This window comes from Lepus europaeus, chromosome 20 (assembly GCF_033115175.1).
Source record: "Lepus europaeus isolate LE1 chromosome 20, mLepTim1.pri, whole genome shotgun sequence".
NCBI lineage: Eukaryota > Metazoa > Chordata > Mammalia > Lagomorpha > Leporidae > Lepus > Lepus europaeus.
In genome coordinates, this window is record NC_084846.1 from 9,489,737 (window position 1) to 9,610,975 (window position 121,239).

General features: G+C 65.2%; 10 protein-coding genes across 18 annotated transcripts; 7 read left to right on the top strand and 3 right to left on the bottom strand.

Annotated features, from left to right (window-relative positions):
• Positions 1-7,892: 7,892 nt before the first annotated feature.
• On the top strand, positions 7,893-15,376 carry YJU2B (YJU2 splicing factor homolog B). 2 transcript variants are annotated; one of them, XM_062179090.1, is made up of 10 exons: positions 7,893-7,952; positions 8,613-8,791; positions 10,314-10,367; positions 11,871-11,953; positions 12,323-12,378; positions 13,229-13,289; positions 13,704-13,846; positions 13,940-14,112; positions 14,592-14,730; positions 14,826-15,376. In XM_062179090.1, exons 2-10 carry the CDS (start codon positions 8,789-8,791, stop codon positions 15,281-15,283), a joined length of 1,170 nt encoding a protein of 389 aa, XP_062035074.1. In that variant the 5' UTR covers positions 7,893-7,952; positions 8,613-8,788; the 3' UTR covers positions 15,284-15,376. The 2 variants fall into 2 exon arrangements, with proteins under 2 accessions (XP_062035074.1, XP_062035075.1); XM_062179091.1 differs by lacking the exon at positions 7,893-7,952 and adding an exon at positions 7,998-8,314.
• Positions 15,377-16,152: 776 nt separating this feature from the next.
• On the top strand, positions 16,153-19,512 carry MRI1 (methylthioribose-1-phosphate isomerase 1). Its single transcript, XM_062178859.1, has 6 exons — positions 16,153-16,307; positions 16,384-16,622; positions 18,285-18,460; positions 18,643-18,819; positions 19,025-19,249; positions 19,355-19,512. The coding sequence occupies exons 1-6, from the start codon at positions 16,176-16,178 to the stop codon at positions 19,501-19,503; spliced, it is 1,098 nt and encodes a 365-aa protein (XP_062034843.1). The 5' UTR covers positions 16,153-16,175; the 3' UTR covers positions 19,504-19,512.
• Positions 19,513-19,755: 243 nt separating this feature from the next.
• C20H19orf53 (chromosome 20 C19orf53 homolog) lies at positions 19,756-20,710 on the top strand. Its single transcript, XM_062178860.1, has 3 exons — positions 19,756-19,938; positions 20,031-20,086; positions 20,536-20,710. Exons 1-3 carry the CDS (start codon positions 19,842-19,844, stop codon positions 20,656-20,658), a joined length of 276 nt encoding a protein of 91 aa, XP_062034844.1. The 5' UTR covers positions 19,756-19,841; the 3' UTR covers positions 20,659-20,710.
• A 3,394-nt stretch (positions 20,711-24,104) lies between these two features.
• On the top strand, positions 24,105-35,487 carry ZSWIM4 (zinc finger SWIM-type containing 4). Its single transcript, XM_062178259.1, is given in 15 exon segments — positions 24,105-24,257; positions 26,113-26,314; positions 27,379-27,735; positions 27,909-28,057; positions 28,153-28,303; positions 28,711-28,878; positions 29,382-29,744; positions 29,940-30,077; positions 30,234-30,488; positions 30,987-31,122; positions 31,808-31,962; positions 32,771-32,934; positions 34,190-34,271; positions 34,572-35,012; positions 35,015-35,487. Coding segments are annotated over 15 exon segments (3,330 nt in total). The 3' UTR covers positions 35,431-35,487.
• A 23,172-nt stretch (positions 35,488-58,659) lies between these two features.
• On the top strand, positions 58,660-60,946 carry NANOS3 (nanos C2HC-type zinc finger 3). Its single transcript, XM_062179244.1, has 2 exons — positions 58,660-59,107; positions 60,872-60,946. Exons 1-2 carry the CDS (start codon positions 58,660-58,662, stop codon positions 60,925-60,927), a joined length of 504 nt encoding a protein of 167 aa, XP_062035228.1. The 3' UTR covers positions 60,928-60,946.
• A 1,031-nt stretch (positions 60,947-61,977) lies between these two features.
• BRME1 (break repair meiotic recombinase recruitment factor 1) lies at positions 61,978-72,637 on the bottom strand. Its single transcript, XM_062178597.1, has 9 exons — positions 72,601-72,637; positions 71,911-71,962; positions 69,874-70,048; positions 68,830-68,911; positions 68,548-68,658; positions 66,345-67,391; positions 63,366-63,448; positions 62,388-62,462; positions 61,978-62,291 (listed from the first exon to the last, which is right to left on the bottom strand). Exons 2-9 carry the CDS (start codon positions 71,939-71,941, stop codon positions 62,168-62,170), a joined length of 1,728 nt encoding a protein of 575 aa, XP_062034581.1. The 5' UTR covers positions 71,942-71,962; positions 72,601-72,637; the 3' UTR covers positions 61,978-62,167.
• A 147-nt stretch (positions 72,638-72,784) lies between these two features.
• On the top strand, positions 72,785-86,174 carry CC2D1A (coiled-coil and C2 domain containing 1A). 4 transcript variants are annotated; one of them, XM_062178378.1, is made up of 29 exons: positions 72,785-73,082; positions 75,431-75,566; positions 76,760-76,875; positions 76,976-77,041; positions 77,229-77,363; positions 77,465-77,675; positions 78,910-79,040; positions 79,272-79,344; positions 79,488-79,559; positions 79,665-79,795; positions 79,901-79,973; positions 80,087-80,244; positions 80,354-80,453; positions 80,542-80,714; positions 81,792-81,914; positions 82,004-82,062; positions 82,152-82,268; positions 82,854-82,927; positions 83,003-83,061; positions 83,162-83,213; positions 83,305-83,404; positions 83,602-83,692; positions 83,915-84,040; positions 84,144-84,208; positions 84,519-84,585; positions 84,671-84,797; positions 85,029-85,105; positions 85,611-85,658; positions 85,771-86,174. In XM_062178378.1, the coding sequence occupies exons 1-29, from the start codon at positions 73,023-73,025 to the stop codon at positions 85,789-85,791; spliced, it is 2,841 nt and encodes a 946-aa protein (XP_062034362.1). In that variant the 5' UTR covers positions 72,785-73,022; the 3' UTR covers positions 85,792-86,174. The 4 variants fall into 4 exon arrangements, with proteins under 4 accessions (XP_062034362.1, XP_062034363.1, XP_062034364.1 ...); XM_062178379.1 differs by having other exon boundaries at positions 84,522-84,585; XM_062178380.1 differs by having other exon boundaries at positions 84,147-84,208.
• Positions 86,175-86,288: 114 nt separating this feature from the next.
• PODNL1 (podocan like 1) lies at positions 86,289-90,572 on the bottom strand. Its single transcript, XM_062178391.1, has 10 exons — positions 90,416-90,572; positions 90,038-90,256; positions 89,504-89,597; positions 89,168-89,232; positions 88,949-89,058; positions 88,494-88,650; positions 88,228-88,343; positions 87,149-87,806; positions 86,771-86,919; positions 86,289-86,653 (listed from the first exon to the last, which is right to left on the bottom strand). Exons 1-10 carry the CDS (start codon positions 90,416-90,418, stop codon positions 86,503-86,505), a joined length of 1,722 nt encoding a protein of 573 aa, XP_062034375.1. The 5' UTR covers positions 90,419-90,572; the 3' UTR covers positions 86,289-86,502.
• A 2,803-nt stretch (positions 90,573-93,375) lies between these two features.
• On the top strand, positions 93,376-98,568 carry DCAF15 (DDB1 and CUL4 associated factor 15). Of its 2 annotated transcripts, XM_062179525.1 has the most exons (13): positions 93,376-93,532; positions 94,672-94,769; positions 94,857-94,992; positions 95,078-95,184; positions 95,486-95,625; positions 95,714-95,884; positions 96,599-97,039; positions 97,278-97,369; positions 97,455-97,583; positions 97,654-97,739; positions 97,820-97,924; positions 98,025-98,140; positions 98,236-98,568. In XM_062179525.1, exons 1-13 carry the CDS (start codon positions 93,401-93,403, stop codon positions 98,289-98,291), a joined length of 1,809 nt encoding a protein of 602 aa, XP_062035509.1. In that variant the 5' UTR covers positions 93,376-93,400; the 3' UTR covers positions 98,292-98,568. The 2 variants fall into 2 exon arrangements, with proteins under 2 accessions (XP_062035509.1, XP_062035508.1); XM_062179524.1 differs by having other exon boundaries at positions 98,025-98,568.
• On the bottom strand, positions 98,568-120,630 carry RFX1 (regulatory factor X1). Of its 4 annotated transcripts, XM_062179519.1 has the most exons (21): positions 120,363-120,630; positions 115,411-115,797; positions 110,996-111,105; positions 110,728-110,799; positions 110,144-110,251; positions 109,324-109,440; positions 108,395-108,481; positions 107,193-107,287; positions 103,821-104,223; positions 103,286-103,467; positions 102,760-102,879; positions 102,550-102,665; positions 101,973-102,091; positions 101,783-101,892; positions 101,530-101,681; positions 101,172-101,269; positions 100,495-100,644; positions 100,188-100,396; positions 99,907-100,060; positions 99,773-99,818; positions 98,568-99,673 (listed from the first exon to the last, which is right to left on the bottom strand). In XM_062179519.1, exons 2-21 carry the CDS (start codon positions 115,736-115,738, stop codon positions 99,504-99,506), a joined length of 2,946 nt encoding a protein of 981 aa, XP_062035503.1. In that variant the 5' UTR covers positions 115,739-115,797; positions 120,363-120,630; the 3' UTR covers positions 98,568-99,503. The 4 variants fall into 4 exon arrangements, with proteins under 4 accessions (XP_062035503.1, XP_062035504.1, XP_062035506.1 ...); XM_062179520.1 differs by lacking the exon at positions 109,324-109,440; XM_062179522.1 differs by lacking the exon at positions 115,411-115,797 and having other exon boundaries at positions 120,363-120,628.
• Between the last annotated feature and the right edge of the window lie 609 nt (positions 120,631-121,239).

The window sequence follows — 121,239 nt, forward strand, 5'->3', positions numbered from 1 at the left end:
AAATGAAAATATTACTGCTGGGATAAAAGTGATTACAAAGAAGATTAAACACAGCCCAAGAGAAAATGACTGACCTGGAAGACACAGCGAAAGAGATCAACTTGAACTGCAAGGCTCAGCTAAAGAAATCAGTTCAATGGAACAAGGAGACAGGTTATGCAATAGCTAGGATGCGGCCAGCGCTGTGGCACCATGGGTTAAAGTCCTGAACTGCAGTGCCAGCATCTCATATGGGTGCCGGTTCGAGTCCCAGCTGCTCCACTTCCAATCCAGCTCCCGGTTAATGGGAAAGCAATGCAAGTTGGCCCAAGTACTTGGGTCCCTGCCACCTAGGTGAGACTCGGATGGAGCTCCTGGCTCCTGCCTTTGACCTGGGCCAGACCTGGCTGTTGTGCCCATTTGGGGAACGAAGCAGGGGATGGAAGCTCTCTCTCTGTTCTCCGTCTCTCCCTCTCTTCTCCACCTTTCAAATAAATAAGCAGATCATAAATAAATCACTCTCCAGGTTCCTTGGCCAAGGCAAGTGCTCAGAGAACATAGCCCATGCGCCCTGAGGATGAAGTCAGAGGCATTCCCACGTTGGGGTTTAATCTTTTCTCCCAAACGTGGCTGCAATGCTAACCTCCCCAGCGAGAAATGTTCAAAGTCCAGAGAATGTCCCTTCCTGGTCCCTGAGCAAACATTTCTTCCCTGGGAATCTTGGCAGGAGACAAACTCAAGGAATTTTTTCTTTACATCAAGCTACATCGGAAATCAAGATTCTTAACGACTAATAGCAGCTGTCAGGTACTTGGCGAAATGTCACTACTCCGCCTCCCTGCATAGGGAGAAAGAGGCAAACACGGTCAGGTGCTTAGCCCAGTCCTGCCGGCCCTGCAGGTGCGCCCACTTGCTGAGAGACAGCACAGTGAAAACAACGCCAGATAGAAGCTGAAACTCACGGAGCCAGTGCCGCACCTGCCCCAGGGGAGAGAGGCAGCCCAGGGCAGCCCAGAAGGAGCCCACGTGTTTCAGCCTCGCTGGGGCTGGGCGTGGCCAGGGGCTGGGCGTGGCCAGATAAGCAAGGTCTGGCCAATGAAAGTGGCCAAGTGACCTGCGCAAGTGCAGTGTTTGCAAACCCATCTGCAATCTTTGGGATGCACGCGGTGCTCCCCGGGGGAATGACCGGACCACGAGAGGAGCTGTTGGAACGGCTGTGGGTGGAGCAGGTGGCAGCCTGGGGTGCTCCAAGGCAGATCCATGTGAGACAGGACCCACTGCCCGGTCCCCCACAAGCCACTGTATTGGGGGGTTCTCTTTGTTGCGGCAGCTTTTAGAAATCTCGTTATTTTCATTGTACTTCAAAAGCCTATAGAAGGCCGGCGCCTTGGCTCAACAGGCTAATCCTCCGCCTTGCGGCGCCGGCACACCGGGTTCTAGTCCCGGTCGGGGCACCGATCCTGTCCCAGTTGCCCCTCTTCCAGGCCAGCTCTCTGCTGTGGCCAGGGAGTGCAGTGGAGGATGGCCCAAGTGTTTGGGCTCTGCACCCCATGGGAGACCAGGAGAAGCACCTGGCTCCTGCCATCGGAACAGCGCGGTGCGCCGGCCGCAGCGCGCTACCGCGGCGGCCATTAGAGGGTGAACCAATGGCAAAGGAAGACCTTTCTCTCTGTCTCTCTCTCTCTCTCACTGTCCACTCTGCCTGTCAAAAATAAAAAAAATAAATAAATAAATAAATTTTTAAAAAGCCTATAGAAAACAGATCTCTGGCTCACTCATCAGGCACCTGCAGCAGCTGGGGCCTGGGACCTGGGACTCGGTCTGGGTCACCCATGGGGATGGCAGCAACTGCCGGAGCCCTCACGGCTGCTGGCCCCGGCGCACGCACTAGCAGGAAGCTGGAGCACAGGGGCACAGCTGGGGCTTGAACCCAGAGACACTGTGACGTAGGACGCAGGTGTCCCGAGCGGTGCCTGTTAGAGCCTCGTAACGTGCTCCCTGATAACACCATGAAAATGCATTTCATCTTTGCAACCCACAGAGGGTCACTATGAGTATACTCAGACAAGGTTAAATGTGGCCCAGGGCCACAACCCACCCACCCTGGAAACGGCCAGCCTCATCAGATCTCCAGGTCTGGTCCCTACCTGGACAAGAGACCACCTGGGAATGTCACTGTTGCTGTAGGCTTTTAAAAGTAACTATATTAGGGGGTCGGTACTGTGGCGTAGCGGGTAAAGCCATCACCTGCAGTGCCAGCATCCCATATGGCCATTGGTTCAAGTCCCAGCTGCTCCACTTCCCATCCAGCTCTCTGCTATGACCTGGGAAAGCAGTAGGAGATGGCCTAAGTCCTTGGGCCCCTGCACCCGCGTGGGAGACCTGGAAGAAGCTCCTGGCTCCTGACTTCGGATTGGTGCAGTTCCGGCCGTTGCGGCCATCTGGGGAGTGAACCAGAGGATGGAAGACCTCTGTGTGTGTGTGTGTGTCTCCTCTCTCTGTGTAACTCTTTCAAGTAAATAAATAAATCTTTAAAAATAAATAATAAATAAACAAATGATAAGGAATAATTTTCCAAAACTTTCCCCCCATTCTGCACTCCCCATCCCCCAGAAACAAGCCAAATTTCTATATTCAAGGTTTTTTTTTTTTTTTTAAGAGGCAAATGCTCTTTTGAACCCTGGATTTCTTCCAGGAAAACGCAATGCTTCCAGCGAGCATCACCATGGAACTGTGATGTGTGGTGCCACTCCCGGAGAGCAGGTGACAGCTGTCTGGCCCTCTGTCGTTCCTTGTTCTGGTTCCCTAACCCAAAATAACACTGACTCAGGCTGCTGGGGGCAGCGACGGGACTCATTCTGTCTCATAAAGTCTAAATGCCCTCAGCCTGGAGGGAGATCTTAATCAACCGTGGGGACAAGAACATTCGGCACCCAAAACACTGGGGATTCTATCTTTGTAGCAAACTCAATCCTGGCCTGAAAAAGCATCACATTCTAAAGACGCGAGCACGGGGCCGGTGGGGAAGCACAGCGGGGGAAGCCACAGCCTGGAATCCAGCATCCTGTGTCAGAGCGCTGGCCCCAGTCCCCGCTTCCTGCCGATGCCCGCGGGAGGTAGCAGGTGAGAGTCCACGTCCTTGGGCCCCTGCACCCTCGGGGGAGACCCGGATGGAGCTCCTGGCTCCTGGCTTCGGATCGGCTCAGCTCCAGCCGTGTGGCCATCTGGGGAGTGAACCAGTGGATGGAAGACCTCTCTCTCTCTCTCTCTCTCTCTCTCTCTCTCTCTCTCTCTGCCTATCTGTCTATATGCCTTTCAAATAAATAAATAATTTTTTTTAAAAAATGGCCCTAAGTTCACGTTGCAAAATTACTTGGGTACTAGCTATTGTTGCTAGCATCATCCGATGGCTTTAAGGTTTTGGGAAGCACAGCCAATTTTTTTAAATTAATTTACTTGAAGGGAAGAGTTGGGGGAGGGGAGACAGAGAGAGAGTCATCTTCCATCTGATTCATTTCCGGAACGCAGAAGCCAGGAGCTCCATCCAGGTCTCCCACGTGGGTGCAGGGACTCAAGGACTTGGACCATTTTCTTTTTTTCTTTCTTTTGACAGGCAGAGTTAGAGAGAGAGACAGAGATACAGAAAGAAAGGTCTTCCTTCCGTTGGTTCACCCCCAAATGGCCGCTATGGCCAGCGCGCTGCGCTGATCTGAAGCCAGGAGCCAGGTGCTTCCTCCTGGTCTCCCATGCGGGTGCAGGGCCCAAGCACTTGGGCCATCCTCCACTGCCCTCCCGGGCCACAGCAGAGAGCTGGACCGTAAGTGGGGCCGCCGGGTCTCCAACCGGCACCCATATGGGATGCCAGAGCTGCAGGCAGTGGCTTACCCGGATGCGTCACTCAGCTACCACTCCCTTTATTAAACTTTGCTAGCATGATTGCCACTAAAAAAAAATACTTTTCCCCCCCTACAAAATCCATAATATGGCTGCTGCTGGGCACTGATGCTCGCCCCGCGCCCACTCAGGCAATCGGCTGCTCCAAACCCCGCGCCCAGGGAGAAGCCAGCACACAACCCGCCTTCTGCTTCTACTTCTCGATGCACCGACCCCTGGAGCATCCAGGCGACCCGAGACCCCAGCTCCGAGGAGACGCACGAGGCTGGGCTCACGGGGGCGGAGTCACAGCTCCATCAGTCATTGGTTAAGGGCTATCGGGGGGCGGAGTCACAGACCCGTCAGTCACCGGTTAAGGGTTACTCGGGGGCGGGGTCACCCAGTCGCCAAGCCTCAGAGCTGCCCGGAGTTCGGTGGCCTCTGTGAGTGGCCCTCGCAGGGCTGGACGTCTCCTTGGACCGCCACAGAGGGGACACTGCGCCCATCAATCAGAATCCGGCAGCATGGCGCGGCAGGTGCGTGCCCGTGGGCTCCTGGGCGTCTTTCCCAGCAGTGGACGTCTCTGGGGCCCCGGGGTGGACGGCTCCTCCTTGGAGGCCACTCCTGGTCACGTTCTCCTGCTGCCCTAGAGACAGCTGGGCTGCGGGAGCTCACTCTGGCCCGAAGACTCTGAGTGGGGGCCAGGCTGGGTCGGGCCCCTGGGGCCAGAGCTCTGACCTCTGACAGCGCAGAGGGGCCGTGGCAGGGAGAGGACCCGGCCCTCCATCCATGCATTGGTGCCTGGCGCCGCGAACGCAGCAGGAACGAGCCCAGGGTCTGTGCTGGTCCCTGATTCCTGGCAGAGACGGGGGCTGGGGGGGTGGAGGTCTCCCCTCTGCTCTCGGGTCCCCGGCTTGAAAGGTCGTCCCGGGATGGAGGGCGCGCAGGGCTCGCTGGCCGGGAGCTCGGATGCCTCCATGCCCGGAGCCAGGAGCAGGACAGGGGGGAGAAAACCAATTATCAGAGCAGCGGGGACCCTGTCCTAAGGCTTCCAAGTACTGAGATGACCAGCGATGGCCGGGCTTTGTCTGCAGCCCCTGAGGTCAGCTGCCCCCACCCCGCCCCGACAAACCCATGCTGCACATATACAAGACCTAAATATGCATCCCATAGGGGCGCCAGTTCGAGTCCCGGCTGCTCCACTTCCGATCCAGCTCTCTGCTATGGCCTGGGAAAGCAGTGGACGATGGCTCAAGTGCTTGGGCACCCGCCACCCATGTGGGAGACCCGGATGGAGCTCCTGGCTCCTGGCTTACGATCTGCCCAGCTCCGGCCTTTGTGGCCAATTGAGGGGTGAACCAGCGGATGGAAGACCTCTCTCTCTCTCTCTCTCTCTCTCTCTCTCTCCCCCTTCCTCTCGAGATTCATCCACCCGGTAGCAGGGATCAGTGCCCGGCTCTTTTTCATGACTGCCTAATAGTCCATCGTGGCACAGTTTTGTGGATCTATTCCTCTGCTGACGAACACGCGGGTGGCGCCCCCTTCGGGCTGCTGTGACTAACGTTACCCCGAACCGATTTAAGCGTTGTTTTCAATTCTGTAGAGTAAAAAAAAAAAATAATTTTTTTTGCAATCTTTTGCAATGTCTGAAATGATTTCCAAATAACATCCTTTTTTTCATTTTTCAACCGAAATAAACAATCAAAAGCCAGGTCGAATTTGTAGATTAAATCACACCCGCGGAGCACGTTAGAAGCTGGGCCAAATTTACAAAATAAATAAATAAAACAAATTTTCTAGGCAGACACAGGGAGCCTCGACGCGGAGACGGAGCTCTTACGCCCCCGCGCGGCCAGCCCGCGCCACGACACCGGAGGTACCTGCTGCTGCAGCTCCACGGCCAGGTGTGCAAAGTCCCCTCCCCACCCTGCACCCCTGCACCCCCTCGCCCTCTTCCCCATCCTTAAAGGGCCGGGCAGTAGATATTCCCAGCTTTGCAGCCCGGGTGGTCTCGGCTCCCCAGTGACTCAGCTCCTAGACCATCAAGAGGCAAACGGACGTGTGCCAATAAAACTTTATTAACAAACACACAAGCAGGGCGCCAGAGCTCGCTGGCCTCGCTCTGATCCAAAACCAGAGACACAAAAGCCAAGCTTTAACACCTCGGTCAGCACGACCCCCTGGAATGAACGCAGTCAGCTCTAGACAAGCCGGCACAAACGAGCTGTCGGCCTTAAAACGTTAACGCGGCAGCAGCCCAGCGCGAGAAAGGTAGCGGCGCCGCACGAAAAAGGTCGCGGGGCTGCACGAAAAAGGTCGCAGGGCGGTACGAAAAAGGTCACGGCGCCGCACGAAAAAGGTCGCAGGGAGGCACAAAAAAATGTCACGGCGCAGTACGAAAAAGATCGCAGGGAGGCACAAAAAATGTCACGGCGCAGCACGAAAAAGGTCACAGGGCTTCCTCCATTCTCTCGCATCTGAGCCTTATCACGGACGCGGGTTCGAGTCCCGGCTGTTCTACTTCCCTGCTAATGCGCAGTGGAAGATGGCCCAGGTGCTTGGGCCCCTGCACCTGCGTGGGAGACCCGGATGGAGCTCCTGGCTCCTGGTTTTGGATCAGCTCGGCTCCGGCATTGCAGCCATCCGGGGAGTGAACCAGTGATGGAAGACCTCTCTCTCTCCCTTTCCCTGTAAACACATCGGTCTTTTCCGAAGGCAGAGACGGGGCAGCTGGTACGCAGAACTTGCTGGAAGAAAATCCGACGCCGGTCCTACAGCTTAGCGACTGGACTCAGGCCCATCCAGGACCTTGACCTTGTGCGGAGTGAGGGGAGGGGGAGAAGCTCCAGCACCCGAGTTCGATTCCCGAGACCCTGCCGTGGACGTGGAGAGCGAGGGCTGAGAGCGTGGGCCGAGTCCCCTGCGTGGCTGAGTACCCCCTGCGTCCCCCTGCGTGGGCCAAGTCCCCTGCTTGGGCTGAGTCCCCTGCGTGGCCGAGTCCCCTGCGTGGGCCGAGTCCCCCCTGCGTCCCCCTGCGTGAACCAAGTCCCCTGCGTGGCCGAGTCCCCTGCGTGGGCCGAGTCCTCCCTGACTCACTCTGAGACACTAAGCACAGACGCCGTCCTGAGCAACCCGGAGCGCCCAGGTCACAGAGGAAACGGGGAGGGGAAGCGCCCTTCCTGCGGGGCCGCCGTGACCGCGCGCGTTCTAGCGAGCGCTGTGCGCCAGACTCTGGCCGGCCTCCGCCTGCGGTGATGGACGGAAACTTGGCTTCGGGCCAGCCAATCAGAGAACGCGTTTGAGAAGCTCAACCCATCGTGGGCGTTCTGGCCCCCCGTCCCGGTTGCCTTGTCAACCGGGCCAGGCGTCAGTGCGGGGCCGCTCGCGTGTTTGCGCATGCGTTTTGCGGTGCGCTTCGTGCCCTACCGTTGGCATTCAGGCCCCGCCCTGTTGCCTTGACAACCGCGCCAGGCGTCAGGGCGGGCCGCGCGTGCTTGCGCGTACTTTTGCGTGCACCGCCTGCACCCACAGTCGGCATCCTGGCCCCGCCCAAGTTGCCTTGACAACCTGCCCAGGCGTCAGGGCGGGGCCTCGCGCGTGTTTGCGCATGCGCTTTGCAGTGTGCCGCCTGCGTCCAAGGCTGGACCCGGTTCCCTGTTCGTAGAAGTGGAAGATGCACAGCTGCCCCGCAGAGGACCCGGCCAGCCGGGGCCCCGGAGCGCCCCGTCTTTCCTGCTGGCGCAGACACCTGCCGCCCAGCTCACTGCGGCGAGGGCCGACCGGGCGCCGGCCACCGCCCCGCCGGCACCACCCACACGTCTCCGACGCCGACAGTGGGCTCAGAAAGCGGGCCTCCGATTGGGTCTCGCGCGAAGTGGGCGGGGAAATGGGTGTGGCTCCGTGGGGGCGGGGAATACCCGCTCTGCTCCATTCCGGTGCTTGTGAGTGCGCGGGCTGTGGACTCTCAGCCAATCAGCGTGGCTCTGCTGCTTCGCCCCGCCCCGCCCCGCCCCGCGCCGGCGCCTGCGCATGCGGGTCAGGTCGCCGCAATCCAGGGCGCGCTTCCGGGACCGTCGCGGCGTGACGTCAGAAGAGGGCAGGTAAGTGCGGGCTCCCGGGGATCAGGGGCCGCCTGGCTCCTGGGCGGACACGGAGTGGCGGGGTGCGGGGCTCGGCGGGCGACCCAGGTCCCCGGGCCCCCGCCGCGACCCCCGACTTAACCCTGGGCCCCTATGATGCGGGCCCTTGTCTTCCTCCCTTGGAAGGGAGCCCTTGCCTTTAAGCGCAATGACGCTGTAAAATGATGCTCGGAAAACCAAATTAAGATTGATTTGTTTATTTAAAAGACAGAGTTGCAGAGAGAGGTAGAGGCAGAGAGAGAGAGGTCTTCCATCCTCTGGTTCACTCCCCAGATGGCCGCAACGGCTGATCAGGAGCCAGGAGCTCCATCCGGGTCTCCCACGTAGGTGCAGGGACCTAAGCACTTGCGCCATTTTCCACTGCTTTCTCAGGCCATAGCAGACAGCTGGATGGGAAGTGGAGCAGCCGGGACTCGAACCGGCGCCCACATGGGATGCCAGCGCAGCAGGCATTGGCTCAACGTGCCGCGATGCTGGCCCCTGGATTCCAAGTGTTTTTGCACCAAAATAAACATAACCTTTAATCCCGTGCTCCATGAAGCTCCCTCGTGTAGCCCGCTGTGGAGTTGACCCCTCCTTCTCTCCCTCTCTCCCTCCCTCCCTCTCTCCCTCTCTCTCTAGGAGACACACGCGGCTCCTCGGATGCCTCCCCCATCAGGCCCGAGACTCCTCTGAACTGGCTCCACCGCACAGCCCGCGAGATCCTCCCCGGGAAGCCGTGGCCCCTGTGCCAGGCTCGAGAAAGCCCGTTGCGGGTCAGACACCTTGAAGGCCAAGGCCAGTAGGCAGCTCCCAAGATGGTGAGTGGAGGGAAGGCCGGGCGCTCCCTGGGTTCCCGGCTCCATCTCTGTCGGGCCTGCCGGGAGCCCCGCTCCTCCGGCCTCACCCCCCACCCCCCCAAGTCGGCCTCTGCCAATGTCACAGCCACTCTGGCCAACTCTCAGCCTGGACGTCTTGCTGCAGAGATTCCGAAGCTTTGTGGCGCGCCCAGATCTCCCGGGAAGGGATGGGAGGCAGCAGTGTATGTATTTGAGAGGTCTTCCATCCACTGGTTCCCTCCCCAAATGGCCGCAACGGCCAGAGCTGGGCCAGACCGAAGCCAGGAGCCAGGAGCTTCTTCCAGGTCTCCCACGCAGGTGCAGGGGCCCAAGCACTTGGACCATCCTCTACTGCTTTCCCAGGTGCATTAGCAGGGAGCTGGATCAGAAGTGGAGTAGCCGGTAATCCTCCGCCTGTGGCGCCAGCACACCAGGTTCTAGTCCCAGTCGGGGTGCCGGATTCTATCCCAGTTGCCCCTCTTCCAGTCCAGCTCTCTGCTGTGGCCCGGGAAGGCAGTGGAGGATGGCCCAAGTTCTTGGGCCCTGCACCCCATGGGAGACCAGGAGAAGCACCTGGCTCCTGGCTTCGGATCAGTGCGGTGCGCTGGCTGCAGCAGCCATTGGAGGGTGAACCAATGGCAAAAAGGAAGACCTTTCTCTCTGTCTCTCTCTCTCTCACTGTCCACTCTGCCTGTCAAAAAAAAAAAAAAAAAAGAAGTGGAGCAGCTGGGACTCGAACCGGGCACACAGATAGGCAGGGGGTACAGCATCCCCAAGCACTGCCCCAGACACCCACCTTCCCCTAGAATGGGTCTGAACACCTGTGACCCCACCCCCACCCAGCATCACGGGGTGGGGCGGTCCTTGGCCTGGCTGGGGTGCAGCGCCGCTGAGCGGTGACGGGCGTTAAACCCATTTTGACGGAAAATAATTTCCATCTATGCAAGCGTTAGGGCCACGTGTCTCTGTCCTAGGCCAAGGAGCCCCTGTATACCGTGGAGCCAGGCACTTTGGCGCCTGGCGGGCGGTGGGGGGGGGCTGGCCGGAGAGGGTGGGCGGGACCCCACGGGGAGCCCAGGGAGGGCTCCCCACTGGCGATTCCAAGTTGGCTGCTACCAGGTGCCCTCGGCTCTGTAAGCGGTGTCTGAACTTCCCCCTGGACGTGTCCAAAGCGGTGACACTGACCTTGGGTTTTTTCCCACCCCTGGCCCTGGCCCCCAGCCAGATCAGACCCTCTGGACCGGACAGAGGCAGCGCCCCCCGCCCCGTGACCACAGGTTCCACGGCTGCGGATTCAGCCAAGCACAACGCAGGGATATTTTGGGGGCGGGGATGTGGGATGGGTCAGCAGCACTGAGGGCGTAGGAGATGACTCTGGCGGGAAGACGGACGCCCCCACCCCCCACCCCCCATCCCCCTTACCTCGCCATCCCCGGAGGCCTCGCGCACCTGCCAGTCTCCCGGAGGCGGGCTCTGAGTCACTTCTCTCTCCTCTGTCCTCCAGGGGGAACGGAAAGGCGTGAACAAGTACTACCCGCCTGATTTCAACCCCAAGAAGGTAAGGGGCGGCTTCCTGCCTTCCCGGGAGTCCGGGGTGGGGCGGGGTGGGGGCTGCAGTGGCCATCCTGGAGGCATCCGCTGCGTGCCCAGAGCCGGGCTCAGCATGTACATAGCAGAGCTTAGGATGCGGGGGGTGCAGGGGTGGGGCTCCCGTGGCGGCCTTGTCGCCCCCTCTGCCTCCCTCTAGGTCGTTCCACACAGAGGTCCTGCCCCCCCACCCCCACCCCATCACCTTCTGGTTCTCTGTTGCCTCTCTGCACGCCTTAAACCCTGCCCACCGCGGACAGGAGTGGCCGGGTCTTCCACGTAGAGGAGGGGTTAGGGCAGGCCGCAGTTCCTCCCCCACCCCCGCCCCATGTCAGGAGGGCAAATAAAATGACCCCAGGATGGGGATCTGGCTCCAAAACTTGGAGGTCCAAAGGCCTGTTAGCCCCAGCTAAACGGGGAAACTGAGGCGCGGAGGCCGAGGTCACACAGCTTCTTCCAGCTGCCAGTTGGGGAGGCGAGAAAGGTTGGCCCTCACCCGTGGGGTCCCCACCGTCGGTGAGAAGCGACAGGGTGGGGGAGGGGGGGAGACCCTGGCCCCTGCAGACGGGGCTCCCTGTCGCTCTGCCCTGGGTCGTAGACGGGGCTGAGCGATGAAGATTTGAGTATCCCAGGGAGACCATGGAACCCATCCCCCGTGGGTACCCAGAGACACCTGCTTTCCTGTTATTCTTAAAAAAAACTGAGCTAGACTGGCACCATGGCTCAACAGGCTAATCCTCCGCCTAGCGGCGCCAGCACACCGGGTTCTAGTCCCGGTTGGGGCACCGATCCTGTCCCGGTTGCCTCTCTTCCAGGCCAGCTCTCTGCTGTGGCCCGGGAGTGCAGTGGAGGATGGCCCAAGTGCTTGGGCCCTGCACCCCATGGGAGACCAGGAGAAGCACCTGGCTCCTGCCATCAGATCAGCGCGGTGCGCCGGCCACAGCGCACCAGCCACGGTGGCCATTGGAGGGTGAACCAACAGCTAAAGGAAGACCTTTCTCTCTGTCTCTCTCTCACTGTCCACTCTGCCTGTCAAAAATTAAAAATTAAAAAAAAAAACAAAACCCTGAGCTAGGCAGAGACGGGGTTGGGTGGCAAGGGGTGGGGGGAGGGGGAGGTCCTCCACTTCCCAGCTGTCTACAACAGCCAGGGCTGGGCCAGGCAGAAGTCAGGAGCCGGGAGCTCCATCCGGGTCTCCCACATGGGCACAGGGGCCCAAGCACTTGGGCCATCTTTCGCTGCTTTCCCAGGCCATAGCAGGGAGCTGGATCCAAGGTGGAGCCGCCGGGACTTGAACCGGCGCACATGTGGGGTGTCTGTACAGCCGTGCTGGCCCCCGTTCTGATCCCGAGCCCCCCGCTTCACCAGGATCTCCTTGCCCCCTGCAGGGTTGGGGGCCGGGGTTCTCCCGGCTCACCCTGTGCAGCGCTCAGCTGGGCTAACCTGTCTCCCCGCCCCCGTCCTCTCCACACAGCATGGCTCGCTCAACCGTTACCACAACAGCCACCCGCTTCGGGAGCGGGCGCGGAAGCTGTCACAGGGCATCCTCATCATTCGGTAAGGTGTTGGCTTCCCCTGGGGACCCCCTCCCCCAGCCCCTCCCCACCACCACCCTGGGTGCAGTGTCGCAGGGCTACAATTCCCTGATGCATCGGTCAGCTACTGCCGTGTAACAAGCCGGACTAGGCTGAGCTGGGCTGCCCGGCTGGGGGGATCAGCTGGCCTTGACCTTGTGCGACCTGGTTCTGCTGCGCGTGGTGTCCTGTCTCCAGCAGGGCCACCCGGGGCCTGCTCACCCGTCCCCTATGGTCCCCATGTTACGAGCTAGGTCTCCGCTGTCCACGGAGACCCAGGTGCACCTGTTGTAGTGAGAAGCCCCCAGCCCCGCACAGGGGGCCGGCTGACGAGTGTCGCCTGTGTCTGCAGGTTCGAGATGCCTTACAACATCTGGTGTGACGGCTGCAAGAACCACATTGGCATGGGTGAGTCCCCGCGCCCTGCCCCGCCCTGCCCTGCCAGCTTGTTCTTTGGATGGATGGGTGGGTGGGTGGGTGGGTGCGTGGATTCCAAAGGCAGAATGACAGAGAGACAGGGAACTAGACTGTGCTAGTTCACTCCCCAGGTGGCTGCAGTGGCCAAGGCTGGGCCAGGCCCAAATAGCCGGGAGCTTGGAGCACCATCCGGGTCTCCCACATGGGTGCAGGGACCCGGGCACTCGGGCCCTCTTCCACTGCTTGCCCAGGCGCATCAGCAGGGAGGCGAATGGGAAGTGGAGCAGCCGGGGCTCGAACCAGCTGCCCCACAAGGGCTTGGATGAGCAGGAAGTTGGGGCTGGAGTGGGACTTGAACCCAAGTACCCTGATGCGGACGCAGGCATTGTAAGCGGCAAACTCAGCCCCCACCGCCGAAGTCCTTGCATTGAAACCCTGTCTCTGCCTGTCTCCCTGGGGCCTTGGGGACGTAGGGAGCAGGGGCTGGGCCCTCGCTGCTGGGGGATAGGTAAGGAGTGAGCCCCCAGCACTTCCCTGTGTTCACAGCCCCTGGGCACCTGCCCCTTAAGGCACTGGGCCGCAAACAAAAGCAGCGCGTTCTCTGCGGTCGTCCCATGGTTTAAACGGGGAAACTGAGGCCCCTGTGGGTGCTGGAGCTGGGATTCGAACCCAGGCCTCCTCCCCTCCATGCGGCTGGAACAGGAAGTGCCCCTTTTCCCGCCTGGAATTCCTGTGCCAGCGGAATTCGGGCCCTGGGCTGGCCACCCCTCCCTCCCCCTCTGGGAAAAGTGGTGGGGGCAGGGGTGGCCTGGCCTGACCCTCGACCCCCTCCCCCAACCAGGTGTACGTTACAACGCGGAGAAGAAGAAAGTGGGCAACTACTACACGACCCCCATCTACAGGTGGGTCTTCCCTGGGGGCGGTGGTGGTGGGGAGCGCTCCCGGCCTCCTGGGTCTGCCACACCTCAACAGGCTTCTAGAGGCGTCCCAGTCTGTCCCCCCAGGGCACGCCCCTCTGCCCAGAGCCATCCACAGCTCCCACCTTCCTCCCAGGGGCCCCCCTGCCTCCACCCCCCCGTGAGAGCTCAGCTCGCCCCAGCACCCGGCCTAATGAATGAATGCATGAATGAACAAGGGGATGAATGGGTGAACGAATGGATCCATGGATGCACCCATTAGCCAGCTTGGGTTCACTGGGGGGAGGTGAGCCCTGGGCAGCCTGTGTCGCCCGCCCCAGCTCCATCCCAGGTATAGATACCCGCACCCCGCCCCCAGTCTCTGCCCCCTGGCCCAGCCCCGCCTCCCGCCCCGCCCAGGTTCCGGATGAAATGCCACCTGTGCGTCAACTACATCGAGATGCAGACGGACCCCGCCAACTGCGACTACGTGATCGTGAGTGGCGCCCAGCGCAAGGAGGAGCGCTGGGACATGGTGGACAACGAGCAGGTGCTGCCCACAGGTGAGCGCGGCCCCCGCCCCGGGGTGCAGGCCAGCCCGGCCCCCCCCCCCCCCGCCAGGCCCCGCTGAGAGCCCCTCGCTCCCTCGCGCGCAGAGCACGAGACGAAGCAGAAGCTGGAGACGGACGCCATGTTCCGGCTGGAGCACGGTGAAGCCGACCGCGGCGCGCTCAGGAAGGCCCTGCCGACCCTCAGCCACATCCAGGAGGCCCAGAGCGCCTGGAAGGACGACTTCGCGCTCAACAGCACGCTCCGCAGGAAGTTCCGGGTGCGCACCCTGCGGGCTCCCCGGCACCCAGAGTCCCATCCGGGTCCCCCACGCACACGCAGGGGCCCAAGCACTTGGGCCATCTTCCAGTGCTTTCCCAGGCCATAGCAGGGAGCTGGGTGGGAAGTGGAGCCGCCGGGACTCGAACTGGCGGCCAAAGGCGATACCGGTGTTTGCGGGCAGTTGCATAATCCGCTATGCCCCAACACCATGGTCCCTTCCCCCACGGGTTTGGAAGAGCCTCCCAGGGAAAGCAAGCCGTGGGGGTGGTGGGTGGGAGGGGATGGACGAGGCCCAGGCGGCTGACGTGTCTGGGACAGGCACCTGCCCCAAAGCAGAAGGCGCAGGTGCAGGCGCGGCTGCTGCGCTGGCGGGGACCGTGCCCCAGGGGGCGCTGTTGTCACTGCCGAAGCTGAGCCCGGAGGACTCCAGGCGAGGCCTGACCCCGTGCCCCCCAAACCCGACCACCCCCGGCGCAGGAGAAGAAGAAAGCCCTTCAGGAGGAGGAGCAGCGGGACCAGGCGCTGCAGGCCAAGGCCAGCCTGGCCATCCCGCTGGTGCCCGAGACGGAGGCCGACCGCAGGCTGGCCGCCCTGCTCCGCTTCCACACCCCGGACTGTGAGTGCGGCTAGGGGGCCGCGGGGGGCGGGGGCAGCCCGGGCCTGCTGCCAGCCACGCCCCCTCCTCCTCCTCCTCCTCCTCCTCCTGCGCAGCCTACGAGGACCGGCAGAAGCTCAAGCGGTCCGAGATCATCAGCCGCTCCTGGTTCGCCTCGCCGTCCGGCTCCGGCTCCAGCTCCAGCTCCAGCCCCGGTTCCAGCCCCGGCCCTGGCGCCGGCGGCGGCAGCAGCAAGGCCAGCAGTGTTCTCAGGAAGCTGGCCCAGAGCCGCAGGCCCACGCCCGCCGCCATCACCGTGGAGGACCTGGGCATCGTGCGGCGGAGGTCGCGGGACGTGCCCGGGAGCCACCAGCCCGCGGCCGAGACCCCCAAGCCTGGGGAACCGCGGGGGGCGGCTCAGGACAGGCCCGCGGGCGCCCGAGACTGTCCTCAGGAGACTGCTGACAACCCCAAGACCGCGGGCGCTGAGGGCCAGGCCCGGGAGGCGGCCCCCAGCCCCAGCAGCCTCAGCTCCTCCCTCGTGGCCGACTACTCGGGCTCCGAGAGTGAGTGAGTGGGCGGGTGGGTAGGTGCACTGTCGGCCTCGCGGGCTGCACTGGGGGTGCCTGGGGGACCCTCGCCTCCTCGCATTAAAGCCCTGTGTCTTTGCCCACTGCCTTGGGTTACTCGATGGGCCTGGGACTCCGGGCGGGCGTCCTGGAGGCGGCGGCAACGGGGAGGGGACACCCAGGATACACACACGCTGGTGTGGCATGGCCGTTCATCCCCAGCCCAGGGGCCGGAGGGACACGTGGCCCAGCCTTGGCAGGGGAGCTTTCGCCAGGCACGGGCTGGGGGACACCGTGGCCGATGGAGCCCCGTCCTCACGGGCCCAGACCCGGAATCCGGCCTGACCACACACACACCCACCTCTGGCAGGTGGGAGCCCCGTGGCCACACACACACACACCCGCCTCTGGCAGGTGGGAGCCCCGTGGCCACACACACACACACACACACACCCGCCTCTGGTGGGGGGGTCCCGGTTCGGTCCACAGCGCACGCCCCGCTTGGCAAGCCTGGCGCCTACTGGTTGCCTCGTAGGATTTGGGGGCAACGCCGCGCCCCTACATGTGTCCACCCTCCACCCACTCTCTAAAACATGAAAAATAAAAGCGGCCCGGGTCGTGGTTCTGAGTCAGACCAGGGTCCTGGGAGGTGGAGTGGGGTAGGGGACCTGCTGTGCGCATGCGCTTTCTCTCAGGCGCCCCACCCGCCTAGCCTCTCTGGTGGAGGCCTCGCCTCTCGCGCACGCGCCCTGACGCGCAGGGGGGTGCTCGGTAGCATCCTAGCCCCGCGCTGCGCATGCGCCTTTCTCCGCACGGTGGCAGTGCCCCGCCTGCCGGCCTAAAGCCCCTCGCCCCGCGCATGCGCCGTGGCGCGCAGGTGAGTGCGGCGGCCGAGCCATGGCGTTGGAGGCGATCCGCTACTCCAGGGGCTCCCTGCAGATCCTCGACCAGCTGCTGCTGCCCGAGCAGAGCCGCTACGAGGCGGTGGAGTCGGTGCGCCAGGCCTGGGAGGCCATCCGCGCCATGAAGGTGGGGCGCGGGGCCGCGGCGTGCGCGGCGGGGGCCCCGGAGCCGCCGGCCCTGACGCAGCGGGCCGTCCCTGCAGGTGCGCGGCGCCCCGGCCATCGCCCTCGTGGGCTGCCTCAGCCTGGCCGTGGAGCTGCAGGCCGGCGCGGGCGGCCCGGGGCTCGCCGCGCTCGTGGACTTCGTGCGCGAACGGCTCCGCTTCCTCGTCTCCGCCCGGCCCACCGCCGTCAACATGGCCCGCGCCGCGCACGACCTGGCGGACGCCGCGGCCCGCGAGGCCGGGCAGGAGGGCGCCACGGAGGAGGCGGTCCGGGACAGGTACGGTGGCCTGGCGCGCCGCGGCGGCTGTGGACGTCGTGCGTGCGCAGGGGGGTAGTTTTCTGGTTTTCCTTTTTTTATTGTTGTTATAAACACTTTTATTTAGTAAGTATAAATTTCCAAAGTACAGTTTATGGATTACAATGGCTTCCCCCCTCCCATAACTTGCCTCCCACCCGCAACCCTCCCCTTTCCCGCTCCCTCTCCCTTTCCATTCACACCAAGATTCATTTTCCATTCTCTTTATAAACAGAAGATCGATTCAGTATATATTAAGATTGCATCAGTTTGCACCCACACAGAAACACAAGGTGTAAAATACTGTTTCAGTACTAGCTACAGCATTACTTCACATTGGACAACACATTAAGGACAGATCCCACATGAGGAGTAAGTAAGTACACAGTGACTCCTGTTGTTGACTTAACAAATTAACACTCTTGTTTATGGCATCAGTAATAGTCATGAGTTGCCAAGGCTATGGAAGCCTTTTGAGTTCACCGACTCTGATCTGATTTAGACAAGGTCATAGTCAAAGTGGAAGTTCTCTCCTCCCTTCAGAGAAAGGTACCTCCTTCTTTGATGGCCTGTTCTTTCCACTGGGATCTCACTTGCAGAGATCTTTTATTTAGGTCTTCTTTCTTTTTTGCCAGAGTGTCTTGGCTTTCCATGCCTGAAATACTCTCATGGGCTCCTCAGCCAGTTCTGAATGCCTTAAGGGCTGATTCTGAGGCCAGAGTGCTATTTAGGACATCTGCCATTCTATGAGTCTGCTGTGTATCTCGCTTCTCATGTTGGATCGTTCTCTCCCTTTTTGATTCTATCAGTAAGTATTAGCAGACACTAGTCTTGTTTGTGTGATCCCTTTGACTCTTAGACCTATCAGAGCCATCAATTGTGAACTGAAATTGATCACTTGGACTAGTGAGATGACATTGGTACATGCCACCTTGATGGGATTGTATTGGAATCCCCTGGCACATTTCTAACTCCACCATTTGGGGCAAGTCCGATTGAGCATGTCCCAAATTGTACATCTCCTCCCTCTCTTATTCCCACTCTTATATTTAACATGGATCACTTTTCAGTTAAATTTCAACACCTAAGAATAAATGTGGGTTAATTACAGAGTTTTCTTTTTAATGCACGGCGACCCGTTGTACAGATGGGGAAATTGAGGCCCGGTGCAATTACAAACCCTTGGCCAAAGTCCCAACGGCCAGGCTGGGAGGCAAACCCAGGATCCTTGCAGTCAATGCCTTAAGTTGCCTCCCATGAGCTCTAGCTGGCCTTCTCCTGTCCCTGGGTTCTCTGGGCCTTGCTTTTGGGGACTTTGGTCACCTTTCCACTGCCCCTCTGTCTGCCTCCTCCCTCACACTGCAGGCCGCACCATTCCCCCACCGCGTTCCTTGGCTCCTGCCCCAGGGCCTTTGCACACGCCTCGGCTGCAGGTCGCTGTCCCATTCTGGGATGGATTCCACCTCCCTTCCATCTCATGCTATGGTCTGCTCATCACTGGCCAGCCCCCTAGGAGGCAGAAGACCCTGTGCTTGCTGCACTGGGCACACACACCAGGAGGCTCCCCCACCCCGGGAAGAGCAGCCGTGGTCAGAGAGGAGGGGGCCGGCCACCTGGCGGGCTCACGCCCCTTGTCGGCCCCAGAGTGATCCGCTACGCTGAGGACATGCTGGACAGAGACCTCCGAGACAACCGGCGCATCGGTGACCTGGGGGCCCGCCACCTGCTGGAGCGGGCGGCCCCCGGGGGCGGCAAGGTGACCGTGTTGACCCACTGCAACACCGGGGCGCTGGCCACGGCCGGCTACGGCACGGCCCTGGGTGAGTGGGGGCGCGGGGAGTGCGGGCAGGGATCGGAGGGGTGTAGGTTCCAGGGTGAGGTGGAGGAACCACTGAAGACTTCCTGGGGGAGGTGGCCATGCAGGCGTGAGGGGACCCGGGGTGGGTGGGGGAGAAGCCCCAGCCCGGGCGCACAGCCCTGAACCCGGCCCCCGCCCCTGCAGGCGTGATCCGCTCGCTGCACAGCCTGGGCCGCCTGGAGCGCGCCTTCTGCACGGAGACGCGGCCCTACAACCAGGGGGCGCGGCTGACGGCCTTCGAGCTGGTCCACGAGCGCATCCCCGCCACGCTCATCACTGACAGCGCGGCGGCGGCCGCCATGGCCCGCGGGGGCGTGTCTGGTGGGCGGGGTTCCGCGGGGCGTGTCAGGGTGGGGCTCCATCCCGCAAAGGCCTGTCCTGTGTGCAGGCTGTGGGGTTCTATTCCTGCAGGGCGTTGCGGTGGGCGTGGCTCCATCCCCGCGGGGGCGTGTCCGGTGGGCGGGGCCCGGGCGGCCAGGGCTGCTCTCCGCTGGCCCCCTGCGACCCTGTCCCTGCGCCCCCGCAGCCGTCGTCGTGGGAGCTGACCGCGTGGTGGCCAACGGCGACACGGCCAACAAGGTGGGCACCTACCAGCTGGCCATCGCCGCCAAGCACCACGGGATCCCCTTCTACGTGGCCGCCCCCAGCTGCTCCTGTGACCTGGGGCTGGAGTCCGGCGGGGACATCGAAATCGAGGAGCGCCCGGGCCAGGAGCTGACCGACTGGTGCGGCGTCCGAGTCGCGGCGCCCGGTAAGCAGGGCGCGGAGCTCCCCGCGGGTGGCAGCGCCCTGGGTCTCCCCGCGGGTCGCAGGGCCGGGTCTGGCGGCTTCTCCGGACGTCTCCCCCTCCCCGCAGGGGTCGCCGTCTGGAACCCCGCCTTCGACGTCACCCCACACGAGCTCATCACGGGCGGCATCGTCACGGAGCTGGGCGTCTTCACGCCCGAGCAGTTGCGCACCGCCCTGAGCTCCACCCCCACCCTAGCCGAGCCCCCGCCGCAGTAAATAAATGAAAAAATCGATTTTATTAAAAACGCTCTCTCGGGTTCGATCGGCTATGCCTGCCTCCCTCCGACTCTAGGTTCGATTGGTGCTGCCTCTCCCCTTCCCCCACTTCTCCCAGGAGTGGACAGCAGTGTTTGATAAATCACAGAAATGCACCAGCAGGGGATAGCTTATAACAACAGCTTGGCTATGAGCCGGTGCGGTGCTGGCCCTTTAAGGCTCTTGCCCCGCTGTATCCCGTGAGCACTTGCGCTCTTCCGCCCCCCCCCCATATCCCGGAGTGCCCTGCGCCTTCCGGGGTTGCAGTGCCCCGCCCCTTCCGGCTGCCTTCCGCCATCATGGCGCAGGGGCAGCGCAAGTTCCAGGCGCAGAAACCGGCAAAGAGCAAGGCGGCGGCGAAGGCCGCGGAGCGCGCGCGGGGCCCGCGGAAAGGCGGTGAGGAGCGGGCCGCGGGCGGAGGGGCGGGCGGGGTGTTGGGCCCACCCACGGGCCCCCGGCTTCATGCGCCCGCGTCTCCTCCCCCCCAGGCCGGGTTATCGCCCCCAAGAAAGCGCGCATCGTGCAGCAGCAGAAAGTCAAGAAGGTGAGCGGGCAGCGGAGGGGGATACCGGGGAGCCGGGGGCGGAGCGTGGGGCTCCGGGCAGTGGGTACAGGAACCGCGCCGTCTGTCCCCGGCCCCAGCGGGGCTCTGAGCCCACGGAGGAGCCGGGAGAGAGCCGCCCTGGGCTCGGTGGGATCGGAGCCGGGCCTGCCTTCGCGGCCGCCAGAGGGCGCCTGTGAGCGCCCGAGGGGTCATCCACGCGCGGGTCCGTCCCCAAATGCCTACATTGGCCAGAGCCGGCCAGGAGCCCCATCCGGGCCTCCCCCGTGGGCGGCAGGGGCCCCAGCACACGCGGGCCGTCACCTGCTGCCTCCCAGGCGCATGCGCAGGGCGGGAAACGGAGCAGGCGGGACTCGAACCAGGGCTGCTGTGGGGATGCCGGCGGGGCGGGGTGGGGTCCCGGGCCCATGGCTCTGTGCTCGCATCCGCAGGAGCTGGAAGTGGGGATCCGGAAGAAGATCGAGCACGACGTGGTGCTGAAAGCCAGCAGCAGTCTTCCTAAGAGGCTGGCGCTGCTGACGGCGCCGGCCAAGAAGAAGGGGGCACCGTCTTGAGGGCCCCCGCGACCCCCCCACCCCCAGCCCCCAACAATAAAGCAAATGCCATGCACTCCCGTCCCTGGCTTGTCTGGGCGCCGATCCAGTGCTTTCCGCGCACCGCCCCCGCTGCCAGGCCACGCCCCCTCCTGTGCATGCATGCTGCCCAGGGAGCCCCCCACCCAGCTCTGAGTGAGGGGATGGGATCGCTGCACCCGGAGACACTGAGCTAGCTGAGACCCGGGCTGGCATCTGTTAGGACGCTCCCCCCTGGGAGGCAGCAGGTGGGGGCTCAAAGTCCTTGCGCCCTTGCCTCCCCACAACACCTCCTCCAGGAAGCCTGCCCCACCTGGCCTGTGTGCTCAGTTCTCACAGCCCTGCTGGCTTCGTCTGCGCACAGTAGGCGCCCAGTGTGTCCCTTGGCGTGAGCCAGGGTCTCCAGGGCCTTCGCGCCACACCCCCTTACCTGGCCCCAAGCCTGCACGAGGCACGAGCAGCTGGGCGTCCGGAAAGAGCGATTCGGGGCGCAGGGGGGCCTGCCCGGCCTGGGGCCCGAGGACCCCACACTCACACTTCCAGCCTTCCCGGGTCACAGAGCCCCTGCTGCTGCCCGGTGCGCGCGATGAAGGCGCTGACCCCCGTGTGGCCGCAGTCGAGCGAAAGACTTACCTGTCTTCCTCTCTTGGGGCGGGGTGTGGGCCGCAGGCTAGCCTGCAGCCCCCTGGACGACCACCCCAGAGGCAAGGAAAGGCTTTGTTTGGGGAGCTGGGGGGGGTTTCCCTATGCCGGCCCGCACTTCCTGGGTTAGGCCCCGCCCCCTGCTCATTCCTCCAACCCCCACCTACCTAAGACCTGGAGCCAAGAGCCCCCCCAGACTGTGCCACCTCCTCTGACCCTTAGTAACCTCAGGGCACCTCGGAGCCTCACTCTTCCCATCTGTGAGATGGGAACACAGACCCTCAGCGTGGTAAAGGAAGGCACCCGGGCACCCGACGGACTGTGAGCTGGCCCTATGTCCTGGTGACAGAACAGCCCCCCCCCCCCAGCTCAGCTACCAGTCAGGACCCCAGGTTCCCAGGGAACCCTAGACAGTGGCTCCTCCCACCCCGGGGGACCCCTGCCCCCAGCCTCTCCCTCCTGAAAACCGTGCACTCCGGAAGGGAGAAACCTTAGGAAGCCAATTGCCCCGACTGCGCGGGGCAGGGAGTGGCAGAGGGAGGGCGATCTCGCCGGCGCGCGCACGCAGGCTGGCCAGTAAGAGCCGGGGGTCTGCCTCCCGGCTCTCCGCTGCGTTTCCCTCGTGGGTTTGGGGTCAGAAGCTTTGAATACCGAGACCGTGAGCTCACCAGGGCTGCAGCGAGGGAGGAAGCAGGCGGCCCCGCCCCGCCCACGCCCCTTTCCAGAACGTTCTGGGAATAGGACAGGCCCCCCCAGCCCAGCCCCCCATGTTTCTCTGCTACCCGCATTGCTCTTCCTCCTCTCGGGGGACACCCAGGGGCGCAGCCTGCGCCTACAGCCTCACATAGGAGCGGTAGGGCGGGGCCCGCAGCTTGGCCTCCCCGGGCCTCTTCCCAGGGTACCCCAGTCTCTGCGGCCCCTCAAGCCCAGCTCGGTTTTGGCAAGGAAGAGCGGCGGCGGCGGTAAGCCGGGGGCTCCCGGGCAGCCCGGCTCTTCCTGCTGGGCAGCCCGGGGGCAGTGGCCAGCCCGACCAGGCGCAGGTCCGGGAGCTGTGGAGGCGGCGCTCACCACGCGCCCTTGGTGCACAGCGCCGCCCGGAGGCGGAACCTCGGCCGCGCACCTGGACCGCCCCAGCGCTGGGTGCCGCGCCCCTGTCACAGTCCACAGCAGGCAGGGCTCCCCGAGAGACCAGCACTGCCCAGGAGGGTTACAACACAAGCCCCCTAGAGTTGTTTACTTGAAAGGCAGAGTTAACAGAGAGAGGTCTTCCACATGCTGCTTCACTCCCCAAATGGCTGCAAACAGCCAGAGCTGAGCCAGGCCGAAGCCAGGAGCCAGGAGCTCCATCCGGGTCTCCCACGCAGGTGCAGGGCCCAGGCACTCGGGCCATCTTCCACTGCTGTCCCAGGCGCCTTAGCCGGGGGGAGGGGGGGCTGGATGGGGAGTGGAGCAGCCGGGACTCGAACCCGGAGCTCCGCTATGAGGGTGCTGGTGTCGCAGGCTGCCCCTGACTTACATGTCCCCTGCCGGGTCTTGGAAACCCGCCCTGGCCCCACTTCCAGGGCTGGGCTGGGGGTGGGGGTACCCCCGTGCGCGGCGCAGGCTGGGAGTGGGGGTTCTGGGAGAGGCAGATCGGGGGTCCCGGCCAGAAAATGATCACTGGGCACCGGGCGGAAGGCAGCCGCTGGGGTTTCTCTGGCTCCGTCAATCATCTCCAGCTGGGTGGGGGCGGCGTGGGTCCATCCCACGGCTAACCGATGGAGCGCCTGCTGTATACCGGCTGCTGCTGGCATCCGTGAGCCGGACGTCGTCCGGGGGAGAGGAGGCAGAGACTAAACAGCCGCCAAAGCTGGCCAGCGGACAGGAAGTCGCAGGGTTCTCTGAGGACACGGGGTGGCTGGGGAGGGCCGTGGCCAGGCCGAGCTGAGTCAGAGCGGCCCAGGGGCAGGGGGGCTCCGGGTTCGAGAATCAGCGATGTCAGGTGCTGTCAAGGGGACTGTAGGAGTCCTGCGGGGAGGCGCAAGCCCTGGGGCTCCGAACCCCCCAACTGAGCTCCAGTTCTGCAGCCCCCACCGGGAAGCCTGCCACTCCGCCGCCCGCGTCCCCCAGAGAGGCTGGGCGAGTTTCCTCGGGTCGCACAGCGCCGAAGGGAGGTGGGGCCCAGCGCTGTCCCGGGTCCCCGCCGGCCCGGCCCCCGGAAGCGACCCTCGGTCAACAAAGCCGAGTGTGGGCGCAGCCCCAGCCGCCCCGGGGCGCGCAGTGCAGTCGGAGCGGGGCGGGGGAGGAATGTTGTGAATGAACCCAGGGCCCGCCCCGAAACTCCGCAGAGGGCCTGCGCCACGGGGATTCTCCCGCCCTGATTGGCCGGCGGCTCTCGGTGACGGACAGCGCCGCTCGCTCCGCCCTCTGATTGGCTGGGCGCGAGGAGACTGGCGTTGCAGTCACCCAATGAGCAAAGGCAAGCTCGGAGACGGGGCCGGCGGCGCAGCCAATAGTCGGAGAGGGTCGCTGAGGCCGAGGGGGGGTCCAATGGGAACGGGCGACGAGGGCGGGCCGACGGCGCAGGATAAAGCGGCGGCCGAGCAGCTTCATTGTTGTGAACAAGTCTTAAAGGGGCCGCATCACCCGGCCGGCCCTGCGCGGGGCGCGGGGTGGGTGCGGCGGGGGTTCCGGGGCGACCGATCGCCGAGCGAGGGCCGGAAGGCGGGCAGGGGTCGCGGGAGCCGGCGGGAGCAGAGCGGGCATCTACTCGACCCCCCTACGCACCCCGCCCCGGCCCCGGCCGGATGGACCCCCCCGCGGCCAAGCGCAGCCGGGGCTGCCCCGCGGGACCGGAGGAGCGCGAGGCCGGGGCCGGAGCTGCGCGAGGCCGCGGCAGGCCCGAGGCGCTGCTGGACCTCAGCGCCAAAAGAGTGGCCGAGAGCTGGGCCTTCGAGCAGGTGACCGGGGGGGGGGGGGGGCGTGGGAGGAGGAGAGGGGAGGGTGGCACTCTCAGCCCCCATCGGAGACACCCCTGAGACCTTTAACCCGCCCTCATCTCTTTGCTGTCCCTCAAGCCCCATGACCCCCTCCCCAGGCCCCCCTCCCACAAGCTGGGCCCCCCATTGGGGTACACCCCATGGCCCCCACTCCTCTGCCCTCTAGACCCCTGCCCTACACCCCAGGAGAAGACGCCTCCGCTATCTGTCTGGATCCCAGGCTCAGGACACCCCCTTTCTGCCCCCCATCTCCATCCTGCCACCTGCAAAATCACCCTGCCATCCTCCCCCCCCCCCCGCTAGTTCCCCCTCCTCCTTCACCCACCCCACTCTTTGCCCAAAGTCAGGGGCAAGCGGGGGCGGGGCCTGGGCGGGTGCACCTGAGCTCCGCCTCTGGAGCGTCTTGGGGGCACTGCCGGAACACCCCAGGGCTGAGGCCCTTGGAGCCCCTCTCCACAGCCCCCTGTGTGGACCGTCCAGAAGCCTGGAGCCCACGGAGCTGTCCACAGCCCCCCCACAAGCCCTGGGCATCCCCTGACTGACTTCCGGGGCTGATGGGGTGGGGGGAGGCTTCTCTGCCCACTGTGGAGTTAGGATGAAGGGGCTGGGGCGGGTTGTGGATGGGACTGGCTCTGATTCACGGACCGGAAAATCCCTCCTTAGTCATCGGCCGGCCGGCCCTGAGGCCTGGGCCAGGCAGCTAGGCAGATGGGGGCCAAAGTGAGCCCTGCCCGTCCGTGGGGTGGGATAAGCGTGGGGTGGGAGACGCGTAGGATAATCCTACAACCACCTCGGAGGCGCTCAGGCACCTGTCGCGGCCAGGTGGCACCCGGGCAGCCTCCATGACGCTCTGGGAGACAGTGAGGGAACTTGGGCACAGAGAGGCTGAGGAACCTGCCCAAGGTCGCCCAGCCCAGGGAAGAACAAGCCCGGATTGGAATGCCGGCTCCACCTGCTCCCCTCATTGCTGGGAGCCCGTGGTGGGAGTGGGAGGGTGGAGGGGGAGTGGGTGCTGTAAGCCACTGCCTGCATCCCGTATGGTGGGCGCCCAAGTCCCGGCTGCTCCATTTCTGATCCAGCTCCCTGCTGATGCGCCTGGGAAAGCGGTGGATGATGGCCCCAGTATTCGGACCCCTGCCATCCACTCCAGAGACCCGGATGGAGCGCCAGGTTCCTGGCTATTCTGGGAAATGAAGCCTTGGGTGGAAGTCCTCTCTCTCCCTCTCTCTCTCTCTCTGTCCCTCTCTCTCACTCGGCCTTGCAAATAAATCTTTAGAAATAGGGAAGGTATTTAGCATCAACTCACTGGATAAACTGGTGTTCAACATTTCCAGAAAGATCTAGAATGCTGATAACGGGTCAAGTATCACCATTGCCCTTTCCACACATGAATGCATATTCTTTTTTAAAAAATACATTTATTTGGAAGAGTTACAGAGAGAGAGAGATCTTCCATCTGCTGGTTCACTCCCCCCACCACACACATGGCTGCATCCGGGTCTCCCACGTGGGGGGCAGGGGCCCAAGCCCTTGGGCCAGCACCTGCTGCTCTCCCAGGCGCATGAGCAGGAGGCTGGAGCTGAAGTGGAGCAGCGGGGATTCGAACCGGCGCTCGTATCGGCCGGATGCCTGTGGCCTCGCAGGCGACACCTTAACCCGCTGTGCCCCTGCCCCTGCGGATTTAACCTTGGTAGCCCCCAGGAGGCGGCGTTGCTGTTACGGTCCCCCTTGGACCCCAGGGCTCAGCGGGGCCCCGAGACGCCCCCGGGCCGGCATCCAAGGCCGCTCATCCCTAAGCCCGCGGCTCTCCCCGCAGGTGGAGGAGCGGTTCTCCCGGGTGCCCGAGCCCGTGCAGAAGCGCATTGTGTTCTGGTCATTTCCGCGCAGCGAGCGGGAGATATGCATGTACTCGTCGCTCGGCTGCCAGCCCCCGGAGGGCGAGCCGGACGCCCGCGTGCCCTTCACCCGCGGGCTGCACCTGCTCCAGAGCGGGGCGGTGGACCGCGTGCTGCAAGTGGGTGAGTGCGGGGGCGGGGCCTGGCTCTGCTCAGACATGGAGGGGCGGGGGCGGGGCGGGGCCAGGCTAAGGCTCGGATGGATGGGGCTTTGGGGGCGGGGCCTGGCTACCTCTCAGGCTGGGTGGAGGCGGGGCTTTGGAGGGCGGAGCCTACCTACTTCTCAGGCGTGGGGGGCGGGGCCTGGCTACCTCTCCTGCTTGGTGGAGGTCGGGCTGGAGGAGGAGCTTGAGTGGAGGTGGGGGCTTGTGGAGGGGTGGGGCCTATCTACATCTCAGGCTTGGTTGGAGGCGGGGCTGGGGAGGAGGGGCGGGGCCTATCTGCATCTGGGGCTTGGATGGAGGTGGGGCTGCGGAGGAGGGGCGGGACCTGGCTACCTCTAAGGCATGGATGGGCGGGGCCTATCTATACGTCTCAGGCTCGGGTGTGGGCGGGGCTGGGTGAGGAGTGGGCGGGGCCAGAAAGGGGCCCCGGCATGTAGGCAGCAGAGCCCAAGTGAGCGGTGAGCGCTAAGCCTGCAGCCCAGGTGGAAGCCGGAGACCGCTGCCGGCCTCAGCCCCGCCCAGGGGTCACCATCAGGAGCGGCGAGGTGAAGGGTACATCCGACATCCTGGACCTCAAGACAGCTGAGCTGGGGCGGGAAAGAGACAGCGGGCAGGTTCCACGTGGAGGCCGGAGGTTTAGAGCAGGGAGCTGGAGTCCAGAGCCAGAGCTGGGACTTGAACTCAGGGCGCTCCAGTGTGGGATGTGGGCTTCGTAACCGATTGGCCAGACGCCCAGTCATGTTTAAAAAGACCTGGAAGAGAGGAGCTTCAGGCCTCCCAACACAACGGAAGGAGACGCGGCGGGGCTCTGGCCAGGGGACTCAGACCCCCCCACCCCGGGGCGCAGGCCACGCCTCCCAGCTGGGCCCTGGCAGCCTTGGAGCCCCTTAGTGGCTGAGACTTCACAGCGCGCCCCCTCCCGCACTCAAGAGGAAGCATCTCTGCGTGGCACGGGCTGTGCCCGAGCTGCCCAGCCAGTCGGCTGGGGCCCTGGGGTGACAGCGCGCCCCGCTGCTCCCGCAGGCTTCCACCTGAGCGGCAACGTGCGGGAGCCGGGGGGCCCCGGGGAGCCCGAGCGCCTCTACCACGTGTCCATCAGCTTCGACCGCTGCAAGATCACGGCGGTGAGCTGCGGCTGCGACAGGCGCGACCTCTTCTACTGCGCCCACGTGGTGGCGCTGTCGCTGCACCGCATCCGCCACGCGCGGCAGGTGGAGCTGCGGCTGCCCATCTCCGAGACGCTGTCGCAGATGAACCGGGACCAGCTGCAGAAGTTCGTGCAGTACCTCATCAGCGCCCACCACACCGAGGTGCTGCCCACCGCCCAGCGCCTGGCCGACGAGATCCTGCTGCTGGGCTCTGAGATCAACCTGGTGCACGGTAAGGGGGTCCCCGGGCACACCCCCAGCGCTCAGCCACGGGTGCCACACAATCCAGATGGCTGTGTAGACACTGAGGGTGGGGCTGCTTCCCGGGGTCCCCCTCTCCACTCTCTTAGTGCCATGACCGTAGGCCTGGACCCCCGCGGGCCTCAGCTCTCCCAATCCCGCCAGGCGCCCCCGACCCCACGGCGGGCGCGGGCATCGAAGACGCCAACTGCTGGCACCTGGACGAGGAACAGATCCAGGAGCAGGTGAAGCAGCTGTTGGCCAACGGCGGCTACTACGGGGCCAGCCAGCAGCTGCGCTCCATGTTCGGCAAGGTGCTGGGCGTGGTGGGAGCGTGGCGGGGCGGGGCCGAGAGGCCGCCGGCGCCCGCCCCTCGCTCACCCGCCCCGCCCCCTCCGCCTGGCGGCAGGTGCGCGAGATGCTGCGGATGCGAGACTCCAACGGGGCCCGGATGCTGATCCTCATGACCGAGCAGTTTCTGCAGGACCCGCGCCTGGCCCTGTGGCGGCAGCAGGGCGCCGGCATGACGGACAAGTGCCGGCAGCTGTGGGACGAGCTGGGTAAGCCCGCCCTCAGAGGCGGAAGGGGGGTGGGGGTGTCGCTCGCAGCTCGTGCATTTATTAGGCACCTGCTGTATGCCGGGCCCCTCGGCGTGGAAGCGAGAACGGGAGACCTAAACCTCGGAGGCTGGAGCTGCATCCCGGGGCTCCCCCGCCCCCAGACCTTGACAAAGCCTGCACCTGCTGCCCCCCAGGGTGCGCATGCGCAGGAAGCCGGCTGGGAAGCGGAGGCAGGCGCTCCATCCCAGGCAGCCCGCTAGGGGGCGCAGGCGTCCCACGTGGTACTACATCATCTGGAGCGTCTAGTGCCCGAGACAGCGCGGATGCTCTGTAGCCATTGAGGTTGTGCGCTCAGAAGGGCACAGCGGGGCCGGCAGCCATGCTGTGCCTCCCTGCTGCCTCCCCAGGGGCCCTGTGGGTCTGCGTGGTCCTGAGCCCCCACTGCAAGCCCGAGGAACGGGTGGGCTGGCTGCAGCTACTCAGCACGTGGGACAAGCTGGACTTGTGCCCCCTGGAAGAAGGCAACTACTCCTTCGACGGCCCCAGCCTGCAGCCCACCGCAGCCCCTGGCCCAGGTAGCAGAGGGGTCCTTGCCTTCACCACCCCCTCCCAGCCCCAGCCCCGCACGCACTGACTTAGGAGCCTGCCCTTCATGGCACTCAGCCATTCAGAGACTAAAGGAGGGAGTGCATGGCGAGGGCAGGGGCAGTGGCAGCCCTCTGGGACGGTGAGGCGAAATGCCTAAGATACCTGGTCAGCTTTGTCTTCAGGCTCTGACTAGCTGTGGAGGTGGGGAGGGGATGAGAGAAAGGGAAAGGGACAGGGGCACCAAACAGGAAAGGGAGAGGTCGAGAAGACCGAGAGACAGGCAGAGGGAAGGGCAGGGGGAGAGAGGCCGACGGAAGAGCCTCAGTTTTCCATCCATATAATGGGTTGTTACACATGCCCTGGAAGGCCTGCACGAGGTGGAGGTGGAGGTGACTTAACACCAAGCACTCTGCCCAGGGTGGGGGGGAGCTGGCCCCAGCTCCAGGGCTAGGGCCCCCTCACTGGGCCACGTTGGACGCCTCCCCCGCAGGCTCCAAGGAGGAGGAGGAAGAGGAGGAGGAGGCGGCATCCACAACTCCCCGCCACACAGTGTTTCGCCGCGCCCTGCAGGCTGGGCAGCTACACTGGGGTGACGGCCACTTGCAGAGGATCCTGGCCAGCGACTCGTACGGCCCCAGCCTCACAGGCAGCGTGGGGGCCGAGAGGCTGGCCTTCGACCCCCAGGGCCGCCCCCTCTGGCTGAGCGAACCTTTCCCCACGGCCTGCGCCCGGGTGGACACTCTGCGAGCCCACGGCTACCCCCGGCAGGCCCTTCGACTAGCAGGGGCCATTGTCAACACACTGCGGGTACAGCGGAGACAGCAGCTGGACAGCTACAAGCAGCAGAAGAAAGGTGGGCGCTGGCGGGGGCACCAGGTGTCTCCGGCGGAAAAGGGGAATTGGCAGTTCCCGAGGTCGCCGGCAGGGGGCGCTGTGGTGCAGCCGCCACTGGTGGCCTCCGGGCTCCTGGGCAAGGAAGGGGGCTGAGGGTCCCCGCCCCGCCCCCTGCAGAGGGAGTACCCCACCCACCCTCTTGCCCCGCCCGCAGAGCTGCTGCAGAAAGGGGCTACCTGCATCACCAACGCGGAAGGCTGGGTGGGCCACCCCCTGGATCCCATTGGCTGCCTCTGCAGGGCGCTCCTAGAGGCCTGCTGCCTGGAGGAGGAGACACTGGCCCTCTACCCAGGTACCCCCACCCCCTCGATCGCGCCCCCCCGGGTCCTTCCAGCCTGGACGGTGGCGCCAGCCTCTTCCCCAGGCCACCCCTAGGCTGGGGTGCCCCTCGGGGCTCCTGGGGAAGCAGCAGGCCGGCCTCCCGCAGCGCGGGTCCCGTCTCCCCCAGACCCGGGCTCCGAGAAGCGGAAGGTGGCCTACCAGCACGTGCCCGTGCCCGGGAGCCCCGGGGAGTCGTACCTGGCACTGGCGCTGGAGGTGGCCCTGCTGGGGCTGGGGCAGCAGCGGGCCCTGCCCGAGGGACTATACGCCCAGGACAAGGTGGTGCGCAACGAGGAGCAGCTGCTCGCCCTCCTGGACCAGGTGGACTTGGACGAGAGGCTGGTGCAGGTGCTGCGCAAGCAGGCGGGGCTGCTGCTGGAGGGTGAGCGCCCCGCCTACCCCCCAAGCCCCGCCTCTCCCGGCCCCCTTCCCATCCAATCAGGCCTTGGCAGGTCCGGCAGTTGCTAGGCAGCTGTGGGGCTGCGAATGCGGAGGCCCCGCCCCTGCCCGCCTTGCAGCCAATGACTGGGACAGGACAGGGAGGTCACACCCTCAGCCTCAATGGAAACTCCACCCTGCTCTGCCCATGGCCTCCGCCTATTGGTCCTTGTGCTGTGAAGCCACACCCCTAGAGAAGGGCTCGGTCCCGCTCCGTCCTGGCCGCACTCCTTACTGGTCTTGGGCCAGTCACCTCGCTCCCGGGGGCCTGGGCGGCCGCAGCTCCACCCATCTCAGGCCCGTCTGCACCCAGGGGTGCCCGGGGTCTCTCCTTTGGGGTCCCCAGGGACCGCTCTGGTCCAGCCCAGGCTCCCCCCCTTGGCTGGGGGCAGAAGCGAGCACACAGCGGGGAGCCGAGCCCCAGGCGGTCTGTCTCTCGCAGGGGGTCCCTTTAGCGGCTTTGGAGAGGTGCTGCTCCGAGAGAGCGTGCCCATGCACACCTGTGCCCGCTACCTGTTCACCGCCCTGCTGTCTCATGACCCCGAGCTGGCCTATCGCCTGGCGCTGCGAGCCATGAGGTGAGCACAGGTGGGCTGGGGGTGGAGGAGGGGACGCTGGGAGCCGGGGTCAGAGCCCCAGGCTGCAGCCTGGACGCACAGCCTGGGTCACGCACGCTCTCACCTGGGCATTCAGTGCTCCTGAGCGCGTTCCGCTGTTAAATATAAAGATGTGTGACTTTGTGTGAGGTTGTATTTGAAAGGGTGACAGAGAGGGAGGGAGAGACAGAGAGGGGTCTTCCCTCCAGCCGTTGAAGGTGTTTGTGGGGTGAACCGGAGGGTGGAAAAAACCTCCCACGTTTTCTCTCTGTGTGTGTCTGCTGTTTAAAGAAAATGAAAATAAATAAAAATTTCAAAAGTACATATGTGGCCAAAAATCGGAGGGAGTACACCTTGGGAAGGCCATTCCGGGCTGAGAGGCCGAGCAAAGGTCCTGGGACAGGACGGCATGGGTGCGTTTGGGAGAAACAGAGGGAGCAGGAGGACAGCCATTGGAGGGGACTGATGGGGACAGCTGTCACCAAGCCCCTGGGGCCCTGGGTACCGGAAATGGGCATCGGAATGGTGTCCCATCCCCTTGCTGTAAACAACACAGCAGTGGACATCTCGCACACGCGGGGGGGCAGGCTCAGGTTGGGACAGGAGACCCCGCAGGGCCAGCAGCCCCCTGCCCAGCGCGGGCCCTGTTTCTGCTCTCTCACCCCAGGCTGCCCGTGCTGGAGCAGGCGTTCGCAGCTGGTGAGCCTCACCCCACCCCGCTGGACTCGACCGACAGCAGCCGCTTCCCCCGCTGGTTCATCCTGGGCCACCTGGAGACGCGCCAGTGCGAACTGGCCTCCACCATGCTCACGGCTGCCAAGGGTGAGGATGGCGGCCGGCCCCGTTCCCACCCTCCCACCCTTCCCACTTGCCCATCCCACCCCTCTGCCCAAATTCCACCTGGATTCCTTAAGCAACTTGTACAAGGCTGCTTCAAAAAGCCCAGAGTTTATGTGTTGTTGGGTGTTGGAGCGAGCAGTTCAGCCGAACTCCCACATCGGAGTGCGTGGGTTCGAGTCCCCGCTCCCTGCTAATCGAGACCCCTGGAGGCAGCAGGTGCTGGCTCAAGTCCTTGGGTCCCTGCGACCCACGTGGGAGACCCAGATGGAGCTCTTGGCTCCTGGCTCCACCCTGGCCCATGGCAGGCATTTGAGCAATGAACCAGTGCACCGGAGTGCTCTCTCTCTCTCTCTCTCTAATACAAGACGAAACAAAAGGAGAGAGTAAGTTTGTTTTGGTGCATATATATATAAAACCATGCACACTTTTAAATACTATGCCGAGACTAAAGCAGGTGCCCATTTAAGCAAAGCCCTGAAGGTGAGGAGCCAGGAGCTCAGAGAGCTGCCAGAGTTGTACCCATTTCACAGATGGGGCGGCCAAGGCCCGGAGAGAGGACGTGACTAGCTCAGGGGCCCGCAGCTGGTGCGTGGCGGAGCAGGGATTTGAACCCCCGGCATTCTGCGTCTTAGATCAGTGCCCCCGAGCGGAGGCGGGCAGAGGAGAGAATGGGAGATTAGGAATGCCTCTCCCGCGGCACCCCTGCGAGTCGTGGGGAACCGGTCATGCGGCCGCAGGGGCCAGTGCGCCGGCCCTGACCACGTACCCCTCCGGCCCCGCTTCCGCCCAGGAGACCCCAAGTGGCTGCACGCGGTGCTGGGCTCCATCCAGCAGAACATCCACTCCCCAGCGCTGCTCTTCAAGCTGGCGCAGGACGCCTGCAAGACGGCTACGCCGGCCAGCGCACCGCCGGACGCCACGCTGCTGGGCATCGCCCTGGAACTCGGCCTGCAGGTGAGGCCGGGGTGGGCGTGGCAGGAGGCGCAGCCTCGGGGCGGGGCCTGAGTGTGGAGAGGCCGCCTCTGGGGGGCGTGGCCCGAAGGCACCACACCGGGGGGCGGGGCTGCAAGGCACTCAAGATCCCTGAGTCTAAGAATGACGTCATCACTGGAGGCAGGGCATATGGAAGAGAACCCCCCTGTAGGGCTGTCAGTGGGTGGGTGGGGCAGGGCCTGTAAGCCAGTGATTGGGCCACAAAAGGGAGCAGGGGGAGGGGCTGGGGCTTGTCTGCTATTGGTTAAGGACCCTGGGTGGGTGGGGCTGAAGCCTAGGATGGGCAGAACCTGACAATCAGGAGCTTTTGTAGGGGCGGGACCTGAAGGGGGGGAAAAAACCACTCCCCACCCCTGCTCTCCAGGGGGCGGGGCTAACGTTGAAGAACAGGGCAGGGGCTGGGCAGGCCTGTAGGTGAATGGTCAACCGCAGGGGGTGGAACCTGCAGGGGGCGGGGCCTCAGGCCTTGGCAGAAGTTCAACCTGAAAACAAGGTACCGCTCTGGTCAGCTTGCAAGATGCGGGTGGTGGTGGGCTGGGGGTCCGGGCCGGGGCTTCCCAGGCCGAACACAGGCAAGCAGGGTCGCTCGGGAGGTGGAGTCGGCCCTGGACAACCTCCTGGGGCAGGAACGGGACAAAGGATGGAGCTTCAGAGATGAGATACCGCAGGGAAGCAGCCAACCCATGCCTGGGACCCCCCACCCCACCCCCACGAAGCACCTACCCCCTCGTGCTGTTGAATTCTCACAATAACGCTGTAAGGTGGAGTTAGCGAGAGGGAGAGACAGAGAGATAGAGATCTTCCATCCGCTGGTTCACTCCCCAGCTGGTCACAATGGCCAGGGACTGGGCCAGGTTGAACCCAGGAGCCAGAAGCTCCATCCGGGTCTCCCATGTGGGTGCAGGGGCCCAAGCACTTGAGCCATCACCTGCTGCCTCCCAGGTGCACATCAGCAGGGAGCTGGAATTGGGAGCAGAGCCGGGACTTGAACTTCCGGCACTCCGATGTGCAATGTGGGTATCCCAAACAGTGGCTACACCAGACCCATTCCATTTTACAGATAGGCAAACTGAGGTTGCTTATCCAGGGCCACTGGAACAGCCCCTCAGTTCTCCTCCCCCTCAACTCCTGTCCCTGGGGTCCACAGACCAGCCCAAGGCTCTGGTGCCACCCCCCAGCCCTGTGCGCCCTTTTTCCTCCCCTCTGCCGGCCCCAGGTTATGCGGATGACCTTGAACACGATGACGTGGCGGCGGAGGGAGATGGTACGCTGGCTCGTGAGCTGTGCCACGGAGATCGGTGAGCGTTCCCCAAAGGCCCCCTGTCACCTGTTCCCCTGGTGCTGTAGTTAGAAGTAGTTAGTAGAAGTGCGCTCGGGGCTGGCCTGGGAGGACATTCCCTGGTGGGGCCCGCCCCGGCGACCGGCCAAGTTCAAGTCCTGGGCGTGGATTCCCCAGACAGGTGGATTGGAGGTTTGCACAGGGGCGGAAGTTAGCCGCAGACGGTGATGATGGTGATGGGTGGATAGGGGGATGTTTAGCCGTGTCCGAGTCCACCCCAGCCTCTCTCTTCCCTCCCCGCCGCCACACCTCCCACCAGGCCCCCAGGCCCTGATGAACATCATGCAGAACTGGTATACCCTCTTCACGCCCGTGGAGGCGGCCACCATCGTGGCGGTGACAGGCACCACGCACACCACGCTGCTGCGCCTGCAGCTGGACACGGCGCAGCGGGAGGAGCTGTGGGCGTGCGCGCGCACCCTGGCCCTGCAGTGTGCCATGAAAGACCCCCAGAATTGCGCGCTGCCGGCCCTGACTCTGTGCGAGAAGAACCGGGCGGCCTTCGAGGCCGCCTACCAGATCGTGCTGGACGCAGCGGCTGGCGGCCTGGGCCACGCTCACCTCTTCACCGTGGCGCGCTATATGGAGCACCGAGGCCTGCCGCTGCGGGCCTACAAGTTGGCCACGCTGGCGCTGGCTCAGCTCAGCATCGCCTTCAACCAGGACAGCCACCCGGCCGGCAACGACGTGCTCTGGGCCTGTTCCTGAGCCACTCCCTGGGACGGCACGAGCTGTCCGCCCTGGTCCCGTTGCTTATCCGCAGCATCCAATGCGCGCCCATGCTCTCTGATATCCTGCGGCGTTGGACGCTGTCGGCGCCGGGCCTGGGCCCGCTGGGGGCCCGGCGCGCCGCCAAGCCGCTGGGCGCTGATCGGGCCCCGCTCTGTCAGCTGCTGGACGCCGCGGTGGCCGCCTATATCACCACCAGCCACTCGCGCCTCACGCACATCAGCCCGCGGCACTACGGAGACTTCATTGAGTTCCTGGGCAAGGCACGCGAGACCTTCCTGCTGGCGCCCGATGGGCACCTGCAGTTCACCCAGTTTCTGGAGAACCTCAAACAGACCTACAAGGGCAAGAAGAAACTCATGCTTTTGGTGCGGGAACGTTTCGGCTGATGCGGGGCAGGGACCGGAAGGGCTGTCGGGGTTGCGGAACGGGTGGGGGGTGGGGTGTCTCGGATCCTCCCCTGCACCCCCTCCCTCCCGCACACAGCAGGCCCCTTGCCTCTCTGACACCTGCTGTCTGTGCCCGCCTGCGGGGGCCCCCGTGGGCCTCAACACTGGAGACCCCAAGGGGACGTCTTGGTATGAAGTCAGGGTAGGAGCCCAGCGGGGAATGGCAGGCGGCAGCAGGTGCACCCCTCCACCAGCGTGCCAGGCTGCAGGAAGAAAGCCATACCGCTGTCTTGGAGGCCCAGGAAAGGGTGCGTGCGTGCGTGCATGCATGGGGAGCTGGTGTGAGGCACCTCAAAAACAACAGGCAGGCCCCCCGGGACCCCCAAATCAAGGCAGCCGACCTTACCTGAGCCCCGCGCTGGTATCGTATTAGGGTATCTACATCCCCCAAACCCCGCCCCCATCCACTGCTCAGGGGCCCCCTTCTGCACCCCACGCCCCCTCCTAGGCTGCCCAGCCTGGACCAATATCTCACTGCCCCCCCCCACTACCCCACTGAAGGATTTGTAGGGGCCTCAGGCCTCGGCCACATACCTCACCCCCATAGCCTCCCATCCAGCCAAGGGTTCCATTCCCTCGGACACCAGAGTGGGCTTGGGGGGGGGACATCATGGTGCCCCTGTCCCCCACCTGCTCATCACTGGACACACAACTCAGGAACCACAATGCCCTCCCCAGGCTGGTGACCACGGTTCGGGCACAGGAGAGCCAGGGACCCCCCCCAACCCCCAGCCTGAAAGGAAAGAGACCAGCACTATGTCATTCCTCAGTGTCGTCCGGCGCTGTGCCCCTTTCTCCCTACCGCCTCCGCTGGCTTCTCCCTTCTTGTATATTAAGGAAAAAGATCACCGGCCTTTTTGTAACTTTTTTCTATTTATTGAACCGTATATTGTATTTCCTGGTTTCCCTCTTATTTTTTTTTAAAGATTGAACGTAGTTTTTTCTTTTTAACTTTGATTTTTGACACTTCTGCGCCTTCCCCTCTTCCCTTCCCCCCCACCTGCCCCAGGGTGGGGGTGGGCAGCCGCTGCCCCCTTTGCTCCTTCAACGACAGCAACAAAAAAGTTCATAGCTTCCAGCGAGGGTTGCACCAGGGGAGCGGCTGCGGGTCTCAGCCTTACAGTCACGGCCCAGCTGTGGGTGGGAATTCTGCCCATTTCGCAGGCTCCAAAGTTTTACTAAGGACAGGCAGCCCACCCCAGAATGCACTTCTGGGAGAGGGTGCCCTGGCTCCACACACCTGCTACTGGGCTACTGGTCGCCCCCAGTAGCAAGGGAGCCTGGGAGGCCGTGCTAGGTGCTGGGTGGGGCCGGGCAGGGACACCGCCCAGCTCACTGGCGGGAATCCCGGGCCGAAACCGGACTTTGGGGGCGTGGTGTAGCGGGGGCGGGGCCGGGAACGTTGAGGCTCAAGACACAGGGGGAACAGCGAAGACCCTCGGTTGTCCTCCGTGCCTGGCTCCCCTCGGCGCCCTCCTGTCCCTGGAGGCCTACGGACAGACGGACAGAGCTGTGTGCGGTCCCGGACCGTTCGCTGTGGTGGCGCGCGTGGCCGGGGACGGGGCTCCGGCGGCGCTGGGTCTCGTGATTGGCTTGTGGCGACGCCCTCCGCACCAGCGGGCCAATCGGAGGCGTTCCTGCCCCGCCCCGCGCGTTCCCGCAGGTTAGGTTTGAGCCGGCGAAACCCAGGCCCGCGCGCGCACGCACGCTCCTGAAAGCCACCTGGGGAGCTGGGGGCTCTGGGGGCTGTGAGCCCGGGGTCCCTTCCCACGTCTTCCCCTAGATAGCTTCCAACCTGAGACACCACTTTCAGTCACCTGCAGGGGCGCCGGGCGGGGGCGGGGGCGGGGCGGGTCCCACCCAGTCACCCGCAAATTGTCCCCCGACTGGCGCCCGGGGTTCCCCCACCAGCGCTGTCAGGTACCAGACACCCCACTTCCCCGCAAACCTGAGTTATACCATAGATCTCAGTAACCCCTCCTAACCCCCCTCCAAAAAAAAGTCACCAGGATCGCTACCTCCGAGTGTCACCTCTTGCACCCAGCCCCGTCCACCACCCCCGTCAGGGCCTGGTCCCACTGCCTGGATCAGGGTGTCAGCCTACAACCAGGACACTCTCCCAGCTGGGCTGTTGTGACCAAGCGGCCACCTGCCCCAGAGCCAAGGGGACAGGACAGGGAGTCGAATGTGACAGAACCGTAGGACACCAGACCTTTGGGAGCACAGTCGAAGCTGCATTTATTTCACTGGACAGCCGTAGTGACAAGTCGTGACAAACTCCGGCCCTCCCACCGCCTCATCCCTCCCCACCCCTGTCCGCCCTAAGCTCCCGAAGGCCCTGGGATAAAGATGACATCCGGTGGCCCCGATGGTGGCCTAGGGGGCTTCCTTCTTCCCACTCCAAAGCCCCCCACCACGCTGAACCAGTGAACAGAGTCCTGGCTGTTCCCACGCCTAAAAGCCCAGAGGGGCTCAAGTTCCAGGCCACCTGTGACCTCCCTGGGCCCCCACCCGGGCAGGTATCTCTGACCCTCGCCACGCCCCCCTTCCAGGGCAGGGGGAGGGGGGCAGGCAGGATCAGTCTTATGGCGGGAGCCAGGGACAGACGGAGGTGTGGGCGTGATGGAGCTCTCTGTCGCAAATGCGCAGCCAGGTGAGGGCAGGGTCCGCCGGCGTCCAAGCGGGCTCGACCCCTGTTCCTGCTGAACTGAGCCAGTGTCCACATCAACTGTGTTTCAGCTCAGTAGGTACGGGAGGCGGAGCCCAGGGCGGCGCAGGCGGCGGTGGGCAGGCAGGCGGAGGTAGGGGCCAGAGGGGCGGAACTTAGCCACTGTGAACACGACTTGGGGGGGACCCTGTTCACAAGCAGCTAAGCCCTGCTCCTCGAGCCGGGCGGTGTTGTCCGGCGGCGGCAGGGCACAGGGTCGGTTGGAATTCCCTGGCAATGTGATTTGTGACTTACAGCAAATCCCATCCCCAGGAACCCCAACCGGCCATGGCACAGGGGACCGGGGGGGTGGGGGGTGGGGGGACGGGGCGAAGCGGACCACCGGCTCGCACCTGGAGAGCAGAGAAAAGAGAGAAGGCTTGAAGTAGCTGATGGGGATGTGGCGATAGCTCCGTCCGTCCAGAGGGGGCGCTCCTTGGCCTGCAGGCAGGGGAGCCCACACTACGCAACAGGGGCACCCCAGCCCCGCTGCTGCTGCCCCCCCCACCCCCCCCCCGCAAGAGGCTCAGGCTGCAGGACCACCCAGGGCCAGCCTCCCACCCCAATCCCGCAATCCCGAGCCCCACCCAGCCCCGCCACTCCCTGCTCTTCCCCCTCCCATCACAGAACCCTGGCCAGGCCAAATGGGGCCATAGTGAGAGGAAGCTGGGGGGGGGGGGGTGCGGGCAGCCCAGTGAGGAAGTGAGCTCACCCCAGCTGGCGCCACTTCCTGAAAGCCAGAGAGCAGGAGGAAACCACCCCCCCACCGCCACCGCCTGCCCCTGGCCCTGTCTCCTCGGTGGCTCAGGTCTCAGCCTCAACCCATGGGGGTAGATGCCAGCAGCCAGCACACACACACACATTCCAGTCCCCCTGCCTCTGGGCATCCCAGAACACACAGGCCCAGCAGACCCAAAGACTCAGACAGGCCTCCACCCCATGAACCCCGAGCCAGATCCACGGCCCCACTCTGCCCAAGCCTCAGTCTTTCCATCTGTGGGATGGAGCCAGGAGCCCCCACCGTGTACTGCATAGCACGGTGAGACTTGCCCCCAGCGAGCGCCTGGCACGAGGCACGCTGCAGAATGTTCCAGAGAGCACGGGCCCCTTTGTTGGCAAAAGGCCCTCAGAACATCCATGGGCAAGCAGGGCGCTCCCCCAGACTCCAGACTCAGCCAACGGGGTAGAGAGGGCATGCTGAGACGGCAAGGGTCACTGACCCTCGCTGGAGCTTAGGCCAAGAGCCCAAGGGCTAGGGCACCCCAGTCCCAGAGCCCGTCCCTTGGCTGCTCAGTGACTTCCCTCTCAATGTCCCCCCAAAATTTCCCCATCTGCACCCGCAGGCGCGCTGAGCACACCCTGAGTGATACGGGCACTCAGGACACGGACGGCTGGCCCCCCTGCCAGGCAGAAACGGGCTGCGCGAAGCCAACAAGCACACCCTAGGCTCTGAGGACCCCGGCACCCGGACCTGGCGGCACCCGCCCACCGGCAGCCAAACCCGCAGCCAGCGCGGGCGCATGCGCACTCAGACCCGCACTGGCCACCCTGTTCCTTGCCACGCCCCGGGCCTAGCCCTGTCCGCTTCGGGTCTGAGGGTGCCCATAGGGGAGGAAAGGGGGGCAAGCAGGCCCCCACTGGCGGCCAGCCTCCCTCCCCCCCCTCCCTGTGGGCCGCCTCCGGAAGTGACACAGCACAATCGCATCCCAGGGACGAGAAAGGAAAGGGCAGCCATTTGGCCAGGGCCCTTTCCTGTGGGGTTTCCCCTGAACGGAGCCCAGGGCCTCCGCCAAGGCCACTCCCCATTCCCCGCAGGCGCAGAAGAGATGGGGGGGGGGCTCGCGTGGAGCGGGGGTGGCACCGCCACGCAGGTGCCCGGTAGCCGGAGGGGACCAAGCCCCCTGCCCCCTGTAGTGACTTTCAAGTGCCTGGGGGCGATGGTGTCCAAAGACGGAGAGGTGGGGTGGGGCCGGGCCCCTGGGTGCTTGGAGGCGGGGGGGGGGGGGGGGGGCTAAGTGCCCCCTGGGGTCCCCCAGGCCGCACACACCGGGACACCGGGCCAGCTCTGTGGGTATGAGAACGCAGGCCCGCCAGTCTGTGCCAAGCCAGCCAGACAGGACAGGCCCAGCCCCACGCTGCCCCAACAATGAATCCAGGGCAAGCTTCGCCGCCGCCCCCAAGCCGGGTCCCCAAATACTTTCCACCCTCACAGAAGCAGCCGGGATCGGAAAACACCAAGGCTGCAGGCCCCGCCCTGCCCGCCGCCCCCCCCCCCCCCCGCCGCCGCCCTCCCCGCCCTGTCACTAACGCTTTGCCTAATGCGCCCAGACTTTAAGCAGAGGCTCCGCGCGCCTGGGCCCCGAGCCAGCCAGCCTCCGACCTGAGCTGCCCAGCCGCGGCCCAGCCGCCGCCGCCTGACCACCGGACCCCCCCACCCCCACGCGGCCCCCCCCCCCCCGCCTCCTCCAGACGCTGCGCCCCGCCCCTGCCCACCCGGGGGCATGCCACCCTCTGAAAATGCACCTTCTCAAGTGGGTGGGCCCCAGTGCCCACCCCGGGGCTGGGGTGGGGGAGGGGCGAGGCAGGAAGGGCTGAGGACTGGAGGGTGAATCACTTGTTATAAATAGGGAAACCAGGAGTCACATCCCAGGCCCCTCCTTGGTCTTTTCATTTTTCCCAAAGCAATCCCAGAATTCCCAGGAGGGCACCCTAACGTCCACGGGGGTCTCCCCCGCCCCTATCCCCTGCTTCCATCCCAGCCACCTCTGCCTGCTCCAGACCCACCCAGTACCCAGCCTCGACTGGATTTGGGAGGAGAGGGGAGCCCTGGCTTCAAGAGTAGCCCCCTCTCTCTGACACCCCGACAGTTCTCGCGGCCAAGGCTTTGTCCCCGGGGACCAGCCTCAGTTGAGTGAGTGACACCAGCCAGGCCACAAGGCTTGCTTGGCATCGACCCCTCACCACCAAGGACACTGTCCCCACCTCCCCCCACCCCCCTCGCCGCCAGCCGCCGCTGCTTCCTGGACCACCCAGTCCTGCTGTGCCGAGGGCCACCACGCGGTGACCACACCCAGGGTGGCGCCAGCTCCGGCACCCTCGGGCGAGGCACCGCGAAGTGCAGTGTGACTCAGCCGTGCCCAGCATGGCGGCAGCGTTCTGTGCCCAGGGAGTTCTCACACACCCACGCCCACTCCCTTTCCAAGCCCAGGCCACCGCCACCCCGCCCCCAGCCTGCTCAAGACACGCCGCGCATCCACCTGGGACAGCCAGTCGGCCGATGGGTCGCATGCTCCCTTTCGTGTCCCAGTGCGCCCCATTCACAGATGGACAAGTTGAGGCCCAGAGCGCCAGTTTAATGCAAAGCCAGTTTTGACCTTGGGCTTAAAAAAAAATGCCTTAAGAGGCATCCAGGCACCACCTGTGCACCAGGTACCAGGTCATCCCAATAGCAACCTGCCCCGCAGTGGGGTCCTGCCGGGAACAGCCAGTCTCCATGTCCACCAGGTGGGCACAGCCCAGGGGGGCTCCTGGAAGACTCCTGGGGCGTCCACTTCCGCTTGTCTTTCCCCTCCAGCAAAAGCGAGAATCTGGGAGACTCAGAGGCCGGGCCAGCACAGACAGGCCCGACAACCCCTCCTCGGGGGGGACACGCCCTGTCACGCATGTGCTCCAGTGCCAGCCTCCAGGCCCAGCCGGCAACTATTTTAGGGGCCCCAGCACGGGCAGGCTGTGGTCTCGAGGGAGCTCTGGGGGGATACCCTGAAAGGAATCAAGGGTTACCCACCCCCCGACACACACACACCAAACCCTGGAGGCCAGGATGGAGCTGGACCAGACCCCAAGGCCTGTGCCTGCCGGGGACAGCGGCGGCGATGGCAGCGGCGTGTGAACACATGTACCCAGGCCAGCCTTGGCAGGGCGCGGGGGGGCAGGACAGGATGGGTCCCATGTCACCTCGCCTTAAAGCCGGGCACCTGTTGGCCCTGTGCTCCAGCTCGGACTGCCAGAGGACACTCCTGGTGCCAAGGGGGAGCCCCCGACCTCACCTCCCTACACCACAACGACCATGCGCACCCGCAGCAGCTGCCTGGGCCTGGGGAGGAAGAAGATGGGGTGCAGGTGACAGCCCATCAAATGCCAGCCAGGCATGGAGCAGGCTGCTGGGATGGGGTCCCACAGGGCTGTGAGCCTTGGTGCTGGCGGCGAAAACAGAACTCAGGCGGGGGCTGAGAGACAGGGCTCAGGTCCTCGCGCCCTACCTCTGCAGCTCAACAGCAGGGGGACCCCACGAGGCACAGGGCTGGGCCCTCAGCCCTCCAGAAACCCACCCCGCCCCCCAAACCCGGCCGGCCTGTGTCCGCAGCCTTGAAGAAGCTCTCCAACCCAGCTCCAGGCTCGGTTGGGCCCACTGGGTGCCGCCAGCGGCTGGGCTCCCGCTGGGCGGGTGGGACAAGTTAAGAACTTGCACCCCACTCTTGCTCTTATCCCAAAACCTCGGGGTGAGCCCCCCTTCCCACCCCAGTCATTCTTCCCGTCTTCAGATCAGCCAAGGTGCCTGCACCCAATTCACCATCACAACCCCCCCCCCCCAGCTCCCAAGTTCAAGTTCAATTCCAAGGGCGGCAGGGGAGGGTGGTTGGGGAAGAGACACACGCGTTCCCACTCCAGCCACCTGGACCTGGCCCGGCCGCCTCCTCCGGAGACGCTGTCTGGGTCTCCTAGGGAAGGGTCTGCTTGGGTGATGGTGGGACGGATGGGGGCCACACTCGCGGAACGGCACCCCCCCCCCGGAGGGAACAGGGCCCGGGCCGCCCTCCTCTCGCTCCGTAGGGGGCGCCTCAGGGCTCTGCGCCGCCGCCGCCGCCGTTGCCGCCGCCGTCAGGCGCACAGTGCCCCCTCCCAGCTGCGGGCAGCGCCCCCTCCTCGCCCAGGAGCAAAAGAACCCCCCCACTCCACTCGCGACCGCCGCGCACCCCGCTCCGCCCGCCGGCCGGGCGCGGGAAAGTTGGCGCGGCCGTGGCCTCGGCGCCCTCGCTCCCGCCCGGGCCCGCCTGGACTTACCCCGGGCGCGCTCTCCGGGGCCCCGGCGCTCGGCCGCCGCCGCCCCGGGCCGGTCCCAGGCGCAGGCGGAGCAGGGCCCGAGTCCGGGCCCGGGGTTGGGTGGGTGCAGGGGGGAGTGCCCGCGCTCCGCCCCACGCACTGGCCGGCCCGCAGCGGGCCCCGAGCGCTTTTAAAACCTCCCCGGCCTCTGCTCCCCGCCCCGGGCCGGGCAGGGGCGGGCGCGGGGCGGGGCGGGCGCAGCCGTCAAGCGCCCCCGGAGCCGGGCCCGCCCCCAACCTCGTCACTCGGGTCCCCCAATTCCGTGCACCCCGTGCCCCTCCGCTGGTCCCAAACCGGCCGGGACCCCCAGCTCTGGGTCTTGAACTTGAGCCCCAGCCCTGGCATAGCCAGCGAAGCCACTGGCTGCGATGTGAGGGTGGCTGGACGGGGGTCCCAGCGACCCCCTACTTCCCACTTCTGGAGCCACTCTTAGCCTATATACTACGGCCCTCCTCTGAACCTGCAAAATTGGGAGATGGGGTCCAGGCGGAGCGTCAGACCCAGGATCCAGCTCCCTGGAGACCCCTCCTGGGGAGGGGGGGGTCCAGCTCCGGCCTCCTAACTCTGTCTCCTCACTTCCTCCATTTCCACGAACCTTCTCTGGCCCTAGGAAGTCCTTCTTGTTATCCCACTCAACCCTCTCCTGCTGCCTTCCAAAAAAACTTTTTGAGCCCAGGCCCAGGAGGGTCCCTAGGTCTGGTCCTCTTCCTGCCATGGGACTCTGGGTACCCTGTCTTTCCTCACCCACCCAGAGAGCTCCCAGGGAGAGAGGCTTCCTCCTCCGTGTGTGTGTGTGTATGGGTGTGTGTCTCCCTCCTCATCCTCAGGGGAACACGGCAACATTGTTTCTTTCAGGACAGGGCCCTGCCTCGGTGCCTGGCCCCGTGCCCAGTGGGAGGCCAGGGACAAAACTCCACAAAGGGGCGGGCGGGGTACACTTGGGTAACACAGGATGGCGGACCCCTGGGGCTCCCAGCTCCTGGGTGGGAAGAGGGGAACTTCTGGCCCTGCACCCCTGGAGAGGGGGTTACCCAGCAACATGCCCAGGCAGGGGGCTGGAGCCATTGGTTGGACACCTTGAACCCTGGTGGGGCTGGGGAGAGAACGGGGCGGAAGCCACACCCCCGCTCCCCGACATGGGGCCTACTTAGCCCTGGGTGGGGTGGGGGGGACTCCCGGGTCTTGCCCTCCCTCCCAAGGGGCAGGCTGCAGGAACTGGCAGGTTCAGACAGGAGGGGGCAGAGCTGCCCGCCCGCGGGGCCCTGGAGGAAGATTTGGGGTGGCACAGAATTCCCCAACAACTCAGGGCGGGGCCCGGGAAGGCAGGAGCCCCTACCACACAGCCTCCTGAGCCGCTCCCAAGAGTTTCCCCGGGGGGGGGGGGTGAGGGGAGCAGTGTCCCCATGCCGGTGACCAGATGAGCACACACTGGCTCGCCATTGTCCACAGACAGTTCCTGTCACAGGTGCCCGTGGATTCATTCAGTCACTGAGAGGCCCCACTGTGGGCCAGGCACTGTTTGGGGGCATTGGAGAACACGACAGAAAAAAAAAGAAATCCTGGGGCCAGCGCCGTGGCATAGTGGGCAAAGCCGCCACCTACAGTGCCGGCATCCCATATGGGCACCGGTTCGAGTCCTGGCTGCTCCACTTCCCATCCAGCTCTCTGCTATGACCTGGGATAGCAGTAGAAGATGGCCCAAGTCCTTGGGCCCCTGCACCCACGTGGGAGACCCAGAAGAAGCTTCTGGTTCCTGGCTTCGGATCAGCGCAGCTCTGGCCGTTGCGGCCATTTGGAGAGTGACCCAGCAGATGGAAGACCTCTCTCTCTGCCTGTAACTCTGCCTTTCAAGTATAATCTTTAAATTAAAAAAAATCCCTACCACTGTGACAGCCTGTATCATACTGACACCTGGTCTGCACAGGGACCCAGGTATTCCGACAGATCAGGTGTGTGTTGGCTGCAAAAGGCTTGGGGCGGGGGGACCCAGGAGGGAAGGGGTGGAAACCACGCAGGGAATTCAGGGAAGGCATCTTGTGACAGCTGAACAAAAGCTTGTAGGGATAACAGAGTTCCAGGCCAGTGCAAAGGCCCTGGGGCAGGAATGTGCCTGGGAGTCATTGGAGAAACAGCCAGGAGTCCAGTTTGTCGGAGGTGGGGAGAGGGGCAGAGCTGCCTTCTAAGTGGACATCTCTGGCCAAGTGACCCCACCTGTTCTCGCAAACTGTTGTTTTCCCATCAGCAAAGTGGCTCTGAGGAGCCCTGTGACTGTCCCGCAGGCTCAGGGTGGAGAGAAACCAGGTACAACCCAGGCCTGGGGCGGTGGGGTTGGGTCGTGACCCCCTTGAGAGGCCCAGCGGGTCTGTCCCATCCCACAGGTCAGCCCCGGGGCCCCATGGCAACCGGGCACACAGAGACATCAAACAAGGCCCGCGAGGAAGTGTGGCGTCACTGAGGTCGGCACGGCCCCGCCCCCGCCAGGCCCCGCCCCCGGTGGGCCCCTGCCTCCCGTCGCCATGGCGACCGGCGGTGTTATGGACCGCACAGGGATCCCACCACATCCCTAACCCCGGCCTGGCTGGCGTCACTGCCCACATCCGGCAGTGGATGGGGGGAGGGGGGGACGGAGGGACACTGCGCGGTGGCCCCAGGTCCCTGCCACTAACCCTGCTGTCCAGCGGCCCGGAGCGGGGAGCTCCAGCAGCGACTTTGCCCGGCCACTTAGGGTTCACAAGGCAGAGAGAGCGCGCGTGAGGATCTGGGGGTGGCGGGGACCCCAAGCCCTCTCCCCAGCGAAGGGTGGGGTGGTGAGCCGGCCAGGAATAGCCCCCCGAGCCCGGGGCTGACCAGAGCAGCGGCGAGGGGCGCGCCCCCCTGACTGCCCTCAGGGGGCTGGCGGGAGCCGGCACGTGCAGGGTTAACGAAGAAGTTGACATGGTGGGGGTCTCCTACTGGATCGCATCTCCCCCTCCCCGCACGCGCTCCCGGCCCCTACACACACACACACACACACACGAGCGCGCGCGCGCACTTTCCCGGGGATTTCAGGCCCCCAGCCCCTCTGACGTCACTGGGGGTTGCCATGACAACCGGCCGAAGTTCCCAAATAAAAATGACCGCGGGCGGGGGTTAAGTTTCCAAGGAGGCAGCCGACGGATAAACAATGGCGGAGGCGGGCGGGGCCGGCGAGGGGCCTCTCCCCGCCCACCCACCCATCTCCGTGGGCACCCGGGGGTCGCCGTCCGGGCCCCCCCAGCCCCGAGACCCCAGGACCCCTCCGACACCCAGACCCCACTTGGCGCGCTCTCCAGGGGAGCCACAGCGCCAGAGGGCGGGCGCCGGCGGGGGAACAAAGGGGACCCGGGGGCCGCCCCGCGCGCCCCCTCCCCCCGGCCCGCCCGCCGGCGCTCCCAGCTGCCGGCTCCCACATCTGGCGGCCGCGCGCGATCGCTTCCTGTCGCCCCGGGCCGGCTGGAAAGGAGGCAAAAAATAACCCGCCCCTCCCCCGCCGGCGGGCGCAGACGCCGGGGGCGGGGGCCTCCCCGCCTGGAGTGGGGGGGGAGGCTGAGGCCGAGGACGCCAGGGGGCGCCTGCTGCCTCTCTTGTGTCCAGGCCGCACTCGCTGGCCTTGTTAGGGGGAGCGGGGTGCAAGCGTGGGTCACCCAAATTAAAATAAAAAAAAAAAGGCTCCCGGCCTCAGTTTACAGAGCTGTAAAAAGGGGAGGCTAACCCTCACTTCAAAGTTCAGTTTGCTCAATGGCTCTTAGGGGTAATCGGTCCCCGCCCCCATCCTCAGGGACCCCTGAGACACCCCCCCCCCAAGCATGCTTGGCAGATAAAACATCCAGCAGCCAATTATATGTGATTTCCAGATAACGGATCTTTCTAAAATATTTGTACAGAGAAATCGGGCTCTGCTCCGCCGGTTCACTCCCAATGGCCAGGACTGGGCCAGGCACAAGCGGGGAGCTGGGAACCCTGTCCCACGCGGGTGGCAGGAACCCAATTACTTGAGCCACCCGTGCTGCCCCCACGCCCCCGGGGTCTGCACTAGTAGGAAGCTGGAGTCAGCAGCCCCAAGCAAGTCCCCAACCCACGAACTCCTACGTGGATGTGGCTGCCCTAACGGCCAGGACTTCCCCCCCCCTTTTTTTTTTTTAGTATATGTTGGGTATCCATAATCCGAAATCCTTAGCACGAGAAATGTCTCAGGTTTCAGATCTTGGAATATTGGCCTCTATATCACGAACCTTGTGCGTGAACGCAAGCCTCCTGGTGTGGAATTTTCCACTGGTGGGGGGCGGGGGCGGGCTCCTAAACGTGCAGACTTGGGAGCAGCTCTGATCTGGGATTTGGGGATGAGGTGAGCTCAAGCTACAGGAGTTCCGTTTCCTGCACTGATTGGGACGGAGGAGTTCTGTGTAAAACGAAGTGGTTTTTATACTTGGGACTGGCATTGCCGCTTGGGAAAATGTATCTTTTATCGGAGCTGAATTCAGGGCCTGGCTGCTGGAGGCGGCAGGAGACCCGGCGGCACTGGCACCCCTGACCGCACACTTATCCCCTTCCACCTGCCTTAGCCTTTGTACCCATTCTCCAGAGAGGGACAATAAAGTCCAATCGCGTCTCCCCCCCCTCCCCGCCATCCCTCCCCGGTCCCCCAGCCGGGGCGGCCGCCCAGTCGCAAGGGGGTATGCACCTTGCTGGGAGGGACTGGGGAGCCCTCCACGCTGCCCCGGTTCAACCTTAGCTCTGCCGCTGTGCGATAGTTTCCCCATCAATTGGTTGAAATACACACGCAGTCAATGGTCCTCACGCCGGCAGGGGGGTGGCAGAAAGCTAGAAGCCCCCTCCCCAAACACCTCCCAGCTCCCCCAAATCACCCCAAGGAAAAAACACCTCCGACCTCTTGGTTCCAACTCTGGCCCAGCTTCTCACCGCCCGCCCCAGAAGGCCACCGCGTCCGTCCCCGGAGCCCCTGCGCAGCGCCCAACCCGGGCAGGGGACTCGAACCCGGGTCCCCGCCTGTGCGACCGGGCGGGCGGCGGCGGCCGTTGCCTGGCAACGCGCTGTTTGTTGGCGCGGGGGGCGTGGCCGGCGCCGTGACTCACCGCGGCGTGATGCGGGCGGGCGCGGCGCCGGCAGCCTGGCCGGCGGCCCGGGCGGCGGCGGCGGCGGCGGCGGCGGCGGCAGGGCCGGGCTGCAGGGGCGCCGGGGCCCCGAGTGGGCGCCCCCTGCCCTGGGGCTGCGCGGTTCGAATCCCAAGGCACCATCTCTCCCTCCCTCTCTCTCACTCTCTCCCTCCTTCTCAGTCTCTGTCTCACTTTGGGGCTTGGAGCTTGCCTCAGTTTACCCACCCGTGGACTGCAGGCGACCCTGGCGGCGGCAGTAACCCCCTCCCCTGGTGCTTAAGGCAGCTGGCCTGGGGGTGGCGGGGCAGGGTGGGACCCGGTGGGACCCTCCACCCCGTCGCCGCCCCATACCTGGTTATGGGAGAACGAGGAGGAGCCAGGTGGCAGGCCCCGCCCCCGGGCAGGTGACCGGAAAGTAGCCGCCTTCCGCGCTCAGCCCTCCCACACGCCCCCACCTCCCCCGGCTGGGACCCGCCGCACCTGCTGCTGCGGGCTGGGGCCTGGGCCTGTGAGTCAGCGCCCAGCTATGAGGCGTGAGTCACGCAGGGCGGGGTCCCCCCGCGGCCCCACCCCTCCAGCCGCTCCCACAAAGGTTCTTTGAGTTTCTCACCCGGCCCCCGGCCCCCAGGCCCTCAGAACCCTGGGGGCCTGTGGGGGGCAGGGGGCGGGGGTGGGGACTGGCTCTGGGAACAGTCAGCAGGGGGGCAGGTGAGCCACCCTGGGGGCCTGTGCTGGGGGTGGGGCTTCGAGGCCGTTGGAGTCCTGGGGTCAACCTGGGGGCTTGGACCCCTACTGCTTGGTTCGTTGCAAGCCCCTGATCCCTTAACCTGAGAGTGGGCTGAGTTCCTTCCACTGGTTCATCCCGCCCCCCCCCCCAATGCCCACCACAGCTGGGTCTGGGCCAGGCTGAAGCCATGAGCTCCATCCGGGTCTCCCACGGGGATGGCGGGGTTCCCTGAGCACTTGGGCCGCCTTCCACTGCTTTCCCAGGATGTGCTAACGGCTGAGCCATAACCTAGCCCACACCTCGTCTGGGATTTTTGAAAGTGGAAATGCAGGCAAAAAAAAAGAAAGAAAGAAAGAAAAAAAAAAAGACCACGACTCACCAAATACCCAGATTCGCAGTGGAAACATTAATTAATTAATTAATTAAACCAGGATCCTGGAACGGGGCTGGAATTCGGAAGAAGTGACAGATGTGAGTCACAGCAGGACAGGCTGGGAGTCGCCTGAGGTCTTGTCCCGAGACAGCGGGGAGCCGGTGCTGGGGCATAGTGGGTTAAGCCCCAGCTTGCAGTCCTGGCTGCTCCACTTTTTTTTTTTTTTTTTTTTTTTTTAGACAGGCAGAGTGGACAGTGAGAGAGAGAGACAGAGAGAAAGGTCTTCCTTTGCCGTTGGTTCACCTTCCAATGGCCGCCGCCGCGGCGTACCGTGCTGATCCGAAGCCAGGAGCCAGGTGCTTCTCCTGGTCTCCCATGGGGTGCAGGGCCCAAGGACTTGGGCCATCCTCCACTGCACTCCCGGGCCACAGCAGAGAGCTGGACTGGAAGAGGAGCGACCGGGCACTCTGACCAGGACTAGAACCCAGTGTGCTGGCGCTGCAGGCAGAGGATTAGCCTATTGAGCCACGGAGCCGGCCTCCACTTTTAAAGATTTGTTTATTTGAAAGAGAGGGAGGGAGGGAGGGAGGGAGGGAGGGAGAGAGAGAGAGAGAGAGAGAGAGAGAGAGAGGTCTTCCATCCACTGGTTCAGTCCCCAGATGGCCACAATGGCCGGAGCTGGACTGATCCAAAACCAAGAGCCAGGAGCTTCCTCTGGGTCTCCCACTCAGGTGCAGGGGCCCAATCACTTGGACCATCTTCCACTGCTTTCCCAGGTCACAGCAGACAGCTGGATCGGAAGTGGAGCAGCCGGGACGATGAACCAGCGCCCATGTGGGATGCTGGCACTGCAGGCAATGGTTTAACCTGCTGTGCCACCCCGCTGGCCTAAATAAAAAGAGCTTTAAGAAGACTTTCTTCCAAAAATAAACAACCAAGAAAAACCTCTCTGAAGCCTTGTCTTAGTTCAGTCTGAACTCCTCACCAGCCCACAAAGCCCCGTATGACCTCACCTCCTCTGAGAAGTCTTCCTTGCTTTCCACTGCCTTCCTCCAAGTACCTCTCTCGCGTCCCCTGCTCTCCGCACTGGACACTCTGCCTGGTTGCCCAGTAGCAACTCGACTGTCCCATACCAGCAGGCCACACATGGGGACCGTTTCCACCGTGAGCAGCAGGTGCGCCCAAGGCCTTGGTCTACACTGCAGGGTAGAAAGTGCTGACTCTGGAGACCCCGACGTGTGTGCACAGGAGACAGCAAAGACCTGGAAGACGTGAACCAGGGTGCCGTGTGGGCTGTGCAAAGGCCCTGTGGCTGGACACGCCTGGAGAGAGGGAAAGGGAACTGACCGGGCAGAGGGTGCAGGCTCCCAGGAGGGTTTTAGCTTTTGCTCGCAGCGAGGTGGGAGCCACACGAGGCTCTAGGCAAAGGAGGGACCGGGCTGGGAGTGGGTGCCCACAGGTGCCCTCTGCCAGCCCTGGGTGGGGGGACGGACCTCGGGGGTTAACCAGAGCAGGGAAGCCGTGGTTGGATCTGGGCTAAGACCAGGGGTGCTGGACCCGCATGGGAGCCCAGGAGGCGGCAGGATCCCAGGTGCTTCTGGGAGGAACAGTCACGGAGGTCGTTAATGGGCTGCTGAGAGCTGAGAGCCCGGGGTCCCCCACAGCCAGGTGCACACGAGGGACCTCGTATCCTGGGCCTCCCTGCAGCTCCTCTTGGGGCTCTGGTTAGATGACAAGAGTTGAGGCGCCGCTGCCCGCATCTGGGTCCCCAGGATACCCTTTGAGGAGGTGGCCAGGGGCGGTGGGGGGACTCTCCTGGGGAGGGGGGTGCAGGAAGAGCCTTTGCTGAGTCATAGCCCAGAGATGCCTGCGTGAGTCAGCACTGGCAGGGCCCCAGGAACGGGGAATGGCAGTGGGCAGGAGGGCAGTTCCCACGCCCCAGGAACCAGGCTCCCCTCAACCCCGAGCTGGGCGCCGCGGGACATTCGTGGTGGGGTGGTTCAGGGGCGGAGGAGCCGGGGTGATGCCCAAGAATCTTCTCTCTCTCGTTCTGACCCAGTTCAGGACGGCAGAGGTTGCCTGCCAGGCCCGGAGAAGGCATTGCAGCAAGAAGGGCGGGAGCTAGATCCTCACAGGGACCGCCGGCCGGGGACGCCTCTGCGGAGAGGCGGAGCAGCTTCCTCGTGGGACCTCCTCGTTCGGCCAGCGGAGGTCCAGCCTACACAGGGGCTTGTGCAGGCGGACAGAATCTGAGCCCGGGCCTGGGAGCCGGGTGGGGGCGCCGCCGGAGCAGGGCTGCGACGGGCTCTGGAGTCTGCTGCCCCCTGCTGGTGGCGGCGCGGAAAGACTTGGTGAAGAATTCAAAGCTTTGGCTCTCTCAGGGCCTGGGGGGGGGGGGGGCGGACCACATTCACTTCCTGGGGGGACCAGAAAAGGAGGGTCCCGTGGAAGATGCTCCTACCTGCAGCCCTCTCCCCATATAGAATCATTGCTCCCTCAAACAGCTGCCCTGCCCTGCAGGAGGTGAGACTTGTATGTGCTTGTGATGGGTGAGGGAATGAATGAATGAATGCAACCCTCTCCCATCTCATTGGCTCACACACCCCCTCCCATGGCCCCCAAATAAACCTGTCCTTGGTACAGAGCAGGGCTCCGCTTCCTGGAGGTGGTGTGGGGGGGCACAGAAATAGAGAGAACGAGTTATGGGGTCAGCTCAGCCCTGGCTCATTCATGCAGGCTAACAGGGCTTCTGTCCATCTGTCCACCTGCCGTGGCCGTGGCCGGGAACCGCCTGTGTCCTGGGGAGGGGTCTCTGCCCATATCCCTGGGACTTAGTCACTTGTGTGCTGTTGGGGGGGGGGTGCGTCTCAGGGAGCTCACGGGAGCCCCACGCGGTGGCCAGGTTCAATGCCTGCCTCTTGGATGTGTGTACGTGCCTGCGCCACCTGGCCACCCCAGATACACCCGTGCCTGGGGGGGGGGGGGCGCCTCCACGGGGACTCCTGTGCTTCTGGGGAGTGGGGTGGGATCGGGGTGAGGGGTGCTCCTGCCATTGGCACCTGGTCTGTCTGCCACCTCCCTGGGTGTGTGTGTGGGGGGGTCTGTCTCCCTGGGCGCTGAGCCCGAAGCCGCACACCTGGTGTGTTTGTGCAGGCGCTGTATCCTGGGTCCCTGCCTGCCAATCTCCCTGCGTCCCCTCGGGTCCCTGGCTGCGCTGTGGCGGTGCACGCGTCTGGGGACTTCCGGGTGTCCTCCTCCGTGCAGCCTCGTCCCTGGACAAGCCCCTCGTGGCCCTCACCTCCCAATCCCCGCCCCTCCCCAAGCCCTGTGGGTGCGCGGCCCCCTGCACTCTGCTTCCCCCTCGGTCCGCGCTCCTTGAAAGTCGGCGTGCGCCCGGGTCCCTGCGGGTGCCCGCCCGCGCACCCGTGTGCCCCCGCGCCCGCCACCCGGGGAGCCGCGTCCCGGCGCCCCGTTAGGCTTCTTCCCTCGCACCCCCACCCCCACGCCCACCCCACGGCGTGCGTCCCCCGGGTGCGCCCGGCCCAAAGGCCGCCGGGCGCTCATGGCCACGGCTGGACCCCACCGCCCGGCGCGGTGCGGGGCGGAGGGAGGGGGCGGCGGCGGGGAGCGCGGGCGCGTCACCGAGACAGACAGACAGGCGGGCGGGCGGGCGGCGGCGGCCGCGGGTTCGAGCCGGCGCCGGAGCCCCCCGCGGCCCCCTCCTCTCCAACCCCCCAGCCCGGCCCCCGGAGCCGCCGCCGCCGCCGCCGCAATGCAATTTCCCGTGCAGGCGCCTCGGCTCCGGGGGGCCTTTCCGGGCGGGCTTTGGAAAGAAGAGGGGGCCCCAGCGGCGGCAGCCCCCAACGAGGTGAGCGCGCGGGCGCCGGGCGGGCCGGGGGCGCGGCGGGGCGGGACGCGGCGGCGGCCCCCGCGCCGCACCTGCTCGCGGCCCGCGGGGGCGCCCCGGCCTCTGCGGGCCGGGCCCTCCATTGTTGCTGCGGCTGGCGAAGGGGGCGGGGAGGCCCGGCGGCAGCTCCGCCGCCCTCGCCTTCCCCGCCCCGGGAAAGGGGGCGCCGCGGGCGCCAGACCCACAACCCCAGGGGGCCGCCTGCTGGGGCGGGCGGGGCCGGCCGATGTGTGGTGGGCGGGCGGCGGCCAGCTTTGTTCTTGGGGGCGCGAGCAGACGCGGCCCTCGGAGGCCGAGGTCGGGCGGGCTCCTCCGGCCAAGTTCACGGGCGCGCGGGCCTGCGCGGGCCCTGGCGGAGGGCCGATCCCGGCGGGGGCATTCTCTCCCTACCCCACCCCACCCCAGCTCCGCCGTGGGCTGGGGGCTGCCGCGGCGCCCACCCGCCGACCTGTCCCGGGCAGCCAGTGTTTGCAGGGCGTGGACTGGGGCCGAGGTTTGAGAACTCTCCCTCCAAAACTGGCCATTAAAAGGGGAAAGAATGGCCCCGAGTCGCAGGGCTACGGGAGCCCGTTTAAAGCGACAGCACTTTGCCCGGGGACCTGGCTGTGCAGGGCAGAGTCGGGGGGTGGGGGTGGGGGGCGGGAGACGGAGAAGACCCCTCATTGGCTGTTGGAGGCTGAGAAGTGCCCCCTCCCCATCTGCTTCCCCCACAAATACAATGACATTCCCAAGTCCTGATGAAGACCCCTCCCCAAAACCCCGCGCCCCCCTACACACACACGCACACACACGCACACACAGGCATCCACTGCCCCAAGCGACCCTGGGACACGCATCACATCGCCCCCAAGGGCCGACCCCCGCCCCTCCTCTGTGAGATAACACAGAAGAGAGTACCTGGCTTGGAGTCCAGGGTTCTGATTCCAGCTTCCTGCTTGGCGCACACCCTGGGAGGCAGCTCGTGCTTGGGGTCCCTGCTGCCCGCTGCTTCTGGGAGGCGCATTTCCCTGGATTCCAGCTTTTACTGGCCTGGCCCTGGCTGTGGTGGGCTTTTGGGGGAGTGAACTCGTGGCCTCCCCCCCCCCCCCCCCCCGTTCTCGCTGCCTCGCCAAAGAAAGAGAGAGAAAGGGAGATGTTTATTTGGATGCAAAAGAAAGGCGCAGTCTGTATATAGTTTTTCCATAATACACATCTGGAATGAATTTTTAAAAGATTTATGCATTTATTTGAAAGGTGGTGTTACAGAGGGAGAGAGAGAGGAAGAGAGAGAGGGAGAGAGGTCTTCCATCCAGTGGTTCACTCCCCAAATGGCTGCAATGGCCGGAGCTGGGCCGATCCAAAGCCAGGAGCCAGGAGCTCCATCCGGGTCTCCCACGTGGGTGCAGGGGCCCAAGGATTTGGGCCATCTTCTGCTGCTTTCCCAGGCGCATTAGCAGGGAGCTGGATTGGAGGCAGAGCAGCAGGGACTTGAACCAGCGTCCATGTGGATGCTGGCGTCATAGGTGGAGGCTTAACCCGCTACGCCATAACACCAGCCCCTTAGTGAACTTTTGAATACTTGCATGTTTTTTTATTTGCACTAAAATACAGAAACTTTTAGAAGTACTCTCATACTTGCGCACTGACACATGTACACACACAGACCCACGGGGAAATTGCACGCAGCCACGCACATCCCAGCCCCGGATGGGTAACAATCCCGATACAGCCACCAAGCAGAGCAAACTCCTTGCCTTCCCAGAGCTGAGATTGTAGTGGGGTGGGGGTGGGGGACACCGCTATGGGGTGACACCGACACACACACACAGAGACACATACCCACCTGGACTCCCAGACACACGAAGGGCAGCCCAGCCCGTTAGCAGGTGCACTAACAGATACTGGCCCCAGCCCCATGAACCTCAGGGGAGTGTCTCACCAACTCCATTCCCTGCCCCCATCCCAGTCGGGCTGGCCTCAGCATTCTGTGCGCAGCTGAGCCTGGGAGGGAGGCTGGGGCTCCAGGCTCCACCCACTGGTGTCCCAGGCGGTTGCAAAGGAAGCTGGGAGGAAGTGAGGGAGCACCTGAGGCCAGGCTGGGAGCACCCATAGGAGGAATTCCCCCCCGCGGCTGGCTGGCTGGCTGGCTGGCTGGCTGCCAGTGTAGACAGCCAGCCGGGGCCACCCACAGCACACCATAGACTCCCCTGGAGCAGGGCTGGGGCTGTCACCGCCCCTGTAACGGGCTTTGTGTTTGCCTGGTCACGACCATTCCGGGGCGTCACCAGGTGAACGTGACATTGGGGCATGCAATGCATGCACTAGGCTCCCAGCCCCTGCCCCCCTGATCTTGAAGGGGGGGGGGCTTGTTCTTAAACTTGATGGCTGAGCTGCTCCCAGTGCATTTCCCATTAAGACCACTGCCCTGGTACCCCTGACCCCAAGACCTGTGCCAATGGCACTGCTTTCCTGCTGCTCACCCCCACCCCAGCCCCTGGAACCAGGGGCCAGCGACTGCCTGGTGTCCCCTTCAGACCCACCCTCCCGGCCATGTGGCTGGCTGGCTGGCTGGTGGAGCAGCTGGGGAGGGGACTGGAGCCATCCGCAGCCACCAGACACAGCCCCCCCCCCCAACAGGGATAGGGGCAAAGCTGTGGAGCGACCATGACCGCTGAAGGTTCCCTCAGTTTACCGGTGGATGAAATGGGTCTCCTTGTCTGGCACGTGGTCAGCCACGCCCCCCCACACCTACCCTGTGTGTAGGGGGAGTCAGGGGGAGTCAAGAGTGTAGGGGGAGACAGCCAGAGCCCTGTTCCAGGCCTGACTGCCCCCCACCCGCAGTGGGAATGATGGGGTCCTGCCGGCCACGTGGAGGGGTCACAGACCCCCGGCTGGAGGCTGAGTGGGCAGGATCTGGGGCCAGGGCTCCGCCTATGGGTGGGTGGGGCTTCAGATCTGGGGCCAGGACACCACCTACAGGTGGGTGGGGCTTCAGATCTGGGGCCAGGGTTCCACCCATGGGAGGGCTTCAATAAGGCACCCGAGGGGCTTATGGATTAGGCCTGTTTGGGGTGGCCCAGAGGACTCAGTGGGTGCCCTGTGGGGATCCCCGAGGAGGGGGCAGGGCTCTGTGGTTCTGAGGGAGGGGCCAGACGGGGCAGGGACCCAGAGGAGAGGCTGCGGGGTGCCGAGTTTACGGGGGTTGAAGGCAGGGGGTGGGCTCTCGAGAGGGGGTGTTCCAGGGATAAGACTTACGGGGGCGGGTCCTGGGGAGGGGGCTTCGGTTGGTGGGACTTTGGGTGGGGGGATCCCCTTGGGGGGTGCTGTGCAGGCTCCTGGGGCTTAACCGTGATCTGCTGTAGAAGTTCCTTTGGGGGTTTCGTGGTCCCTGGCAGGTTGCTCTTGAATGGATGGGGGACAGGGGAGGTTCCCAACCACCCCTTTTTGCTTCCCAGTGTGTGGCTATGAGGTTGGGGGAGCTGGCGGGGCTGAACTTGGCTTTTGGGGGAGGGTCCCTGAGGGGAGATGGGTGCTGGGTGAGGCGGCATTTTGCAACATGGCAGCCACTGGGTCCAAATGCTTCCATGAGTCTTGCCTGGTCTTGGGCTCCCCCACCGCACACCCCACCCCTCCCTTTTGCAGGGTGGGATGTGGGCGGTTGCACAGGCTCATCAACACTCCAGGCCCCACAGGCCAAGGTAATACATTGTATTCAGATGCCTTGTTTGCCTTGTTTATCAGCATTGCAGAGTGGGCAGGGACCCTACTGCCTGTTGCTCCACCCCCACCCAACCCCCCAGGCGCCCTCCCCTCCAGAACTGGGAGAGGAGGAGGGGGAGGGAGGGAACATTTGCACCTCTCAAGAGCCTGCAGTTGGCACCTAGTGTTTGCAGCCCCGGGACCCTGCCCCCCCACTCTGCCCTAAGATTTTTGCCAAGGGTTTGGGGGAACATTCAACCTGTCGGTGAGTTTGTAAGGCTCAGGCAAACCATCGACCGTTGAGTGGACCCTGAGGCCTGGAACCAGCATCTTCTGGAACCTTCTAGATCTGGGGGCACCCCGCTCCCACCTCGCAAAGGTCACAATCAACATTCATTGTTGTCGGTGGGTTGTGAGGACACAGGCCAGACCCACGGGCAGGTGAATGTCATTGTGGCTGGGCCAGACAGCCTGAGGGGGTGGGAGAGGGGTGGGCTGAGGAAGGGAGGCTGGGATCCAGTGTGGGGAAGGGGGTGGGCGGGTGGCTGGGTTCTGCTCCCCAGCAGTGAGTCCTGGCCCAGCTTTCTCCCCTGGGCTTTCTGGCTGCAGACCCCAGTCTGAGCCCTTGGCTGCGAGACCCCTGCGTGGGGAACAGGTGCAGCCGCCACATCCCACCTCCTGGAGCACCCTCCTCCACTTGGGATCCGGCTCCCTGCTAACGTGCCTGGGGAAAGCAGCAGAAGATGGCCCAAGTCCTTGGGTCCATGCAGCCACGTGGGAGACCCGGATGAAGCTCCAGGCTCCTGGCTTCCTCCGTTGAGGTCATCTGGGGAGTGAACCAGCAGATGGAAGACCTCTCTCTCCCTCTCTCTCTCTAATTCTGGCTTTCAGATCAATAAATAAATCTTTAAAAAAAAAAAAAAGAAAGAAAGAAAACACTGCCTTCTGATTCCCACTTTGCATCTCGTCTAGTGGAGGTGTCCCACCCAGGCCAGGGCGTCTAGTGGAGGTGTCCCACCCAGGCCAGGGCGGGAGCCACAGAGATCCAGAGCACCCCCCCCCCCACTCCCCAAAGAGCCCAGAGGCAGGAACCAAGCCCTTTCCCCTTCCTCCTGTAGCCCGAGGGAAAGGAAGAAAGAAGTTATTAAGTTGCTCACGGAGAGATGGTATCTTTTAGAGTTCCCAAACCACCCACTGGGTGATGCTCCAGGGGCAGACTTGGTACCAGAAAAACAGGAGGGTGGGGGGGAATCCCCTGCTCCCCCAGCCCCCCCAGTGCCCTGGGGGCTTGGAGGAGGGCAGCCCCTCCTGGAGTTTGTGTCCGGCTACCCAGCTCCTCCCACCAGGACTAAGTGTATTCCCTGAACAGGTGCATTAGTGGGGGGCAGCCCCCCTCAGCCCCCTCCCCATGACAGCAAGGAGCCTCCTCCTGTCTGCTCCGCCCCCTCACCCACCCCTTGGAGGTTAAAGGGAAGAATTGAATCAAGAGGGCCAGGTTCCAGGGAGACAGCAGCCCCGGGGCAGGGCCCTCTGCACAGTCCAGCCATGGGGACTTTCGACTTGTGGACGGATTACCTGGGCTTGGCGCGCCTGGTGGGGGCTCTCCGTGTGGAAGAAGATCCCCAAGCCAAGCCGGAGCCCCAGCCCCAGCCCACAGCGGCCGAGGCGGAGGATCCGAAGCCGCCCGGCCCTGAGCGCCTATGTTCCTTCTGCAAGCACAATGGGGAGTCGCGGGCCATCTACCAGTCCCACGCGCTGAAAGATGAAGCCGGCCGGGTGCTGTGTCCTATCCTGCGAGACTACGTGTGCCCGCAGTGCGGCGCCACGCGGGAGCATGCCCACACCCGGCGCTTCTGCCCGCTCACTGGCCAGGGCTACACCTCCGTGTACAGCTGCACCACACGCAACTCCGCGGGCAGGAAGCTATTCCGGCCCGACAAGGTGAAGGCCCAGGACTCGGGTGGTGGCCAGCACCAGCACCAGCGGCGAGGAGGTACCTGGGCAGGTGGCTGGAGGGCGGGGTGGGCGCAGGGGCGCCATCCTAGGCTCCTGCCTGAGCCCTTCTGGGGTCCCCTGGCATGTGGGGTTGGCATGGGAGGGTTCTAGCAACCTTGTAGGGAAGTTGGGGGGTGGGCGCTGGGGTTTTGCTGTGTGAACTTGGGCTAGTTGCTCTCCCTCTCTGGGCCCAACAGGGGCTGGGGTGGGGAGAGGCCAGCTTTTCCATGGCATGAGGAGCCGGCCGGCTGGGAGGTTTGTGGGCCACAGGGGTGGTGGTGGTGGTGGTGGTGGTGGGTGGGTGGGGCTCCCATTCACCTTGGGAGCTGTGTGGCCTCAGATCATCTGCTCAGCCTCTCTGAAACCTGGCTTCCTTGGCCGTTGGCTCGTGTGCCTGTTCTGTGGCTGGACCATCGGCGGACGCAGTGATGGGACAGGGTTACATAAAATGCAGGGTGGATGTTGGGTACTGAACCGGCGGCAGGGAGGGGGGTGGTTTGGTGAAGTGCCTGAGCCAGACTCGGTGGGGTGGGGGTGTCCGGGAGGGCTTCCTGTAGGAGGTGGCGTCTGGGAGCCTCACAGAGGTTGTGGGAGGCCAAGGCGACGTGGCCCGGGGTTGATGTGGGACGGTTTCGTGTGCTTGTGTGGTGCAGGGGGAGGGGACCAGGTTCAGAGACAGCGGCCAGGCCTGGACTTGGATCAAGCTCTCTGTATGTCAGACTCAGGTTCAAGGGCGGAGGCTGCCGAGCCTCCTCCTCCCCAGCCCCCTCCCCAGCCAAGGGATCCGTGGTAACCAGGGACATGGTGGGTGGGCTGCAGAGGTTTGATTTTGCTGTGCATGGGTTAGCTTGGGGTGGCTCCCTAAGGCTGACACAACGTCAGATGCAAATTCTGACCCACCCCCACCCCCGGGGCCTGGAGAAATGAGCTGAAATGGCTGGCTGGGGTCCCTCTGCCTGCAAACTTTGTAAAAGTTCCCGCCAAGGCTGCTCCACTTCCGATCGTGCTCTCTGCTATGGCCTGGGAAAGCAGCAGAAGATGGCCCAAGTCCTTGGGCCCCTGCACCCACGTGGGAGACCCGGAAGAAGCTCCAGGCTCCTGGCTTTGGATCGGCACAGCTCTGGCCGTTGCGGCCATCTGGGGACAGAACCAGTGGATGGAAGACCTCTCTTTCTCTCTGCCTCTCCTCTCCCTAACTCTGCCTTTCAAGTAAACAAAACTCAAAAACAAAAAAAAAGCCAGGACTTGAACCAGGCGCTCTGTTGTGAGCTGTGGTGGCTTAACCTGCTGTACCACGTGGGGTTTGCTACTTGGATGGCCTGGGGCAGGTCTGACAGCCGGACCAGAACTCCATCTGGGTCTCCCACGTGGGTGGGGGGAAGCCCCTGAGCCCTCAGTCTGCTGCCTCCCGGGGGGCGTGGCTTTGCTGCGCGCCTTAGCAGGGAGCTGGAATTGGGACTGGAGCCCAAGGAACTCCCATATGGGATGCCTGTCTGTCCCTGTGAGGTTTGATGGCGTCCCCTTGGAAGACCAGAGGCCGAGGGTCTTTGGACCCACCCCTCCCCCATTAAGTCTGAGGGTTCAGGCGGCCACGAGGGGGCAGCAGGGTCGCTGGATCCCCCGTGCTTTTTGTCCCGGGGCTTGCGCGGGGGTCTCAGGATGTGTCGCGGGGGTTGCTGTCTCAGCAGCTACCGCCGCTAGGTGGCGCCAGAGGCGCGGCCGCTGCCCCGGCTGAGCCCCGCGTCTCGCCCTCCCCACCCAGGCTCCAGAGGTGCGGGCAAGTCGGGCCCTTCGCCGCCAGCCTCCGCCTCTGCCTAGCGGGCCGGCGCCCGAGGAGCACAGCCAACGCCGCCTGCGCCAGCGATGGTACCCAGGAGGCTGCGCTTTGGAAGACGTCACCCCCGGGGACCTGGCCAGGCCCGGAGCTGACCTTGGGCACCCCGCACCCTTCCCCGCGGGGACCTGCGTCTTCCCAGAGCTGGGCGAGCAAGCAGTGGGCGCTCAATAAATGCGTTGTCAGCTGCAGACTGAGACCCTGAATGGGACAAGGTGGCTGGGGGGCCTTGCTGGGCTGAGCCCTGGGTCCGCCCTGGGGTGCTGGGGGGGGGGGGGGTTGGAGGAGGCGCTGCAGGGCTGCCACCACCCAGCGCCTCTCAGCGGGGGAACTGGAGACAATGATGACGTCCCCTGGGCAGAAACGGACCCCGGCCGGCTGAGGGCTTGGGCAGGAGTGGAGTGGCCAGGGTGGGGGGTCCCGCGCCCTGTCCGCCTCCTGTTGTCCGGCTGGGGCAGCAGGGGACAGCCGGAGGACGAGTGAGGTGACCAGCACAGCGGCCTGCATGCCCAGCGCTCTCTGGGTGTCCCCGAGTGGGCGGTGGGGCAGGTTGAGGGCCCTGGGCATTGGAAAGGGGGAGTCGGGCCTCCTTTGTGGGGGGTAGAGAGAGGAAACCTGGGAGGGCTCCCTGGCAGCCCCCAGGCCGTGTGCTCAGAGCCAGGGCCGCCGCTCCCGCTCCCCACCACGCTGTGTTGGGAGCCTGCAGCGTGAGGGGCCGGGAGCAGCCCCGGGAGTGGGGGACCTGGCGGTGACCGAGGTGGATGGGGCACCAGTGGATCGGCTTGGGATGAGGACGGGTTCGGGTCAGCAGCAGCCATGTGCCGGGCCACCTCCTCCTGGCTGGACTCCGGGAGTGCCGACACCCAGCCTGGCCCCCAGCCCTGCGCGGCCTCAGTTCTTGGTGTGGGGATCCTCACTGCCCCCCATTTGCGCCAGCACACGTGTGCAGGGCCAGCCGCGCCTCGGGGAGACCAGTTATGAGCTTGGGGGGGAGCCCCGTGGGAAACCGCGCGGGCCACGGGGCCTCCCTCCACACTCCTTTATTGCTGGCATTCCCAGAATAAAACGGTCCTGGGGAGGGGGGGGAGGCGCCACCAACAAAGGGATCCCCTTTCTCCTGGGGGGGCGGTCAGAACCTTCCGGAACCTTCTGGAACCTGGGCCCTCAAACAGTAGGACTTCCGGGCGAGAGCGGGTGTCTTCCCCGGACCCCCAAGCGCGCGGCCTACAGACCCCTCCATGGGTACTGGGGGGCGTAGGGCCCGGGGCCCCTCCCCGCTGCCGCCGTCTTCCTGTGCTGCAACCGCCGGAAGGCGTCCAGGTCCCGGTGGGCGCCCATGATCAGCCGGCTGCGGTGGGGACACAGGTGGCACACGCGGCTCGCAGGGGCGCGCCGTGGAGGAGGGGTCCCGGGGTCGCCACCCCCGCCCCGCTCCAGCACTTACTTCAGGTTGGAGAGCTCCAAGATGAGGCCCCGGACCGTGTCTGTGGCGTCCTCCATGCCGGCGGCCTCGGGCGCCCTGCGGGGGAGCAGGCAGAGGGGCCCTGGCTCACCAGGGTCCCGCCGGAAAGCTCGTGGAGGTGGGGGGGCACTTCCTGATCGTGGCCAGACTTCAACCCCATCCCCTGGTCTCTGCTCCAGCTCGCAGGTGTCAATCACCCGCCCCCGTCCCCACCCCCCACCCCCAGGCCTCAGCGCTGGGGTGCCCAGGGCAGCGCCTGGCAGAGAAGGCCCAAGGCCCAGGGCAGGCTGGGTCAGGAACCAGGGGACCCTCCTGGCCTCGGATGAACGCCGGGGAGGGGACCAAGAGGCACAGGAGGTGCCAGGGACAGGGGTGTGGTGGGAACAGGGCCTGGAGGAGGGGAAAGAGGAGGAGGAGGAGGTGGGGGGGAGGGGCAGCCAAAGGATGGGGGGCCCCAGCCCAACCCCCTAGCCCAACCCCTTCCTCCACAGTCCCCAGACAGAAACAGAACCTGCCCTAGCCTGAGCAGTGGTATGTTCAGGTGCGGGTAGTGGGGGAGGGCAGGGCCCCGGGAGGGTGCGGGAGGAGGGACTGGGACGGATGGACAGATGGACACACACCCCACCCACCCACCCGTCACACACAGTCAGGTGGGAGGGACGTGGCAGAGAGGAGGGTGGGTTAGGGTCGCTCCAGCTCCCCTGGCGGGGGGGGGGGGGGGCTCAGGGGAAACCCCAGGCCTTCTTCCCAGAGACCACCCCTTGCACGCAGGCCGTAGGGCAGGGGCTCCCCCCCCAGGAGAGACACCCCCTGCTGGTCAACAGTTTCCTTCCTGGGCAGGTTTAAGGAAAGTGGAGCCCAGGAGCGGGGGCCCGGGGCCCACCCTGGCGCCCTCTTTGTTAAGCCACGCACGGGTGGGCCCAGCTCCCAGGGGCCACTTCCGCCCCACCCTGAGCCTACCTCTGCTGTGGTCTGGCCACTGCGACAGGGTCTCTGTTGGCAAGAGGGCTGGGGTCAGGCCAGCAAGGACCCGCGGGACACACCTGGGAAGAGGGAACAGGGCCTGTGAGTGAATCATCTGGTCCAGCGCAGGGGCAAAGCGCCATGGACAGAGGACGGAGCCCAGGCTGCTCCCTCCTCGCCTCTCCCCTGCACACACACGGAAAAGCAAGCTGACAGGGATGGAGAGAAAGAGAGAGGCAGAGAGAGACTAGACATCTTCCATCTCGCTGGCTCCAACAGCTGGAACTGGGCCAGGCCCAAGCCAGGAGCCCAGAACTCCATCCGGGTCTCCCATGTTGGGGGCAGGGGCCCGAGCACTTGGGCCATCCTCTGCTGCTTTTCCCAGGTGCATTATTGGGGAGCTGGATGGGAAATGGAGCAGCTGAGACATGAACCCAGTGTTCACAGGCAAGGCTGGTGTCGCAAACAGCTTAACCTGCTGGCCACCATGCCTGCCCCCATTTTGTGGCTTAAAAAAAAACAGCTCAGGGGAATGGGGTAGGGGTAGGATGGGCGAGGACCCCAGAACCCAGCTTCTCAGCAGACCAGGAGCAGATAAACCAGCTCCATCCATGGTGGGGGGCTGGGGGGGCAGTCAGCTTTGGGTCTGTCCCCTGGTGCCCCTGCGTTCCTGCCACCCCGGGGCCTCTGGAACCTTCCCAGGGGAACCTGGCTGGTGGCTGGGCCGCCCTGACTTGCTAGGCAACGCCCCGTGTCAGGGTCTAGCACGCCTGCCCAGCCCTGGGCGTTGTCAGTCTTGTAGAGGCCCTGTCCCGGGGCCTGCCGGGCAGGTCTGACCGCCTTGGCTCTTCCCATCTCTTGATCTTTTTCGGAGCAAATTCGAGGTTTGGTCTCCTAGACCCCCCGCCCCTCCCGCCAAGCTGTGCCTTGGAGCCCCCCATTTTGCTAGCTTGAGAAACCCAGCCCCGCCCCCCGCCGTACCACCACCACCAAGCGGCTCTTTCTTTAGTCCCTGCGCCAGTGAAATCGGCTGATGTTTCAGGGCTGTGTTGTAGGAAAAAACAAAACAGCTGGTTCGGGGCCTGACACTCACTCTCAGGGATGCAGCTGGTGGGGGGGGGGAGGCAGGGGAAACCGCATGGGGTAGCGGCCACATCTGCCCGCTGCTGGACAGATGCTGGGGGCCAAGCTGACCCGGGAGCCGCCCTGGGGCCTCCTCACTGCCTCCCCTCCCAGCTGTGCCACCTGCAGCTGGTGCCTGCCCTCCTTCGACCCCTCTGCCACACCCTAGCGTGAAGACAGAGCACCTGCAGGGCCCTGGAGTTTGGACTCCCGTCTCCCCCATGGGTGGGGCTGCCACCTGCTTCGACAGGTGAACTGTACGGCTGGCAAGGGCTCAGCAGCTGGGGGAGGCAACCTCGGGGCAGGGCAGGCACAGCCCCCAGCAGTTCAGCTGCATCACAAAGTCGCCTCAGTGAGTGACTTCCTGAAGTCTGGAAATCAGTTTCTTTTTTAAAGGGCCAGCACTGTGGCATGCTGGGTGAAGCCGCTGCTGGTGACCCTTGGCATCCCATTTCGGAGTGCGTGGTGGTATCCAGGCTGCCCTGCTGCCAATCCAGCTCCCGGGAAAGGCAGCGGGCGATGGCCCAAGTGCTTGGACCCCTGCTGCTCACCTGGGAGACCCGGATGGAGCTCCTGGCTCCTGATCGGCCAAGCTCAGACTGCTGTGGCCATTTGGGGAGTGAACCAGCAGATGGAAGACCACTTTCTCACTCCCTCTCTCTGTGTAACTCTTTCAAATAAACAAATCTTGAGAGAGAGAGAGAAAGAGAGGGAGAGGGAGAGAGAGCGAACTTCCATCCGCTGATTCACTCCCTACATGGCAACAACCACCAGTTCTGGGCCAGGCCGGAGCCAGGAGCCAGGAACTGCCTCCTGGTCTCCCACGTGGGTGCCAGGGACCCCAGCTCCCCATCCAACTCCTGCTTTCCCAGGTGCAGTAGCAGGAAGCCGGATCAGAAACAGAGCTGCAGGACTGGAACGGGCGCTGGCATGTGGGATGCTGGTGGGACAGGCGGCCCCTTAACCCCCTGCGCCACTGCGCCGGACCCAACACCAGGGTCACAAAGCGGCTCTGCTATGAGAGATCTCGAACAGACAAGTGCAGTTTTTTCTTTTTTAATAATACGCTTCTCCCATGAACTCCTCAAAACTGACTATATCTGAATACAGAATTCTTTTCTCTTTTTTTTGACAGGCAGAGTGGATAGTGAGAGAGAGAGACAGAGAGAAAGGTCTTCCTTTTTGCCGTTGGTTCACCCTCCAATGGCCGCTGCGGCCGGCGCACCACGCTGATCCGAAGGCAGGAGCCAGGTGCTTCTCCTGGTCTCCCATGCGGGTGCAGGGCCCAAGCACTTGGGCCATCCTCCACCTCACTCCTGGGCCATAGCAGAGAGCTGGCCTGGAAGAGGGGCAACCGGGACAGAATCCGGCACCCCAACCGGGACTAGAACCCAGTGTGCCGGCGCCGCAAGGTGGAGGATTAGCCTGTTAAGCCACGGCGCCGGCCTGAATACAGAATTCTATCAGTGCTCCCCCCGCCCCAAGGCCCTTGCTGGATCAGGACTGAAGTCCCCTCCCCAGGGCCAGCTGTGAGGTCCCCGCCACTGCAGGGCCCCCTTCCTGCTCCTCAGCCCTCTGTGTGTCCCTTGGGAGACCTCGGAAAAGGCGCAGGCACCGAAGGGGACGGGGGTGGGGGAAGCTGCCAGGGTGGGGGGGCTGCCGTACAAGGAAGACGGAGGGTCCCCACAGCCACACATCCGGGACACCGAGACTCCCATGGCTGACAGGGCTGTGGCCGGGTGCCCTGGACCTGTGGGCTATGTCCACGCAGCCCCATAAGGCCGTGTCCTCATCCCGCTCCCTCTGGGCGGCAGGTGTGGCACCTGCCTGTGGGCAGCTCTGAGTGGCTCTTACCTGCTGGGGCGGGGCTTCAAGGTCCAGCGCGCCCTGGATCTGACTGTCCGGCAGGAAGTCCAGTTCTGTGGCTGAGGCCGCCTCCCAGGCTGCCTCGGGCCGGTCCTGGGGGGCCCGGCGCTCCTGGGCAGGGTCAGCCGCTGCATGTCTGTCCCCAGGCAGAGCAGAGGCTCCGAGGGATGGACCGAGACCCTCGAGGTCTGGTGGCTCGGGGCCAGGCCCCTGCCTCTGAGTGACATCTGGGCTTGTTTCTAGGGCTGCGTGGCCAGAATCCGCAGCACCCACGGCGGGCTCTCTGTTCCCCGGGGGACCCGCAGGGCTGTCGCTGGTGTCTTCTGGCCCTGCTTCCCCTCTGCCTCCTGGGCTGTCCCTGGCCAGCGGCGTGTGGCCCAGCGGGGCTGGGCTGTGGCCTCCGTCAGGGGCTGTCCTGCCGGGAGAGGCTGCAGAGCTGGGGGCGGCCACCTGCAGGGCCCTCTGTTCTGGTGCTGCGGGCTCTGTGGCGACGTGGGCTCCCGGGGAGGAGCGCCCCAGGCTGCCCAGCCCACTGGCTGTCTCCCCTTGAGTGCCAGGGCCTGGTCCCCGAGGGGGGCCCAAGGCAGGAGCTGACACTGGGGAGCCTGGGGTCGCGTCTTCTTCCTCCTGGGGGCCCTGGAGCAAGTCAGCCCCTACTGCCCCTTGGGTGCCGCCCTCCTGGGGGGCTCCTGCCTCTGCCCCCATCCCTGCAGCCTCACTGCCCAGCAGGGGGCCTTCCTGCCCGCAACTCACTGGGACCCAAGCCCTCTTTGTCTCCTGGCTGCTTTCATCACTGGACATGTGGGCCCCGGGGTCCTGGCTGGCCCTCTCTGAGACACAGGGCCACGCCCCCTCCCCACCAGAGGCTGTGGGCAGGGTGTCCTTGCTGCTGGCCACAGGGTCCCGGCTGCTGTGTCCCGGGCAGGCGCTATCTGACTCTGTCTGGTGTCCCAGGCCCTGGGTCTCCTGCAGCGACTCCGCCAGCGGCTGGCTCCCCACCTGCGGGGCGCAGGGCTCCGACAGTGATGGAGCTTCCTGTGGAGAGAGGAGGACTCGGCACCAGCACCTGGGGGTGATCGGCCGTCGCTCCCTGGGTCCACCGACTCAGGCGCTGCATGGCTTGGGGCACCGGAAGAGGGTTGGTTGGGTGCCAATGCTGGGGTTGGCCTCTCCTTCCACGGGGGACGTCTCCCGGCCAGCACCGGGGGCACCCAGGCAGATCAGGGACACAAACCACCGGCATTCAGCCTGGTGGTTAAAGATGCCTGCACAGTACCCACGCCCACGCCCCACGCCGGCTCCCTGCTCACACGCACACTGGGAAGGCCGCAGAGGACGCTGGGTCTCTGCCACCCACGTGGGAGACCTGGATGGAGCGCCTGGCTCCTGGCTTCCCCCTGTAGGCATTTGGGGAGTAACCAGCAGATGGATACTCTCTGGCTCTCAAGCAAATATAAGCATTTTTATCTCTTTGAAAAGCAGAGTGTCACAGACAGACACACACACACACATACACACACGGAGATGGAGATAAAGAAAATCACTGTCCCTGCAGGTAGGAAATGGCCAGAGAGGGTGGTGGGAAGGACGGAGAGGCGGGGCTGGGAGAGGAGGCTTGGCCGGGACACGGCGGGTGGAGGGGATGCTGTCCCTTGGGGAGGGGCAGGGCCATCCTCCCAGTAGCTCGGGTCTGAACTCCCTGGCTCTGGCCCTGACCCCAGAGGCCTGTGATCCTGGAACCTGGCGGTCACCTCCAAGGTGACACGGGCTCCTGGGCCTGCCCCAAGTCACCATGTCTCCAGCCACTCAGGTCCCAGGCCCTGAAGTCCAGGCCACCCCCCCCCCTTACACCCAACTTGTCAGTGCTGCCTTCAGCAACATCAGAACCTGGCCGCCTCTGGCCAGTGCTGTCCCTTGGCCCCTGGCTCTCTGCCATCAACCCTGGTGGGCTCCGGGCCCACCCTGCTGCTGCTTCAGGCCCTGCCTGGGTGTCCTCCTCCACCGGAAGCCCACCCACCGCTGGCTCTGAGGCTGAGCCCCCCACTCCCCATGGCATCTGCGGGGGGCTGCTTGTGCCCACATCTGTAGCTCAGTGCGCTGGGCATGAGGGGTGCAGAGCAGGGCTCCCCCACCACCCCTGCCCCCTGGGGGAGGCTGGGCCCAGAAGCGGACAGGGCCTTACCAGCCTTACCGAGCTAGGGATCCCACTGCTTCCAGGGTCCTCGTCTCCACTTTCCGCTTTCCTCAGCGTCGCTGTCTTCCTGGATTTTGCAAACTGGGGGATGAATCTCCCAGCTGCGTTCTGTGCGTGCCGGAGAAACAAAGCTACCGCAGCCTCCCTGCAGCCTCCGCTGCGGCCCTCGCCCTCCAGGCCTGAGGCCTCTGGTCTCCCAGCCCCGCCCCCCCCCAGCAGAGAGGCGGAACTTGAGCCCCAGGGAGGCCCAGTGCCTGCAGCAGGTGCAGGGCCACACACCTGCGAGAGAGGAAATGGAGGCGGCTCCTTCTCCAGTGGCCCCGGGAGCCTGCGGGCGGCTCCTATGTCCACACCTTGGGAGCTGAGTGGAGAAAGACCAAGCCGGGGAGACGCTGACCAAGGGTCAGCCCACCGGCCGAGGCTCAGGACGAATGGGAAATCAATTCCTAAACAAAAGCGGCGCCCCGAGACACCTGCTTTTCCGGGGGCCAGATGGATGGATGGTCAGACAGCGTGCTGCCCTCCCAAAATGCCGGGCCTGCTTCCTGGCGGGTACTAGGAGACCGGCCAGGAGGAACTGTCACTCAAAGAATTACCCTAAGCAGGGACCTGGGCCATCTTCTGTTTTTCCGGGGGAGAGGGGAGTGAGGGCACGAGGGGGACTTGTCATCACACATAGGGTGGGTGCAGCTCACACAGGCAGACTTCAGAGCTATGCACAAGGGCCAGCGTCCTGGCACCCGGGTTAAGTCCCTGCTTGGGACATCCACATCCCATATGGGCACCGGTTCGAGTCCCGGCTGCTCCACTTCCCATCCAGCTCTCTGCTATGGCCTGGGAAAGCGGCGGAAGATGGCCCAAGTCCTTGGGCCCCTGCACCCACGTGGGAGACCTGGAAGAAGCTCCTGGCTCCTGGCTTCAGATCGGCGCAGCTCCGGCCGTTGCACCCAACTGGGGAGTGAACCAGCGGATGGAAGACCTCTCTCTCTCTATCTCTCTTTCTCTCTGCCTCTCCTTCTCTCTCTGTGTAGCTCGACTTTCAAATAACTAAATCAATCTTTAAAAAGAGAGACAGAGGCGGATTTGCCCAGCACAGAATTGAGCTGCTTTCAGTAACCTTGAACAAGTCAATGTTCTCTTGTCCGTGGCTCTGACACGGACGGTTTGTTCTCACGCGGGAGGGACAGCCTGAGAGCCCTGGGCCCTGGGAAGAGGTGTGGGAGGCGCAGCATGGGGCGGGTCACAGCGGCTCCCTACCCTCAGTCCCTCCCGTCCCCCGGCCTGCTGGGGGCCCACAGGAAGGGGTTCTGCTGAGCCACCTACCTGGGCCCGGCCTGCCCTGGCTGCTCCTGGCTGTGCTCTGGAGAGGAACTGGGTCCCGATCTGCTGTCCGACTCCTCCAGGTGCTGCCAACAGCGCAGCGTGGGACTCTGGGAGCCCCCGTCAGACTCTCCCAGCCTCGGGTCCTTTGGGGGTCTCGGAGGATAGAGGGCTCCTCCTGGGGGCAGAGACAGAGGGAGGCGCTGGGAGCCTGCGCAGCCGAGGACAAGGAGCAAATCGAGCAGGGCCGCTGCTGTGTCCTAAGCGAGCGGGCGAGCGGCCAGAGTAACGGGACCCCTGTTCTGCGGCTCTCCTGGTGAGCGAGAGGTGGGCAGCAAGCTCACAGGGACGTGGGATCCAAGAGTGGCACAGCGGGTAATGCCACAGCATCCCATGTGGGTGCCAGTTCAAGTCCCGGCTGCTCTACTTCCGGTCCAGCTCCCTGCTATGGCCTGAGAATGCAGTGGAAGATGGCCCAAGTCCTTGGGCTCCTGCACCCGCATGGGAGACCTGGATGGAGCTCCTGGCTTTGGCCTGGCCCAGCACTGACTGTTACGGCTCTCTGGGGAGTGAACCAGCAGATGGAAATCTCTCTCTCTCCCTCTGTAACTCTGATTTTTGAAATAAATAGTTTTTAAAAGTTTACTTATGTTCATCTACTAGAAAAGGGAGAGAGGGAGAGGGAGAGGGGGGAAGAGAGAGAGAGAGAGAGACAGACAGACAGACTTCCACCTGCTGGTTCACTCCCCAAATGGGGCCGCCACAGCCAGGGGCTGGGCCAGGCTGAAGCCAGGAGCTCCATCCGGGTCTCCATGCAGGTGCAGGGGCCCAAGCACTTGGGCCATCTTCTACTGCTTTCCCAGGCCATAGCATAAATAAGAGAGCTGGATGGGAAGTGGAGCAGCCAGGACTCGAACCGGTGCCCATATGGGATGCCGGTGATGCAGGTGGCAGCTTTACCCGCTATGCCACAGCACCTGTCCTTCCTTGCCCGGCCAAGGTGCTGAACGGTGTCTACTTGGTGACAAAAGCAAATGCCCTCGCACAGAAAGTGCCAGTGGTCGGCGGTCAGCTTTTGAGACCCCCTCCCCAAAGCGGGCCCCCAACCTAATCACACATTCAACGAAGAAATGATTCAAGGAAGAAATGACTCGAGTTAGAGCTCTGTGCCAGCGCTGAGCTACAATCGCGTGCGTGTGTGTGTGTGTGTGTGTTGGGATCCAACTCGGAAGCAGGGTGCAGTGGGCTTTTACCCTGCCCCCACCCCGAGGTGTCCACCCCAGAAACTTCCCTGGTGGGGGTTCCCCCACGAACCCCATCCCTGCCCTGGGCTCTGCCAGGCAAGACAAAAATACAGCGGCTTTGTTTCTCCGGTTCCCCCACAACCCCCAAACCCCAGGCTGCCTGGCTGACTCCATGGACGTTTGTACGAAATGAAAAACATTAAAAAAGAAAAAAAAAAAAAAAAAACATTCCAGGGGGAGCAAACAGCCTCTTGTTTTCTGCCTGGGATCTGTTCCCGCGCGGGACTTCAGACGCCAACGAGGCGGAACTCCGTGTCCAGCGTCAAAGCCATCGGGAGACAACAGGGACCGGGGTGGGGGTGGGGGCTCTCAGCATGTTCCAGGACCTTCCAGAACCTTCTTCCTCGGTCCCCTTCCCAGCGATGTCCGCTGAGCGGGTGTGGCTTCCGCTAAGAGGAGCTGCCCGTGGGTGGGCCCGGGGCCTTTCTCGCCAAGGTCACGGCCACCCCCAGGTCTCTCTCACATCTGCACGAGGCATTTCCCATCTGTTGGTCATCTGCTCCGTCCCGCGCGTGGTGGGGAGACGGGCGAGCATCCCCCCTCCCCCTACATCCGCGAGCCACACAGAAGTGGCCCTTGCACGTCTCTGTTAAGTGTGTGGAGGGGGGTGCACCAACCGCTGACAACACCCGGGGGCGGCGAGCTGAGCCGGATCCCCCCGCGCCCATGGTGTGGCTAAGGGCCTGGAAAAAAGACCCAAAAACCGGTCAGCTTTGAGCTTGAATGGACAAGGTACCTGAGGTCCGGAGCTTCTTCCTCTTAGTCATCTTATGTCTCCCGTGAGAAATCTGCGAACAACGGCCCCAGTTAGAAGCAGGCCTGGCCCGGCTCTGCATCCAGTGGTCCCCACCCCCATTCGAGCCTGCTCCCCAAGGGGGTCGCTTCAGCCCCAGCAGGGCTCGGAGGAGGACCCCTGGGCACTACCATCCCCCACTGCACAGGGGCGCCGACCCCATCTGCCCCGAGGCAGCGGGGTGGGGGTGGGGGCCTCCGGCTCCAGCCCCTCGCTCCAGGCAGGGGCATCCGGGGACAACTGCACACTGTCCCGGGGACATCCGGGGCTGGCCCCTGAAGGCGTCCCAGAAAGCGACCTTCCTGGTCACTTGGGGACACTGCAGGGGCCCCCAGCGGCTCTCCCAAGGACTTGGAGGGAGCGGGCCAGCCCCGGCCGACCTGGGCTACCTGGATCTGCTGGTGGATAACTAAACTATATGCGTTTCCAAAAAGGCCAAGGCCATCGTCACGGAGTTCCGGTCGGCCGAGGCCTGGGCGCTGTGGCTCCCGGCTGGCGGTGACCGGTCCTCCCACCACACACACGAACACTACCCCGGACCCCGTAAGCGGGGACCCGCCAGCTCAAGAGAAGCCAGAGCCCGCGGGTGGTCGCAAGACGCCTCGAACCCAGGGCCCTCAGCGTCCCTCACACCTGCTCGAGCTCCGCCTCTTTCCCGCGCACTGCCGGGCCCCGGCCCGCGCATGCGCGATACGAGCCCCGCCGCGCTTCGCGCGGCCCCGCGACGGCGTTCCCCGCGCCTCCTTTAGGCGCATGCGCCCCGGCCCCTGCGCAGTGCCAGCCGGGAGTTGTAGTTTCGGTGAGGCGGGCCCGGCGAGTCCAGTGGCCGCGCTCCGGTGCGGCGGTGCTCAAGGGCCAAGGCGGAAGTGGGGCCGCCACCTGGCAGGGGGGAGGCCAGACAGGGGCGCGAGGTTGGCGGCCGGGGGGCACCGACCAGGAGGCGCGGGGCTCACTAAGGGGGCGTGCACGGCGACCGGCCCCCCCTCTCCCCCCCGGGGAGAAGGCAGGGCAACGCCAGGCGCAGGGGCCCGTGGTCCAGGCATCCAGCCTGGAAGATGAACAAGAGGAAGGGACCTCCGGGACCCCCGGGCCGAGGCGCTGCAGCCGCCCGCCAGGTGAGTCTGTGCCCCAGGGCTCCTCACCCCGAGTCACACGCGCAGGGCAGGGCCCCACCCCCCCGCGGAAGCCTGATCTCCGCCCCTCCAGGTGAACCCCGGTTTCTTGCCCTCCAGGTGAGGCTCGAGCCTCCCCTCACCCCAAAGCGCGGCCTACAGGCTTTGGGTCCCCAGCGCCTGGCGCCCCGCCCCGGGCTCGGGGCCACCTGTTGCTACATTAGCTCCAACTGGGGAGGGGCAGCCCCTGGACCTGGCTCATCCAACCCTTGCCCCGGCTGGGTTCGTCTTATTCCCGTTGCTCAGATGAGTTCACTGAGACCCGCAGAGGTGCAGACAGCTGTCCAAGGTCACAGGGATTAACAGCTTGGCCGAGTTAAGGCCAAGTCCAGAACTGCCGCCATAAATCCGCGCGTCTGTGGCTGCTGCCTCTCCCCCAGCAGCCCACTCCTCTGCCCCAGGCACCAAAAGGAGTTTGATTTATTCTCTGCTGTGGCATAGCGGGGGAAGGCCGCCACCTGCAGTGCCGGCATCCCATAGGGGCGCCGGTTCAAGTCCGGCTGCTCCACTTCCGATCCAGCTCTCTGCTATGGCCTGGGAAAGCAGTGGAAGATGGCCCAAGTGCTTGGACCCCTGCACCTGTGTGGGAGACCCGGATGGAGCCCCTGGATTCAGCCTGGCCTCAGCTCTGGCCATTGCAGCCATTTGGGGGAGTGAACCAGAGGATGGAAGACTCTCTCTCCCTCCCCCTCCTCTCTCTGTATCTCTGTCTTTCAAATAAATAAATAAATCTTCATCTAAAAAATTTCATTGAGGCCGGCGCCGTGGCTTAACAGGCTAATCCTCCGCCTTGCGGCGCCGGCACACCGGGTTCTAGTCCCGGATGGGGCGCCGGATTCTATCCCTGTTGCCCCTGTTCCAGGCCAACTCTCTGCTATGGCCCGGGAAGGCAGTGGAGGATGGCCCAAGTGCTTGGGCCCTGCACCCGCATGGGAGACCAGGAGAAGCACCTGGCTCCTGGCTTCGGATCAGCGCAATGCGCCGGCCGCAGTGGCCATTGGAGGGTGAACCAACAGCAAAAAGGAAGACCTTTCTCTCTCTCTCTCTCTGTCCACTCTGCCTGTCAAAAAAAAAATTTTTTTTTCATTGAGATGACTTATAGAATTTATGAAACTCTATGAGGGGGAAAAAAAAGAATGAAAAGGCATTTGTCTTTATTTTTAATAACTTTTTGAAAGTTGTATTTATTTATTTTGAAAGAGAGAGGGAAAGACAGAAAGAAAGAGCTATATCCGCTGGTTCACTCCCCAGATGGCTGAATTGGCAGGGGCTGGGCCAGGCCAGAGCCAGGAGCCAGGAGTTTCATCTGGGTCTCTCATGTGGGTGGCAGGGGCCCAAGAACCGCTGCTTTTCCCAGGCCATCAGCCGGGAGCTGGATCAGAAGTGGAGCAGCTGGGACGGGAACCCTGTTGCCCCCTGGATGTTGGTGCCGCAGTGCCGCCCCGTATCTGTCTGTCTAACTTAGCACTTGATACATGTCATGGTGTGTCCTGGTACTTGGAGCCATACTGAAGTTTGGCTGTTTTTTTAAATTTATTATTTAAAAGACTATTTGTTTTTAAAGATTTATTTATTTACTTTGAAAATCAGAGTTACACAGAGAGAGAGAAGGAGAGGGAGAGAGAGAGAAAGAGAAGAGAGAAAGAGAGAGAGAGAGAGAGAGAGAGAGAGAGAGAGAGAGAGAGAGGGAGAGAGAGAGAGAGAGAGTCTTCCATCACTGGTGCACTCCCCCCAATTGGCCGCAATGGCCGGAGCTGCGCCGATCCGAAGCCAGGAGCCAGGAGCTTCTTCCAGGTTTCCCACGTGGGTGCAGGGGCCCAAGGACTTGGACCATCCTCTACTGCTTTCCCAGGCGCATTAGCAGGGAGTTGGATCGGAAGTGGAGCAGCCAAGTCTCGGCTCGAGGCCCACAGGGGATGCCGGCGTTGTGGACGGAGGCTTCACCTGCCGCAGCCACAGCGCTGGCCCCCTGTGGCCCACTTTCCCCTTCTCCACTGATGTCAGGGTTTCTGGTCAATGCGCCCACTTGCCTGCACTCGCCCTGTGCCGAGGACACTGGAGAGAAAAGCTAGAGTGTGGAGTGTTCCCGCGCTGCCCTCGCTCTCTCCACCTGCCCCTTGCCCCCAGAGCGCCAGGCCAAGCTCAGGACACCTGTTCCACCTGTCCCAGCCTCCTGGGACGCGGCTTTCCCCAGGGAGACCTCTGTTCCGTGCACCTGAGGGGACCCAGCGTCCGTGGCAACTCCCGCCGGCCTCGCGTGCGCCCTCAGCAACTGACTCTTCTTCCTGCAGCTGGGGCTCCTGGTCGACCTCTCCCCGGACGGCCTGATAATGCCAGAGGACGGAGTCAATGATGAGGAACTGGAGGCCGAGTTCCTGGCCCTGGTGGGAGGCCAGCCCCCAGCCCTGGAGAAGCTCAAAGGCAAAGGTGAGATATGTGTAGCACCTCCCCCTAGACGTTTCTCTGTGCCACAACGCTACCCGCCCCTCGCCCTTTAAAGATTTATTTATTTCTATGAAAGGCAGAATGACAGAGAGAGAGAGAAAGATCTTCCATCTGCTGGTTGATTTCCCAAAGGCCTACGACAGTCCGGTTTGGGCCGGGCTGAAGCCAGGGGCCAGGAGTTCCATCCGGGTCTCCCACGTGGGTGCAGGGGCCCAAAGACTAGGGCCATCTTCTACTGCTTTCCCAGGCGGGTTAGCAGGGAGCTGGATGGGAAGTGGAGCAGCCGGGACTGGAATGGGCGCTCCTATGAGATGCTGGCGCACAGTGCTGGCCCCAGCATCCACCTGTCTAAGTACCATGAACAAAGACTCTGGGGGATAAAAAACTGGGGTGTGCCTTCAGGGAGACACGCCCTAGCGGCTGCCTGCCCGGGCCAGCAGAACCGGTAACATCACACCCACGCAGGTCAGCGACCGTGCTGTGAGTAGGTGTCGTTTTCCGTGGCCTGCTTCCTATCTCGTGCTCTCTGTGGAGGAGCAGGCTGTTCAAGGACACCCCCGCCCCACCCCTCACGCACTGCGCAGGTGCAGTTCCGTATTCCCTTTGCGTGTCAGACCGGCTTCCGTCTGCACAGGTTACAGAGCTGCCGGCCTCAGGTTCAAAGTTAACTAGTGAGCCATCCTTAAGTCAATAAGGCATCTCCAGGGCCAGGGTTCAGCTCGGCGGCGAAGCCACCGCCATTGGGACCCCCGCATCCCATATCGGGGGCGCTTGGATTTGTGTCCTGGTTCCAGCTTCCTGTGCAGGTGCACCCTGGGAGGCAGCCGCTGACGGCACCGTGTGTGTGTGTGCGCGCGCGTGTGTGTGCCCGTCAAGTGCTTCGTTCACCATCCGCGCCCACCGCCTCCCTGCGGGGGAGGAACTGCTGTAATCCCCCCTTAGAGCCCGACTCGGCGCAGGGAGCAAGCCCCGGGGCCTGGGCTGGCACTCAAAACCCTGGTCCAACCCTGAGGCTGGCTAAGGAGCAGCTGAGGCCATGGGAGCTTGCCGGGGGGGGGGGGGGGCAGCAAGGGGCTGCGCTGCCCTCCTGTCCCTCGGAGCTGTGGCTAGCCAGGACCGGAAACTCCGGGCCCCGGGAAGATCCTGCCCCTAGCTGGGGACCCCCTTACTGCCAGGTCCCCTGCCCATGGAGGCCATAGAGAAGATGGCCAGGCTGTGCATGCGGGACCCGGACGAGGACCAGGAGGAGGGGACGGACGAGGAGGACGTGGAGGCCGACGATGACCTGCTGGTGAGGGCTTCAAGGCGGGGCGTGGGCGGGGCGGGGCTTCCGCCTTGGGCCCGCCCAGGGCCGCCCTCACGCCCCACCTCCGGGCTGTGCCTCACTGCAGGCAGAACTGAATGAGGTCCTAGGCGAGGACCCCAAGGCCTCGGAGCCCCCGCCGCCAGTGACCCAGGTACGGCTCTCGGGGCCGGCTGCCCACTTCCTCCCGTGACCTGGCGCTGACCTGGCGCTGCGGAGGAAGGGGGAGGCAGAGGCAGGCTTTGGAGGGAGTGGGGGTGACAAGGCAAGGAGGGGGCGGGGCGGCCGAGCGGAGCACCCCTCTCCCCAACCGCACCGCGTGTCCCTGGCGCCTCCCGCAGCCCAAGCCCGCAGCCCCCAGCCCAGGCGTGGGAGCCACCTTGCAGGAAAGACTTAGGCTCTACCAGACGGCCCTGGAGAGCGCCAGGCAGGCCGGGGACAGCGCCAAAATGCGGCGCTACGACCGAGGGCTTAAGGTGAGCGGGCGGAGGGCGGGATGCAGGCAGCCCCACGCCCGCCGCCCCCAGCCCCAGCCTCCCAGTTCTCTCAAACCCACCCCTCACCGGCCCGTCCCCAGACGCTGGAAAGCCTGCTGGTTTCCTTCCGGAAGGGCGATGCCATCGACGAAGGGGACATCCCGCCGCCAGTGGCCCTAGGGAAGAGCCCGGGGGCCGCTCCTGGCCACACCCCGGCCCCCGCCCAACCCGAGTCCAGGCTCACCCTGGAAGCGCCTGCACCCAGCGCTCCAGCCACCTCTTCGGGCTCTGTCAAGCCCCAGCTGCCTCCAGGTAAGGCGGTGGGCGGGGCCCGGGCTGCCACAGGGCCTGGGTGGGTGCTAGGAAGTGAAACGTGCGTGTGTGTTTGCATGGAGGAATATTAGACAGCCCTGAAAAGGACAGAATTGTTAGCATCTGCTCCCACCCCACCCCACCCCACCCCCACCCCCCGGGTAGGCCTGGGAGACACTAGGCTGAGAGAAATTAGCCAATCACAAGAACGCAAATCTTATAGGACTAGGCCTGGAACCATAAAATCCAGAGAGACAGGAAGTAGAATCTGTGTGTGTGTGCACGCGCACACCAGGGACCGTGAGGAGGGGGCAGGGCAGTGCGTGTTTCATGGACTCCCGACTTTCCCTTGGGGAAGCTGGAGAATGTTCTAGAGAGATCAGAGCAGTGAGGGTTGCACAGCCCTGCCAACAGCCCGGGGCTGGGCCAGGCTGGAGCCTGGAGCCTGGAGCTTCCATCGGGGTCTCCCACGCGGGTGGCCGGGGGCCCAAGCCCTTGGGCTGTCTCTGTGTGTGCCTTAGCAGGGAGCTGGGTTGGCATCTGAACAGTGCCCCAAGCTCCAGCCTTAGATGAGCGCTGTGACAGTTTTCTTTCTCAAATGACAATATTTGCAACTCACTGCAAACAGGTACCTTGACTGCTGGCTGCATTTGAGATGAGAGATGGGAGACGTCAGCTTACAGAGAGTTTGAGGTGGTGGGTGGGCAAGGGTGGCCCGCGTTGTGGCTGCACCAGGTGAAACCAGTGCCCATGACGCTGGCATCCCATTAGGAATGCTGCAGGTTCGTGTCCAGGCTGCTCCACTTCTGGTCCAGCTCCCTGCTAATGCACCTGGGAAAGCAGTGGAGGATGGTCCAAGTGCTTGGGCCCCTGCACCTGTGTGGGAGACCCGGATGGGTTTCCCAGCTCCTGGCTCTAGCTTGGCCCAGCCCTAGCCATGGTGGCCATTTGTAGCTATTAAATAAACTCAAGAAACCAACCAGTCAGAGTTCTTGATGTCCCGCAAAAACCCACCAGTGACTCCAGGGCCTGGAGCTGAGTCCCCGTCATGCTAACTTCAGGCCATGTGACCACGAGGAGGGCAGCACATCCCCCCTCCCCAGCCGGCCTCAACTTTCCCATCTGTAAAACGGACCCAAGAACCGTCTGGGTTCCAACAGAGATGGTTTGTGCGTTGACTTTGCCCAGGCCCCAGGGGCTTCGCATCCATTGTTCCCCCTCCCCCCACCCCCAGCTCCGAGTCCCTGCAGCCCCGGCCCCCTAGCCCAGCTGCAGAGTCGCCAGCGCCAGTACAAGGCGGCCGCGCTGCACGCCAAGCAGCAGGGCGATATGGCCGCCGCCACCAGATACTTCCGCGTGGCCAAGGTGCGTCCCACCTTCGGGCAGCGTGGGGTGGGGTGGGGTGGAGGGGGAGGAAGAGGAGCTGGGACGCTTCCCCCTCCGGAAGAGGGGCAGGAGGGGACCGAGCAAGATGGCGCCAGCGAAGGGGCAGGGCTGGGAGTCGCGTTGCGTGTCAGGGCATGGGGTCTGCACCTGCTCCCCACAGATTCTCAGGCCCACCGCCTACTGCAGCCTGCTCCCCCATCTTTCTCCTAGAGTTTTGATGCTGTCTTGGAGGCGCTGAGCCGAGGGGAGCCCGTGGACCTGTCCCGCCTGCCCCCTCCTCCTGGTGAGGACCCCCACCTTGCCTGCCTGCTGTTCCCCTCGTTGCTGGGGACCCCACCTGGCTAGAGTAGCCTAGACTGTGAGGAGGAAGCAGGGGATTCCCCAGGCAAGCCCCCCCTCCATTGGCTCAGACCCCTCTGTCCCCAGACCAGCTGCCCGAAGACCCGCCGTCACCAACACAGCAGGCTCCGCCCCCTGCCGCGGCACCTGCCTCCCCAGGTAGGCTCTGGGGCTGCCCTGGGCTGGGCAGGCTGGGGCAACAGAGCGCCCGGCCGCCCTGGATCCTGAACCCCTCCCCCCCCCCCTCCCCCCGCTCCCGCCCAGAGGTCCCCTTGCCCCCGCGGACCCTGCTGGAGGCCCTGGAGCAGCGGATGCAACGCTACCAGGTGGCCGCGGCCCAGGCCAAGGGCAAAGGCGACGCGCGGAAGGCGCGCATGCATGAGCGCATTGTCAAGGTGTGTCTTGGGGCGGGAGTAGGTGGGGGAGCAGGTGGCCAACCCTTCCGCTCCCCCGCAGCCCTCCCACCCCTGGGGTCACCCCGCCACCTGTGTTCCCTGCAGCAATACCAAGATGCCATCCGGGCCCACAAGGCCGGCCGAGCCGTGGCGGTGGCCGAGCTGCCCGTGCCCCCAGGTAGGCTCGAGACCCCCTTAGGTGGGGGAGGAGCCCCGGCTGGACCAGCTCCATGGGGTACTGCGGGTCCTCACCCCCCCACCCCTGCCCGGGCCACCGCACCGGCCGCCCAGGCTTTCCCCCGATCCAGGGCCTGGAGGCCACGGAGGCCGCCCCGCCAAGCCTGGTGGGTGTCCTGGCGACTGCCATGAAGCTGGCCAACCAGGCCGAGGGCCCGGAGGACGACAACGACGACGGTGATGATGGCGACGGTGACGAAGCATCCAAGAAGGTGCGCGGGGCCAGGGCCTGGGGCCTGAGGCTGTAGGGCCACGTCTACGTTGAGTGGCAGCCTCGAGCCGGCCACGGCCAAGGCTCTGATTTCTTCTCCATGTCCTCAGAGGCAAAGCAGCCCTGCGGCCCCCACAGCCCAGCCCAGGGCCCCGCAGCCGGGCCCCGCGCCGGCCCCCAAAGCAGCCCCCAAAGGCGCATCCACCAGAGGTAGGCGGCCCGGCCCCGGCCCCCCCACCCCGCTTCTCTGCCCGGGGGCGCCGCCCCTGCCCTGCAGAGCCCCCTCCTCTGCCCACAGCCCAGCAGCAGCTCGCCTTCCTGGAGGGCCGCAAGAAGCAGCTCCTGCAGGCGGCGCTGCGAGCCAAGCAGAAGAACGACGTGGAGGGCGCCAAGATGCACCTGCGCCAGGCCAAGGGGCTGGAGCCCATGCTGGAAGCCTCCCGCAACGGGCTGCCCGTGGACATCGCCAAGGTGAACTGCGCAGGCGCGGTGGCCTCGTGACCCGGAAGGAGTCCCAATAGCCCTGCCCAGACACACCCCCTGCAGTATCTCCAGCGAGACAGGCGTTTGGTGTCTCTCGCTTGGAACACAGGGCAGGCCGGTTCTGTATCGTGGGGTCTCCTGGGACACTAAAGGGGGGAGTCTTCCTTGACCTCGAGACCCCAGGGACTCACTGCCCTGGTTGTGTCCAGACAGGAAGAAGTGAGAGAGAAAAAGGAAGTGAGCTCACTTTTGCTTGCCTCTCATTGGCTAGCATGAGTCGTGTGGCCATGCCTAGCTGCAAAGGAGCCTGGGACTTGTAGTCTTGCTGGGCCACCGCATTCTGAACTAGAGGGGAGACATCTAACAGGTTCAGCCCTTTGGGACCACACAAGCTATATCTCTCTCAGCATCATTTTTCTCTTTGGGGAAGTGGGGATGGTGACCCTTTCCACTTCAAAGAAAGAAAAATATCCAGGATATTTTTTAAAGACTTATTTATTTGAGAGGCAGAGTTAGAGAGAGAGGTCTTCCATCTGCTGGTTCACTCCCCAATTGGCAGCAACGGCCAGAGCTGGGCAGATCTAAAGCCAGGAGCCAGGAGCTCCATCCGGGTCTCCCATGCAGGTGCAGGGGTCCAAGGACTTGGGCCATCTTCTATTGCTTCCTAGGCCACAGCAGAGAGCTGGATTGGGAGTGGGGCAGCCAGGACTCGAACCGGCGCCCATATGGGATGCCGGCACGGCAGGTGGTGGTTTTACCTGCTATGCCACAGTGCCGGTCCCTCAGCTGTCTTCTGGCATGCAATACTTTATTTTACTTTAAAATGTATGTGTGTGTGTGTGTGTATGGGGGCCGGCACTGCGGCGTCCCCAGCCCCAGAACAGAGCCTGGTGCACAGTAGCAGCTCCACAAAGTGCTCGGGGGACTGACGGAGGGGTCTGCGAGTGCCGCGTGGCCAACGGACCCACGTGCAGGGGGAGGGCCAGCGACACAGCGCTGGGGCAGGGATGGTGGCCCTGGCTGGCCAGAGGACCCCTCCCCTGCCAGCTTGCTCCTTGGTGCCAGGTGCCACCTGCCCCGGTCAACAAAGATGACTTCGCCTTGGTCCAGCGGCCTGGCCCGGGCCTGTCCCAGGAGGCCGCCGGGCGCTACGGGGAGCTCACCAAGCTGATTAGACAGCAGCACGAGGTGAGGGCCCCGCCCCCTCCCCACCCCGCCCTGCCCAGGCCAGGGTCTCGGCCCTGCTCCCCTCCCCTCAACCCCCTCTGCTGCCCTAGATGTGCCTGAATCACTCCAACCAGTTCACCCAGCTGGGCAACATCGTGGAAACCAGCAAGTGAGTGCCCTGGCGCCCCCCCGCCCCCAGCCGGCCCCCCACCCCCCGCCCCCCCCCAGCGCCGTCCTGAGCCAGGCCCCGGCCGGCAGGTTTGAGAAGTTGGCGGAGGACTGTAAACGGAGTATGGAGACGCTGAAGCAGGCCTTCGCCCGGGGCCTCCCCACGCCCATCGCCCGCTTCGAACAGAGGACTTTCAGCGTCATCAAGTGAGCCCCTGGCCCCTGTGGCGGGGGTGGGATTTGGGCTGCGGGGTGTGCAACGTAGTGAGTGCCAAGCTGAGCCTGCACCCTGGGGCCCCGGGGGAGCCCATGGGAGCCTGGGGACGCGTTAGGATTTGGGGAGGGCGTCTTTCTTCCTGCTACAGTCTCCCCAACCCCTGAGGAGCGGGGGTCCCTTTTCCTCACTTCCGCGCTGAGGTCAGGCGCAGCCCCCTGTGGGTAACAGACCCCTTGCTCTGGGTCCCTGTCACCTTGGCCCCGCCTGTCACCCCAGCTCTGCCCACCAGGCACGGTACCAGGCTGCTGCCTCTACCCACATGCCTTCCCCAACCCGTGGTGGCCCCTTCCTGACCTCTGAGGCCGCCTACCACGGCACCTCCCCCGGGAAGCCCTCCCTGACCACCCAGCCTCCAGCAGCCTCCCTGGAGCAGGCTGTGTGCCTTGCCTCCGTGTGAACCCTCTACAGGGTCTCTACCCTACAGGCGCGTGTAGCCAGGGTCGGGTGGGGAGAGGACGCGGCAGGTGCACAGTGGGCCTGAGGCACGCGCCTGTTCCCTCACCTGCGCGGGGAAGGGTCTTCCCGGATCTCAGCAGCAACGACTTGGTCCTGTTCATCCTCAAGGCCAGCAGCTTGCCCACGCCCCCAGGTGAGCACGGCAGGGTCACGGTCACGGACCGGGGTAGGGGAGAGGTCAAGCTCTGAACCTCCGTCTGCCCAGCAGGGTTGTCCCCAGGTGACCTGGATGTCTTTGTCCGCTTCGACTTCCCTTACCCCAACGTGGTACGTGGTGGTGGGGGCGGGGGGGAGCTGGAGCCCTGATGGGGTGGGGGGGGGCCCCGAGGTCAGCTCGCAGGCCCCTGACCTTTCCTTCCTGCCCCAGGAGGAAGCCCAGAAAGACAAGACCAGCGTGGTGAAGAACACGGACTCCCCCGGTAAGGCAAGGCAGCGGCTGCCCCCGTCCGGAGCCCCCCGGCAGGAGGAGGGTGAGACCCCGGCCTGACCACTCCCACCCTCCCCGGGCAGAGTTCAAGGAGCAGTTCAAACTCTGCATCAACCGCGGCCACCGCGGCTTCCGGAGAGCCATCCAGACCAAGGGCGTCAAGTTCGAGGTGGTGCACAAGGGGTGAGCTGGGGCGGCGGCCTGTGGGCTCTGAGCGGTGGGGCGGGGTCAAGGGGCGGGGCCGTGAGCCCTGGGTGGCAGGGCGGGGCCAAGGGGCGGGGCCGTGGGCTCTGGGTGGTGGGGCAGGGTGGGGTCGCGGGACCTGGGCGGGGCTGAGGGGCGGGCCCTCGGCTCACGGCCCCGCCTCCCCGCCCCCATAGCGGGCTGTTCAAGACCGACCGGGTGCTGGGGACAGCACAGCTGAAGCTGGACGCCCTGGAGACGGCATGCGAGGTCCGGGACGTCCTTGAGGTGCGAGGGGTCCCATCTGCTGACCCAGCCCCCCACCCCCATCCCAGGCGTCCTCACTGCCCAACCGGAAGTTCCCCTAGCACCCTGCTGCCTTCTCAGCCATAACCCCCCCCACCCCAGGCTCCTATTTCTGGAAATGGTTGCTGCTTCTTCCCCGCCCCGCCCCCCCACCTCCCAGCCCAGGCCTCCAACCCTCAGCCTCCCCTCGTCCCCCCACCCCAGGTCCTGGATGGGCGCCGGCCCACAGGGGGGCGGCTGGAGGTGATGGTGCGGATCCGGGAGCCGCTGACAGCCCAGCAGCTGGAGACGACGACCGAGCGGTGGCTGGTCATTGACCCGGTGCCCTCGGTGAGCGCAGCCCCCTACCCCTCCCCCGGGCGGAGCTGGGGGGGAGCTGTGGCTCAGGAGCCCCAGGGCTCACAGCACCTCCCCCACCCCCACCCCCCCGCAGCAGGTAGCCGGGCCCAAAAGCAAGGCTCCTCCTGTGCCTGCCCCGACGAGGGAGCTGGGGAACAGGTGGGCCCCCCCAGCCTCCAAGACCTGGCCTGGGACCCCCCCCATCCTGGAGGGGCTTGGTTTTGAAGAACTTCGATCAGACACCCAGGCTTTGCGCGCCCCCGCTTGCTGTACCCTGGCTGCCTGCTTCTCTGCCCAGCTCTGGCTCCTGTGGCCGCCACCTCCTGGAGGCCCTCCATGATCATTGCCTGGGTTGTGGGCTCCCCAGGGGTCACCCTCTCCTGTTCTGTCCCCCCAGCCTGTACCCAGCATGCCTGTTGATTGCAGGAGGCTGGGCAGCCCCTCACTGCCCGCCCCCGCCCCCCCCCAGCAGGTCAGCCCGGCCTCTACACAGCCTCAGCGTGCTGGCCTTCGACCAAGAGCGCCTGGAACGGAAGGTGGGTGGGCCCAGCGGGGCTGGGGGGCGTGGCGGGCGGTGCCTGCGGGCCTAGGCAGGGCGCTCACAGCCCCCCGCCCCCCCAGATGCTGGCACTCAGGCAGGCGCGGCGGCCGGTGCCCCCGGACGTGGCTCAGCAGTACCAAGACATCGTGCAGCGGAGCCAGTGGCAGAGGGCGCAGCTGGAGCAGGGCGGCCCGAGCATCCGGCGGGGTAGGGGCCCGGGAGCTGGGGATCCGGGGGTCCCGGGGCTGAGGGGCACGGGCCCGGCCCGGGGTGGGGGGGCAGCGGGGCCCAGCCTGCTCCCGCCTGCAGGAGCGTGGCGGCCCGGGCACCCGGCGGGGTAGGGGCCCAGGAGCTGGGGATCCGGGGGTCCTGGGGCTGAGGGGCGCGGGCCCGGCCCGGGGTGGGGGGCGGCGGGGCCCAGCCTGCTCCCGCCCGCAGAGTACGCGGCGCAGCTGGAGCGGCAGCTGCAGTTCTACACCGAGGCCGCCCGGCGCCTGGGCAACGACGGCAGCAGGGTGAGCGCTGTGGGCGGGGACGTGGTCCGAAGGGGCGTGGTCCGCGGGGGCGTGGCCAGGAAGGAGGCGGGGCTGTGGGTGTGACCGCACCTGGCCCAGGGAGGAGGCGGGCCGGGGGCGTGGCCCGGGGAGGAGGCGGGATGGGGGGCATTTCCATGGGGCGTGGTCTGGGAGGAGGTGCATCTGTGGGCGTGGCCCTTGGCCTGGCCCGGCAGCAGGCGGGGTCAGTGGGCAGACCGGGGCATGGTCCTGGAGGAGGAGAGGCTGTGGGTGTGACTAGGGCGTGGCCCAGGGAAGAGGCGGGCCAGGGCGTGGTCCAGGAGGAGAGGGGCTGTGGGTGTGACTGGGGAGTGACAGGGGGAGGAGGCGGGTCAGGGGTGTGGTCCGTGGGGCGCGGCCGGGGAGGAGGCAAGGCTGAGGTGTGTCCCTTGGCGCATCCCAGGGAGGAGGAGGGCCGCTGGGCGTGGTTCGTGGCCCTAACGCTCCGCCCCCCGGCCCCCACCAGGAGGCGGCAAAGGAGGCGCTGTACAGGCGGAACCTGGTGGAGACCGAGGTGAGCCGCGGCGCGGAAGGCGGCCAGTGCCAGGCCGGACCGGGGGTGGGGTGGGGGGAGAGGCAGCGCTGGGTTTTGGGCCCTCCTGACCTCCCCAGCTTCATCCTCCTAGCTGCAGCGGCTCCGCAGGTGAGGGCCCGACGCCCCATCCTCCTCGTCGTCCCCACCCCGGTCAACGGGGCCACCGAGCAGACAATCAGCGGACAATCGGTTCTGGACTCCTCTCACCCCACCCCTCCCTGCCCCAGGCCCCCAGCCCAGGCAGAGCCGCTGGGCCGGCGGGCAGCCGCGGAGAGTCCTGTTTGCACAGCCCAGGAGCCGGGAGGGCGCCTGGGACCAAAGCCCCTAGGGCCCCTGCGAGCACTTTACCCCCTGGCCCTCCTGGACCCCCCAAAGAAGCCGCTGAGCCTGGCTGAGCCCCCCCAACCCCCGCCTTGGCTGCCGAGGGGGGGTCTCCTGGCCCAGCTCGGACCACCAGGGTCCACAGAACACAATAAAGAGCCCGGGGTGCACCCAGCTCGGCTCTGTGCTGTCTGTCTCAGGCTGGATCTTCCCCACGGCCTCCCCAGCCCCGTGGAGGTAGGATGGGGGTGGGGGTGCGCTCGGCACCCAGCAACCGGGCCCCCATTTCCCCATTTCTGCAGGGGCAGGGAGAACCCCCAGAAGGTGGCCTGGGGCGTGGTCAGTGCTCAGAAAACTTAGACTTTTATTGTCAAGGTCGGGTGTGGGGGCGTGTCTGGTCCTGGGGGGCGTGGTCTGCTTAAGCCACTCCCCCAGGTGCCCCCAGTACGGGGCCGGGTCTGCAGTCCTCAGCCAGCCTGCCCAGTGCTGGACCCCTCCAGACTCAGGAGCCCCCCACCCTTGGAGCTCGTGTAGCCTTGGGCGGCAGCCGGACCAAGACCGGCTCCGGATTGTCGGCCGTGTCCACTACGCGCAGGTGCGGGAGGCCCAGGAAGGCCTCTGCCGAGATACTGGTCAGGTGCAGCCTGTTGGCCCTGCACAGAGGGGCGGACGTGAGGGCAGCTGCCAGGGGAGGAGAGGGGAGGGGAGGGAGGGGAAGGAGGTTCCCCCCCCCCCCCCGCCGCCAGCCGCCGCCCGCCCCCACCCCCGACCTGAGGAAGAGGGCGCGCAGGCGCGGTGTGGTCAGGAAGGCCTCCGGCCCTATGTGGCTGATGCGGTTGCCCTGCAGGTGCAACTCTTCTAAAGCCTCGGGCAGGTCAGGGGGCACAAAGGACAGCTCGTTGTGGCTCAGGTCCAACACCTGGCAGGTGCAACAGGGCGCAGGTGGCAGCGCCCGAGCCCGGGCCACCGACCCCGCCAGCCCCTCCCCACCTCACTTCCGGGCACCCTCCCCCTGGCCACGCCCAGGCCCCAACACCCATCCTGGCTGTCCCGATTCCTGCTTTGGAAAAGAGCCCCCGGCGCGCAGAATGGGAAGTAGGGACAGCCCCCGGGGACAGCGGACGCGGCCAAAGCCGCCCGTCCCTGACCTGGAGGGCCTGCAGCTCGTGCCACGCGCCGGGCCCGATGTCACCCACGCGGAGCCGATTATGCGCCAGGCTGAGCTCCCGCAGCTGGGCCAGGCCGGCCAGCTGCTCGGGCTCCAGGGCTCGCAGCTGGTTGCGCTGCAGCCTCAGGCTGTGCAGGCTGCCGGGCAGGCCGGATGGCAGCTGGGTCAGCTGGTTGCCGGCCAGGTCGAGGCTGCGCAGGGCCCGCAGCCGGCGGAAGGCCCGGCGGTGCACGCGGGCACTGGCCAAGAGGTTGTAGGCCAGGTTGAGCTCGGTCAGGCGTGGCGTGGCCGCCAGGTCGCGGGCACCCAGCACAGCCACGCGGTTGTGGGGTAGCACCAGGGCCCGCAGGCGGCGGGGCAGCATCGGGGGCACGCGCGCCAGCCCGTTGCCGTACAGGTGCAGCGTGTGCAGACGCCGCAGCGGCCGCAGGGCCCCAGCCGGCAGCCCGGCCGTCCCCAACTGGTTGTGCTGCAGCAACAGGTAGCGCAGGCCCGCGGCCCCATGGAGCCGCTCCCCGTGCACCTGCCGGATGCGGTTGCGCCCCAGGTGCAAGATGGCCAAGCTCCGGGGCAGGCCGGTGGGCACGGAAGCCAGCTGGTTATGCGACAAGTCCAGATACTCCAAGCTGTGCAGTTTGCTGCGGGAAGAGGGGGCGAGAGACAGAGCGCGGGCGCTCAGAGCAGGAGGGGGGGCGCAGGCGGAGTGATCCTGCAACATTTCAGCCGGAATGGAAAGCTTGGCAGATGAGGACTGGAGGTCCCCAGTGGGAGATAGATTCGGGGGGTGGGGCTCAGGGCTGGTGACTTGTAGGAGTGAGCAGGCCCGAGTCCTGGGTGGGAACCGGGGCAGCCTGTGGTGGTGACGGCGGTTAAGACCTAGATACGGGCTAGTTAAGGCACCCTAGCTGGTGGGAGCCGGGTATACAGTAAGCGCCTAATAACTGAGCCACACAGGGGAGACGGACTGCAAGTGGACAACCCCCCAGGCGTCGATGCTCTCAGCCCCTTGACTGCCAACGCAGGGTTTGCACTCCCACGCGGCGCCGCCACAGGGCCCACCTGAAAGTCGTGTTGTCTAGGCCGCCGTCGGTCAGCTGGTTGTGCTGGAGGTACAGTTCCCGGAGGTGGGTCTGGCGGCTCAGGGCCCCTCGGGGCACTTTGGAAATGAGGTTGTTCTGAGGAAGAAAATGAAACCCGAGAGTCTGTGAGGGAGCGATGGCTGCAGGGAGCCACAGAAGGTTCTTGAGGGAGGCAGTGATCAGGAGCTGGTGGCGCAGTGGGAGGAAGGCTGGGTGGGAGGTGAGGGCGTCCAGGAGGAGGCGCACCTGCAGGTGCAGGCGCTCCAGCGAGGGCGGCAGGCTGGGCGGCAGGTAGCGGAGCCGGTTGCTGGAGAGGCTCAGCGTGGCCACGGCCTCAGAGCCGCGGAAGGCGTCAGGGGGCAGGCCGGCGTTGGCCAACTGGTTGTTGTGGAGGTACACAGACCTGAGGGGAGCCAGGCTCCGGCCACCAGCGGCGCCCCCTTGCCGCCCACCCCCGGTGCCCCAGCTCGCAGCGCGCGCACGTGTGCGTTGTGGTGGGCACCGTGCAACTGTGCACACGCGGGTGCACCTGCGCGCGCACCTGCGAGCCTGCTGTCGCCACCTGTCCCAAGCAGCATCCAGGATCCAGGATCGATCGCGCCCAGTTTCAAACACATACAGACGCACGCACTCACGCACCCGCACCCAGAAATGGGGCGAGGGCTCCGTCCCTACCCCAGGGGCCCCAGGCCAGGGGCTACCTGAGCGCAGGCTTCTCCCCAAAGGTGAGCGGGAAGATCTCCATCACTTGGTTGGCCGCCAGGTCCACAACACGGACGGAGCGGGGCAGGAACTGAGGAGCCACCGAGAGCTGCGGGCGCAGGGAGGTGGGGAGGGGTACAGCGGTGGCTCCTGGTGCCGCCCCTTACCCCCGCACCCACCGCTCCCCCAGATGCCCGGCGCCTGTCCAGATCACCCACCTTATTGTTGGCTACGTAAATGTGTTGCAGCTCGGTCAGGGACTCAAAGGCTTCGTCCGGCAGGCCTGGAGGGTGCGGGCGGCGAGGGGACCCTCAAGGCCCGGTTTTGGGGTATGTCTCTGCTCCCAGCAGCCCCAATCCCCCGCTACTCGATCCCTCCTCAAAAGCCGCAGACACCCCCCCGCTCTCCTCCACCCCAGCCCCTGAGTTTCCACCCGGCTCAGCAAAGGACACTTCCAGGAAGAGCCGCAGGGCTGCGGGCAGCCGCCGGCGGGGGAGGGTCGGGCCGCCCGCGCCGCTGGGACCTCTCCCACACACAGGGCGGAGACCGCTCACCCTCGGAGGACAGGAGGTTGTTGTGCAGGTTGAGGGTGCGCAGGTCTCGGAGACGCGACAGCTCGTTGTAGGGGAGCTCCTGGAGCCGGTTGTTCTGTGGGGCGGGGGGTGACCCACAATCCAGTTTCTCAATATATCCCAGGACACCCCGCCAGCCTCACAGTCAGCACCGAAAGCCCGCAGCCCTGACAGCGCTGGAACCCTATTGGGGGACCCCAAACATCCCCAAAGGACCCCATCACCCCACAATCGGCAGCAAAGAACCCCGCAACTGCCAGGGTCCTGTATCCCCATCACCCACAAATCACAAAGACCTGGACCCCAACACCCCATCCCCCCACAATCACCCCCATCATTGCCCCCAATGCCTCATCCTCTCCACCCCCCAAGACCCCAGAAACACGATGCAGACCCCAGCTCCCCAAACCCTCAGCATCCCCCCATACTCCCCATATCTCTGCCCCCAGTTCCTTTCCCCTCCTGCCGAAGCCCCGCCCCCCCACCCCCCCACCCCCCCACCCCCGCTCTCCCCACCTGCAGAGAGAGGTGCTGAGCAGCCCTGGTGATGTTGTGTGGGAACAGCTGCAGGTCCAGGCCGGCGCAGTCCACCGTGTCCGCCCGGGGGCAGGAGCAGCGCCAGGGGCAGGCCCGGGGCGGTGGCTGCGAGCTCTCCCCCAGGTGGGGGAAGTCGGGGTCCTCCATGCCAAGGCTCAGTGGGGACCCCAATAGCAGCAGCAGCGGCAAGCTCCAAGGCTGGGGGCGGGAGGGAGGGTCGTCATGGCGACGACAGCATCCCCTCATTAGAAGGGGCTGGAGGAGTGGGGTGGCCAGGGTGGACGCAGTAGCCAGTGGGCAGAGCCGGTGTGTGTTGGGGGGGGGCTCACCCTTGGACCCTCCCCTGCCCCACCTCACCATAGCCAGTGTCGCCAGCAGTGCCGATCAGGGCTCCCTAATGGAAACCAGGAGGCCACCTCCCGGAGCGTCTGCAGTCCCCCCCCACCCCATCTCCAACACAAACCACCCTCCTGCCAGCTTCCTCCCAGGGGCTGGGGGGGGGCTGGCTCATTCCCTTGCCCCGCCCTGGGGAGTGCAGACAGGAGGCCGGATGGGGGTGGTAAGGACAGTTCCCCCGCTCCATCCCCGCCTCTGCTGTCGTAACCTCAGCCAGCCTCTGGGCCCTGGGCCCGGGGCCCACAGGAACAAGGAATGTTTGGGGAAAAAAAAAAAGGTTGAGATTTGCCTGGTCTGGTATTTGGGCCGACCGCAGCTGTAGGGGGTGGGGCTGGGAGAAGCTTCGGGGGCCCAAGAGAGTCCCCCCCCACCAGGAGCTGGAAGGGGCGCGGCGGTGGCAGCGAGGGGTCAGGGGAAGCCAGGGCTCAGCCTGGGAGCCCTCCTTGGGGTCTGGCACCCGGGCCCCCTTGGCAACCAGACACACAACTCCGCCCTCCCGCTCCCCAAGTGGCCACAGCCGCCTGGAAGGAAGTGACACGTCCTGGTGCTGGCCAGCCTGCCTGGGCTTCTCCGGCCTTGTCTAAAAAGTGTAAGGACTCCAGGGAGAAAACAGGTACAAAATGCATTCACTCGGCAACACCGAGCACCACCAGGCAGCCTGGACACTGAGTCCTAGTAGGATTCAAGTCCTAACTCTGCTTCTATTCCAGCCCCCTGTGCTGATGCGCCCCTGGAAGGCAGCAGGTGGTCCTGTAGATGCAGCTGGGGCTGGGGGGTGGGGACCAGAGAGGCAGGACAGGTCCCACACAGCACCCACGGCAGAGCCGCCTAAGGAGCCATGGGCTGTATCGGGTGGGCGGGAAGAAGGGGCCAAGATGTGGGGTGAGGGATAGAGATTGAGGGTTCCACACAGAAACCCAGAGACTGGTCATCTGTCCAGGCGCCCCGGGAGCCTGGGAGTTGCACGGGGACTGAGACAGGCGACAGGTCTCTGAGCAGAACAGAACAACAGCAGGTACCAATTCTCTGTGTGAAACCAGTGCATGGTGGATCAAAGCCCCTCAGTCTGTCGGCCACAGTAATGAGGCTAGCCCCAAGAAGACTGGCGTACTGCACCAGTCCTAGCTCTGGGAAAGCAGCAGCTATGAGAAACCGAGATGTTAGGGTTGCTGACATGTTGCAAAGGAAAGAGAACCCTAACCGTGCTAGCTCATGCAAACAATGTCATCTATTGGTGCACGAATGCAAAAGATAGGAGAGAGGGGCCTTCAGGCACCGCAGGATCCAGGCGCCCTGTCTATCAGCTGGCTTCTCTGGGTGGTGCCTGTGTGGCTCCACCCCTTGCTTAAGAGGAAAGTTCCAAGCTTCAGTCTCCTTGGCTCAGCATTGGTTACACATGGGTGAAATATGCTCATTGGCCAGGAACCTGTTCCTGGCTTAGTCTTGCTGCTGCAAACTCCCCTCCCCCCACACTGCCCAGCCCAGCCCAGCCAGCAGCTGGGCAGGGACTATGTTGGAGTTATGGGTCACCATCAGTTAGCCCCAGGGGCCAGCAGAGAGCCTGGTGCACAGGGCATTGGGTGTGCGGAGGGGGTGTGGGTGTCGCTCGAGTGACCACGGAGGGCAGGGGGCAGCTGTGGGGAGCAGGGGAGAGGTAGTGAGAGCCTTTGGGCAGGAACAAGAGGCCGACTGAAACCGCAGCTGTCTGGGACAGGCGTTTGGTGCGCTGGTTAAGACGCCTCTGGGGACGCCTTCCTCCCCATATCCGAGTGCCTGGTTCGAGTCCCAGCTGCTCCACTTCCGAGCCAGCTCCCTGCACGTGCACACCCTGGAAGGCAGCAGTGATGGCCCAAGGGCTTGGGCCCCTGGCACCCACATGGGAGACCCGGATGGAGCTCCCGGCTGGCTCCTGGCTCTTTGAGAATTTACTGATTTGAGAAGCAGAGAGAGACAGAGTTCTCCCATCTACTGGTTCAGTCCCCAAATGCCCATGATGGACTGGGGCTGAGCCAGGCTGAAGCTAGGAGCCGGGAGCTCCATCCGGGTCTCCCACATGGGTGGCAGGGGCCCAAGCCCTTGGGCCAGCCCCTGCCGCCCCCCCCCCCCCATGATCTGCAATAGCGGGAGGCTGGAATTGAAACAGAGCCAGGACTCCAGCGCAGGCACTCCTGTGTGGGATGCAGGCGGCACAGGAAACCTTTCTTTAACTGCTAGGCTAAAACCCGCCCCTGGGGGATACGCCTTGGACATATGAGCCTTGGGGGGGGCACCTCAATTAATATCCAAACCATGGCACAGAGGAAGACGAGCCGGAAGCCGACACTCAACAATTACCTTTATTACCATAATCTGCAAATAGGCACAACATTGTAACTGCTGCACCCATGGAAAATGACACATGATGGACAGCATCCCATAAACTTGTCCATCTCAAATATATTTTAATCTATTTTTTTAAACAAGTCCTTGTCTTTGATGCAGCCCAGGGATGCGCGCCCGTCTTCGCTCATCCGGACTGCGGACCGAGAGCCCTGGGTTCCGGATTCCGGCGCCTCTGGACCGCATAGACGGTCATCATCCCCCGGCCCGGAGGCCTAGGGTCTCCATGGAAACCCAGCAGCCACAGCGGGGGCGTGACGCCCGTCGAGACGAACAGGTGTCTGCTCCTATCCGGATAAAGTCGTCTGGGCGAGGAGAGCAAACTGGGCTTATGATTGGTGCGTCCTTGCGGGAGGGCGGGAATAAGGCGCCGCGCCGCCGAGGCTGTTACCGTCGCTTCCAATCAAGAGCCGAAACAGCCTTGACGGACAGGCGTAGCGGGAAGAGGCCCCGACTGCGGGCTTTCGCCCAACCGGCGGGCAGCCGTCCGGAGACAGGGCCAATGAGGAGGCGGCGGGGGTGGGGCGAAGGGGCCGGTTGCTCCGGAAGTGGAGGGAGGGGGTGAAAATGGCGCCCAGCTCGAAATCGGAGCGGAACAGCGGGGCCGGGAGCGGCGGCGGCGGCCCTGGGGGAGCCGGGGGCAAGCGGGCAACGGGGCGACGGCGGGAACACGTCCTCAAGCAGCTGGAGCGGGTCAAGGTGAGGCCGGGAGCCCGGGAGGCGGGCGCCTCAGAGGAGGGAGGCGGGAGGCGGAGGGAGGGAGGGCGTTCGCGGGGTGCGGGCTGGGGGCGGGGCCCCGGGTGGGGGCTCTGAGGAGGGGGCTGGGCGAGGCCCCGGGAACGGGGCTCCGATCGGGGCGGCGGGGGTTTGGGTGGAGGGGGCTGGGGGCGGGGTCCGGGGAAGGGGCCTGGGCGGGGCCCCGGGGAAGGGGCTCGGGTGGCGGAGGCTGAGGCGGCTGGGGGCGGGGACCCGGGCTGGGGGCTTGGAGTGCGGGGACCGCCGAGGCCGCAGGAGCGCCCCAGGGGCCGCCCGATTTTTCAGAGCCGCTCGTGGAGCCCGCTCGCCCCATCCCCCGGCTTTGGGCTTCGGGGCTCGGGAGCTCTTGGGGGCGTGGGGTTCCCGGTCTCCTGTCCCGGAGCCCCCCGATTGGGGCTGGGCTTCCGCCCTCAGAGCATGGGCTGCCTCCCCCATCGGACTGGAAGCTCCCATGAGTGCGCGCTCCAGGCCGCTGCCGCGCGGGGTGTGGATGTGGGGGGTTTGTATCTTCCCTCCTCGTTCCCCGAGGACAGAGATGGGAGTGTCCCGGCCAGTGGGCAGCGGCTGCTGCTCCCCACTTGCTGTCTGGGAGCTCCCAGGGCAAGGCGAGCCCCGCCCCCCGGCTGGGGAGCCTTCCCGTCCTGTCCGCCAGGGACCTCAGCCGGCCCTGCCGCTTCCTCCATCGGACTGAGGGCTCCTTGAGGGCAGAGCTGGCTCCCAGCAGCCAGGGTCTTGCCTCCGCCATCAGACTGGGGGCTCTCCCAGCAACTAGGGCCTTGCCTCTGCCATCAGACCGGGGGCTCTGGAAGGCAGGTCTTTGCCTCCACCATCAGACCAGGGACTCTCGAAGACAGGGCTTTGCCTCTGCCATCAGATTGGGGGCTCTGGAAGGCAGGGCCTTGCCTCCGCCATCAGACCTGGGGCTCTGGAAGGCAGGTGTTTGCCTCCGCCATCTGCCTGCACAGCAAGACTCAGCCCCCCAGGCAGGACGGGAGAAGGGTGGCCGCGGGCAGGTGGCTGCCGTGTCCCCACGGGGCCAGCCTAGCGGTGCCCTGAGCCGCCCCAGCCGCCCCATCCCCTAGATCAGCGGGCAGCTGTCCCCTCGCCTGTTCCGGAAGCTCCCGCCCAGGGTCTGCGTGTCGCTCAAGAACATTGTGGATGAGGATTTCCTCTACGCGGGGTGAGCGGGACGGAGGGTAGGGGCGGGGGCGGTTGGGGGGCGGGGGGGGGGGTCGCGCTGACCCACCCGGCCCCGCCCCGCCCGCAGCCACATCTTCCTGGGCTTCTCCAAGTGCGGCCGCTACGTGCTCTCCTACACCAGCAGCAGCGGCGACGACGACTTCTCCTTCTACATCTACCACCTGTACTGGTGGGAGTTCAACGTGCACAGCAAGCTCAAGCTGGTACGCGGGCCGGGTTCCGCCCTGCCGCAGCCCCCGGCCCGCCCGCACCCCCCTGACCCTGACTGACCCTGAACGCGCCGCCCAGGTGCGGCAGGTGCGGCTCTTCCAGGACGAGGAGATCTACAGCGACCTGTACCTGACGGTGTGCGAGTGGCCCAGCGACGCCTCCAAGGTCATCGTCTTCGGCTTCAAGTGAGACTGGGGGGAGGGGCGGAGGCTGAGGGTGTGCCCGCCCCCCGCGCCCGCTTGGCCAATATGACTCGGGCCCGGGGGCGGAGGCTGCGGGTGTGCCCGCCCCCATGCCCACTCGGCCAATGAGACTCGGGGTAGGGGCGGAGGCTGCGGGTTTGCCCGCCCCCTCCCATGCTCGGCCAATGAGACTCTGGCCCGGGGGCGGAGGCTGAGGGTGCGCTCGGCCAATGAGACGGGGCGGAGGGTGGAGGCCGTGGCTGGGCGGGCCCAGGGGCGGAGGCTGAGGGTGTGCCGCCTCCAGCACCCGCTCGGCCAATGGCATGCTCATGAACATGATGATGATGAGTGACGAGAACCACCGGGACATCTACATCAGCACCGTGGCCGTGCCGCCGCCGGGCCGCTGTGCCGCCTGCCAGGACGCCAGCCGGGCGCACCCAGGTGAGGGCGGGGGCGGGGCGGGGGCTCCTGCGGCCCGGGCCCGGGGCGGGGGGCGGCGAGTGAGCCCCGTGCCCGTGTGTTGCTGCAGGCGACCCGGGCGCGCAGTGCCTGCGGCACGGCTTCATGCTGCACACCAAGTACCAGGTGGTGTACCCCTTCCCCACCTTCCAGCCCGCCTTCCAGCTCAAGAAAGACCAGGTGGTGCTGCTCAACACCAGCTACTCCCTGGTGGCCTGCGCCGTCTCCGTGCACGCGCCCGGTAGGCACCCCCCCTCCCCGCTGCCACGCCCGCGCTGACCCCCGCCCGCCCTGGGCAGCCGCAGGCCCCTGGCCCCGAGTCGCCTGCTGGAGGTCAGGGCTCCCAGGGCTTGACGTCGGGGTGCAGCCAGCATGCGACCCTTGGGCTGTGCAAAACGGAACGGAAAAGTGGGTGTTGGCGCAGGAGCCAGTTTGAAGTCCGGGTGTCCTGGGCCCACTTCCGGTGGATTTGCGTGGGGGTCCCGCCCCATGCCTTTTGTGCAGCGGCCTGTGTGGGCCCAGCACCCGGGGTCGGGGAGGGGAGACCCGGCCCAGCACCTGGGGGTCAGGGAGGAGGAGGACCCAGCCCGGCACCTGGGGGTCGGGGAGTTGGGGGACCGTGCCCCCACCCCAGCGTACAGACATGCGCAGATGCGGGGCTGATGGCGATCGGGACTCGGGCGCCTTTCGTGCAGCAAGAACTCCGTGCCCTAAGAAAGGTGCCCGCTGGAGACCCGGTAGGACACTGTCCCCGGGACAGCCTTCAGTGACCTGAGAGGTGGCCCGAGGATGTGCTAGGGGCCAGGGCCGCTGGGAGCCGGGAGCCCCCGCCTGCACTGCTCGGGCGGCATCAGCTCACTGTGGGCTGTGTTCTCTCCCTGGGGGGCGGGGGTCCCTCGGGTCAGGGGCTCCAGGGAGCATCCCACTGACTGCTCCCCCATCTCCCCGGCTGCAGGTGACAGCGACTTCTGCCAAGTCCTCTACGACCACACAGCCTGCCCCCCGGCCACCCCTAGCCCCCCGGGACCCCGGAGCCCAGAGGCACCTCCCTCCGCCCCCAGCCCCTGTCCTGAGGCCGCCCCCGCCCGGCCCTCCGGGGCCCCCGAGTCCTCGCCTGCCATGGCCAAAGCCAAGGAGTTTGTGGCCGACATCTTCCGCAGGGCCAGGGAGGCCAAGGGGGGCGCCTCTGAGGAGACCCGGCCGCCCCCCGGCCCAGGACCCTCCGGCAGCCGCTGCCGCCTCTCCTCTGAGCCCCCCGCCCCATGTGCGGAGGCGGCAGCGGGCGCCCGGGACAGCCCGCCCGCGGCCCAGGCTCCAGCCCCAGAGCCCGGCTACGTCAACTACACCAAGCTGTACTACGTGCTGGGGTCCAGTGAGGGGCCCGAACCCGGGGACGGTGAGCTGGGGCCTGCGGGAGGGGCGGGACCCATAGAGTGTGTCGCGGCAGGGGTGGGGCCTGTAGGAGGGTTGGGCCGGTGGGGGGCGGGGCCCAGAGCTGGTGAGGGGGGGGCCTGCGGGTCCGGCCGGAGACAGAGTGGCGAGAGGGCATGTGGTCAGATGGTGAGCTGCGGTGGGGGCGGGGCCTGGGTCCCCTCCGCCCTTTAACGCCCGCCCCCCTCTGCCCGCTGCTCCAGGGTTCGAAGACGACAAGATCTCGCTGCCCTTCGTGGTGACCGACTTGCGCGGCCGCAACCTGCGGCCCATGCGGGAGCGGACGGCTGTCCAGGTGGGTGCTGGGGGCTGTGGGGCCCACCGGGGGGCGGGGCAGGGTGGAGGCGTGAGCCCCTCGCGTGCCCCCTCGCCGCGCCCAGGGCCAGTACCTGACGGTGGAGCAGCTGACGCTGGACTTCGAGTACGTCATCAATGAGGTCATCCGCCACGACGCCACCTGGGGCCACCAGTTCTGCTCCTTCAGCGACTACGACATCGTCATTCTGGAGGTGGGCGCCGCCCCCGCGCAGGCCCCGCCCCGCGCAGGCCCCGCCCCTGCCTCACCCTCCCTCCCCCCAGGTCTGCCCGGAGACCAGCCAGGTGCTCATCAACATCGGCCTGCTGCTGCTGGCCTTCCCGGCCCCCAGCGAAGAGGGCCAGCTGCGGTGAGCGGGGGCCCTGGCTGGGGCGGGGGGCGCCCGGGTCCCCTCCCTGCCCCCCAACGCTCTGTCCGCTCCTGCTGCAGACCGAAGACCTATCACACCAGCCTCAAGGTGGCCTGGGACCTGAACACCGGCATCTTCGAGACCGTGAGCGTGGGCGGCCTCACCGAGGTCAAGGGGCAGACAAGGTGAGGGGCGGGGCCGGGCGGGGCGGGGCCGGGCCCTTGGGCCCCGCCCCCAGCCGCTCACTCCTGGTGCCCCACCCCCACCCCCGTCCACGCCCCGCAGCGGCAGTGTGTGGAGCTCCTACCGCAAGAGCTGCGTGGACATGGTTATGAAGTGGCTGGTGCCCGAGAGCAGCGGCCGCTACGTGAACCGGATGACCAACGAGGCGCTGCACAAAGGTGGGCGCGGGGCGGGGCCGGCTGGGGGCGTGGCGATCATGCCTGGGGGCTGGGCCGCACAGAGGCAGTGTCCTGAACACGCTGGGCCCCCACAGGGTGCTCGCTGAAGGTGCTGGCGGACAGCGAGCGGTACACGTGGATCGTGCTGTGAGGGCCGGCGGCTGCCCCCGGACACGGACACTGCCTCCAACTACCTCCGCGGCGCCGCCCAGCCGCCGGCCTTGCGGGAGGGGGCGGCGCCTGCAGTCTGGACGCTCGTTATTTATGCCTATTTAAGTGGGAAAGGGGCCCGGGGAGGGCGCCCATACCCCGGAGCCGCGCGCGCGCGCGCCCCAGCCCCCTCCCCCAAAGCCGCGCGCGCCCTCCCCGCTTGGTCCTCTCCGTGTAATAAATGTTGCAGCCCCTGCCCGCTAAGGGCCCGGCGGCAGAAGGCAAATGTCACGTGGAGTTTATTGTCTTAAGAAAGGCTACAAAACGTAGAAAACAGCTGGGCGCTGCGCACGGGCACGTGCGGCGGGGGACCCCCGCGCAGCGCCCGCGGGCGCCCACACAAGCGGCTGACACGACACGGCACGGTTCCCTTCGTTTCTGGGTTTTTCTTTTTTTTCGTTTTTTTTTTTTTTTTTCCATAAACATCGACCTCACGGGTTGAAAACACGAAGAAAACTGGGACAGATAAGGCCATGATGGTTGGAAAGAAAATCCAAGTTACCGGCTCCGCTGGGGCGGCGCTCACGACCACTCACACACTAGTCACTGCTGGGGAGGGGGCGCGCAGCGCGGGGGCGCGGGCGGGGATGGAGCGCGGGGCAGGTTCCGATACAAAGCAGCGGCCGCGGGGTGCGGAGCGCAGGGCGGGCTGGGGGCACGGGCCCCTCCGACCCCCCCAACAGCCGCTCTTTGGAAGCCAGAGGCTGGGGGACCCCCTCCCGCCAGCCCCCCCGGGACCGGGCCGGCTCTGGAGATGCCGCAGTGCCCACGGCTTTAATTGCACTTATGCCGAGAAGGGGGAAGCGGTGGGGTCGCTGGTGGGGGGGGGGGCGGGGAAGGGGGCTGCTGCTGCGGCTGCCGGCGGCAATGGGGGGCCGTGACGCCCACCTGCGTGCGCCCTGTGCAAAGCCAGCAAGCAGAATAAGTTAACAGTCCGGGGGAGGGGGCCTGCCAGCCTGCCCCCGGGGCGGAGGGGGTGCTGCGGCCTTGGGGGCACCCGGGCACAGCGGCGGTTCCTAAGGCACTGTCTCGTCTTCTGTGTCGGTTTGCAGCTGCGGCCCCGCCCGGCCCTGTGATTGTGCCGGCCCCCGGGGGGGGGAGGGAACTGGGCCCCCCCAGGAGCTGGGGGGGGCCCTGGCGTGGATGGGGGGGCTTAGCTGGAGGGCAGCGCCGGCACAAACAGGCCGCGCGCGTCAGTCCGAGCCAACTTGGCGGGCGGCTGCAGGGCCTCGGGGCCGAGCGCGGGCGATTGGCCGCCGGCTGCCAGCGAGATGTCCTGCGGCAGCTCGTCCTCGCTGTCCTCCTCCTCCTCCTCCTCCTCATCTGGGCACAGGGGGCGGGCGCAGCTCAGCGGGCGCAGGGCACCCCCCTACCTCCCAGCCCCGCACCTGCCACTCCGCCCGCCGCCCCGCTGCTGCTCACCTTTGTCCGCGTCCAGGGGGTTCAGCGCCGTGGTCAGGTTGGCGAACTGCGGGGGGCAGACGAAAGTGAGGGGCCCGCCGGCCCGGGGCCCGCCCCTGCCCCCCCCTCCCCCCCCCGTGCCCCACCGCGCGCACCTCGCCCATGACGGCGATGGGGGTCTCGCCCTTGGCCTGGGCCACGCGGTGCTCGATCAGGTAGTACATGTACTCGTCGTAGAGCAGCCGGATGAGGTGGAAGGAGCCGAAGCTGGCGGCGCTGCGCAGGGTCAGGTCCCGGATCACCATGGAGCTGGGGGCAGGACAGAGGCGGGGCGCGGCTGAGTCCCGGGAAGGCGGGCGCGGCCGCCCCGCCCACGGGGGCGTAGTCCTGCCCGGCCCCGCCCCGCCCCGCCCCGCCCCGCCCCGCCGGCGCGCACCTGTAGAAGGACCACTTGAGGAGGAAGAGCTTGGCCGCCTTGGGGAAGCCGGCGCTGCCCTGGTAGGGCTTGAGCACCTGGCTCACGACGCCGTCCAGCCAGGCCGCCCATTGCTCCAGCGAGTTCTGCTGCTGCAGCGTCACCTTGAAGTCCTGCTCCAGGCGCTGCACCACGCGGTCCTCGCAGCGGCACACCCACGAGGCCTGCTCCTGCGGCACGGCGGGCGGGCGGCGCCCGGGTCTCAGCCGCCCCGCCCCACCCCGCCCCCGGACCGGCCCCAGGCCCCGCCCCACCCCGCCCATCCCACCTGCACGTTGGCGAAGTCCACGCGGTTGAGGTCGCTCAGCATCTGGTTGATCTGCGCCGTGTTCTGCAGCACGGCGCGCGCCGCCTGCGCCAGGTGGTTGAGCGACGTGTAGCGCCGCAGCGTCTGCGCGAAGGCGCCGGCCGCCGCCACCTGCGTGCAGGGCCGGGGTCGGGCTTCCGCGGAGCCCACCCTCCCCCCCTTTCTTGGTGGGGGTCCGAGCACGGCGGGTCCCACCCAGGGGCAGCTTTACCGTGCCCTGGCTGGCGCTGGCACGGACTTTACTGCAAGGTCACCGCGCCGGGCATGTATACAGTAGGTGCTCAATGAGTGCAAGCGGAGCGGACACCCGAGTACAGGAGCCGTGCCCAGGCAGGGCTCCCTCCGGGCTCCGCGCCTCCGACTCGCCGGCTCGGGGCGCCTGCGTCCCATATGGGCGAGGCCGGGCTGCTGACCTCGGCTCCCCGCTCCGCGCGCCCGGGCAGCCACGGGGGAGCCGTGCGGCAGGTGGGCGTCCTCGCCCACAGCCTGGAGCCCTCGTCCGCCCGCGGCCAGCCCGTTCTAGCGAGGCCGCCCTGCAGTCGGGTTGCATTTTCTCTCCGGGGCAAGCACGGGTTGGGGGGAAGCGGCCGCCCCCAGCACGCTGAGAGCAGGGCCGGACCTCAGGGCGCCCCCCGCACCTTCACCCGCAGCATCTCCTCCGGGATGTTCACCATGGCGTGGGTGAGCCAGCTCTCCAGGCTCTTGGCGAAATTCCGGATCGCTTGGGTCAAGGCACCTGTGGGCCCGGGGGAGCAGGGTGGAGGTGGTGACGCAGGGGCGGGGCCGGGGCGCAGCGCTCATTGGGGGTGGGCGGGGCTGGAGGTGCGGCCAGAGCACTGGGTGGGTAGGGCCGGGCCGGGGCGCTCAATGGGGGTGGGCTGCAGGAGTGGGGTGGGCAGGACAGAGTGGGCCACAGCACTGGGTGGGCAGGGCAGGGGCGCTCACGGGATGGGCTGCAGCACTGGGTGGGCGGGGCAGGGGGGGGCGGGCGCTCACTGGGGATGGGCCGCAGCACGTCCGGGATGAGGATCTCCACCAGGCCCTGGTAGAGCACGTTGTCACAGCGCTTGGTCCACTGCAGCACGGGCTCGAACTTGGACAGCAGCACCAGGCTGGCCTTGGGTAGCCGCTTCTCGGCCTCGTCGTGCCTGCGGGTCCCCAGCCCAGCCATGGCAGCCCGGGTCACACGCGCAGGCAGGCCCCTGCGACCCGCGCCCCCCGCCCCGACGCCCCGCCGCCCGGCACTCACACGGCCAGCGGCGGCGCCTCGCTGGGCTGGCTGAGGTTGTACCGCCAGAAGGTCTTCCACAGCGTCTCCACCAGCGTGAACTGCAGGTTCACCATGACGTCCACGATGGCCTGCGGGGGGCGGGAGGCTCAGGGGCATGGGCGGCGGTGGGCGGGGCCTCCCGTGTGCCCGGCCCGGCCCAGCCCCCTACCTCACAGTGCTCCCGGTACAGGAGCTGGAAGGCCTTGATGTCCCCGGGCCCCACGCCCTCGGGCAGCGCTTTGCCCTGCAGCTCCAGCTCTGCGAAGTCGGGGAGCGTCCTCGAGGCATCTGGGGGGTAAGAGACCCGCTTACCCCCAGCCCCACCTGCGCATCCCCCCTGGGGCCCTCCCATGACATCCCGCCGTGGCTCCATTCTCCCGCCAAGGGGTGCGGGGGGGATGTCTCAGGACGAGGCAGACACAAGTGCTAGCCCCCCGCTCCTCTGCTGCGTGCATCCTTAGAGCCCCAGGGTTGGCGGGAGCGGGGCAGTGAACCACGGCCGGTCACACAGGGCGTGCCACCTGGACCCTACAAACACCGCGCACCCCCACACCCCATGCCTGCCTTCCCGCGGGGGCTCTAACCCCAGGGATGGCTGGAGGCCCTCTCCGGGAGTCCCGCCCCAGTTACATCGCCAGCTGATGTCTACGAAGCACCTGCCAGTGGTTGGGGCTGTGGGGGTGGGGAGAGGGAGGTCACTGCGGCCCGGCTCCGCCCCCACTTGCGTATGCCCAGGGCCTGCTCACCCAGGAACTGCTGGTACTGCTGGACCTGGGCGCTGATGTCCGCCAACCCGGCGGCTTGGGGCTGCCCCGCGGCCACACCGTTCGTCATACCCTCCATCTTCTGGATAGGCTTGAGCCTGCGGGGGGGCGGGGGCGGGGCCAGGTGGGTGGGCGCGGGGGCAGGGCCTGCGGGGCGGGTGGCCCTGCTCCCGGTGGCCCCACCCCTCTCACCTCTGCTTCTGCGAGAAGGGCTGGCCGCGCATGGCCATGTGTTGCTGGTCCTCCATGAGCCGCAGCAGGGGCGAGCTGGCCTTGATGCGCAGGCCGTAGTAGTGGTACTTGGAGTTGCCCCTGGGAGGGAGGTGGGTGTGACTGCCGGGCTGGCACCTCCCCCGGGGGTGAACAGAGAACCCTCCCTGCTCCAGCACCCTCCCCCCAGCGCTGGGAGAACAGGGAGAGTGGACACTGGCACCAGTGAGGAAACTGACGCTCACTGGTCTGGCACTTTGCTTGAATGAATGAATGACAGAACGAACAAACGCACGCACAAGGTGGCACCTCGGCTGGGACTGGGTCCCGGCGAGGCGCGGCAGAGGAAGAGGGGTGGGCTCCGGAGATGACTCCTGCTGTGTGTGTGCACCCCCCACACCGCCAAGGTCACCCTAGACGGCACGCTGGGGGGTGCTAAACGCCGAGGGGGAAACTGGAAGCGGGGCAGGTAGAAGAGCGAGCGCGGGGTGGGGGGGGCGGCCCCCACCTGGTGCCGAGTCTCCGCGTGCGCAGCCCCATGAAGACAGAGCGGATGAGCTTGCCGAAGGAGGCGGCGTTGACCGGCTCCAGCTTCTGCTCCTGGCAGTGCAGCAGGTAATGGCAGTAGAGGGTGCTCCGCGGCAGGCTCACACCCTCGGCGGTCTCATAGTTGTCCAGCAGCCACTGGACCTGGGGACACGGGGGGGGGGGGGAGGACAGGAGAGGGGCGCTCGGGACCGCTTCCGCATCTGCGTCCTGAGCGCTTGTGGCTGCCCGCCCCCCATCTCCCATCAGATTTCACTGCTCCCCAGAAACCAGAGCCCACGGAACCTTCTAGAACTACACTGTCCGATTCCGTTGCCACTCACCTCGCACGGCTATTTAGACATGAAATCTGTATGAAAAGCCACGTTGGAGCCCCAGTGTGAATCCTAGGGGCTCTGATTGGGACCCAGCTCCCTGATTCTGCACGCCTGGGAAGGCAGCAGGTGCTTGGGCCCCACCGCCCGCCCGCCCAGCTGGGGTCCGCCCCGGGCACTCACCGTGGCTGGCGAGGCACGGGTGGTGTGGGAGTAAGACTGGCTGGCGCTGCCCAGCACGTAGCCGCCTTGGATCACGTAGGTGCCTGCTCCGCCGCCGCCCCCTCCGCTGCCACCGGCCCCGGCGCTGCCGCCACCCCCGCCGCCGCCACCGCCACTGCCACCTCCGCCGCCGCCACCCCCGCCTCCGCCACTGCTGCCGCCGCCGCCGGACCCGCTGCTGCTCGCGGAGCTGGCGACGACCTGGCTGCCGGACACGTACATGGGCACGGAGCCGCTGGGGGCCACGGCCTGGGAGGTGGCGGGGGTGCTGACCTGGGCGGCCGTGCCCGCCGCCTCGTAGTAGCTGGTGCCGGCCGGCTGCGTGTACAGCGGCGTCTCGGGGTAGGGGTAGGTGCTGGAGCGGCTGGGGGGAGAAGCAGAGGGGAGGGAGCAGAGGGACATGAGAGCTGGGCGGGGGCACCTCCACAGGGCCAGGGGCGTTCTAGGGGGGTGGGGGGAGGAGGCCGTGTTCCCCAGATTCTCCCAAGCAATGCGCCCAAGAGGCAGGGCTGGGCCAGGGCAGAGCGCCCTGCAGGTCTCCCACGGGGGTGGCAGGGACCCGAGCACTTGCACGGCCACCTGCAGTCTCCTGAGGTCTGCATTAATGGGGAGTCAGGACTTGAACCCGGCACTCTGCTGTCTATGGGATGCAGACGCCCCGCCCTTTGGATTTCTGGAAGGTGGCAGGTGGCACCGGTGGGCAGTGCCCCCGGCTCAGGAGGGCTCTTTGGAGTGGATTCCTGGAGGAGGTGAGACCACGAGGCTGGGGGGCACTAGGAGGGGTCCGGGAGCGGATTCCAGCTCCCTGCTATGTGCACCGTGGGAGGCCGCAGGTGGGGGCTCAAGTACTTGGGCCCCTGCCGCCCACGTGATGGGAGACCCCAGGCTGGAGCTCCTGGCTCCTGGCTTCAAGCTAACCCAGCCCAGCTACTGTAGGCATTTGGGGAGTGAACCAGCAAAAGGAAGATCTCTCTTATTCTGTCTCTGTCACTTTGATTTTCAAATAGCTAACTAAATCTTTTTTTTAAAAAAGAGAGAACTTTGGGCTAAGAATTTAGCCTAGCAGTTTGGGGTGCCAGTGGGCGTGCCCCTGTCCTTAGTCACGGTGCCTGGGTTAAATGCCAGGCCCCAGCACCCGGCCCCACCCAGACCCTGGAAGGCAGCGGTGATCATGCATGGAACTGGGCTCCTGCCACCTGCGTGGGAGACCTGGATCGGGTTCCTAGCTCCTGGCTTCAGCCCAGCCCAGGATCGGCTATTGCAAGCACTTGTGGGGTAAGCCAGCAGGTGGGACCTCCCTCTCTCTCTCTCCCTCTCAAACTAAAAACTTAAAAAAATATATTTTTGGGGGGAGGCAGAAAGAGAGAGAGAGAGAGAGATTTTCCATCTACTGGTTCACTCTCCAAATAGCCCCAACAACCAAGACTGAGCCAAGCTGAAGCCAGGAGCCAGAAGCTTTTTCTGGGTCTCCCACGTGGGTGTGCAGGAGCCCAAGCACTTGGCCCACTTCTGCTGTTTTTCCAGGTGCACCAGCAGGGAGCTGGATCAGAAGTGGAGCAGCCGGGACTTGAACCTGCACCTATATGGGATGCCGGCACTGCAGGTGGTGGCTTTACCACAGTACCGGTCCTAGGTACAAAAAACTTTTAAATCTGTGCATAATTTTAAAAATAATAAACATGTTCCGTGAACTTTTTGAAGACCCATGATGGAAAAACACACTTTATGGGGAAAAAGACTTATGCGTGGATTTCAAGACTTGGCCCAAAATAAAGGGGTCTTCTCATTCTCTCTTTCCAGGCCCCTGGTACAGGTGAGCGTGGGGAGCCTCTGTTGTGGCCAGGGCCACTTGGATACTGATGGCATCATTCATAGGCTGTGGGCCATACAATACTATCCGCCTAAAAATTATCCTGCTGGGGCCAGTGCTGTACCATAGAAGGCTAAGCCACTGGTGCAGCACCAGCATCCCATTTGGGCGCCGGTTCGCGTCCCGGCTGCTCCACTTCCGATCCAGCTCCCTGCTATGGCCTGGGAAAGCAGTGGAGGCTGGCCCAAGTCCTTGGACCCCTGCACCCATGTGGGAGACCCAGAAGAAGCTCCTAGCTCCTGGCTTCAGCCTGGCCCAGCCCTAGCCGTTGCAGCCATCTGGGGAGTGAACCAGAGGATGGAGGACCTCTCTCTCTCTCTCTGTATCTCCACCTTTCAAATCAATCAATCAATCAATCTTTGAGGAGCCACCCAGGCCCCAGCACGAGGCTCCACTCTGCCTCTCATCTCCCAGGGCTCCATGGGGGCTGGCCTCCTGTTAGGAAGCCCTCCCTAGCCCCTGCTGGCTTGGGTCCATTGGTCAGTGGGAAGATTGACAGCTCTGAAAACCAATCGGTGGCACCAAAATTTAGCTGGACGCTGGCCCTGAAATTCAGGCACTGGGACCCATGTCCTCCGGGGGCAGTCGGGGACAAGGCCAGGAAAGCTCACACACAGGCAAGGAGCATCAGAGACGACTCCTAGACACAACTGACCCCAGGCAAGAAAGCAGCCGCAGAGTCCGGCCTGAACCAGGTCTGGGACGTGGCATGGGCCTTGACAGGAGCTGCACGTGGAGCCGTGAATGCCGCCCTGTGCGTGGTCCCAGGGAGCGGGAAGTCATCCACGTCTCAGCTGTGTGTGGGTGGCAGGGGTTGGGGGGGGGGGTGGTCCCCACTGCCTCCGTCCACACAGGAGTGCAGCGGGTCAAAGCCACCTCTCGTAACACAGGCAATCCCGTATCAGGGCGCCAGTTCCATCCCTGCTGCTCCGCTTCCTGCTAGCATGCCTGGGAAGGTGGCCGGGTGCTTGGGCTCCTGCACCCACGTGGGAGACGTGGACCACCAGGGGTCGTGCTGAGAGACAGGTGGCTGGGCGGAATGAGTTCTGGTCAAAGAATGGATCCAGCTCTCTGCTATGGCCTGGGAAAGCAGTGGAAGATGGCCCAAGTGCTTGGGCCCCTGTGCCCACATAGGAGCCCTAGAAGAAGCTCCTGGCTTCCCATCAGTCCAGCTCCGGCCACTGCAGCCATTTGGGGAGTGAACCAGTGGATGGAAGTCCTCTCTCTCTCTCTGTCTCTCCCTTTCTCTTTCTGTAACTCTGCCTCTCAAATAAACAAACAACTTATTAAAAAAGAAAAAAATAATATTCCCTATTACTTTAGCTTTGATAATTTTTCAAACAGGCCAGGCCCAGAATCTAAAGCCCTAAGGGACACTGGGGTGTCTTTCCCACCTGCTGGGCCCGCTGCCCTAGGGCAGGGAGGGTCCTGGGCAGATCCCGAGGCGCCCCTCCCCCACTCACATGGCGCTGGCTGTGTAGCTGGCGTCGCCCCCCTCCACGTATTGCACCTGGCTGGCATACACGTGCGGCACAGACACCTGCTGCAGCTGCTGCACCTGGGGGTGGGGGCAGGGCAGGGAGGGTCAGGGGCCTGGCGGGCCAGAACTCTGTCAGGGTAGCAGGGGGCAAGATGGGTGGGTGGGGATGACCCCCTGACAGGGTCCTTCAGCCTGCACAGTCAGGGGCTGAACCAAGCACGCGGACAAAGTTGCTGCCCAGAGCTGCAGCCTGGATCCGCAACGTCGGGGTGCCTGAATGCTAGGGGTCGGGCATGCGAGACTGACAGGGGCCTCGAGGCGGGGCCTGGGAACGGTTGCTTAGGGAGGAAAGGGGTCTAAAATGACTGATAGAGCCTTCGGGGCCCCTACCTCCATCCCCCAACCCCCCTCCCCCCTGTGCAGGGCAGAAACCAGGGCCTGGCTCAGGCTTTGATAGCCAGAGCCAGGTCCCCCAGAGCCTCCGGCCGGGAGGAGAGGGCGTCTACGGGGCACACAGGGCCTGGCGCCCCGCCCCCGCCCGCCCCCCCCACCCCCGGCCTGGGGCGTCGGCCACCTACTTTGAGGGCTGTGGCGGCCGTGCTGAACACTAGCACGTGGGGGACTCTCTGGATGCTGGCCCTCCGGTCGGGGCTGACCCGAGCAGGGAGCCCAGGCAGTGGCTCCAGGACCACTTTCTGCGGCGGCAGGAGCAGGTGCGGGGGCAGCGCGCCCACCAGCTCCACCCACTGCTCGGCGCCGCCCGGCAGGTAACGGGGCGGCGTGGGCCGGGGCTCTCGCTGCTCTGCCTTCCTAGCGAGAAACTGACTGCCTGAGGTCTAGGGGACAAACAAGAGACACTGGCAGGTCACCAGCGACCCTGGTCCGCCGCCGCTGCCGCCCTGCTGCCTCCGGGAGGGGAGGGGGGACCTGCCCCCCACCCCCACCCCCAGGGCCAAGCCGGAAAGTTGCAGGGTTCGAGTCCAAAGCTCCCTCTCTTAGCAAAACCTGGGCCCTGAGCTGCCAGGTGCCAAGGGTGTGTGTGTGTGGGGGAGAACCGAGAGCCCCGCCCAGGAGGGTGCCTGGCCTTCCCTGTGGCCACAGGGGGCCTGGATCCCTCCTGCCCTAGTCCCCAGCCCCGGACCAACCCCACTTGGCCTTAGGGTAGCTAGGGGGAGGGGCACGCACCTCCTGAGCCACGTGGAGCCCCTGCACGGTCAGCTGCTGCACGGGGGCAGCCTTGGGCGCCTGCGGAGTGGCCTGGACCACAGACCTCTGCAGAGGGAAAGGCGAGTCAGAGGGCAGCGGTGGCGGCAGCCAGGAGGCACACACACACACACACACACACACCCCGCAGGCGCTGCCGCCAACAGCCAGGCCCTGGGTTTGCCGAAACAGCATCAGCCTTGTAACCAAGAGACCCCACTCGGTTCTCTGGCTAGTTCCGGATGTGTGTGTGTTTGAGTTCTTTCACTGCAGGGGCCAGGCACCAACCAAGCACCTTCCAAATTCATTCATGCATTGATCACTGCCCACCACCACCACCACCACTCAGCAAGGGGAGGGCCCGCCTCTGGGCTCCCACAGGTGAGCCAAGAACCAGGCAGGTAATGCCAGGGCTTAGCTTTTGCTCTTGTCCCCCATCTTTGCTGTGAAGCTGCAGTGGGGTCCACCCTGGGTTGGGGGTGGGTGTATGGGATTTGGGCAGGGGGGCTCTGGCGCTGGGCAGGAAGACCTCTGGGGGGGGGGCTCCTGCTTTTTTGGAGAAAGATCGGGGTGGGGGGCCTTTATCAGCTTTCCCCACAGGCTGGGCTCCCCCACCCCGTCTTGTACGGTTGGAATCTCACAGCCCTGCCTCTCAAGCTGCACTGGCCAAGAGATCAGGCAGGTGCCTGACCACCCTCCTGCCCCACTCCCCAGAAGGCTGGGCCGCTCAGCCTTGGGCAGTGGGACCAAAGGGGCCAAGGGGAGTTCAGGAAGCGGCTGCCGCAGCCTGCTCTGCACACGGCACCTCCCACCAAGGTCCCAGCTCATCCTCCCGCCCCCTTCCTGCCCCCAGCCGCTACTGAGAAGCTTTGAAAGGAGACAAGCCCAGGAGGCGCGCCCTGGCCAGGCACCTCTTGGGTGACGGGGACGCTCTGCTGCACACCGTGGATCGGCAGCTGTGGCGGCACCGCGCCTGCGGGGGCGCCGGCCGTCTTGCCGGAGGAGCTGTTGGTCTGCACTGGGGACCGCTGTCAGGGAAGGAGACATGGGGGCATCGCTGGGGCTTCTCTGAGGCCCAGCGGGGACCCACGTGCAAATGCCAGCTCCCTGCAACAGCAGCCCTGGCCACCCCGGATGGGGCGGGGCCACTGAGGCTGGTCCTGGCGCCGATCCCCGTCCCCACCAGGCACCACCCTGAGCCCTTTCTGCTCGCTCGTGGGGACCCCACCCCTGCTAGGAGCAGGGGACCTGAGGCAGGCGCTGGGCTCCAGGGCCCCCTGTGTTCGTTCTGGGCTGAGTGGCTGCCATCACCAGCAGCTTTACGCAGAGGAAAGCTCCAGGCTCTGGGAGCTTAGAGACCAGCCCGGGGTCCCACGGGAGTTGACGGCTGAGCCAGGATTGATATCCCCGCCCCCAAGCTCCTGACTCCATGCCCCAGGAACACCTACACCCCGTCCCACTGCATGGGTGGGTTCCTGGGGGCTCCCAGATCTGCCCTGGGGGCTCAGGCTCCCAGACTGTGCCCACCCTGTAGAGGGAAGAGGAGCCAGCTCTGTTTACTGGGGTGCAGCTCCCCCCAGAGAGGAAGCCACAAAGGTATAGGTATAGGGGCTGGGAAGGGGGCACTGGAGCAGGCAGGGATTTGGAGCAGTGACCCGTCGGTCACTACAGAGCCACAGGGCCGAGCCAGGGAGACAGCAGGGGAGTGGGGCTGATGGGGCCACCACCTACCTCTGGGGGTGAGTGTACCTGCTGGGTACCGTGGACTGTCAGGGAGACCTGGCCGCCCTTGCTGCCCGGTGCCGTGCTCTGCACCACCAGACGCTGTGTGGAGAGAGCCTGGGGCGGGAGGGGGGGCATCACCGATGTGGCGCTTCAGAGCACTTGGGCCGAGCTGGGCCACGTCTAGCACCCTGCACCGGTTTGCCCTGTCCTGGCCCCCACAGTCCTGATACCGTAGCACAGACAAGGCCCCCGCTTCATGGAAGGTGCCCCCACCCCGGAGTCTCAGGACGGACGGCATCACTCATCCCTGCTGTCACTCTGACACCTGCTCCGACTGTCCACACATCCACGGGCCCTGGCCGCAGCCTTCTGGGAGACAGGCCTCCCTGTCCTGGCTGTGGGACCCCAGGGCCACTGCCTGACACAGGGCCTTGCCATGTGGGCGTGGCTGCCCAGAGCCCAGATGGGGCCACTCGTCCTGGCTCCTGGCTCGGGCAGAGTCAGTCCAGCCATGGGGGTGGGGGAGGGCTTGGCCCTCATCCCACGGAGGGGGTGGCTGCCAGCGCTGGGCCCAGGTGCGGCGGCCTTACCTGCTGGGGCACCTGGATGTTGGTGAGCTGCAGGGGTGACACGTGGCCCGGCTTGGCCTGCACCAGCAGCCGCTGTGGGGACCAGATTAGGAGGCGCTCAGCCAGGCTGGCTCCTCCAGGGAGGACTCGGCCCCCCAGGGGCGTGGAAGGTGGGCTGGGGTGAGCCTCTTGATAAGAACAGGTGAGCAGATGGCCCTGGCAGGAAGGCGGGGAGGAGCAGCCTTCACCCACACCCACGCCCCTCCCCCCAAGGAGGGCCCTGGCTTACCTGCTGGGTGCCCTGCACCTGCTGAACCACCTGCGTGGGCACGCCAGTCTGGCTGGCCGGAGAGCCCGGGCTGGCCTCCGACAGGGTCTCACTGGCCCTCATGGCACCTTCTGCGGGGCGGGGGGGTCACTGGGTCAGCTCTACCTGCCGCCACAGCCACGGCCACCACCCTCAGCCTGAGCCAGTCTGGAGGGGACGAGGTAACCTAACATTGGCTCCCAGCACAGGGTGGGATAGGGAGCAGGCCTCTTCCAGGGCCCCACCTGTCCCCACGGTCAGCCCACCATGGTGGACATGATAAGAAAGCAATCCCGCCCCCAGCCCCATGCCCCTGAAGAGCCAAGGCCACTGGGCCGCTTTTCCCATCAGAGCCAGTGTGGACGGGCTGTGCGCCGCCTACCACTCGCCCTGGGACCAAGGCACTAGGGCCGCCATCTCGGAGGACTGCTGGCTGCCCAGAAGGGAAGTGGAGAGCTCAGCAGAGCCAAGGGCACTGGCCAGTGGGGTGGCGGGGTGGGGGGAGCAGCCAGGGGCCTGCCGCTGGGGAGGCGGGTACTCGCGCTGACCACCTGCCGAGAAGGGGCCATCAGAGAACATGCCCGCTCCCCCTCCACCCTCAGCCTTCCCAGCTCCTCTGCAGGAGCCTCATGGTCTCCGGGGGCGGCTTTATACCCACAACCTTGGCGAGCCAATCCCCCCCGCCGGCCCGCCAGGCCCCTGCCTGCCCCTGGGATCAACGCCACCGCCCCAGCACCAGAGGCAGCCTCGGGTAGAGAGAGGCCGGCACTGAGGGACGCTATCAGTCTGCTGGTACGGGTCGGATTTCAGGTCCATCTCGCTGCATGAAACACGTGGTGGGGGAGTCGGGGGGCTTGCTGGCCCCAAGACCCTGCCCTAGCTGGGATGCCTGCACCGCTCCCATCTGCAGATACAGCGATGCGGACCCGGGAGAGGACGTGGCTTGCCCAAGGTCACCCGGCTGGGAGCGGGCAGCCAGGACCCGAGACCCTCTGTGTCTCTGTGTCTCCGTACAAGCACAAAACCCCACACCAGGGGTGCAAGTGCCGTCGCTGGGCCTGCCAGGGACGACGTGTGGGGGCAGGGGCACAGGAAGCTGGGGGAGGTCCCAGAATTCCAGGGTGGCCTTGGATGGGTGGGGGCCAGGGCAGGAGGGCCTTGAGACCACATCCAGAGCAGAGCCCATGAGTGTGTGTCAGAGGCAGGGGAGCTGGATGTGGGAGGTAGCCTCCCCTTGGGGCCAGCAGCTGGAGGGTCCCAGGCCTGCCTGGCCAGCTGCCCACACAGCCAATTCCAGGAGGCACCCGCCCCTCTGTTTTGCTGGAATCTTCCCCGAGCCAGGATAGGGGGAGGAGCCCGCCCTCCCTGGGAGAAACCTGACATAGCCCTGAATCACGTGAGGGGGCTCCGCACACCTGGGTGTCTGCAGGGCACAAGGCGACAGGCCCAGCCCCGAGCCGAAGGAAGAAGCCTGGGGTGCGCAGTGGAGGGCAGCTGGCCCCTGCCACCCCCTAGACCTGCTGAGACCAGGCAGCCTGCTCATGGGGTGGCCCTCAGAGTGGGCCACGCCCCTCCACCTGTCAGGCCGTGGGCGGGAAGAACAGGTCACTCCTTGGAAGGAGCAGGTGAGTCTACCCCTGGGGTCTCGTGTGTGTGTGTGTGTGTGCGTGTGTGTGTGCGGTGGCAGGTGGAGGCGTGCTACCAGGAAGAGAGGCCAGGAGGAGCTGGTGAGCCTCCAAGTGTGTGCCTCTGTCCGTGGGCTCCATTCTGGGCACATGTATGGGGGCAGGCGCAGGCTGCCCCGTGCAGACTCGGTCCCCCAGGAGTGGGCCTTGAAGGCAGGGCCCCCGCTCTCCTGGGCCCTCTCTCCGCTACCCTTCCTATCCCCAAGGATGGTGACTTCAGCCATCTGAAATCTGCTCTGATCTCCCTCCGCCTGGGGTGTGCCTGCGGTGCCGACAGCGCCCTCTGCCACCCGGTTCTGGACATGCGCTTCTGTGGACACTCCTAGGACCTCCAAGTGAGAGAGAAGCAGGGGAGAGGCGGGCAAGGCCCAGGCCACAGTTTCGTCCTCCCCAGGAGTGGCTGCTGGTGTGGGCTGTGGCTGGACGAGGGGCAGGGGGCTTGATAAGCCAGCTCCAGTGCCAGGCTGCGTTCAGGCCCAGCTCCAGGTCTGGGTCCAGAGCCCTCCCTGCCCCCACCCTCCCTGGGTCCCTGGACAGCTCCGACTGCTCCTGGCGCTGGAATCACTGGGCAGCCTGGCCAGTGTCAGTTACCCTCCCGCCCCGCCCCACCACGGCTCACGTGGCCCAGGCTGCCCTGACAGGAGACGGGGGCACTAACCCGGGAGAGGGGCCGGGGGCCAACCTCTTCCTCTCCAGGACAAATCGGGGAAGCACTGGGGGTGGCCCTCCCGGGGACAGGCTTGCTCCTGGCAGCGGCAGGAGTCGCAGGAAAAAATGAAATGCTGGGACCACGGTGACCAAGCTGCTGGCAATCGGGACAGCTGGCTCACTGCAGCCCACCCTCGTGGGTATGGGGGGCCCACAGCACGCCACCAAGGTGGCTGGGGACACGGGCCACCTCCCCAGTCCCCGCAGCTGGTCAGGGTCCAGCCTGGGTGCGTCTGACCCGAAGGCCAGGCAGTGGGGCTTCTCGCTGGCATGAGGGGTCAAGCCGGGGGTCTTCTGGGCCCTGGAGCTGTGTGCCTGCTCCAAACCCTCTCTCTGGAGACCCTGGCCCCTGAGGCATGAGCTAGCCACACCCAGGCTGACCACACAGGGACACCTCCTATGTGTCTGCCCCAGCGGGGGGGGTGATGGTGATGGGATGTGATGGCCACACCAGGTGTCCTCTGTGTCATTCCAGAGACCCAGGGGACAGAGCCCCGCCCTCCTGGTTAACAGGTGGGGGAGGGGGATGCCGGCATCATCCTATGGCAATAAGCACTAAGAGGAGAAAGGCGGGGCGGGGAGTCAGGAGGTGATGTCTGAGCAGAGACTGGAAGGAGACAAGGGACAGGCTAGCAGGAGGCCTGGCGTGGGAGCCCCACGGGCAGGGGTGCTGGGAGGCAGGCCTGAGCCTGGCAGCCCTGTGAGAGTAAGGGGCCTGGGAGGGTGGAGCTCTCAAGGCCCTTTCATGTGGGGGGTAGGGCGGAGGTGGACAGCAAGCCCAGGCCGGGGGGCTTTCAAAGAGAACCCCTGAGGGAGCTGGGTTGAGCTCGGAGGTGAGGGGACCCAGATGACAGCGGTGGCCAGGCTGGCGGGGGGAGGGCTGGATCCACCTTGTGGATCGTGAGGAAGGGACACGGCAGACCGATCGTGGAAGTGCGTCCTGGAGGCACGGCGAGCGAGCGGTGGGTGCAGGCGCCGGGCAGGGCCCCCAGGAAGGGCAGCTGCAGGGTCAGGGGCTTGAGAGAGAAGGGAGACACAGAGGGGAGGGCGGCGGGGGTGGAGCGCGATTCTTGGAGCACAGGGCAGAGGACGATGCTGGCGAGGAAGTTGTCACGGGACCCCTGGGTGGCACTGAGACCCTGGCCCTGGTGGCCCCAGCCATGTGCACACAGCCTGGCCTCAACCAGGGCAGGGCTGGGTCTGCACAGGTGGGGTAGGAGCTGGCCTCCCCGCCAGTCCTTTCAGTAAAGGGTTCTGGCCCTGAGGCCTGGCCAGCCCCGGCTGCTGGCCTTCCCTGGGAGCCCCAGACTCCCACACAGGTGCTGCTGGAAGCCTCTGGAGCGCCCTGGCCCCCTCTCTGCCCTGCTCCCCCTCGTGGCCTGCTGCCACTGGGCCACACAAACTGCCACAAGGCCTGATGACGCCCCTGGTCTGCACCTGGACCCGCCCCCTGCCCAGGGCACCCAGACGGCCGCTGCCTTGTCCCCGCCAGGAAGGAGGGAGAGGTCAAGTACACCCCACCACCACCGCAAAAGGCGCCCATCCCAACCCCGTGCTCCCCGTCACACGGCCAGGTCCCGTGCCAGCAGGAACCAGAGCAGGACGCCGGAGATCCTGTTCCCGGCCATCTCCTCCATGGCCGCCAGGGGCAGCTATGGTGGGGAGAAGATTCCCTCGACCCTATGCTCGCCCACAAACCCACCCAGCCCATAGCCCCGCTCTGCTCCCGCAGGGGAAGGAGGGAGGTGACCCCTTGCAGGCCGCCCAGCCCACCTCCCCGAAGGGTCCACCCTGGGCCCACCCAGCTGGACGCACCCCACATGCACCCTCTGAGAGCAAGACGCAGTGACCACCCCTTTACAGACCAGGAAACTGAGGCAGGCGGGCCGCCTCTGGCTCCTACAGGTGGTCTGCACACTCTGCCCCTCACGGCCTCCAAGATGCCCCACGCCCAGGGTGTTGGCCTCCCGGAAACTGCCCCCCGGCGAGCACAGGCGCACTTACCGGCGACAGTGACCACGATGTACTGCTGGGACGCGGCGGCCGGGGTGGGCGCACCGGCCGCCTGCGGGGGTGCCGGGGCAGCCGAGAGCTCCGTCACATACTGCTTCTGGCTGCCTGGCGGCTGCGCCTGGGGCTGGGGGTTCTGCAGCTCCGTGACATACTGGGGCTGGGGGGCGGCAGCAGCGGCGGCAGCGACAGGGGGCTGCGGGGGCTGGGGCGCCGCGGACGGGGGCGGCGGCGGCGGGGGCGGGGCCTGGGGCGGGGCCTGCGGCGTCTGGGATGCTTGCGGGACGGCCTGCATCTCAGTGCCATACGCTTGGGTTGCCATGCCAACAGTGGGGAAAATGGTAATAAATAAGGCTTTTTTTTTTTTTTTCCTTTCTCTTCCTTGGGATGAAAGGAGGGACGGGGCGGGGAGAGAAAAAGAAAAGAAAAGAAAAAAAAAACAACAAAACAAAACAAAAGAAAAAAAAAAAACAAGAATTAATCAATAGGCAGAGAAAAGCTGGGTTGGCTCCAGGCTCCCTGGCAATGTACCTGGGGTCGTGGCTAAGGAGGTCTGGAGCTGGGGGCCAGACCTGCCCACCCTGGGCGCTGCAGGGGAGCTGGGCCCCACAGCTCACTCCCCTAGGGGGCCAGGTGCTGCTTTCCCATGGGGCCCCCACCCAGAGACTCTCACTGCAGCCGGCTCACTCATTTCCTTGTACAACTTGCAACCCCCACCCGCGTCTGGGTCTGGGCGGGGGTGGGAGTGGGGCTGAGGCTCAGAGAGGCTGAGGTGCTGCCTCAGGTCGCACAGCAGGGAAGCGAGTGAGGCTGAACTTGAAGCACCACGGGGGTGGGGGCTGGGGGGCATTCCGGCCCCCCCAACACACACACACATCTGCCTCCAGAGCATCACTCCCAGCGGGGCTCCAGACACAGGAAGGTGTCGGGAGTCCCAAAAGCGCCCCCAGCCCAGCCCCTTGGGGCTCCAGGGACTTTTGGGGAGCCTCCTGCCCAGGGGCAACCCTGCACTTGGGTGCCCTGGGGTGTGACTCCCAAGGGAAGGAGGAAGAGAGAAACAACTGCTCACTGGTCCAAGCCCTCTGCCCGCCATGCACCGCCTCCCCACAGGAGCCATCATGCCCATTTTACAGACAGACTGAGTGAGGCTGCCGAAGGCCTCCCAGCAGGCAGGAAGGGCGGGCCTGGAACCCAGGTGTGTTTGCTACACACCCCCACCCTGGCACGGAGCTGATTTACTTCTCACAATCAACAGATGGCGCTGTCCCTGTTTCTCTTGCTGGGAGACCCAGGCAGCACCTGCAGGTGAGACCACCCGTCCAAAGCAGGAGGACGCCAACCCTGGCAAGCTAACGGAGGTCGGAACTCAGGGGTTCCCGGTGGATCCCTGCCGCCCAGGACCTGGCTCTGTCCTTAAGATCCTGCCTCAAGAGGGCACAAGGCAGGGCCGGAGGCACCCCTTGGACCTGGCTACCTCCTTCCTATGTGACTTTGGGGGAGGGCTCCGCTGCCCCTCTGTGAAACGGGGGTACTGCAGGCCTTACCACGCGGGAGGCGCAGGGGCTCGGGCAGTGCCATCCGAGCACTGGGCGAACAGTAAAAAGTGCCCAGGAAATGGCTCTGGCTCTGGTCCCTGCCCAGAACAAAGCCCCAGCTCTGCCTCTGGGGCTGGGGGACCCAAAGGACTTGGGGTGGGGGTAGCAGGTGTTTCTGCCTGCTACTTGGGTGGGCTCACTCTGCTGGATGGCACGGGCGGAGCCAGCACGGTGGGCATGGTGACTGTTTCTCACAGTCTTTGGCCCAGGGAATCCTTTGTTCCACTTGTAAAGAAGCGCCATACAAAAGTGTCCGTCTACCCACAGAGTGTACGGCCTCCCCATACACATGAAGCCTCTTTCTTTATGGTGTGGGACACATTAAAAAAAAAAGGGGGGGGGGAGGCTGAATAAATCCAGGCCATGGCAACGAATCTCCCAAGAAAAGCGCTATTGGCTGCACCCAAGGCCGGTAGCTGTGTAGGGGAATGTCGGAATCCCTTAGATTAGGGGCTGGCAGGTTTCTGGGAGGAGCCGGACAGTAAATATTTTCAGCCTCCTAGTCGGACGGCCTCGGCTGCAAGTGTTTCCCACTGCTGCTGCTGACAACGTGGACACAATCGAGCAGCCCGTGTGCCAAGAAAACTTTATTTCCGGACACTGGGAGCTCGGGTTTCAAAACAGTCTCCCCTCGATCCATCCGGGTCACTTCTATCTTGGGCGAGGCCAGCCCAGGAACACTCACTCGCTCTCATCATCTGTAGAATGGCTTCAGGCACGGGCCACCCGTGTGGGGTGTGGGAGAATTAAAATGTAAATGAGGTCGGTTTCTCTTGCCCAATGTATCCAGTTACTTTCTAAGACACCTGTCAATGATTCTCCCGCACTGTGGTCATCACAGCCGAGGCAATCTCTCTCTCTCTCTCTCTCTCTCTCTCTCTCTCTCTCTCTCTGCAGGATCCCAGGAGTCTCAGCCCTCCTGTCCAGCTTCCCGTCTTTCCAGCCAAACCGGCTCTGGCAGAGAAGGCTACAGACCCCCTGCCTCGGGGCCAGCTCTCCCCACCCCACCCCTGCCTCAGTGCATCATCACTTCCTCTGTGCAGCGAGCACACCTCTTCCTGCTTTCTCTTCTGTGCCCTCAGGGGCCTGCCTCGCCCCTCCCCTCCGTGCCTGAGTGGGCACGCCCACGGGGGCTCACGGGAGACCACCGGCACCCTGCAGAAGGCTCTGCCTGGCCAGCCCGGCCCCTGAGATGTTCAGGTTTGGGGTGCCAGCGAGGACCTCCGCTCCAAAGGCTGCCTCCAGGCCCTGGCCCTGGGCACTTTCCTAAAGCCACGGATGGGGCCACCGTCCAGCAGCTGGGACAGTGACCCCCACCCCGGCAAGCACCTGGAGTCCCCGTGTGCAGCTTCCAGGGTCCCTGATGCTAATTCACATGGCCCAGCACAAGCCGAGCCAACACGGGTGCTGGTTCGAGTCCCAGCTGCTCCACTTCCCATCCAGCTCTCTGCTATGGCCTGGGGAAGCAGTGGAAGATGGCCCAAGTCCTTGGGCCCCTGCACCCGTGTGGGAGACCCAGAGGAGGCTCCTGGCTTCAGATTGGCCTACCTCTGGCTGTTGTGGCCATTTGGGAAGTGAACTAGTGGATGGAAGACCTCTCTCTCTCTCTCTCTCTGCCTTTCAAATAATAATAAATCTTTAAGAACAAATCAGTAAAGCCACTGGGCTCTCAGTCAGTATGATAAAAATCAACACCCCCACGTCAACAACCATCCTCGTGACATCACCGCTATGCGATGCAGGCGGGGCGTTCCGAGTAGTTGCTGCACCATCCCGGCCCGCTCGGTGCTGTGACAGGAGACTAAAAGAATTCAGGAGAGCGACTGCCCCAGCCAGCTTAGAGAAGAGGCAGAGACCCAGAGACCAGCCGACCCAGCCACAGCGGGGCGTCTCTCCCTAGGCAATGACCCCTCTGCACCTGGCGGGGGGGGGGGGGGGTGTGCAGTGCGTGTTTCCCCAGCCCAGGGCCAGCCCCCAAGGCGGCCTCTCTCCTATCTCGTGCTGCGCCTTTTTCTCGCAACTTGGTGTTTCTAGACTTTTCCCTGCCCTCACCGTTACGCGACGTCCTGACTCCAGTCTAAGGAGGGGGGACCCGGAGGATGAGACCGTCCGCCGCTCCCCCAATCCCCCCATCCTCTAACCCCGATCTCAAACCCTGGGGAGCGAAAGCTGGAAACGGACACCAAGCTCACCGACCAACACAGGAGAGCCACTGCGGGCCCGGGCCCGGCTGGCATCTTGCAAAAATCTCCACCCCCCCCACCCCCACCCCCACCCCCGCCTCCTCCCCGCTCCAGGCTGGCGGGTCTGGTGGCCCCGAAAAACAATTACAAAGATTCTCCGCTGACAAACGAGGATACACGTCCCCTTCCCCCTGACCGCTGCGGCCGGCCGCCGCGCCAGCCCACGTGGCCCCGGGGACGCCAGCTACCCCAGCAAGTGACATGTGACCAGGCTGACACCAACTTGACACAAAATCATGTGTGTGCTGGCCTGGAGGCGCGGCCAAAGGAATAAGAAAAAAAAAAAAATCCAATAACAACTTCCTCAGGCGCCCTTGGCCGCCCCATGCCCAGAAAGGGGGGGCCCCTGGTGGGCAGAAGAGAGGGGAGCAGCAATCCTGTCACCTCCAGCAGGCACCCCAACCCGTCTCACTTCCCCTAAAACTCAGGACCCCGCCACCCTGCCAGGGGCTTCGAGGTCGCCAGCGCCCCAGGCTCCCAGACAGAAGGCAGGGCTGAAGCCAAGGCTAGCTAATCCCCACTCAGAACCACATTCCGAAACAGGAGCTGGGGCTCAAAGGTTCAGAGGGGAGCCACCCCCCAGAAAAACGCCTGCAGGGACTAGGGCGGGAGACCCCGGACCGCAGGAGAAGCGGACAGGGCGCCCACTCGGCCCATTTCGCAGAAGGGAAAACTGAGATCTCGGCTGCGCCAGGCCCTCCGCGTCCTAGCTCTGAGTCCTGGGGCCGGCAGAGGAGCCCAGAGGCGCAGGTGGCCCGGGACAGCCCCACCCGGCTCCCGCAGGGGGAAGCCGCCGGCTCCGCCCACACCTTTCCGTCAGGCCCCGCCCACCCACCGCCCGCTCCTTCCCATTGGCCCAGCCCCCCCCAGGCCCGCCCCTTTGCACCTCCCCATATAAAAGCCCCCCGCCCGGGCGGCGCGACCGCCACTCGCAGCCGGCCTGCGAGCGCCCGCCCCTCGCGGGTGGCGTCGCCCCGGCCGGGCCCGGGCCCCCTCCCCCCACGGCCGCCATTTTGGCCGCCCGCCCCTTCCCCCCGGGCTGTGACTGCGGCGCCGCCCGCCGCCTGCGCCCCGGCCCGGCCCGCCGGCCCGGGGCCGCCCCGGTTACCTCGGCTTCTGCCCGCTTCGGTCCGCGGAGGGGCCCCGCGGAGCTGTCGGAGGCGGTGTGGCGAGGGAGACGGGACGCGCCGGGGCCCCCGGGCTGGGCCGGGGGCGTGGGGGCGGGGGTCGGCAGGGCGCTTGTTGTTGTTGACTCGCGTTGCCGGGTTGCTTGGTCGCCACGACTACCGTGGCTATGGCGCCTCCGTTTCCCTCACCGGGGCAACTGTTGCTACCCACCCTACTGACGTCACGCGCCGGGGCGGGGCCCTGGGCGATTGGCGGCGCCAGGCCCTGCCGCTAGGCTATTGGCCGCCAGGCATGCTTTTCAACACCCTCTTGACTGCCTGGCGCTCCGATTCGGCAAGGCGAATGTCCATCAAAGGAAACTGAACACTCAAAGGCTGGAGAGTGCGCCGCTCCCTCCGGGAAGCCGAGGGCTAAGAATAGAGGGGTGGGGTCTGTGAGGCCGGGGATTGGTGAGCGGCTGTGAAACCAGCCTTCTGGTTCGACTACGGAAACGCCAATCTACGCCGAAGGTTTACCGCGTTCCCTGGCCGGAGGCCGTGCGCCTGCGCCCTTGCGCAAGGCCTCCTGGGAGTTGTAGTCCGCCTCTCCGTACTCACCAAATGGAAAACAGCGAGAAAGGAAGCAGCTCTGCCTTCGGTCGTCTTCCTCCCTCGGGAAGCCGGGGTCTGGCCCCTCGCGCTGACGTCACGAGAGGAATGCGGTGACGCAGCGCCGCACTTTCTGTGACGTCACCGGGCGCGCGCTAACACCCCCCCCCGCCCGTGGCCCTTGGCGGGTGGGCTGGGGTGGGCGCGGACAGCCGCTGTGGGCCCGGGAAAGGTCACCGCTGCCCAGGGAAAGGTCTCCCGCCGGCGGGC

What these genes read in the sequence shown, in the direction of transcription:
- YJU2B (XM_062179090.1), top strand. An exon ending in CTGATTTCAACCCCAAGAAG is followed by an intron (nt 10,368 to 11,870) that starts GTAAGGGGCGGC and finishes CTCTCCACACAG; the next exon opens with CATGGCTCGCTCAACCGTTA. An exon ending in CAAGAACCACATTGGCATGG is followed by an intron (nt 12,379 to 13,228) that starts GTGAGTCCCCGC and finishes TCCCCCAACCAG; the next exon opens with GTGTACGTTACAACGCGGAG.
- MRI1 (XM_062178859.1), top strand. Translation starts at nt 16,176, where the DNA reads ATGGCGTTGGAGGCGATCCGCTACTCCAGGGGCTCCCTGCAGATCCTC. An exon ending in GAGGAGGCGGTCCGGGACAG is followed by an intron (nt 16,623 to 18,284) that starts GTACGGTGGCCT and finishes TGTCGGCCCCAG; the next exon opens with AGTGATCCGCTACGCTGAGG. An exon ending in CGGCTACGGCACGGCCCTGG is followed by an intron (nt 18,461 to 18,642) that starts GTGAGTGGGGGC and finishes CCGCCCCTGCAG; the next exon opens with GCGTGATCCGCTCGCTGCAC.
- C20H19orf53 (XM_062178860.1), top strand. Translation starts at nt 19,842, where the DNA reads ATGGCGCAGGGGCAGCGCAAGTTCCAGGCGCAGAAACCGGCAAAGAGC. An exon ending in GCGGGGCCCGCGGAAAGGCG is followed by an intron (nt 19,939 to 20,030) that starts GTGAGGAGCGGG and finishes CCTCCCCCCCAG; the next exon opens with GCCGGGTTATCGCCCCCAAG. An exon ending in AGCAGCAGAAAGTCAAGAAG is followed by an intron (nt 20,087 to 20,535) that starts GTGAGCGGGCAG and finishes TCGCATCCGCAG; the next exon opens with GAGCTGGAAGTGGGGATCCG.
- NANOS3 (XM_062179244.1), top strand. Translation starts at nt 58,660, where the DNA reads ATGGGGACTTTCGACTTGTGGACGGATTACCTGGGCTTGGCGCGCCTG. An exon ending in CCAGCACCAGCGGCGAGGAG is followed by an intron (nt 59,108 to 60,871) that starts GTACCTGGGCAG and finishes CTCCCCACCCAG; the next exon opens with GCTCCAGAGGTGCGGGCAAG.
- BRME1 (XM_062178597.1), bottom strand. Translation starts at nt 71,941, where the DNA reads ATGACTAAGAGGAAGAAGCTCCGGACCTCAG. An exon ending in TTGAAGCCCCGCCCCAGCAG is followed by an intron (nt 63,449 to 66,344) that starts GTAAGAGCCACT and finishes CCCTCTTCCCAG; the next exon opens with GTGTGTCCCGCGGGTCCTTG. An exon ending in TTGGAGCTCTCCAACCTGAA is followed by an intron (nt 62,292 to 62,387) that starts GTAAGTGCTGGA and finishes TCCCCACCGCAG; the next exon opens with CCGGCTGATCATGGGCGCCC.
- CC2D1A (XM_062178378.1), top strand. Translation starts at nt 73,023, where the DNA reads ATGAACAAGAGGAAGGGACCTCCGGGACCCCCGGGCCGAGGCGCTGCA. An exon ending in CGAGCTGCCCGTGCCCCCAG is followed by an intron (nt 79,974 to 80,086) that starts GTAGGCTCGAGA and finishes CCGGCCGCCCAG; the next exon opens with GCTTTCCCCCGATCCAGGGC. An exon ending in TGCCCGTGGACATCGCCAAG is followed by an intron (nt 80,715 to 81,791) that starts GTGAACTGCGCA and finishes CCTTGGTGCCAG; the next exon opens with GTGCCACCTGCCCCGGTCAA.
- PODNL1 (XM_062178391.1), bottom strand. An exon ending in TTTACGTAGCCAACAATAAG is followed by an intron (nt 89,059 to 89,167) that starts GTGGGTGATCTG and finishes CTGCGCCCGCAG; the next exon opens with CTCTCGGTGGCTCCTCAGTT. An exon ending in TGGAGCGCCTGCACCTGCAG is followed by an intron (nt 88,344 to 88,493) that starts GTGCGCCTCCTC and finishes TTTCTTCCTCAG; the next exon opens with AACAACCTCATTTCCAAAGT.
- DCAF15 (XM_062179524.1), top strand. Translation starts at nt 93,401, where the DNA reads ATGGCGCCCAGCTCGAAATCGGAGCGGAACAGCGGGGCCGGGAGCGGC. An exon ending in CGCCAGCCGGGCGCACCCAG is followed by an intron (nt 95,626 to 95,713) that starts GTGAGGGCGGGG and finishes GTGTTGCTGCAG; the next exon opens with GCGACCCGGGCGCGCAGTGC. An exon ending in AGCGAAGAGGGCCAGCTGCG is followed by an intron (nt 97,740 to 97,819) that starts GTGAGCGGGGGC and finishes CTCCTGCTGCAG; the next exon opens with ACCGAAGACCTATCACACCA.
- RFX1 (XM_062179519.1), bottom strand. Translation starts at nt 115,738, where the DNA reads ATGGCAACCCAAGCGTATGGCACTGAGATGCAGGCCGTCCCGCAAGCA. An exon ending in GGCTCCACGTGGCTCAGGAG is followed by an intron (nt 107,288 to 108,394) that starts GTGCGTGCCCCT and finishes CCCCACCCCCAG; the next exon opens with GTGCAGCAGCTGCAGCAGGT. An exon ending in TGGACTTCGCCAACGTGCAG is followed by an intron (nt 100,397 to 100,494) that starts GTGGGATGGGCG and finishes GCCGTGCCGCAG; the next exon opens with GAGCAGGCCTCGTGGGTGTG.